This window comes from Pleuronectes platessa, chromosome 19 (assembly GCF_947347685.1).
Source record: "Pleuronectes platessa chromosome 19, fPlePla1.1, whole genome shotgun sequence".
Lineage (NCBI taxonomy): Eukaryota > Metazoa > Chordata > Actinopteri > Pleuronectiformes > Pleuronectidae > Pleuronectes > Pleuronectes platessa.
The window spans coordinates 7,858,250-8,002,428 of record NC_070644.1 but is presented as its reverse complement, the minus strand read 5'-3'; the positions used below and the strand labels follow the sequence as shown (position 1 = coordinate 8,002,428).

General features: G+C 41.3%; 4 protein-coding genes and 1 long non-coding RNA gene across 5 annotated transcripts; all 5 read right to left on the bottom strand.

Moving 5' to 3' along the window:
* Positions 1 to 41,101: 41,101 nt before the first annotated feature.
* Positions 41,102 to 80,865, bottom strand: si:dkey-34e4.1 (carboxyl-terminal PDZ ligand of neuronal nitric oxide synthase protein). Its single transcript, XM_053411735.1, has 10 exons — positions 80,309 to 80,865; positions 78,500 to 78,571; positions 53,144 to 53,236; positions 52,980 to 53,038; positions 51,894 to 52,002; positions 50,336 to 50,477; positions 48,372 to 48,541; positions 44,892 to 45,053; positions 43,478 to 43,682; positions 41,102 to 41,418 (listed from the first exon to the last, which is right to left on the bottom strand). The coding sequence occupies exons 1-10, from the start codon at positions 80,414 to 80,416 to the stop codon at positions 41,102 to 41,104; spliced, it is 1,437 nt and encodes a 478-aa protein (XP_053267710.1). The 5' UTR covers positions 80,417 to 80,865.
* Positions 80,866 to 84,514: 3,649 nt separating this feature from the next.
* cacfd1 (calcium channel flower domain containing 1) lies at positions 84,515 to 91,883 on the bottom strand. Its single transcript, XM_053411123.1, has 5 exons — positions 91,280 to 91,883; positions 89,721 to 89,793; positions 88,802 to 88,927; positions 88,073 to 88,180; positions 84,515 to 87,625 (listed from the first exon to the last, which is right to left on the bottom strand). The coding sequence occupies exons 1-5, from the start codon at positions 91,386 to 91,388 to the stop codon at positions 87,535 to 87,537; spliced, it is 507 nt and encodes a 168-aa protein (XP_053267098.1). The 5' UTR covers positions 91,389 to 91,883; the 3' UTR covers positions 84,515 to 87,534.
* A 967-nt stretch (positions 91,884 to 92,850) lies between these two features.
* On the bottom strand, positions 92,851 to 96,606 carry ptcd2 (pentatricopeptide repeat domain 2). Its single transcript, XM_053411055.1, has 10 exons — positions 96,452 to 96,606; positions 95,728 to 95,820; positions 95,519 to 95,648; positions 94,995 to 95,112; positions 94,805 to 94,883; positions 94,630 to 94,721; positions 94,410 to 94,523; positions 94,234 to 94,308; positions 94,035 to 94,148; positions 92,851 to 93,384 (listed from the first exon to the last, which is right to left on the bottom strand). Exons 1-10 carry the CDS (start codon positions 96,558 to 96,560, stop codon positions 93,163 to 93,165), a joined length of 1,146 nt encoding a protein of 381 aa, XP_053267030.1. The 5' UTR covers positions 96,561 to 96,606; the 3' UTR covers positions 92,851 to 93,162.
* An 8,010-nt stretch (positions 96,607 to 104,616) lies between these two features.
* Positions 104,617 to 112,582, bottom strand: map1b (microtubule-associated protein 1B). The gene is made up of 5 exons (XM_053411314.1): positions 112,500 to 112,582; positions 111,497 to 111,637; positions 105,731 to 110,981; positions 105,392 to 105,630; positions 104,617 to 104,976 (listed from the first exon to the last, which is right to left on the bottom strand). Exons 2-5 carry the CDS (start codon positions 111,626 to 111,628, stop codon positions 104,821 to 104,823), a joined length of 5,778 nt encoding a protein of 1,925 aa, XP_053267289.1. The 5' UTR covers positions 111,629 to 111,637; positions 112,500 to 112,582; the 3' UTR covers positions 104,617 to 104,820.
* A 10,185-nt stretch (positions 112,583 to 122,767) lies between these two features.
* Positions 122,768 to 144,167, bottom strand: LOC128424883 (uncharacterized). Its single transcript, XR_008333064.1, has 4 exons — positions 144,056 to 144,167; positions 126,760 to 126,840; positions 124,677 to 124,880; positions 122,768 to 122,982 (listed from the first exon to the last, which is right to left on the bottom strand). It is a non-coding gene; the product is annotated as an uncharacterized LOC128424883 (long non-coding RNA).
* Between the last annotated feature and the right edge of the window lie 12 nt (positions 144,168 to 144,179).

The following is a 144,179-nucleotide window of genomic DNA, read 5'->3' as shown; positions in this document are numbered from 1 at the left end:
GCGCAGTGATTCAACAGCACTGCCGCTTACCACATCGCCTTGTGGTTAGAAACGCCTTTAAATAGCCGCCCTCTCTTTAACACCACTTATCAGTGGAGTTCTCCTGTGGAAGTATATAGTGCCACCGACTGAGGTTTGATTTGGATTCAGCAAAATTCAGACTTTCAGAGCCTGCAAGTAAAAAGTACAGATGTTGTACTTACCATTAATACAGAGAAATACATGTTTTGACCATGAATTCCGGATTACTTGTTGTTAAATATCCTCTGGACTCAGGAAAGTGCGAGCACACTCAAGGTGAATTCTTATGAGTGAGGTCATTTAAAGCGTGTCCAGGACTTTTCTGTATTTACTGAGCAAGGATGGAGGACACTGTGAGGCCTTGTAAGTCTGTGACCTCCAGCAGGACTTAATGAAAAACCTTATTCCAAACATTCTTGGGCTTTTTGAATATCCTGTGTTGCTGTGGGCTGTGATGAGAAGGAATAAAGTAGTTCACTAAACTGTATCATTACTGCAGCATTGAGGTGTGCATGGACTGCTGTGTGTTATTTGGTCTCACAAAACAATGGAAGATGGAGTCAACAACATTTGATCTTTCATTACCTCCAAAAAGGATGTTTCTTTTCATTATTGTTTGTTTGTCTGTACGCAGGATTACACAAACACTACTGAACTGGGCAGGGTGTGGGCCAAAAAAGAACATTTTGAGGAGCGGATCCAGGAATCATTTTTCATTTTAACATGGCGGGACAGGCTATTTTTTTCAAGACTTTTAAGATTTTCATGAGAAACAATGCAGACATCTTTATGGAAAAGTAAAAAATGTAAATGTTAAGTTGATGCAGTGAACGTTTTAGCAAGTATCTACAGCAGACACAGTCGTGATTCTAGCCAATATGTTTTAGCTCGGTTTTCCTCTCCACCAGCTCTTGAAGAATAAGTACCTACTCACATAATTTGTGCAAATTCAGTTAATTAATCACTGTCCAAACAAAGGACCAGGACAAGTGACGAGTGACCAAATGCAACATCAGTGAGTTTTGAAGAAGTCCAGCTCATGAGTGTGGCTAGAGAGAGCAGAGTTTAGAGTTAAAGAGTCAATGTAATGTGTCGGTTGAGGAGTTCTTAGAGACACCTCAGCGAGTACTGAGCAACAGAGCACTTTGATAGCGCAGCTTTGTGGCTCTCAGTTTTACACAGGGATGGCAAAGTCCCCATCACTTTGATCGGCACAGTAATGACCAGCTGTCATTTTGAACATGCATGTGCCGTGGGGGAGCGAGGCCCGTGAGCTGCAGCCGGCCCCCTGCTCCGATCATGGCTCAGTCGTTAGAACCACATTGACCGGTGACCTCTACATATACATTCAAAAGGTCGTCTCATCCCAGCACGAGCCAAGTGTGATTCTGTGTGCAGCCTCCATTAGTCAGGAAGCGGCGGAGAGGACCGTGGCGCGAGGAGCACGAGACACGGCACACTCTCACACTTGGGAAAGAAGAAATCCATTTGCAAGGGAAACCATTTGTGAGGGAGCGAGGAATGGACTGGGGAGGGCAACGTCTTTGGGATGAGGTGATGAGTGAAGAACCAGTAAAATGAAATGTCAAGTCACGCATTTATTTGAAAACTAATTGGTTTACACTCCAGTGACCTGAAGGGCTCAAAATGAATGAGCTGTTGATGTCACACAGTCACACTGTTGGGAGCCGCTTAACATTTAAAGCGAAACTGGTGTAAACATTTTAAATAAATAACGAGGACATTGATCTACTGATACTGGTCGTGTCCCATTTGGTCTGAACCAAGGACACCATGTGTATAAAGATGGACGACATGAGGGCAGCCAAAGCGTCTCACATACCCCGCCTCCTCCATGTTAGTGAATGGGACATGGACCAAACTAAACCAGTAAAAGTACTCTTCAACAAATTTTTTGGGGGTTATGTTTTTGTTCATTTTATATTTATATTTTAATAGAAATGCTATATAAGACTAAGACAAAACTAAGATCTCCAAATCACCGCTCCATCCCCTGAATGCTACTGCACACAACTCTGGCAGCGTTCATATCCAGGATGTTTTGGCTTCATTTTTGGATCGTGGGAGGAAGTGGAGACATGTCATCCATCTTTATAAACAATCTTTGGTCTGAACAATTAGGGAAATCATGGCGGTTGTGTTGCACTGCCAGCAAAACATGAGGTAAGTCTGTGGAATCATAAGAAATAAATCTCCATGTGACAAATTTCCTCTAACCTGCAGCTAATGCATGGTGACAGAGTAGGAGAGGGGAAACCTGGTAGCCTCCTCTTCATCTCTTCACCAGCTGCCTATAATAGACAGATTCATCACTGTCTTGCTGACCTGAGCAATAAATGCAGAATAAGAAGGAGAGCAGGGCCACAGCATGTTGCCAAAACTCAGCTGAGAGGAGTCTATTAATGACATTATGAGGATTTTTTAACCTCATCCCAGCCTCCTAAATCCGACATATATTTTGTAACTTTGTACAAATCTGTAAAAATTCAGCTTGGTGACGTTCAGCAAATGATGCCAAAGGTGACAAAATCTCTCTGGGTCGTGGGGTTTCTTCTCGGGGCGTGAAGGGAGCATTGGCGGCTGGCAACGAGGGCACAAGTGTCAGCAAGCTGTCTTCCCCTGAGGAGGCTCAATGCAGCGAGCAGAAGAGCCAAATGCTACTGCAGCGACCGCACTTTCAACAGCAGGACACAGAGACGGGCTTATTTAACACAGAGTCATACTTCAAATGTGTCATCGTTCTCTGAGCCTTGCAGCCAGCTGCGGGTTTAACTAGTGCTTTCAAGTGATTTTGATCTTGTGACCCTTTGAATGGAAGCGCTAATGACCCCTCATCACTGATTATAGGATCCGTGTGGACACATTTGATGAGCAGTTGAAGCAAACATTGATTATTCCTCTTGCTCCCGACTCTTTTTAGATGCCGCTGAGATATTATGTATTTGATGAGGCAAACAAAGCATAAATAGGAGAAACGTATCTGGTAGGTTTTACAGATGCTCCATTCCGTTTTGTTTTTTTAAATTTTTTTTTCATCAAATATTTTTTTTTGTGTCACATAGGTCATAAATATGCTTTTTGGCAAGTAAGGACAAACAGAGAATGCTGTTTTTCACCAGCTTACAGAAGTTTCTGAAAATGATTACTCGAGGTTTGAAGTGATATTTTATTAAATCAATTTAGACAGGAAACGTGTCACTTGTAATTAGTGGTACTGATTAGAAATTATATACAGGTAGGCAGGACTACAAGAAGACAGCAGTTGTCTATTTTAATAACACGAGTGCTTTATTTATTAACTTACAAAGGCGATGATGTTTGACTGTTCACTTTGTGTTTTCAAAGAGCAAGAGTGAGTCATTGAATTATTTCAATATATATTTGAATATATTATGAGCTCTTTGTCAAAGTTGAAAATGTTGAAAATGAAAAGAACCACTTTGACGTGATGAAGTGGCTGAGATTATGATAATTCATCACTTTCAGACCTAATCCTTATTCAAATCAATTCATGGGAGGCTTTCAGCCACACATCAGCTGGTGTGTGTGCGTGTGTATGTGTGTGTGTGTGTGTGTGTCTGTGTGTGTCTGTGTGTGTCTGTGTCTGTGTGTGTGTCTTGATCTGTACATAACTTGTATGAACAGGTGCAAGGGGTTACATTGGGGTTGATGATGTTCATTCAAGACGAAGAAAAGGACTTCAAGGGCAGTGTTAGTGCATGTGATAGAGGACAAGACTTTTCTTTCTTCCCTTCCTTTGCACTGCAGACACACACACAACCACACACAATCACACAGACACACACACACACACACAAGCTTGCACAATCCTTTAAAGAACACACACCTCTTTAGTGCCCTACTCTTGCTTCCCACCGACAATCAGAACACCAACTTCAGACTGAAATCGTGATCACAAGGAAAATTCTTTTAGAGGGAATCTGAATACATTTACCCATAAAACCCCTCTCCACACTATGACCCTTTTTTGCCGCAGCTGATTGCACCAATAAACACATATAATAGATGTAAAACGGGAGCAATCAGCCAGGCAGACGTGATCAAACATTAAAAACTGACATTCTTCAGTAATTCTTTTTCAAATCACCAGTGAAAACAATCATGTCAGGGTTGTGGAGCCTCTCACAGGCGTGTTTGAGCACTTTAAGGCAATTATCAGATGAAAGATGAAAAGTTATAGCCGATGAAAATGTAGCTTTATCTACAGAGAGGGGAAAATATCCTGTAAATCCAGATAATTTCCACAGCTATTGTGCACTAAGATATTAACAGAACAGCAATTAGTGTCCCTGTATCAGAACATGTCGGTTAGACGTCCCCACGCGGGATTTAAAATAATCCTGTCATGTTCATGGATTACCTCATATTATAGAGATTATTTTAGGGGCTACGTGCCTTCTCGTGAATTCCAATTCCCTCATCCATCTGCTTAGTTTTCCCATGGGACGACATAACCATCTCTGTTTCTATTCAGAAATGTAATTATGGAGTATTCACCGGAGGTCAGTTATTATCTCAACATTTATATTCCTCTGCTCTTGCACCTGCATCCGCCTGTAACTGAGTTCAGCCATCTCTTTGTCCAGAGTGCAGTTTTGTTCCAATCCTGCAAGGTCTTTGAGACAACACTTTCCCTTTTATTCTGTGTTTTTTCTCCTCCTACCACCTCCTTTGTTTAATTAAATGTGCTATTTATGTTTCGACAACATATGCAGACAGAGCAGAAACATGCTTAGACTCTGTACGATGTCTTATTTGGAATAAAGAAAAAGATGAAAAGAGATTTTGTTACAATTTGGATGTACGTGTACGTTAATCAAGAATTTCAACTTCAAACCATCATTTAATTGTTAAACTATTCATTTGTGGTCATTACTTACTTGTGTCTTTTCATAATAGTTTCAACTCTATGCCAAAGGTAACTGTTGGAAGACAATGGTGATTCTTATATTCATTACAACAACCATCGGAAATATATGTAAGAAAAACAATACGGGACAAAAACCTGATGAGTCAAATACAAAGGGATTCAATTGTTGGTTATTATATATATCTGACTCTAAAGGGAAGATGGCAATAAGACGCCCCCCATTGAACATAAGAAGTTACATTTTGCAGAGTTTAAAAAACAACATAAAAGCCTCACAAGGTCAGAGCAATCATCATGAATGAGGTTGTGAAGGCGTTATTGACATTTCTTCTGTCTCCGTGTCCGTTAAAGCCTGAACCCTCATCAGCAGCAGGATGGACAATGGAGCACAGCAATTACAGCTTAGGGCTCTGTGATCACAGATGTTGACTTAATGATCATGTGTGTGTTTTGGTGTGTGTGTGTCAGAGTGTGTGTGTGTGTGTGTGTATGTGTCTTTATTGAGTTTTCCTACTTAAATCTGTGTTTTGTATGCACTGAACTGACAGAACCACAATGTAAAGTCTCCTTAGGGCATTTTTTCACTGTGGTTGTTTTTGTCGTTACAGACAAGAGTAATAAAGTCAGTCAGCACTGCATGTATCTGTGAGACGAGCACACACTTCTTTGTATCCGTGTTGGAGTTCATACTAAAGATCGAGGAGTACCAGCTGCAGATCTTGAGTACACTCTGTCTCCAGGTCTCCATGTGACTTGGCTCCTTCTCCACCAATCACAGGGTGATTCAGAGCTTATCACTGTGAACCCACTCGAGCAGACGCACTCAGACGTACACACACATTTACCTGGTCCTTGTCAGGGTGCCAGTGAAGCTCTCTGCCACTCTCAGAGTCGGGGTCACCCAGAGTGGCAGCTTTGAGAGGGCAGATGGTGCCACTCAATAACCTTCCCCCCCAGTAGATTTGATAAGAGAGAGGCTTTCAAACCCATACTTTAGATCATTTGGATTTACGACTGCTCTTTCTCCAGGGACTCATCCAAAATATATGTAGATGGTCTCAAGATGAGCTCAGGTAAAAAAAAAAAGGAAGTGCAGACTAGCAGACTTGATGACACATAGATTCACATCTGAAATAAAAAGATAAACCTGATGATATTCTACATCTTATTCACAATCCAATGAAAAGATCGAAGCAGGTCTGGTGTTAACTCATGGTTTCGTACTTTCTGTGACCTCTGGTTTTTACCAGAAAGCCATTTATCCATAATAAATGTAAGACTATTATAAACAATCTGATTATAACCCAACGAGCTGCATGACAATAGCTAGTATTGTTGGTCTGTCAGTCAGTTGCGATTGTGACGGGGAAATAAACAGACATTCATGGTACCCAGGGGATGTATCCTAATGACATTGGTGTCTAGACTTTACCAGCATGAGGTTCAAATTTGTGGTTTTAAGTCAAATATGTAACTATGATCACATCAACCTCAGCTTTGTTAAGTGATAACAAATGTTAGCTTGCTATGCTATCATTTTGAAAGTGGGAAACATTATAGCTGCAAATCAGCATTATGTTAGCGTTGCCTTAGTGAGCAAGTTAGCATACTGAGGAAGACACTTTGGTACAACCCATAGACACAATTAGGAGTCAATCTCAGCTTTCAATCATGATGTTTCACCTTGTGTTTAAAGCATCGTACATTAAAAGCAAACGTACGATAAAATGTTTTAATTAGACAAATATCTGTGTGTTAACAACGACCTAAAATGACAGGACAATGTATGGTAAAGAGGAATTATATCAATTCAATTTAAATCTGTTTTATTTGTATAGTGCCAAATCCCAATAAATTATCTCAAGGCACTTTACATAATAAGGCTGCGACCTTACAATATTACAATATTACCTATTTTGTACTTTCCATGTGATTAGTTGACATGAAGGAAAACCAGACTACAAATCACCAGACTTGTCCTTTAGATGCGTTAAGTGAGGTGCTGAGTTTCTGAAGAGGAAATCCCTCAGATGGAGACATGGGTGACTAACTGAATGAATGAATGCAGCCAGGTATCATGTGTCTTCAAGCTTTCCCCTTTTACTTGCATTAACTTGTCAATATCTTCTCGGCCCACTATCCATCTCTTCCCTGATTGCCCACGTTTAAGCTTCATGGAATCATTCAACATAATTACTCTCATGTTAGGAACATGTTGTGTAAGCCACTATGCAAATCACTTTCTGTCTTTCTCCCCAGCCTCTCTGGCCTTGTCCTCCTGGGTCTGTGGGAGGATCAGAGAAACAGATGTCAGTTATTCATCAGGTCTCCGTGTCACAGCAGCTCTCAGAGATGGGCTTACGATTGTCTGTTGCATCCATCTGTTGTATAATGGCCACATCCTTCCCCATAAATGTCACTCCGACTGTTTAAAAAAACTTCAAGTTTTTGGAATTTGGAGCACATATCAGATTTAGCAGATGGGAACATTTTACATATGCACAGCTCTAGTTAATGTTTCGGACTAAAATCTTTTCCATCCCTTTGCACAGATGTGTGGGTCTATTGTATTCCAGCATTATTCCACTTCTTAACAAGGTTTACTCAAAGTTACTCTCTCGCTTTTTGGCCTGGATGTTACTCAACATATGATATGGCAGGTCATTTAAAGACCAGAGTGAAACTACGGATGTGTCCCAATTCAGGGGCTGCATCCTTCAGAGGCCGCCTTTCAACACTGATAATGTCAGAGCTGCACAATGAGGCTGTCCCATTTGGAAGGCTCCTCCAACAGATGTGTCCAGGCAACAAAGGCTCCAACAGGTGCATTCTTCTCAGGCCAACATATCCTAGGATTCATTTCCCTTCAGTGGAAAAAAGAGAGGTTCTGGTGGCGGCAAGCAATGAGATCCAAAGCATCCAATGCTTACTTTTAAATTTAAGCATCAGGCTGAACAGCTAACGGCACATATGTTAAAAAAACTGAGGGCTATAAAAAGTTATCATCGTGTCCAAATATGGCGACGCCTGCGAGCTAGTTCTGGCAGGCAACTCGAGCTGCGCTGCGCCAATCACGTGACATACATCATGTGACATACATCATGTGATATACCTCAATCTCCACAACCATCTATAATACACACCCACCTTATCAGGTGGTCTATTTAACCAGAGAGACATTTCCCATCAACCCCTCTTGCTCGCACTGCTGCTGCAGTATGGCTACCTGGTGCTTCAGTCCCTCCACCACCCCAGCATCCACCTGTAGGCCCAGCATCCACCTGTAGGCTCCAACGGGGGGTTACAAGTATTTGCTCATCACTCCCATCATTCCTGTGTAATCATATGGGGGAGTGATTAAGTTGGAGCCTAGACGCCAAACACTAAATCTGTTGTAATAAATATATTACATGATCAAACGTGAGTTGTCTGACAGAACTACAGCTCTGATGCTGGGTACAAGCAGTGAGGGTGGGACAAGCTGTTGACCCAAATATCTAAAATCTTATTTTTGGTTCACCCCTTTTGGTCTACATGGCCCCAGAAGGAGGTGGTGGCCTTTTCCGTATTCTTTAGCAAATCATTCAAATGATCTCCACCATAGTGGTGAAGCTCTTTCTATTTCTATTTTTCTGTTACAATTATTGTTTCTCCTTCCTGGAATTTCAGTACGCTTCCTTTTGCCACTCCTTTTCTTTAACATTAATTGCAACATCTTTTAGTTTCACTTCTAGAGCAGTATTTCATCTTTATGTGGTTCTTTATTTCCTTTGTCCTCTGACAGCTTCAGAGTGTTCCTCATTTTCAGGGGAGTCCAGGAATCGAAGCCAACTAGCTGTAAGGTCACCCTGTTGACCAATGAGGTGGCTAGAAGTCTTTGTTATTTTCATCTTTAAGGAAAAAAGAGATACTCTATATTAACCTTAAAGATTAATTTAGCGTGTCACCTAAATTACTCTAACCGTATTGCTGTGCTGGTTTTAATTGGCTCCCATACCCCATGAACTGCAGATTCTTTTTTGGGTTTATTTAAATAATTATTATAATCAATCAGACGGCTGTTATGTCGACGTTACTTTGTAAACAACAGCTAGTTTTGTCCCTGTGCACTTTTTTGTTCCGTTTTATCCAGGGGATCTTAATGGCTTCCTGTACCTCAGAGTAATGATAGCCTAATGCTCATCACCATCATCTCTCATTACATATTGTTGAGGAGGCAGTCATCAGACAGCTTCTGCTTCCTGTAAGTCCTACTCGCCTCGCACACTCGCCCTCTATCTTCTCCCTCTCTTCATCCCCCACCATCAACCGTGGGTGCTGCCGAATTCTTTTGCACATTTGGCACTATCAGCTTCTTGTAGATGCACCTTTTTACTTAAGTTTCTACCCCGAAGGTGGTGGGGCCAGTGTCAATAAAGCCAAAGAACTAATGGACAAAAAAGGAGGAGAGTGCCCGCTGTGCCAGATGGCCTGTCCGGCCCTGCAGTCAGGGTGTCCAGAAGTCTGAGACCTACGACTGTATGCACAAAAGGTACTTCAGCGCGGCTGTCTCCCTGGGAACGTGAGATGAGCAGGTGCAGTCGCCTCAGGCAGGGATTCCCACTCACCAGGACTGTCAATCACCTCAGTGAGGCTGGAGCTGCAGGGCTTCCCCTTATCACCTAGTCAGCATGTGCCATACAGATTTAAAACTAATAAGCAGAAAGACATAAGCATTTCATAAACATATTGCTCTTTTTTCCATGTAATGATTTCTTGAGTCCTCCAAAACACTGGTTGTTGTCACAGTTGTCTCTTCTCACCTCTATTCTCTGCCTCTTCCCACTCGGTGCCTGTTTAGCTTCCAGTTTTTGGAGATTTTAAAAACACAGATTTAGAAAAAATGGGGCAAAAAATCTTAAGCCTACTGTATGTTAATTGGTTACTCAACACAGACACTTCATGTAAAACGCATAATTAATTGCATCCTCTTGTTCTGTCGACTCTGTTAAATACACTGACATGAAATCGGCAAACGCTTAGCCTGATTAAAGCCAATGTCCATGGTGTTGCTTACTTTCTTAGCATTTCTAGTTTGCATTCATTAGTATTCATGAGAATGCTAAGATATTCCCCTGTCGTCCCTTAACTAATTGTGCCTCAGTTGTTTGCACCTTGCACAACACCTTGCATCATATCTTGTTATTGTTATATGATATTGTGGAAAACATCAGGGTTTTTCGCTGTGCATCTTTTACATATGTCTAGAAATAGTTTGTAACAATGCACTTTGCAAGAGATTCTGTCGGTATCCTCTGAAGATGATGAAGAATCCAGATCAGGTTGTGTTGTTTCACGCAGTCTCTACAGAAGAATGAGTTATAAGTCCTGACGTGACAATCAAACCTGTCCCCCCCATCGACGTCCCTGTGTGTCAGCTGACTTTTAATATTTTGCACATCATTACCATCTCTGAAGGACACAACTTTGTCCTTCAACAAGACACACACACACACACACACACACACACACACACACACACACACACACACGCACATGCACACGCACGCTCACAAAATACCAGAAATGCGTCCTCCTACTTATAACAACTCAATCACATTATTATTATTATTATATATTAAGGAGTACGAGTATTCTACTGTACTCTGCTCATAATCCTTATTAATCCATTATTTATATTACATATCCTATAATTGAAAGCATATTGCTACATAATTTTAAACTGTACATCATCATACCTGTTTCATTGGCTCTAATTTGACCATCATCATCACTATGCTCCTTTGAGATTATAACCATCTACACCACTAACTCAAGCAAATCCCAACTGCCCTAAATATTGTGCACTCTTGTAATTTGTATGTGTCCTGTTTTTTGTGTGTGTTTTACTGTCCCCAAATAGTTATATTTTATTCTATTTCATTTGAATTCTATTCCTTTCAGATTGGGCTGCTGTAATAATCGGATTTCCCCATAGGGATCACTAAGTGATTATCAGCCGTTCTCTCTTATCTTCCATTTTCTCAGTATCTGAAGAACAGAGTAATAATCTATAAAAATAGAGTGGTGCTTGTGAGCTACAGTTCAGCGAGCTGCCCTGCTCTATGCCTCGCTCTCCACAATCCTCCATCATGCAGGCACTTCCAATTTAGCAAAGATTTCCCATGTCTCCCTCTGCTTGTCAATGCCTCGGCCGCCCCGCGTCAGGTTGGCTTCCTGTTGTCTCAGGCCCTCCATCACCCCAGCTCCCAACTGCAGGCCCCCCGACAGTGGGGTCAGAGATATTTGCTCATCACTCCCCAGACGACGGCAGCACAGACAGTCACAGCGTGAACTCGGCCCATTCTCCACCTGACTGATACAACACTGCAAGGTTTACGTTTACATCCGCATTTTTAACAGCTCAAGACCTTCTACCTCAAACCCCAAAGTGCATTAATTGATCTGCATGTGATGTCTTTTGCAGAGTACGCGATTTCTGTATATCTTTTTTTAAGGAATATTTCTAGGAATATTTAGACGTTGATAGGATTTTTTCTTTGCCTGGTCATGTGTGAATGTGCTACATGGATTTCTGAAAATTATCTTGTGCTCTCTGCTCTGTGCAATGACAATCAAGGGAGTCTATCCTTATTCATTAATAGCGTCCATGTAATCATGTCTGAGGGAGTGATGAAGACATTAATTCTGTTCTGCTGCTGTAATCAACATTTCAAATGTGAATTGTCTAACTGCAATTAACCTGAATTAGTGCCACACTGCCGAACATCGTTTCTATTTCTGTTAACAGAAGTAAAGAAAAGGGCCTAATGTTTTCATTGTGAACTTTTCTGACTGTGACTCATGCATCTTAACTTATTCTTATTGCTTGCCTTTGTTCGCATAATACCACAGACACACGTACACATACAGGAGTGCCTTTCTTTCTTTACTATGAGGGGGAGGAAAAGAGAAGAATCTCCACTGGTGCATTTTTATCAGACACTGTGATGTGTAGGTAACCCCAGAGATAAGACATTAAAAGAAATGTATAGAGACCAGCAACTCACTTTTCATCGATAGACCTTTCTTTAGAGGGAGCTCCTTCTGATGCCTTATGAAATGCTTGTCTTCTCTTTGTCCCTCTTAGTGTGTGTTCTGCTTAAAGCTCCTTAATATATTTATAAGCAGATTTATGTGTCCTATGTTCCCAAAGCCTCTGATTACATCTTATTTTGCAGCCTTTATGAAATTTCACATTTCTATTTTAGCAGCACAAAGAAAGAAACGTGTGATGCGGAGGAGGTGAGCATCTGTTATTTACTTAATATCCAAGATTTCAGCGGTATATACTTCAATAATATGAAGGTCACATGCATGTTAGTTGCAATTAAATCAATACTTTCTTCAGTTTGTGTGGAGTAATTGGTGCTTAGTTTGCATCTATTTTCCTTTTGAATAGACTAATTACAAAAGCTTGTAGTTGAGGTCAGACACCACAGATTCCTATCCTGAATAAATTAGATACTACTCAGATGTAGTTATTGCAATTCTAGATACATATCCTATATTTCCTACTGACAACTAAATGAAAACCATTAGAACAACTGTATAAGAATATATAGTGCACAATTGGTTTTGCACATTCTCTTTAACCACTGTTATAATTATTTTAGTAATTCTTATCTTATTTCTTATCATTGTATTCCTTTTTGCTTCACTTATTATTATAGGTTGTTAAATTCAGATATTAAGTGAAGGCAGCAGGTTCATAGTATTGATAAATTTGAAGCCATTAAATCCTTGAATCACTTTAGAATGTTGGACCATTCATGTTTTTTTATGACATTTCCTTTATTAAACTAAGATCTGCTGAGATGTGTGTTTGAACCTACGTGTGTTTCTGGCAGTCACACTGTTGACTGAAACGGCTCCGTGAGTTGATTCGAGTAAACAAATTAAGTCTTCATGTTCTGCCTCACAGGTCAGATCTGCCTCCTTAAATTACAGTGAAATCTAACGCAGCAATCCCAGGCGGCGACGTGCAAACAGGAGTGGTGGAGATGCAGTCAAAGCAAAGAGACAAATGGGATGATAACAGAGGAGAAGCACACTAAAACATGGAGGGGGGGCGGGGGGGGGGGGGGGGGGGGGGAGATTTCACAAAGAAGAGATGTGGAGAGATGAAAAGATGCAGAGGAGGTAGAAGAAAACGGTCAGGACGAAAAGGAATGGAAAGTGGATAATTCGAGACAGATGGACCAATTTTTTTTTTTTAAATGAGCACCAGGAAAGTGACTCTCCAAGGTCGGCGACAGGCTCCGGTCGTCTGTTTGAATGAGTGTGATGGAGTGGTGATGGTACAGGGGAAACATAGCCGCAGTAAAAAAAAGCTTTGAGGTTAATCTGTTTCAGGAAAACCACTACGAGGGCGTCATGTGCTGCCGCGGAGTTAGATGGTGAATGAATGGATGGGTGAATTGAATTGCGTGACTGCTGCCTGGCAACATGACAAAATCGCTTCAATTAGACGGCAGACACCCCCTCCAATAAAAAAAAAAGAGAGGACAAATACAAATTAAAAGACGTAAATCAATCTAAATAAAAATTGTGTAGATAAATCGATGCTCCTTGGCTCAGGTCTGTGTCAGTGTTTATAGCATGATGAATGGGTTGCTCATGTGAACGTGTGTGTGTGTGTGTGTGTTTGTGTTCGCACTTGCCTTTGTGACAAGTATGAGATTGAGCCCTGCAAATGGGACAGGATGTATTCCTGCTGTGTGTCCCCTCGGAGAGAAGTGCTCCTGCTGCTTCAGCATCCTTCCAATCAATTTGTCACCAGCGTGGATAATCTGATTTGCTTCCACCAGGGAGGCATTCATTTTAAAAACTGGGAATGGAGCGAGACATGATATGACGCAGCATCTATTCTTGTAAATATTCTTCAAAAAGTCATTCATTCCCGAGAGATCAATGTTTTTGTGGAAATGCCTCTGTTCTATTCGTGGACAGCAGAGCGACATAATCAAAAGGTTGAGGAGAAAATGCAATATACATAATTGGAAATGGTAAATCTGATATAGTAATGAGTAAATGTTAAGGCTTTGCAGCACTGTTGGCTTTATTAGTTGGCTAATGACATTTGTTGCCAAATCAAACAATTACAAAAATATGCCAAATTTGTGTATGTAAACTGTTTAACAAGCTTACTTTTGTGCATTAGCAGTGTTTGTGTAAAGGAGACATTTTGTGCTCATGTTTTCACATCTTAATGTGTCACTTGAAAAGGTTTACTTTGTCCAATGTTCAAAACACACATACATTGCCTCAAACTGTCGATTGCTGCAGCTTGTCTTTTCAGCCTCTGCCTGAAACACTTGGTTTCAGCTCATGTCCCCTTCCTGATAAAGCCCAGTCATCTCTGATTGGCCGACTGGCCCGCTCAGTTGTGATTGGTCAACCATATAAAGAGCGTGTTGGAAATGTCGACCTCTGCACCCACTTAAGGGTCCGCTCCCGCATATGTGAATGTATCAAGGGCACAACCTTTGCCTCCCATTTGAATCCAATCCAATCTGTGCAAGCGAGGAGGCCAATCAAACGTTTGTGTCCTGGGGTGAGGCAAACTGCAGCGTGGCTTTATATTGAGTTCAACTCTGGTGACCTATGACCTGCGATATTCACATTGCATTCAAGTGTGTGACCGTGCCCATACCTGGCTTCGTTAGGGGGGGGGGGGCGTGTGTTGTGCAAACTTTGGCTATGGTAATGCATTGGATTAACTGCTAATGAGCTGCTTCAGGAGCTTCAAGGATTTCTGTGGGTGAGACGAGCTACCTTTGCCATTGCTTTTTAATGGGAAAGAAAAACTGAAAGAGCAAAATGTGTCTTTTTATATATAGTTTATTATTGATAATAATGTGACATTTTTCAGCTTAATGTGCGGTCAGGGATTAAAAGAGAATTCGCAACACGGCCGGAAGCGATACAGGAATTGAACAAAAAGCGGAGACGTTGACTTGGAGTAAATGACAGACGAAGCAGCAGGAGGTATTTTTGTCGGCTTGCTGTGATTCTCGTTCAAGGAGGCTTCTCCCCTCGCGCTGCAGACAAATCTGAGCTCTTCTCGAGATGTCATGAACCAAATTGAGCGTGAAAATGTATCAGATTTGGAGAGAGCTGAAAGAGCACACCCGGCTGAGCTAATACTGACTGACTCACTGCACTGATATTATCACTGTCACACACACACACACACACGCACACACACACACACGCACACACTGAAACCAAGGCACCTGGAGTCTGATAAGCAATGACAGAGCATCTTTTTAATAAACAGGGAGCAGAGGCACAGGGTTAAAACGCTGACTCTCAATTATGTAATTAAAATGGACAAAATGCACTTAGTCTTAAATGATCATTTTGCAGTCGTATCGGTCTGTGCTGGGCAAATGTTTGTTGTTGAGTTCAAATCTATACGATTGAACATCTAAAGCTAATCTGCAACTGTGGGTTGACGCTTCATGTTACAATGGGGTGGATCACGTGTAGAAGTACTAATACAACGATCCAAAATCTATTACAAGTGAAAATTCTGTTTTCTAAATTATACTTCAATAAAATAAAAAACAAATATGTCAGGCCAAAACATTGTTTAAGCCTAAGTGAACTTGGTCTTTGAACACTTCCTTCACAGGATACAAAAGAGAATAATCTTCTTCTTTTTATATATATATATATATATATAGGACTACATGGTGAATATCCCTTGTACGTTTGAAGGCCTTCTGCATAATTTAAGTTACCAACTACCAGTAGTTGTTAGCATGTGATAGCATCCGCCAGCAGATGTCATGTCTTGATATATCTGTTTATATTTCTTGATGGAGGGAGGCAAATGAATAAGTGGAAACCTACGAGTATCTTGTAAATGTAGCACACTAAGAACAGTCTTCAACCAACGATGGACGTATCAATCTCCTGAACTGGTTCAAACACATGAGTCAGTTTTGTTTCCTATAGACTGCTCCTGCTCCTTGTAACTCATGACCACGTTATTGTATTAAAACACTGATACATATAATCATCACAATTGAGTAAAGCTACAGTGAACAAAAAACCCGAAAACCTTATTCTTTTGCCTTTAATAATCCACCCTAACATTTGATTTCATACAAACACTTACACATTATTTTATCCACACCCGTTTTTCATTAGAAGGAGCAGTGAGTAAATATTCCCATAAACCCTGCACTCAGCATTTTTATTACCCAGATGGCAGATTACAAACAAGGTCACACGTGCAGATGAACACCAAGGATATCAATGAAATGACTTTTCACTGCTGGAAAAGTAAATCAATGAGGGAACGTTCCTTTGGTATGTCTTTCACTATTCTGCTTTATTTGGGGGGCTCGGGGGGCTATAAGAGGTGATGTGAGAATATATATATTAAAATCTCTAATGTCACTTTATGATTTGAATTAAACTTTCAGTGCAGGAAGAAAGCAACATAACCGACTGATCCTCATACATTTCAATTCTCTAAATACTACTCATTCAGTTGTGCTTGTTGGTGGTTTGTTCACCTTAAATGATAAGTGATAAGTGCATAGAAGTGATCGGCTCATTCTGATTGGTCGGGACATATCTAGGCATTTTTGCTATAATGTTAAGTGCCTACAAGTGTCCGGCTCATTCTGATTGATCAGAACTTTTCTAGGCATTTTTGCTATAATGTTAAGTGCCTAGAAGTGTTCGGCTCATTCTGATTGGTCGGGACATTTCTAGGCATTTTGCCTCAAAAATAAGTGCCTAGAAGTGTTCGGGGGGGAATCAATAATCCTGGTTCCCTGTCTTGTTTTGTGCTGTGTCTTTGTGTTGGTCACCAAACTGTATAGCACTAAGTAATACATTAAAAAAAAACAAAAAGAACAACAACATGAAAACAGTCATTTAGCTGTCGAGTGCATAAATTGTCCTTTTTAGCTTTTCTGTTTTACAGTTTCTGTGCGCTGCAGCTGAAAATGAGGCTGATGAGAATAAAACCAATAAAGTTGTGGGCAGAAAACCAAACCAAAGAAGCTTTAAGATCCATATAGCTGTGGGGAACAGGAGAGGGCCCCATACAAATCATGTGATGCCCTGTTAACATGACAATTTGCTTCAGGAAAAATGAGCTGTAATTCACCTTTTAAGAGTGTATTTTTATTTTGAATTTGAGTCAAAAAATTTCAAATATATAACAAATGTGTAATATAACTTGAGTGTTTGATGTAGTTTAGAATAATTATTGTGACGTTGTTACAGCATTATCATTATGCATGAGCTCACGCACCAAGGTCTTCTTTCTCTCCTAGGTGTGAGCTGTGAGTCTTCTCTCTGATAAGAAGATATGCATGTTTAGACAGAATTATGTAATGTCAGACACTGTTAAAGGAGATTTAAAGAGCCAAGTTATCAATGCTGGAATTCAATCTGGTTCTTTTTATTTTCTCAGATGAAGCTGCATTGTAACCATGTGCTGGATGAGGCTGTGGTGCAATGTCAACGTAAAGAGGAAGTAACACTGTGCAGGGGAGTGGGGTGGAGTCATTGTGTGTCTCAGGGTGTGAATGACTGATGTGTATTTAAGAACACAAGCTAGTTACACATTGTACATGGTTCATTTTATACTGTATCAACGTAACAGGATAAAAAGTAGAATGAGCTCGTCAGGTTTCGGATTTCTCCTTATCTTGGTAATGAAATAAAAAGACAAAACTTGGGCCTCATCTTAGTCAAGTCAACTTTATTGTCTTAACTTGTCTTAAAGTGTCTTTGCAAGTTTCAGTCTGATGCAGATGCTATTTAACTTTCCATTTTGTTTAAAAAGCAAATACCTTTGCAATGATCTCAGCAGCCATGATCGTGTTGGTTTGAAATGGGGCACGTGCTCTGTTGGCACATTGCAAACCTGTTTTCCACCATAAAACCAGCAAAAAACAAACTCTAGTCTTTTTTAAGTTTTTCCTCAATCTAGTTGAGGGATAAAGACAGAGGGTGTGAATATGTTTTACTACTTTTAACAGTCAATAGGCTGTGCTTCCTTAGAAGCAGGGATTCTGTCGTGACTAATGTGAGTGTCAACAGTGAAGCACCACTCCCTCTATAAAAGGCCATTTAATGAGTTGAGAAAGGATGAGAGAGCTTATGGCTTTAAAATGGGAGGAGCATTATTTGATCTTAAGTTAAATCTGAAAAAAAAAATTAACACATAAATGGTGAAGGAAGAAAAACAGCATCAACTAAAACAAATGTGCCCTCCAACGCAATGATACCTTATGTCAATTCACATAAATCAATTCATAAGCAAGTCTGAGAATTTAGTTTAAGCTACTGCAAACATGTTGATTTAGTTAATAACATAGCTTTAAAACAAGCGAGAACAAATAAATAAATGAGAGCAGCACAATGTGAGAGAATTTGATGATAAATACTTTGTTATGCTTGGATGGTTTATAGGACCCCCCCCCACACACACAGACAGAGAGCAAAGGCAAATTTGTCATACAAATTACAGCCAGCCTCCCCCGACACTCAGAATAACAGTGATGAAGGAGAATTGCTCAGATGACACTGAGGTTCCTGTAATTGGCCTCATATAACACAGATTTCTGAAATGGGAAGAATGGCCGTCTGGTGGCTTTTGTTATCATCTGATTACTTGCAGATGGCTCCATGACAATAAGGCCTGTGGCTAATAAGAGGAGATATCACTGCCTGAACAAGTTCACAAGGTCTCACAAACATGTAAGTGCGCAGGTTACTAGCTAATGGGATTAGACATATATGTATAAGTTATCTTGCAATATAGAGGTTTAGTGGCTCCGATAAACGTAAGCCTCTTTCATCCAGACCAATATATCTAAACAAATATGAAAAGGATTGACATTAGATTTTGTGCAGACATTGATGGATCCTACAGGATGTAGTCTGACACTCGACCTCTACTTGATTCATTATCACTAAATCTTGTGCAAACATTCATGTGACTGAGATGTTAAACTCTACAAACTTTTCCTATCGCACCACCATGATAATTACATTAGTGTGTCTGCTGTTGATTACGGCTCGAGTGACAGGTGTATGAAAAACTTGTTATTATTGCTTCAGAATTAGTAGAACTGCACAATATAATACTGACCTCACCCAACAAAATAAAAAAGAAGCTTCATGGTAAAAATATGAAGGCTGGCTGCAGAATAGGTTATAAATCTGGACTCCTTCATGTTAATGAATGGAACATGGACCGAACTATAAAGTCAAAGTCAAAATTTCAATTATATTTTCTTAAAGATGGCTTCTGTCATTTCAGGTAGTTCTTATCACACTGACGTACGTTTAATTGTTCATGTTTCTAATAAGTTTCAGTTATTTGATGCAATAACAACGGGGTGAAACAGCTTGATTGACAGCTAAATCAGGACTTGTGATTGGTCAGACGCGTGTTGGGACGGGACTTGGATATCACAACTCCATCCCCCAAAGCTCCAGCCAGACACTGGCTCCAAATGCAAGAGATGACAGCATTCATATCTAGGATATTTCTGAATAGTGGAAAAACAGTGAAAAGAAATTATGTGGCAGATGATGGAAATATGCCATATACGGTTTAAAGAAAAACACAATTCTATAACGGTTGTTGACACTTATTGGCCATATTTTGGCCTCATTTATGGATAGAGGAAGGAAGTGCAGACGAGTCGTTCGTCTTTATATACAGTCTGCGCTAGCAATGTGGCACCAAAGGGGAAATGGTGAGTAAGAGAAAAGTGTGCATTTTGAATAAGAATTTAGATTAAATGAGGAAGTGCATATGTAAGTCAAGCCCCTCCTCCTGCTATAGCCTATTCTATATTCTATACAGTTGAAGCCTGTGTATTTAAAGTTTTGAAGGAGCTGGGCGACAGCAGGAAAGTATATTTACCCTGCACGCCACACGCAGTTTTTATCATAGTGAAGGATAAAGTTTCTGAAAATGATACTTTCCCACATGAGAACTGTAAAATGAGATTTATGAATGTCTGGTGGCTGTGAATTGTATTTATAGACCTTCTCTTGTTTTTAAGTGAGAGGGCTAATTAAACTCCTAAAGTTTCAATCCCTCACAATCATCCTGTGCCCAGGTGAAGGTTGAAAGGTTGTAAAAACACAGACAAAAACAATAATCAGGGTTGAACAAACTCCCTTGGACCCACAGTTCAGTTCAGAGCCCACGCTCTCTCTCTGTAATGGCCCAGGCGTTAAACTTCCCCAGGCAGCTCAAGGCTTTCAAGCACAAATAAAAAAAAACGAATATCACCATTCTGCACCACATCCATGCTCACTGAGACGTGAGGGTGCCAAAACCTCCAGCCTCCATAACTTGCAATAATCTGCCCCGCTCCTCCTTCGCACCTCTGATCTCCTGTGACACAATGCCAGGCCGCCACTGCCTGCAGCAGATGGGAGAAGCAACAGTGCTTTTTTTTTCATTTGGACCCGCCGAGATAATATTATGCTGTAATTCCATATTCTTTACTTTCTGTACCAAAAGCTACAATTACCATATTCAGGAGACTCCCTCTGGATGTTATGCTTTCAACGAAATTGATGTTTGTGTTGTTATTCTCACAATATAAAGCAAATTGCTCATTGACCATCCGTACATTGAACTGTCCTCACATCTCGCCAGGGTTTCATCCTTCATTACTACACTCGATTACTTCTTTCCAATACGTTGCTCCTCATGTTCTGTCTGTGCTAGGTTGTTCATTGCTTTTTGTTTTTGTTTTATGTTTTTATAATACCCTGTTGGTTTAATACGGATCAATAAAAGGGGTTTTAAAGGGGGGGGGGCATGTTGTGCTTTTATGATGTTTTGTGTGCCAGGATATTTCTTGGCAGAGAGATACTAATAGAGCCCAACTTCAACCTGACAGACATTTTGTTTCCTATCCTCCTAAAGATTAAGCTGCACGCAGGCAAACAAAAAGGGGATCTCTTCCGTTAAGATCACTTTTCACCAACTGTGCTTATTGTGTTGCTGCTGAATGTGTATCCTTCAAAATAATTTAAGAAAACTGGGCAAAATAAAATAAAAAAACTTGAGATGATAAATTTAATTGAAAAACCATTACAGGCACTAACAGCTGAGAAATTATCGACCCATGTAGAGTCTTATCGAAGCCGGCACCAGGAATCATGGGTAATACCCAAAGGCCAACAAGCTAAATGGAAAACACAGGGACTCTCTCCCCAAAGAGCTCAAGAGGCCTCTTCAACGTACAAGTGCAGATCAGTTGTGTTGAGTACACTTGTCGTGATGCTTTCAACCAAATGCCTGTATATGGCTTGTTTGTCTTGTGACATATAAAACAGAGGTGAGTGGTAGACACTGAAATATTTTGTCAGATGTTAAGCCCGTCGCACACTTGACGCGTTTTCTTTGTGTGCTTAACTTACTGAGCTATATTGTGGCTTTTTCTTCTCAGACCAAGGGGGATTTTTCCAAGGTGTTAAGAACAAGTACACATCTGACCAGTCAGATTGTTTGTTGACAGCATCCCATTCAAAACATCGCTTGATAGCCAACTTTAACAGAACTGTGAAAGTTCTGTTAAAGTAAACTCAGCACCACATCAGCATCGCTTGATGGCGATTCCATCTTTTTCTGAGGCGCGTTTTTTAAATCTTGATAATTTATTAGTTAAAGTGCATCATGTTTAATGTGAATGGTCTGATGCCTCAAAATTTGCTTCCGAATTATTGGGAATTTCTTTTAGTCACATTGCCATTGATGTATAAAGGCCTTTAGAGTGTTGGCACAGCTCATATAACTATCTGCAAGAAACAGAAAATTGTATCCGTACACTGAAATTAACTATGCAGACTGGATTCTATTATGCAAAGTTACATCAGCAGACTGAATCTGAACTTCTCAGGAGCCAACATCCCAGTTCAGCAAACCTCGTGTCTCTGTGACTTTGACTTCAACACATCAAAAGCCAAACTGACCGAGCAGCAGCTTGTACGAAACATCTCATGCAGAGCTCTTGTCAACCAGCCAAACGTATTGAAGTTGTGTTTCTTTCTTTGCAGAACCCCCATTGGCTAAAATCAAATCCAACATCACTTTCCAGTCTTGTTCATCACAAGCTATATTTAGCTTTGCCTGGTGCAAACAAGAGTTGCTAGGCTCTCAGACTGTGGCTGACTGGTTTTGAGCAGATTGTGAAGGTAGTGGCTGGATACCCAGGATATTACTTCTCCTCCACTTGACCTCGGAGGAAGATATTTCCGAGGAAAGGAAATGGTTTGAACCTGGGGGGGTGATATGTCTCCTCCAGGGCCTCACTCCAGACGCCCCTTACCCAAAGCCAGACGCTCCTCACAGGCCATATAAGCAACACAGCCTTAACAAAAACAAGACTTTATTCTTGTCCAACCTCACAATAGGTGTACATAGTGTAGAAGGTCATTTTTCATCTAGATTTAAAGCAAGAGGAAAGCAGCTCTACATGACAGCCATGCTCTCGCTCACTGCTACAAGTCTCCACAGTTCCTCGTCCTCCCAGCTCCTTCTGTCAGCCTTATGCCAGTGTTTACATATCTGGAATGTCTCTCCTCCTAATAAAGCCATGACAGAGAGAGAAAATTCCAGTAAGCCGTGAACTCTTTGTTGGGTTTATTATACTATAATATATCCCTCAAAAAAGAATAAATACAGATATGATTGGTTTTACTGCTGCCTGGAAAACAGAGATAGTAAGATATTTATTTATAAGAAGAAGCCGGACTTTGAGGTTTGAATCAGCCTCTGATCTCTGCTCACATCATTTTGGGCAAGTTGGTCCAGTAATCCAGATGTTGTGGCACAGCCCAGAGGGTCCACTCCATCCGGACAGATGTCATTCATCCAGTATTAGCATTTAGACGAACAACTTAACTGCTCCCATAAAGTGAAGCCAAACCTCTTGAATGCAAACTGGAGGCTGGTTGCAGTGTAGGTCAATAACCCTACATCCTCCATGTTAGTGGATGAGACAGGGGCCAAACTCTAGTGATTTATATGTCAGTGGCAAGGTGGTTTCTGTTACTTTACTGATGGTCTAATGTTTGTATTAAAGTTTGGATTTAACTAGTGTATAATTACGCTTTAAAACTGGGTGAAACGTGTTTGACAGCTGAGACTGACTAACGATTGGGCGTGACCTCACCACTGAATTGAACCCGCGTATAGCAGCGACACTACTGAACCTAACTGCTCCTCTATTAACAAAGCATCCTGGCAGGGTTGTCTACAGAACACTGCTTGCGGCCTGAAGCTGTGTTCCTTTGATTCATACTTGAAATAATGCAGAGCATCCAAGCTTTTAGATTTCTAATGTCATTTATTCACCTACATTAGCATAGATATAGTTATTTGGAGATTATAGGTTTGTCACTTTAGTAACTGCAGTCAATAGCATTGGTATACTTAAGATCTCACCAATGTTATTACAATGACATCCCAAGCAAAACTGTCTCTTCTGTTTACATCAACGACTACTGATGACGTGTCAGGTTTTCACGATGACGACTGATGATGTAACGGCTTCTTGAAGGGCTGTCCCAATTCATAGGGGAAGATTTAAACCACTACACCTTGTGACTACGTTTAAAGGGCCAAGATAAGGGGTAGGGCCAACGGGGTAAATGGTATTGGGCCTTAGTGACACTAAATCCAATCATCTAATCAAAACAGCCATCCTATCGTTCACGATGTCAACATGATAATAAAACTGTAGTACGCAGGCATTTCAAAGCTTTGTGTTTCATCTTTTCCACTGGCGGCTTTTAAAATGGAAAGACGAGCGATGGGACTCAAACCCTGTGTCAGTTTGATCAGCCGCTTCACACAAGGAGCTTTGATCATTGATGGCCTCTCTCCAAAGACTAACAACTTGCATTAACGAGCACATAACGGACAAGAGCCGTCAGACTTTAAGCAGCTATGTAAATCCACAAAGCCGAGGTTAGCAGTCTTCAAGCTGCGGCTCTGTGCAGGTGTCACAGAGATTGGATCTGGTAAGATCAGACCATCTGGTATTGAACTGGTATTGAGCAGGGGCCATCTCCAGAGAGGAGGATCACTCAGATTGAGGGGACCTCCCCCGGAGAGAAAGAAGAAAAGCGGAGGGAGCAGCTTCTTCTTTTACGGAACCACACAGACAAGCTGCATTATTAATTGTCCGGTTGGGGAATTCCAAGTCGAGAGAGGGCACATGGGGGGTGAGATCCTGTGCCACAAATAAAACACGCCACACATCTCGCCAATTCTCCTGTTTTAGCCAGTAGCCCAGGTGGCATTTGATCTCCTGGGGAGGAAATAACAGCTCTAACACCTCAGAGCTAAAGGATTTCACCTCACTGTTCTCATTAGTGCATTTCACTGAGGCCGCGAACACATTAAGCCTGTCAGTCATTTGTCCGTCCTCCAGCTGCAAACTGCAGAGGCGAGGCTCTGCTGGCTCGAGGTAAACCGAAGAAGTGGTTCACCTCCTGGGCAGCACGACATCAGAGAAAGTCACAGAAAATGTCACGTGTTTGAGAAACTTTTGCATTGTTAATGCCAAACGTGGATGTAGGGAGAAATGATTAATGCAGAGGTAAAAGGGCAGAGGCAGGAGCACACAGACTATTCTTGTTCACATTCAAACCAAAGAGATGAAAAGAAAATTAGCTTTTTTCTTCTTTTTTTTAATAAGCCTGTGGCTGTGCTTTGAATCCAGCTGTGAACTGCGTGTGAGGATTTCCTCTGCTGCCCCCATTTGACTACTAAATGAGAAAGCTTTACAGTTTGAAGCCAGAACTCGGTCGGTGGATAAAAATATGTTAGCAATGCTGCAGTGATGAGATATTACACAGACGACATGAGGCGGCAGGTGAAAGACGTGCGATGAAAGGTAACCTCAGCAGAAATACAAAGACGGATCATATGAGTGATGATGTGATCTGCATAAACAGTCTTGACACAGATTAGTGCTGGAGTATTCCTCTTTATTCATTTTTCTTCCATGTGTTATTGCTGTTTTAATTCCCTGCTACAGGTGATGTTGAGAAAAGCCTCGTCTCCCGTGCACACTAACACCGCCCCTCTTCTCACCTCAGCTGCTTTTCCTCTCGCGTTCATTAATTGTCACTTCTACCCATCTCAGGTTACAACTCTGCATTAAATTAAATTCAACATTATTAAACAGTGCCCTAGACTCTTGCCGCACAAGATGAAAACAGGAATTCCCACTATGTCTTCAGCTTTAAGACAAATACTTTTCATTGTTAGGATACCTGGTTATGTCTTGATTATTTCCCCCACCGATTTATCATATCGATAAAAGAAAAACCTACATATGTTCAGATTTATAAATATCTTCAATATTCAGCAAATATTTACATTTGAGATGAAGTGAAACTGATATTCAACAGAATTGTTTCTGTTAACTGACTGATCAGTTTATTGTTCCATTCTCCCATTTTCAGCACTTCAGTTGTGTTTGTATAAACAGGCCATTATTGATATAGGGTTACATTTAACAGTCATTTTCTTGATTAATTGACTAATCGTCTGATCTATAAATTAACCCAAAAAAGAAAAAAATGCATGTGACATTTTTCTAAAGTCACTTTTGACATCTACTGATAAAAAATCCAACATATACATAATAGAGATATAATTGGCTGAAACCTGGTAATATTAGAATTTTTTTTCTAATTTCCATTATCTAAATAGTTGCAAATTCATATTTTAGTATGATCTACTTATTGATTAATTGTTGTAGCTCTATATATTAATTAATAATAATATGGTCAAAACAATGTTCCCAACATTTAGATTAGGAAAAAAACAATTTCAATGTGCAGCAGCAATGTCATTGTAATTGTCTTGAGAGCTTTTAAAGAAACAGATTTTCTTGTCATTCAGGAGAAAGAACAGATAAAAATCCATCTGCCACGCTGTCATTCTCCAAGGCCCTATGTGGTTCCCCAATTATCTTCCCACTGAGCCCGGGGCTTCATTTTATAACTGACTCCCCACTCAGGAAGGTGCAATTCAAAGCTTTCAAGGCCGTTAGCTCTCTGAGGGGTTGCTTTCTTCCTCCGTTGTCTCACAAAACTTAAATCGTTTTCATTCAACGACAAATCCCTCTGTTTTGAAAGATTGCAATCATGCTACACACAGAATCAATAACACAATACGAATTCCCTTTGGCTAACTCCGACAAAACCAAAAATACAAGTAGCACAACACTTGCTAGAACCAACTCAACTCTGATACAATAAAACCTACTGCACAGCCACGAGTGGTCGTGCATAAACCCAAACTATGCTCAAATTCTCGCCTTTTTCACTCTTCTGACTTCCTTGTTCTTTTCTTTCCACCCATCGTCCAAACAGGTGCTATTCAGAAAACAAGGCTCCTCCCAAGATCACCATCATCATCACTGTGAAATCTGCAGAAACATCAGTTTGCACCACAGCAAAGCATCATACAAAATAATGTTTAAATTTCAACTACTAGCAAAAATAAAATGCATTCCCTTATCGTCTTACGGTAAATGATGTGTGACTAAGGCCGGAGATACGAGCGTATCTAAACTACGCGTACGCACGATGGCTGACTCACTTAATCTTCGTCTGTTTGGTGCATCGGTTGTGCGTTTCTTCAGAAATTAAAGTGACACTGAGCAAGCTGCAATACCCACATAAAGGTAGGGGCAGTAGTGAGTCCTTGACTGGGCCAGTGGGAACGACATCAGTTGCAGAAAAGTAAGCATGCTGTTTTCACGAAATGTCTGATTAAGGAGTCTGACATACCACCTTCGAATTCGCAATCGTCTGTGGTGGGCCCTCTGCTGGAGTCCCCAAGTAAAGCCTGAAACATGCTTCTGCGTTTTCACGGGCCCGTAAGCGCAAGAGCCCTTCCGGGTCCCTTACGTGTTTATGTATCCCTTCTTACGTGCTGACGGGCGTCGCCCCACTTTTCTAAAATTTACGGCAAAGCTCCGCAAGCTCACTCAGCCCGCAAGGCTGTGATTCGTCTGCTCTACATCCCTTCTGGAGCTGCATTTCCGGTTTCATGCCCCGTAATACAGGCAGAAACAACGGAAGATTTTAAAAAGAAGAATGGACAACCGGGAAGAACTCCTGTCGGAAGAGGTCCGATAAATATGAGCACCTTTACAACCCGTCGATGTCCGAGTACAAGGACACTGAGATGGCTTCCAATTCGTGGAAGGAGATCTCGGCTAACGTCGGTCTAATTATAAGAAGTTGCTCTTCAATGTCCAGCAGCTCCATCTCAATCAATTGTTGTTCGGTTGGAATCGTGAATACACTCTCTGCCATGGTTCACCGTGTGTTTGTAATGGAGAACACGACTGGTAGAAGGTAAATAAACAGTCAACAACGATTGCCACACCCACAAAGAAGGCGTCTCTCAGGTCGTCTTCGACAAAAAGCATTACTCCGCCTAGTGTTCTGGCGCGGAATTGCTTTGTAAGACGCGCAACGGTTGGGGAAGCATGAATGACAACGAGTCTTGCGCCACAGCGGCGTGAAAAGACGCAGACGCAGTCGCAGAAGCATGTTTCAGGCTTAACACGCATTGCACCTAAAGCAAGTACGTGAACAATAAGGTTTACGATGCAGCCATTTGCGTACGCGTTGTTGAACAGCCAGTATACCGCAGGGCTAACAGTGCAAGAGTTGCTACATGTTTTCTTCTCAACATTCTAGTTACTAAAAAGTAAATTAGATGATTAATTTCATTACAAAAATACTAAATCTGTCCAATGGCTAATATTATTTATACACTTAGTTATTAATGCTATGTCTGTACTGTGTCACAAGTGGACAGAATAATTCAAGTTCCTGAAATGGAGCCCAGTGCAAACACAAGAGGGTCTGACAGTAAGTACTGCATTAAAAGCTGATTGAAGAACATAGTGACGAGGTCTTCAGGGGACTGTCGGCCCGTCCTAACTCCGCTGGGGGACATTTGGGTCTTCCTGGCTGCTCTATAGTAGCTCGTCCTCAGAGAAACTGATGTGAAGGCAGGTATCATCCGCAGGGGAGGAGAAGGGCAGTGGGTGCTCATAGGTGTCCGAGTGTGAGGCGAGGGCGTGGGGCTCGGCAGGGTACGACTCGGAGGGAGAGGCAACCGCTTCGTCTCTCTCCCCCAAGGGACTGTCACAGCCGCTGGAGGCTGTCAAAAATGTCCCGCGGTCCCCGAACAGGTCGTCGTCGTCACGCAGAGGCGAAAGCAGGGACTTTGTCTCCGAGCGAACCCCCGAGTCCTCGCTGGTCGAGCAAGAGCTGCTCTCCCCGTTGCTGAGGGAGTGGAAGTCGCCGGACGATAAGGAGCTGGGGGTGGTGTCCGGGAAGGAGAGGCTGCTGCTGCGGCTCGGGGTCGCATCGCTAGCGGCGACGTCTTCGGGCGTGGGCGTAGCTGTGACTTCTGACCCAGGGGACAGAGTTCTGCTGGCCCGCTTGCGGTTCAGGGAGGGTGGTGGAGGGTCAAGTTTGGGGATTGTCTGTTTCCACCTGCAACAAAGAGAAGACACGCACTGGTTAGTGAAGGGTGACAAAAACGATTTATCAACATGCTGAGTTTTTCTGGTTTTGCACATTTTTATCTTTGCGTGGTTACCCCCAAAAGCGAAGAGTTTTAGTTTTAAAGATGTTCAGTAATCCTCCTACCCAAACCCTGCGTTCACACTCAAATATCCCCCGTTTGCACTCAAATTTTCGGTGCTACAAGTAAAACGTCTGCTCTCTGATCTCTCCTCCCCTCTGGACGCAGCAAGTGAAATCGTCTGGCCATCGTTTGGGGTGCGTTAGCTTTATGTATTTGATAGTCCTGTATGGGTGGTTAGTTTAACTGGTTCATGCCCTCCTGTTCGCAACAGCTTACACCGGCCTCCAGTCCAACAGATGTTTGGCCAACATGGAGCGGCAAAATCAAGAATCTGAAGTCCTTTACCTTATGGGACCACTATTGCTAACTATAAAAACACAATACATGCACCCCCCCTTCTTCCATTCCTCTGTATTTGATTAGAACAGCAAGCACCAACAGCAAAAGTAACAACGAGAGCGGGACAATTTCATTCGTTATGATACCTGATATTCTATTGGTCCGAGAATTTTGACTCACTTGATTTGTCACATGCGCACAGAAGCAGCATGAGCATGAGGACAGAAGAGCTAAAAGCTGAAGCACAGGATATTTTAGCACATTCAGGGTATATTTGAAAGAAAGCGCAGAGTTTTGAGTGAAAACATGAAATCAGTGAGTCCTTCTCTCAAACTGTAAGACAATGCTCTTGAATAGAGAGGAAAAAAACATTTTCAGCATCTCTTCTCTGCAACAAGAAGCACTGTATGAGAATAAGCCTGAAGCCAGTGTTCCTCTCCGTCAGTCACATTATACCCCATTAACCTGAGCGTACGCAGGCTGTTACTAGACAAGACAGTAACACTCTCTCTGCGGCTCCCTGTTGTTTCAGCTGTCTGGAGAGTTATCTACACCCCACAGCTCCTCTGCGGAAAATACAGAGGGACAGGGGCACGAAGAGGAGGGGGGGGGGGGGGGGGGGCTGGGGGTTAAAGAAGCGAGGAAAGAGCTGAAGGCTTTGCCCTCAGACTCGCACACCAGAAATAGCTACATTGCAGTCTCTCCGAGAGCACCACACTAACGCCATGACAAGCACCAGTGTGCACAACCACACGGTCACTCTCTCGGAAAATGAGTCCTGACACCAGACGCACTAACAAGCCTCACTTCCTCCCTGACTCCTCCCATCTGTGCTATAACTGGTGGCTGCTAACTTTGTTCCCATGCGAAATCCGGTCTGTGGTTGAATCCCGGTCTACATAATGAACTTAGGTGAGCAGCTGATGTATTTACTGTCTCTGCTTCTGTACGAGGACGGTGTTGACACCTGTAGTAATGACCAATTTGTCGTAATGGTGCAGGGAAACCATCTCCACATAATTATCCGCCCTTTCCTATCCTGACAAATGTCACGTGCAGCACTATAGGGTAAAAGACGTGACCTCCACAGCCTCCTGTGTCAGAAGCGGTATCATTAGTTTTTATGAGCCAGGCTGGTGGCTTGGCTCCGTGTCAGTCAGGGTAACCTATCATAAAGAATGGCATGACGTTTTATACAGACACCCACGCTGCCTGGAGCATGAATCTCCCAACTTTGTGTGTACGATTTTTGGTTCCGAGCGTAGATTGTGGATAAAGATAGATGCCAAGTCTCCACTTCCTCCCACTATCCAAGAATGAAGCCTTATCCAATATCCTGAATATGAACTCTACCCTGTAGAGTATTTGGAGCCAGAGTCTGCACAGTTGCAAACGGAGGATGGAGCCATGTTAGCAAGTTCCTGCCAATAAACACGTAACTGCGAGGCAGTCTCAGTTGTCAATCTTGACCATTTCATAGTCAAATAACTGCATAAAACAACTGAAAAAGAGAAATGAACACGAACAAATAGTTTGACGCGAACTCTCTTTAGGCCTATGGTTCATGTTCAAGCCATTAACATGGAGACAGGGCTGTCACATTTTGATATAGAAATTCAAACATTTATTTGAATGTGGTATTCAAACTATAATGACCCGTTTGAAATCAAATGAATACAGTATTTAACACATCAGACGGAAGTGATCCAGCAGAGGGCGATCACCGTCATCTTGATATATTGCGTGCCCACATGACTTGTCAGTAATCTTATGTTGTATGGCCAGGAACATTGAGAAGGCCTTCAAGCAGAGCCACCATGAGCAGACAACCAAATTTACAGCAGAGCATCTACACCATAAACGTCTAACGATTTGGGAAATGGAAGGATTTATGACCTATACTGCAGCCAGCCACCAGGTGGGGACTGAAACACTTCGGCTTCACTTTTTGGGGAGCTGTCATGTTGTTTAATTTTATACACAGTATAGTTCTGAGTAAACTTAAATATTTAATGGATCCTTTTAATTATGGACATTAGTGTGTCCTTCAGTATAAATTGTGATGTGGTTCTTCAATCTCACACAATTGTCAGCGCAAAAATTAAACTAACCCTATTCTTATAAGTAATTAACAATTACATGCAAAACTAATTCAGCTCAATTTAATGTGTGGCACCAATTAGCAAACATTAGCATGCTAGCATGCTGATGCCTTTAGCTCAAAGCACCACTGTGACTTATTTCAATTTTGCTTGATTTGATGGAATTATATAAAAAAAAGAATGATGCAGTAGCTGACTGTTCTAAATCAAACTGAAACCCTTTGATTTATAATGAAATGATATATCTGTTGTTCTCCTCCCTGGGGTAATAGTGTATTTATGGATTATAACAGTTAAACGTTTGATTCATCTGTGGTTTCATGTGCAGTTTTTTTTGGCAGGTGAGCATTTCCAGGATGTGGGGATTCATTTGCATCTGGATCAAGAAGCCCCCGTCTTTCTTTCCTTCTTTCTCAGACTCATTATCATAAGCTTGACTCAGCACTCCTCTTTCTGTCCCACCAACGCCCCTCTTCCTCCTCACTGCACCATCTCTCCCTCTCTCTTTATGTCTCTCCGTTCATCTCACTGTAGTGTGGGGTCATTCAGCCTGTACCTGCATCTCAGCCACTGTTGTCTTTTTTCCCCTCTGGCCTGACTTTTCCAGTCGGCTTAATATGGAAATTCAGTCCGGCAAATCTATAAATCAAACAGGGACGGACTAATTGACATAAAGGTCAATTCCAGCCACGTAATTTAATAATTCATATCGTATTTGCACGAGTTCCGACAATGATCAATATGTACAGCCTCTGTGGCAAAGACCAAAAACAGAAAGGGCATTTTGAGCTTTAAGTGCTACATTTGATTTTCTTCGAGTACGATCTTTAGAATCGTTTAATATTAGAGGAATTAGACCTCTTTAATTGTAACATGTTGATGTTAAGCTGCTTACAGACGACAGGACTTTAAATTCCCACTCTTCTTAAAAAGCAGAGTTAATTCCACTTCAAAACACGTCGCTGCAGAATATTCCTGGGATCACACAGTTGTCAGTGATATGGCCCAAAGTACTCAAATCCTCCAGTGCTCACTTTACCACACGTGCAGCACAACATCAGCTCTCCAACAATAAGATCATTATGAGCCTGTTCAGCTCGGACCACTTACGGCAGCTCTCATAAAATGATATTGCATATTATGGCTGAAGAATAACATCTGCATATTCCAACTGCATCCATTTCTGCTTGGACTCAAAATAACTTCCAGGGATTTTCAACACAGTGAGGTTTTTTTTCAAAGTAAGATTATCATAATGTGGATGAATCACAGGCTGTATATAAAGATGGACGACACCTCTCCACTTCTTCCCTCTATCCAGAAATGAAGTCAAATATCCTCAAAATGAGCGCTTGGAGAACTAGTGTGATGAGAACTACCGGAAAAAAAAGAATTTATTTGACATGTACTTTCATGTTTTAGTTTGATCCTACATGTCCCACCCATTAACATGAGATTTATGGCCTACAATGTTGCCATGGCATCCATCTTTATTCAGAGTCTGAGATAAACAGATTTCATATTTTCTAAAGTGGTTTGTTTTAATTGTGGCTGGAGGGCATCAGAGAATAAGAGCAACATCAAAAGACTAAATTCACATTATAATTTGATGTGATCAACATGTTACATATTTGTCTTTCCTGTTTATTTTTCTGCTGGTAAATAAAACAGAATGCGAATCCCTTTTGATTTAGATTCTATTTTTGTCAGTTATTACCAGCCACAAATACAAATGGTTTTGTTTCCCTATTGTCCTTTCCTGTTGTCATGCAGCAGTAAAATATGTCCGACCCCTGATGTCATTGGGCCTATTATCTGGATTTGGTAATACTCCAGAAAAGAAAACGTGCACATGCCAAAAAAACAAACAAATGAAAACGTTACACAAAGGCAACCATAACACAGTGAGTGTGAGACGGGAACATGAAGACGTACTTCTCCTCTGCTGCTGCTCTGACAGTTTTACTACTCAGCCTGAAACGTCGCTGACAAAATACCAAATCCTGACAAGAACATTTCTTCTCTCCTGCCGAAAGGCGTGAGAGGCAAAACAAGTGCTCACAGTCCAAAACACAGAAAGCCCTGTAACGGCTGCACACATGCGTGACTCACTGATTACCTCCATGCTAATGTGGTTATGAATTTGCAGAACCACATCCGCATGTAAATGGGAGGCTATTATGCAGCCATTAGCGGAGAAATCACTGGTGAGTGCCACACGCGAGCCAGAAATCACCCACGCTGTTCATCCGCCACATGCCCAGTCCCATGCTTGTGCCACATACTGGTTCGGCATGCTGGTTGTCATGAGTAATACTCACATAGAGGGAGGAGAAGGGGCAGAGAGGAGGAAGAGAAGAGGAGGAGGAAGAGGAGGAGAAGAGGGGGCTTAGGCAGTGGTAGAGAGCTTCCCATGCTCCGAGGGAGAGGCAGTTTGGTGCAGCAAACGATGAAGGGGACTGGGCATGAGGGGGCGATGGGAAGCACGAGTTGTGGGTTTAAGGCAGCTGCTGCTGTCTGGGTTTGTTTATTTGGGCAGACTGATGGGGGGGGGGAATGAGGGATGTTAGATGAGGAAGAGGATGAGCAGGCGTGGGTCTTCGCACCTGCACCAAAAAGAGGCAACAGTTAGACTACAGAGGAGCCACTTTACAGGATTAGAGATGTTCCCGATACCAGCATCAGAAATGCCACAGGATTTGCGGGAAAATGCCAGGTCGGGGATCAGTGAGTAAACAAATCTATTTTCAGATCGGATCAAAACGTCTTTAAAGTACATTAGTTTCACCCAAATAAAACTGCAATCTTCTTTTCCTGGTAATCGCTTCTTCTTTGCCGCTCAAAAAACAGAAGTTGTGCTGGGATGCAACTGGCAAGTACCTTTTATGGAGCAGTGAAGAAGTAGTGATTTGTCGAGTATAGTTAGTCAGAGCAAGATTGAGCACTTCTATCATCTGGTTTGATATGTCATAACCGAGAGATCAATCAAATCTATGACATTCATTATCTGTATGTATTTGTATTTCCGAAGCTTTAACCTGAGTCAGGCCATACGGAAATGATAGTTATCATCACTTCCATACAGGGTTAGTAACTAACAGCTGTTATAATATATATATTACAAGTTTACTTTTCAAAATGAACAGGTTTAGATGGGTACTTAGCATCAGATGGTAAAAAAAGGTATCTGAACATTTCTAAAAGGAATCAAGACTAAAACAACTTAAAGGGAAACACAAGGGACTTCGCTGGTTTGAGCTCAATGTAACCACAATGTGAACACTTTCAACATTTCCCACTTGGCACCTGCACGTGTAGAATCCACAAGGACAGATCCAAGCTGGGGACACTGAGATGAGTGGGCTGCAAGCAACGCACACTGTATAATTTTGTGGGTCGATTTTTTTACAAACAGACCGAAAAGAAAAATTATTTGCTTCAAGCTTTAGTGAATCTACACTGTCGAGGGCAGGCCTGACCTCATGCTCGTGACGCAATACTGGTTACTCTCCAGGTTTGCTCAAAAAGACACATTTGGTGCTACTCTGGTTTATTAAGTCGCTAAAGGCTGAAAAAACTGTAAAAGAGTAAAAAAAGAAAATACTAATAAAAAAACACTCAACCAGCTGACAATTGGTGTTACCTGTGAACTTCACAACTATTATACACAGTCAGTACTCTTCCTCATACATATGTGTATTTATTATTCAAACACATTTCTGCCTTTTCTTTTATTGTAGGTTTAATATGCAAATTCATATCAATTTGTGCCAAATCTGCTTGAAGATTCTGTTACATGTCCTTTTGTGTATTTTGTATGCAACCCTGTCAGGGTACAGCTGTGCAATGACAGTAAAGGCATTCTATTCCACGCGACATTTGGCTGACTGATGGTGGAACTTCCCGACTCAGTCAGCGGTCGGTCCAGCCTAAAAATACACAGGCTGCGTGTGTGCCAGGCTTTTCTCTGCTGACCCTCCTTTATACCTAATACATGTCAGATGAAAATCAATACAGGGACCAAAGCAGCAAAGGTGTTTCAGAAGTTAAGACACACACTCGTGGGGTCGGCAGCACAGAAAGGGCTCAGTATTATCACATACTATTATCATTATTAGCCTTTATTTAACCAAGTTAGTCCATGGAGATAAAAGGAGGGACTGGGCCGAGAAGAGCACTAACAGTTTCAACAGTAAAACTAACAGTCAAACACACAGCAGATTAATTGCATTATAAATTACATCATGTGAAACACTTGCACAGAGGTAGTTGGACTCAAGAGATTTAACCGAGCTTTCAATTTTAATAGGTTTAAAAAATAAAATTGTCTATAAATTATTCAATGTATTGGGTATCAAAATCCCCAAAAGCTCTTTTCAAATTCACTAAAACAACAAAGAGCAAAATGCCCATTCTCATAAGCACAGCATGATCATTTACTTGACTGTTAAACAGGATTAAAGAAGACACAACACTAGAAGTTTGTAAAAGCTTCTTGCTTTTGCAAAGAAATGAACACACAACCTCCATCCGAGTGTCTGTGGGACATTTAAGCATGCGAGTGGATGAACGCGAGAGGCGTAGATGTCAGATGCAATTGTCGGCAAATCGGAAACTCTCAACCGGCTCGTCTCAACCCCGTCTGACCTGATCGGAAAATATTCAGTGACTCGTAAGGTCGACGCTCCACCTCTTCAGGTATCACATTCAGCGAGACAGGAGCCTGACAGCAGCTAAAGGGCTCACTGCAATCCTCTTAAAGACCTCACGTTCCATCTCTGAACAATGTGTGTAGCCGTTTGTGAATCCAGCTTCAAAGGCACCGCAACAATCAGATTAGTGACGGACGAGACGGGCGATGCAGCTCTGACACACGGGCGACGTTAATGACTAAGAGGAGGAAACAAAAAAACAGTATAGAACAGGAGATAAGACGGGTCAGAAAATGTGATTACACAACGTACAATACTGGCAGAGAGAGCGAGTGTAACAGAGTGGAGTCTATACCATGCCAGAGGGAAACATGAGTCACTTGTGAGTAATATAGTTGTGTGTTCGTACAGTCTGGCCACCATATGTCTGTTTGCTGCTCTGTGTGGGCAGTGCTGCAGTTTTTAGCAGCAGGCTCCAGGGATCACAATGTGGGGCTGAACTGGATCCGTGGTTTCACACTGAATCAATCCATCCGATGGATTGCTGAGGAACATTCCTGCAGAGGATGAATCCTATATATCGTCTTTGTTGATCCGTAACTTTTCATCTAACAACACCATCAGGTTGACAATTGTGTTTATTTGCTCAGCTACAGGACGCATCACTATTGAATTTGGTACGGACATTCATGGTCCACATATGACTTGGATTGGCACCTAATGTACAGACGTTCATGGTTCCCAGATGTTGTTCCCCTTCATTGAACTATCGGTGATCCCGACTTTTCATCCAGCTCCACCATGAGGTTTACATTTGTGGTTTTGATTCATATATTTGTACAACTAGTACTGAAGATGTATTGCCATGAAATTTGGTTAGACACACACTCAGGATGAATGTAACAGTCAAAAACAGAAATGCCACTCAGAGCACATACCTCCGCTAAGGTGAAACAGTCTCCTTAAATTCAACCAAGCTTTCACACACTCTGATATAAATACTGACTTTCTTGGTCACTTTACTTCGGCACACCACTGGCAGGTGAATGTTCTAGCAGCTTTGGTGATTTCCTGACTCTGCAGCTATCGTGAGTTCCCATTGATCTCATCCTGCGAGAACTCGCGATAGCTGCAGCAGTAACTAGGAGGAGGATAAGAACGGACATTTGGGCTAAAACATGGTGTAAATGGCGCAGTTTCAAATCTGAACGTCGGGTATAGACACCACACGAGCAGCATGGAGGCATTTTCTGTTTTGTTTTTTCTCTCTTTCTTTACATTTGAAGAAGTGGTCCCCAGTTACTTCAATTGTATTGGATTTAGGTGCAATGCTGTTTACCCCTGAAACTCCTAGAGTGTTTTGTGGACTCAAATAACTTCACCCACCCCTCCATCGGCATTGAATTTACTTTAAATCAATTCCCTGAAGGCATTTTGATGTTATCTTGTTCACAAGCAAGGGACGGATGGATGGATTGACAACTCAAAAACATGATGTCTTCATCAGCTCCAGTTGCATTTAGTACTAAATATCAAATGTTTGTAAGCCAAACAAGCTAACAGGATGATGGTAAACATTACACCTGCTCAGGAGCAGCATGTTAGCATTGGTACAATAAGTATTTAGTTAAATGTACTGCTGTGCCCAAGTACAGCCTCAGAGATGCTGGCGTGTCCAACAGATTGTGGGCTGTTTTATTTACAAAATGTAATTTAAGTCTACTATAACATCCTACCTAGTTTTTTCTGTTTGTCGTGTAAAGTGTGACTCATGGTTTTTTATAGTGTTGAGTACAATGCCAACATACCATATGCAGTGATCATACAGTAAAGTACCCGAGGCCCCAGCTGGTGCGCACACATGGCTATGGACCATGCTGGGCGGCAATGCTTGTGGGATGTAGAGCTAAAGGGCACTGATAAAGGGAATTGAAACGATCCTATCGCCCTGCACTGGCAGCAGTGAGGAAGAGGTGGAGGAGAGACGGTGAGGGAGAAGGGCAGAGGAGTATCCGTCTGCTAAAATATGGCCACTCAGGTTGTAAACATTGATTTGCTAGGGAAGTTCAGAAAACAAAAGCAAATAGAAGCAATACAAATCTGGGGGGGGGGGGGGTGGACGGAGGATAGAGGAGATGGACTGCACCAAGGTAATGCAGAGTTTGGCAAGAGGGGGACACACAATAACATAACGGAGCTGGAGTTTCCATTTCTCCAGCTCCCGGCTTTTTAGTTTTCCTTTGCTTTATTGGTTGAATTATGCAGCTTATGAAACTCGACTGGAACTTTTAATCTCAGTTTCATAATCATAGACAGACAACGTTTTACTTTCTATGACCTTGGAATTTAATATATTATCTGATATTTATCATAATTTATGAGTTTGAGTCTTTTCCTCTTCTTTTGACAGTTGACAAATGTTGCCAGCAAAAACATTGGATATGCCTTTTTAATAATTAATTTAACGTGTCTGTTTTATATATTAGATTTATTGTCATTTGATTGATGATTCATTGGATTGATCCTGCATTATAAAATTGGATTATATTGTTTTTCATATCGTCATATTCAAGCCAATAAAGGAGGAGGATGATGTAGAAAAAGAAAAATAACAAACTGCCCAATTGGGGCATTTCTGAGGTGCTGAGACAGAAAACAGAACATGTGGAGAAGCAGAGAAGCTACGGAGGAGAAGAAAAGAAAAGATGCTGGTTGTTATTAAACTACGAATAAAGGGAAACAGAGGGAGGGGGCTCAGCCTGGCACCCCCCCCGAGAGGAAACTGATATTCAGATGGAAATGTACAGTAATAGAATGTCTTTGGAAGAGATCTGAATTTCCCTTTTGTCTTTCCTTTTATTCCCCCTCACTGCCCCTTTATATAAGAAAAATGTATTCTGACATATGTGGGCGGGTCGGGTTTCAGGTTGTGAAAGGGACGGGAGCTGGGATTGGCCGAGACGCAGGGCTGCAGGAAACCACAGCATGCGAGTCTGGCTAAGCTGCGGACACACACACACACAAAAATTCCAACATCTGTGATCATGCCAAACGCACTACACCGCTGAGACGATTCCAACACTGTATTTTTCCTCCTCGTCTGTCGAGAAATTAACTTTCACATTCTCTTCTTGGAAATATGACTGCTGATTGTTTTGAGGAAAAAAAAAATACAGAGCAAAGATGAATTAGTAGTTGAGTTAAGAATGAGCGAGGAAAAGAAACAGACTGAAGAGTTTACTCTGTGTGCGAGCTCGGCTTGATCTGTTTCTTTAACCATAGCCGTCTTTGTGGCGGTTGCAAAGAGATTAAAAGCTCATTTAGACACAATTACATGCTGAGACTTCATATATGCATTTAAGGAAGAAGTTGCTTGTGTATCAGAGAGTTGCATTCAGTGCAATAAAAAGCTCTTCATAAAATCAAATGTGGAAGACAATGAGAAATGGAACCAAACATCCCTGAAAAGCAAAACCCATAATCATGAATACCCAGCCCCCATGAAAAAATATTCCCATTTACAGTTTAAACTCTCCACACATGTTTTTAATGGCTTCTTCAAAGCCTGGAAACCAACACTGGGACGGAGGTAAAGCTGATGGAGTTTCCGTGTTTGAAATCTCATTCACTGATTCGCTCTTTCAAGCTCGAACCTGATCCCCTCTTTGTTTGTCAGACCCCGGCCCCTTTGTCCCCGTGTTCTCTAATCCCCTGATTATACTCACACTTTCATTAGCTCCAAACCGTTTCTGCTGAGATGAGCTGTTCTCCACTAATAACAGTAAAAGCCACAGGCTGCATATGTCACACTGGGTAGAGTGGTTACCTCCAACACAATCTGACTGGTGCCACATACGGATTGTTTACGTTTTTCAGCATTTCAGTAATCCCGTGATGTCATACATGGTTCTTTGAAAACAGAAATGGCCAAGAGCTTAATGGGCGAACTCGTAATGAAACCACCATGCCAGGATGTAAACAAATATGGGCTAAGAAAACAAAGTTGTACCCCGAAGCTAAATGACTCATAAGCTGTGTCTCAATGCTGGGGCTGCATCCTTCAGAGGTCGATTTGAAGACTGGTTACATCAGAGACACGTTTAGGCTGTACCATTTCAAAGGCTCCTCAGAATGCCGCCAAGAAATGCTTCCATTAATCCCAGAGGAACGAAGGCTCCAACGGGTGGGTCCTTCCCAGCCTAACCTATCCCAAGATGCACTGCGCTTCCTTGATGAGCCGTTCTTGGTGGTAATGACACCAGCAAGCGACAAGACGTCCATTAGCCATCAGGCTTCAACTCCACCGAACAGCTAATGATACATATTGTTAAAAAAAAAAAGAAGCCAAGGGGCACTTTCTAATCAATCAACTGCAGCCCTGTTGCTAGGTGACAGCATCTGGGCGTGGCAGGCTGGTGACACAGATCAGGTAAAGTCTCTGTGGACCAGCCCGTCTCATATTGGTCCTGCATTCCCTGACTATCCAGGCACTGAAGGATACGCCCCTCGAATTGAAACACAGCTGGAGACTGTACATAAAGATGGATGATGCATCTCCACGACCTGTTAGAAATGAAGCCAAAATATCTGGGTGCGGCCATTTTACACTTTTGACGTAATTTGGAGCCATACTCTGTGCAATCTTAAATCTGAAGTGGATCTGAAGTGTCGAGGTCCTGTTGATATACAAGATTTACAGTGAGTCAATCTCAGCTGTCAATCCTGATTTTTTTTTATTGCATCAAGTTACTAATTGAAACCACTAGCTTAAATAACAGAAACCATCTTTTTTGACTTTTTATGTCCACGTCTGATCCACTTATGCCCTGTCCCAATTCCTTTCCCTTGGCTCTACCCTAGATTTAATAACTTTATTAGATGTATTTATGGACACATCTGACAACTGCAGGACAGATTGAACTATTGATCAAGACACAGTCAGCGTGTTTACATTTATTATTTCAATGTAACATTAGTCCTGTACTTACTCTCCAAACCTCTGCCCCACACTGAAATGTTTTAACATGAGCTTTATATTTTGGACACAGGAGTAACTAACGCTTCTTGTAATCCCACTTAGACGGTTTACATGCTTGTTTTGATGGCACTGCCATTTTTGTTTTGCTACTGGATTTAAATAAGATATTCCAATGGATTTAAAAAATGTCGTGGTTATATCTGAGCATTTTACCTGCAATTTATGATCAGCAATAAAAGCTCATGATGTCCTGAACATTCTTGAATTCATTCTTTAACACTTGTCTCCATCCATTAATATACTTGAGTGAGAATAGTGACGCGAGTGCGGAAAGTGAAGTAACATTTTTTCGTTTAACTATTCCCTCAATGTATAACAAGCATCCTTTTCTCTGCAATCAGCAGGAGGTCAGCCGACTTACTTCTCATCCATGTTGTCAGAGTTCCTCGATGTGAACGGGACGATCTCATTGCAGGACCTCTCCTTGTCCTCCGCCGCCCCGTTGGCCCTGATGAACGGGTCCAGGCTCCCGTTGATCGACGCGGCCGACGTGCCGCAGCTCTCCAGGTTGAGCAGGTTGAGGTAGGACTCGGCGCAGTCCACCTGCGTGAGGGAGGTCTGCAGCTGCCATGCCGGCGTGGAGGTGATGAGCTGGTCCGAGGTCTGGTTGTAGTGATTCTTCAGATTTAGAGACAGGGAGTTTGCTAATGTAGAGACGGATGACTGCTGATCATCTGGAATAGATGAATGAAATGAGTTTTAATAAGAAAAATTAGACAAAGTAAAATTCAACCTCAAACCACAACATGTTCTCATACAGGAACAGAGTGTGTTAGTGGCAGCACTTGGAGCAGCCGTATCTGAGATTAGCTGAAGCAGCATTTTCTATCAGGGGGTCTGACATGATTAATACAAGCATGAAACATGATGCGTCAGGTTTAACACATACACACACAAGCTGTGTGTGACTTTATATACAGCGGGGTCCAAATGTGTGTACTTTTCATTTTTTATCTGTAAGGGGACCACTTTGAACATAGACCCTGCAGAGTGACGACATTTGGCTGGACTACACAACGGCGTCACTCTGAATGATCTGTATGAGGGGCACGGGCAATAGTAAATACAATATATATATATATAAATAAATAGTATATTTAGTTTTATTCACTCCAATTAAACCCATCCGACGATCTACATTTATGGACACCATAGGGTTAAGGGTTTGACTCAGAGTTTAGACTTGTTGGATAAGGGTTAGAATTAGGTGTGTGTGTTTGTGTGTGTGTGTAGTCATTTTCATTCTGACATGACAAACCTTTCTTTGAGCTGCTGTAAATGCATCCCTCATTAAATCTTTTAACCAAAATAAAGTGCACCAAAATTCCTCCTGAAAGCAAAGTCAGAATGTCTTGAATACACACCTGCAGGATGTGTACTTATATCAACCTCGCTAGTGACAACATTCAGGGTCCTCTGAGGATTTATCCCAATGACCGTGGTGATCCCTTTTCTCCTCTATCAACCAACATAACGTAACATTGTGTGAAAGCCCACAATTATTGGATGGAGTGCAGTGAAATTTGGTTCAGGCCTTGATATTCCCCTAAGAACGTCTTGTAATTGCTGATCTAATTACCAATTAGCGATCCACCGACTTTTCATTTAGCAACATCATCAAGTCGAAATGCTGAAAGTATTCGAGCAGTTTAGTCAAATCACTGCTTTGTCTCAGTGCCGCCTCACAGACTCATGACTGCAGACTGGTCTTAGTCAATGCAATATACAGGCAAACAAATAGAGTATCAAAATTTGCTTTACGACAACAGAAAATTCGACTTGTTCATGGAAATTGCAAATATTTAGATTTAACTCTGACAGCGACGCAGGTCAGAGGATCAACTGAGCAGAGGGTCCTTCAATGTGACCCGGGACCAAGGACAGCTGTGGCTCAGGAGGTAGAGCGGGTCATCAACTAACCAGAGGGTCGGCGATTCGATGGGATTCATCCAGTCCCCCGGCTGGAGTGTCCTCGGTCAAATCACTGAACCCTAAAGTGCCCGACAGCTGTGTGCACATTGTGAAAAGGGCTGCATGGGTGAATCTGTTAACGGGACTTGTACACTAAAGCTCCTCCAGTGGTTGATGAGAATAGTAAAAGCACAATATGCAGTGCATTTACATTCGGGGGTCACCCTGCTAAAAGGAATGTGGCCACGAGTCCCAGACCCCCTTCAAAATGTGGTCTGAGTGATCGGATCTCAAATCCAAACTCAAAGCATCCTGGGTGCGTTCACAACTGTACTTGGGTATGAGTCGTTGATCAAATCATTCAAAATGCAAGTTAGTGTCAGCTTTGGATCATCTTTCATTTCTTCCTCAATCTTTACTGTTCAAATTAACTGAGGATTTGTGTCAATTCTTAAAGAGACATTTTCAACATAAAAAATAAGCATCTGAAAAATGTTCTCATGCTCCTTCCTGGTAGACGGTATTTTTATCTCAATACAGACAAAAAGGGAAATGGCCATTTGAAACATGACCAGGTGGCGCAGAAGGAAAAGCACCTCACTTCCAGGAAACTGTGGTTCTGCCCCATCGAGCACAACTGAAATTGTTGCAGACAGGAAGTCAGTGAGGGACCATGGTCTGTATCACGCATGTCGACATCATCCCCGAGGCAACAGGGGAGAGTGAAACGAGGACAGCAGCAGATATGGGGAGGGAACCTGACCTGTCGTGAGTTGGTACGAGTGGTTTCACTGCTTCTACATCACCTCCGCAGTAACTTACTGTGTCCGTTCTCTTGAGGCTCCCGCTGGGGCGGCTCTGGTTGTGCCGTCTTTGGGGAACTGGTCTCCAGCTCTTTCAGCTGCTGCACGAGCAGCGCCAGGTGCTGCAGCAGGTCCCTGTTCTGCAGCAGCAGCTGGTGCACGCGGGCCTGAGCCTCCATACGGGCGGCGGTCTCTGCTGCCATCTGATCCTTCAACAGCTGCACCTGCGGCAGGAAAACAAAGGGCAGGTTGTTTGTGCAATGAACATTTGATTCAATAGCAATTAGATTCATTGTTTGAAAAGTTATTATCTGTACCTACTCGATGACATTCAAGTTTTTGATTTATGGTATTGATTTAAAACAGGTTCATAATCCTGTTCCTAGCTATAATCTTTAGACTGAGACTCAAAGTTATCTTGGGACAGCGTTTTAGAGTTAAGGGTTCCCTCAGAGACGTTGATTCTGATAGAGCAGCGCAATCAATAGCATCGGATATGAAAGTTAACATGAATCTGTTGCAATTCCTCCGATTTTGTTCAACGACTTGTGAGTCTCTTGAGATGTTAAACAAACACTTTTGCATTTTTAATTGCAGCACAGGCTGTGTTCTCCAATACTGCACCACCTGTCCTTGCATAGCTGTGTTGGTGCTGCCCCCTAGTGGAACACCGTTAGTACAAGACCTGCAGTGCTTGGGTAAAACTCAACCTGTTGAGATTTTATTGTGAATAAATAAATTGATGGAGGGTTTTCCAATGAGCCATTATTGTTTATTAAATTCATGATATATATATATATATATATATATATGAATAAATATATCAGGATAATCTTCTCGGGCTAAGAATTTATAGATGAACCAGTCTGAGGGGAGCTGAAGTGATTAGTCATGTGACAGAAAAATAGTCTCAAATAACTTTGGTAATCATTTAATTCTCATTTTTCAAGTAAAGAAAGATTATATGGGGGAAATGGGCATGTTTTGGGAATTACAGTGTAAATAGTTTATATCTGGGCCAGGACTGACTTCAGTTCTTTGTACACTATTTAGACTCAGAATAGCCGCAGACTAAAGTTGGACTTTAGAGACAACAAGTAGGACCTGATCTAAAGTAGTGAGTTGTGAAAGTCGACATTTCTACTTATCTAAATTAACAGCTATATGAATATGAAGGCAGATTAATTAAAAAGCCAAAAGCTGATGCATTATGGTCAAAGAGTTCACCTAACTCGCTCTCCACTCCTGCGGGCAACCAAAGGCTGTTCAAAAGTAAATTGATCTAAATAAAGAAAATATTGTCCCTCGCAGACAAATATATAAATCCTAATCTGGGCTCTGGTTAGTTTGATGTTTCATTAACAAAAATGATTGATTGAAAACACCAATTGTTAAGACGACCCGCTGTGTGATAGCTGATGTCTGCTTCTCACCTGTGCGACGGCCACCTGTGTCTGTTGCTGCTGCTGCTGCAGCTGCTGCTGAAGAAGCTGCAGGAAGTGCTGCGACGCCAGCGGAGTGAGAGACGAAGAGCAAGGGCTGCTGGGAGTGATGCCTTGAGACGTCACAGTGAAGACGGACCGTCGATCCAAGTCCTGACCAGAGACAGACAAATAAGATCAATTATTGACGGATGGGACATAGTTAAAATGACGAGGCTGAAGTCGTGCGTATTCTCAATCATCTTCCCTGACACACTCGACCTGAACCTTCTAAAGGCCCGGTGGTTTTCATGGTTGGGCGATTAGAACTCATTTTTCATCCTAGAGATAAGAAGCCATTTTTAGACATTGGACACCAGATCAATGCAATTAACAGACTGGTTGGGTAGAAGCCACCCAGTCCTCTGAGCCGCTGAGCCCAGGACTGAGAGCCACTGATCTGAAGCCCCCTGGAGCTCCCCACTGTAACTCCTCATCAGAAGTGGAATGATCTCTTTATACCACACACCGTCTTCAGTCTCCCTCCCCTGTGGATTTTAGATAAATTTCTAGATCCTCGATAACACACGCATCCAGAAGAAAGTACATCTCCATAATTACAAAGAATGTCACTTCTCTCATGCAATTGCTTCCTACATCAAACCACTAGAGGGCAAAGTAGCACAATATAAAGTGCAGCCGATTCACGTCTGTATCAGACGGGCTGCCTTAGCTTGTCTTCATCTTCTATGACTACCAAGTCCATTTTGGAAAATTTAAAGGTTTCTTCTCTAAAGAGCAGATAAAGCTCCAACTTTCAAATCTCTTAAACCTTATTTTTTAATGGATATACTGGTGAAATGACAGAATAGATATGGGAATCATGAGACCGGCAATTGATTAACATAAAACAAATTGACAATCGTAAACATTTTAGTTTGACTTCCGAATTCTGAGTATAACAATTCAATAAGCATGGCCTTGATGTACATCAACGGCAAAACATCGAGACTTGGAGAAAACAAAGAAATAATTTTTTAAATGACACTTTTCCATTATGAGTCAATAATGGAAAAGTGTAGTAGTATGCACATCAGATGGTGTTCTAGCAAACACATGGAAGATATTCCAGAAGCTATATTTAAGACATATGATTATAAACTGAATTTAATGTGTTTAAATACTAATTGGACTAAATAGCTGTGACTTAACTTCCACAGACAGTCTGAGATGTTTATTTTGTCTCCCGATGCGTCGCCCGTTTGTAACAGCATCTTGTATATTAGGCATCTTTTGGACAGTCTCCCTTTTCGTTATCCTCATCTCCTTTGCTTTCATCCCTTTCTTTGCTTCATCTCTTCTTTGCTTATCTGCAAGGAGCAGATGCTCCTGAACCCTTCGTGGGATTATGGTGCCGTTACTCGGAAATCAAAAGGGAACAGATTGGGGGGTTTTGGGATTAAGTGGCCCCTTTTTACAGCCAGCAGGAATATTCAGGTTCCCGACTCAATTCCTGCTCTCTCTTTCTTTTTTATCAGCACGGCTGTGTCTACCACACTCACTTTGGTGACAAATCCAAAAAGGAGCAGATCATGACACGCTAGAAGCCTGCAATGTTCACATCTTTTTCACCCCGTCACTAAAAATATCAGGATTCAGAGTTTGCCAAGATATCGTTGTTTAATCTAACGCATGAGTGACCGGGCCGTTTCATGTCTGCAGCATCTCCTGCCAACTGGAGCTGTGTATGAAGTCATGAGAGCTGCAGTCAATGATCTGCTCAGGTGCTGCAGAAGATGACAAAGCACTGCGCTGTACTTTGATAGTTTAATGATCCATTTGGCAGCGCTGTGCCCAGATAATAGCATCAAAACACACTCCAGCCAAAGTAATGAATCAACAGAGCACAGTCGATATCCTGTAGCTGTAAGGACAGAAGCAGTCGGGAGCACAAAAAAACCAACACTCATTTAAAAGTGGGAGCTGGTGCTGCCTCCCCCTCCAGTGTTGATAAAGAGGAACTTTCACTGCAGCTACAATTAGAAGTAAATGTCATGAGTCTGGTGTTTATAATGAGTGTTGCCGCTGCGAGGGTTAAGCTGTTCATTGGCCGTGACAAGAAATGTTGCCAGAATAAAAGAGGATCGTAAAGGTTCAACGGAAGCCCCTGGTGGACGGTTGAGCCACTTAGGAAACCCCCTGCACCTTTCTGACAGTGGAACTGGGTCAGCTGTGATTGGACAGCTGAGCGGGGGGTGACAAAGAAGACAGGATTTCAACTCCTGCCATTTTCTATTCCCGGCACTACATCTCTAAGGAGGGCAACATTATGAAGACTGAAAATGTTCCCTGTTACACCCATATTTGAACACATTGCACCTTTCACGTTCACTTTCCACCTTTTCTCTGACTGCCGGATTGTTGCTCTATATTTTAACCATGGTCTAAAAGCGCAGTGATACAGATCTACTTGTTACTGGGAATTTGAACAATTTGGCCTCACCACAGCTTGACCCATAATAGAGAGACAGGTCGCATTAGACCACGTTCTTTGTGGTAGGGCCATAATGTGGGGGGGAGCTGCAATGACTCAGCATGTGATAACTGTACTGTCCATTCAGGCAAAGGGGGGGGGATTATGACCTGTACTGCAGACCAATCAAGACAATTTGACCTCATTTTAGAGGAGCGGTCATACAGTCTATGGACCACACAGATCATTTAGAAAAGCAGACGAACTTTAGGGGTCAGGAGTATAAGTGATTGTCTACAAGCCTTCTTTCTTCATGTGTCATGCATCTGTTCAGAGAAAGGCCAAGAGAATCAAAACAGTCGGAAGACATAACACGATGTGGCAGGAACCCTGAAGGAGGGGCACAGCACCCCCCTCCTGTAGAGAGATTTAATCATGAGACATCAGGGCAAAGAGAAAGGATGCTACAACCTCTCCATCCTCAACAGCCCGTTTGTCTTTCGACCTCTCAGAGTTAACCGACCTGATGAAAAAGCTGGTCACTGCTGGGACCCAACCTGCCCTGTTCCCATTTTCTCCCCGCACATTCCCCCACAACCCTCCCATCAGAATTAACCACATTTGACACAATTGTAAGTCAAAGACAAAAATAACATGGAGTTCCCCAAGGCTCCATTCTGGGCCCTTTTTTGTCAAACATCTACATGCTCCCACTCGGTCAGAATATAGAATAACAAAATGTTTTGAAAGTTCTGCAGATGACACATATTTACATAGCCACATCACCAGGGGACTACAATCCCAAACAAGCTCTCAACAAGTGCATTTAACCAATCAATGCCTGCACAACACAGTTGGTTTATTAAAACACTAAACAGAAACCTACTCTCAACTTCCTATAAAACTTGTATGTATAGTAGCAGTAAATAGAAAAATAAAGTGTCAAACCTATGACACAAGTTAAATTCAAACTTTTTAACCTCAGCAATTCAATATTGTGTGTCCTAACAGTATCTTACCATGATGGTCTGTCCAGGTTTCACCACATTCAGTTCAGCCAGACTCTGCAGAATATCACTGACGGCCTTTTCACACAGCGAAGTGCCGGCCAAAGAATCCTCTCCTCGTCTTCCTCCGCGTTTGCCCTCCTCCTCTTCCTCCCCTTGCTCTGCTCCCGTCAGCTTACGCCCTGTAGAGGGAAATGGATAAGACAAGAAGCAAGGAACCATCAGCCTCTGGTTTGTAATTTTGGGATTAATAAGAAAAAAAAAAAGAGAAGCATTTTAGGATATATGCTTCAGTCTCTAGAGAAGACTGATAACTATCCTGTGTCTATGCTTAAAAGCTATCATCATTAGCCTGTTATCTTAGCACAAAGATGGAAAATGGGGAAACTGCGAAATAGACTGTCTCTTTCTTAAGCTCGATGAAATACGTTTGGTTATTTAGTAATTAGAGCTGGACAGAAAGAAATTGTTTTACAGGTTATATTAAAACTGTGACTTCCAGGCGAAGCAAACCTGACCATCTGATGGCAACAGATTCAAATGTAATGCTACTGATCATCCGAATATTGGAGAGTTCTTGTTAGGAGATGGTCTGAATATGTTAGCACTTACTGAGGGCTACGCATTTAGTGCAATTCAAAATACCAAATACAATACGAACACATGTGAAGATGGATTTTTTCTTGAAAAAGTTTAAATCATACAATGCTCATCAAATAAGTATTATTACTATAACAAACATACAAAACCCACCTTTAAATTATGCTGATGCCACGTGTCATGTTAATTTACTGAATAAATACAGTTTATATACTAAATGCAGTTTGTGGACCTATGCTCCCTTTTAAAAACTGATATATCCAACTTAGTGGTACAATAATGAATAAGAGTCTAGAAAGCCGTACAGACATGGAGGCCTTAATTTATATAACTAAACCTTAAATTAATGCTATGTTGAGCACACAGTATTTTACTCTCACAATCTCCTCTGCCTGTCACCAACTGCAGCCAAATGTCAGCAAACTCTTCATCCACTGTGCAAATTATAGTCATTACTGGGACCAGTGACAGCCGCTCTGCTGCTGCTGCCCACTGATGTGAAGGTTAGAATCCAGTTACTTCTCTCCACCTTGACACATAAAGGCCTTTATACGCAACTCTCAAATCAGGATTATGTCTTAGATCTGAACCATCCAGTGTGACCAGACATCTATGTTGTTAGATCTGAGCGAATCTAAAGAGCTACTGATGGTTCCAATTAGACCATAAGGAGGCTTGTAATTTACCTGAAGGGGAAGGTTGGGGATGGTCGTCATGTGAACACAATGAAGGTTCACAAACACCATGTTTTACACAACAACATTGTGCAGGTCCAGTGGTTGCATTGTTTTGTGAGAAGCCAAAAATATTTCCCTTATATATAATTTATAAATGTTAAACGTAAGTAGCTACAGTTGACAGTAAATTCTGTCAACTGTGACAGAATTTGTTTGCATTTCGGTGTTGAAGCTAAAGCAAGACACCAGATACAGCTACATGTGCACATGAATACACAGTGCTCTATTTAGATAGCCTTAATTCATAATGGAATCATTATCATCATCTACCAACATATATATATTTCAGAATGTTCATTACCTAAAAATCTGAAAGATAGCATGTCACTCAGTAGAGCACTCACTTTTGCTAAGGCCCAACAGACTCCTTATGAAACATTTAAAATCACTCGATCTGGATTATTAAACCTATTGAGGAAGTTTTGACCATCTTCACAAATTCCTGTATATGCCACTATATATATATATATTATGTATATAACGTGCATCAACGCTGCATTTACATCTTCACCATCATTTTATTACCCACTTCTTTGTAGTCATGAAAATCCGCTTTGATATTACCCAAAATGTGTATTATATGTGCAGAAATACCCTGTGCACAGTGGCTAAGTGTAAAACATTTCAGGTATGGCTCACCATCACTGCTGGGCTCCTCTGTTGATTTGTCACTCTCCCCATCGGCCTGTCCGTCTGCATCCTGCTCAGCGTGCTGCAGACTGAGCTTGTGGCACACCTCGAAGGCCTGACCCACCGTCCGCACTATACGCATGGCCTGCGTCTGACAGGGAAAAGAGGAAGAGATGTTATAGATAAAAAGGTGACTGGTGAAGGTTTAGAGTATTCAGAGAGAACACATCTTTATCACTCCAACAAACACCACAGCGCTGATCAGTGTCCTTTACAACCTGCTACCACTTTGGACAGACTTAATATGCACAGACGCCATCATCCTTGGCTTCACTTCTGCAGGACATCATTATTACAGCTGACTGATGCTCGCAGACCTCCGAGCCAAGACAGCCGTGACTTGCAACAACTGCAGGAACACGCGAACAGCTTCAGACAGGTAGAGAGAGATGTGCAGTCGTGATCCTTCACCTCGAGTGCATCCATTAATGTGCAGTGCGAAGCCACCGGATATTAACGGACATTAACCCCAAGAAATGTAAGATCAAATTAAAAAAAACTAAAATTGATTAACTGACAAATTCAGGAAATTAATCATGGAGTAAAAAGATAATGGAGAATGCAGACTTCAGATAACCTTCAGTCACAGGCAGCTAAACACAAAAAGGGAAAATAAATCACTTAACATGTCTCAGGGCTGCATTAGATTGAAGTTGCTGATGCTGCTGTAGAAAAGCAACCAATATATCTTGGATATGAAAGCTGCCATCTAGTGCATCTAGAGCCAGAGTCTGCAAAGTAGTCTCATCAATCAAATCATATTTGCCACAAACTAACACTTGGACAAACAGCGATATTGAAAATGACAGGAACCATCTTATAAAAATGTATTTGACGTGTACTCTTGACTTTTTAGTTTGGTCCATGTCCTATCCACTAACACGGGGGAGGCAATGCTTATGACCAATGCTGCAACCAGCTGCACAGTAGCCTTAAGCTGCTTTAGACAAACACACAGACTGGAGACCCCATGTGTGCGTTTGAATCCATCTCAGCCTCTGATGTCAGAATTGACTAGAAACTCATCTTTTCCCTCTACTCTCTCATTTTACTGTACATTTTATAAAACAGAGATTCATAAAACCATACGATAAAGCTGCATCAAATTGTGCTGCTCTGGGCAAATTCACATCTAATCCCATGTTTCTTTTGACTCTTGTATCCAATCAATTCGTAGCATCTGATCAAACTGACAGGAAGTCATTGCTCCCAGCCATGAAACATAAAGAGCACATGTGCCTCTGTAAAAGAAGAACTTCTGCACTTTCCCCCTGATTAAATAAGATACAGAATGTTGATCGGGTTTTATGAATGCTGGCAGGTTTAGTTTCAGTCAAAGCTAAACTAATGACCTGCTGGCTCTTGTTTGATATTTAACAAAGACATATACAGGTACCAATAATCAAATTCATATTCTATTATTGGACTCTTGCTTTGATTATAAAAGGTGTCAATCTGACAGTGCACTTCTGCAGTGAGGAAGTGTTCGGCTGCACTGCTGCTGTACCTTCTTCTTGGATTTAAACACGTTGCATCTGAAGGAGTTATTGGAGCCATCTCGTGCGATGTAGCTGAAGATCTTTAAGTCCTGGGAGTCATGAGACACGTAGAAGATCCTGCAACACACAACAGCAAATGTATGTGAGCAACAGTTACAGACACCAAAGAAGGTTTAAGCTGTGACATGATCAACTATTTTCTCAGAAGTAACATCGTACACGCACACAAAAAAACGCACACAAGGACAATCATATTTATCACACAATCACTTAGGGTGTGGCTTCAGATCCTCCCACAGATACAGTATAATAATCACTTACAACTAACACCTGTGAGAGTACACATAGATATTTAACGTTAAGACACTTTAAAGTATCTACCTACCAGGGCCGGGTCTAGACAGGCATGTATGAGGGGGCAGCCACAAATCTTGAGGGGGCATTGTGCCTAACCCTAACCCTAACCCTATTTAGTTTGAGGGGGCACAACATTTATTTGAGGGGGCCAGGCCCCCTCTTGCCCCTGCCTAGACTGCTACCTACTGCTTATGATCTCTGAAATGACAGTTTCACAGCTCTCACCACAGATCACTTTATCCTCCATTATATTTTTCCATCTAGTATTATTTTGATCAGTGACTGAGTGCCTCACAGGCAGCCAGATGATTGGTCGACAGGCTTCACCACAGTATAACTCAGTAAAATGGGATCGCTTACTGTGATATTTGTCAGGCTGAAACTTTGTTGTACTTTTGTCTCAAAACACCAAATACAATCTGAGAGGAGCACCCCCCCCCCCCCATACTTAACATACAGTATGCTCGACCAACTAAATGCACAAGCTTTACATTTTTCATGATGCTGGCTTCTGCATGTAACTGCATTTAGCTTATATAGAACATTCAACGCATCAAGTCCTGAATAGTAGAGTGCGTACAATGGCCTAAAGCCTGAGCTCATAGAGTTACAGGGCGATTTCCACTGTATTATTTACGGAGTGCATGTTTGATCCACTAAGTGCAGAATTGCAAAGATAATGACTTGAATACAGTATAAACCCCCACTCATTTATCACAGACAGAGGGGTGACTGACCTATATATGGGATCCTGCATGATCAGCAGCTTGCTCTCATCCCATGTCCACTCTTTCCTCTGTAAGAAACAAGATCATCATGTTTACAGACATAAATCACATGTATCCTTTGCAGAAGCTGGTGCTTTAAAATTGAAATATTAAAAAAGAATCAATCACTATACCTTCTGTTTCTTCCTCAGTAGGATTTTAACTCCGTCCACAGACACCACGATGCTCACTTTCTTCTTGTTGATGTTCTTCGCCTTGAATTCATACTGAAGAAGCAGACAGGAAAAACAAGAAAAAAAAGACTATGAATATTGGTATTAGAGTTAGTGATATGTTGTCTATGTTAACTGATTTGTTTATTTTAAATAAAAGAGGCATTATTTACCAATTAGGAGAGTAACAAAAATGCATAAACAAACCAGTTTCAACAGAGACTAAAGATCTAGCTATACAACCCGCCCCGACGAAATTCAAAAGAATCACACATGATGCTTTAAAGATACATTTACACATGTAGGCCAAGTGTGGTTTTGAAAAAACAAAGCAGTAGATAGATAGATGGATGGATACTTTATTAATCCCGAGGGAAATTCAGAAATAGTAGCAATCAATTTATATCCATTTTCACAAGAGGTAGCAATAACACAAGCCAAACAGAGTGGAACAACAACAAAGACAAAACTATACCATAAGAAATGTAGTAATTTGATAGTGGACAAGCCCCCACTACCCAGCTCAATGATGCACAAAAGAAAAGATGACACAGAACAGAAATCCATATCCATAAACAGATATTTTAAAATTAATTTATTTCACATACATGAACAAATTACAGTTTAGGCAAACAATAACCAAACACAGTGGAAGACCGGGAGAACAACAGAGCAGCCAGACCCGGTGAGTCTCTGGGGATCAAGCTCCTCCCATCAGGCTCATGCTCACAGAGGGTGGTCAAACAAGAAGCCCCAGGACAGTACCTAATCTGTCCACCAGAGAGCGCTGGACTGCAGAGGTTTAACACTAAATGTCCATAGGATAAACCTGGGTGACTAATCAAATATTTGTTTATATTACGAGTTCACGTTGAAAAAAAAACTCAAGATAGGCCGATCACGTCTTGGATTTTTATTTAACTCTTAAATATTGAAATTATGTTGTCGTGGATTATTTGTACTCAACCTTTATAGGCCTACACAATTTATAATCCAAATATATTCCATTAACTTGCATTGTCATATGATGAAAAGCAACTAATCTTTATATAAGAGTGGCTGGAAGGAGCAAAGTTTGGGAAACATTCCCCTGAAAGTTACAATTAAACTATTCGCCAATTTTCAAATCTTGCTTATGAATTTTCTATTGATCAACAAACCAATTGTTACACCTTAGTGCAGAAGCGCGTGCTCATACACACACGAGTGACACTGCATACGGAGTGAGACAGATCAGAGCGTATGTCCGGATCACATTTGGCACGATGATAGAACTAAGGGCAGAAGTGGGAACCATCCGTCAGCATTAAAACATGATCTGCGCTGCACTTTAATATATCAGCACCTTCTAATAAACCGGCAGCTCACATATGAGCCCTGATAAAGTCTGCTGAATATTTGCAGCCAAGCCAACTGAAGAAAGATCTTTCCTTCAACTCTGAATGCCAGAGACAGGAAGGACAAGGAAAATGGAGGACAAAGACAAACAGCAACACTTAAAACATAGCACCCAAATCCAACTGATTTCCAGTTTAAGTCTAAATCGCTAGGTGAACTACATCGGTGCTTCTCAAGGACACACAAACAAAATACACCCACTGAATTAAACATTTGAAGTAAAAAAAAAAAAGCGAGGACGCTGGTTTGCCTCTGCTCTGTTTGCTGAGTGGTTCACAACAGCCGTGTCTGCACCGAACACGTTTCTTCACAGGTCTGATCTGTCCACTCACATCAGCTTCACTTTTTAAAAGTCAAGCTGGGTTCAACTCGAGCTAACAGCTATAAAAAGGCCTGCGGTGGCACTGCAGGGCCGAAGCCAAGGGGTGAGAAATGAAAAGCTTGGTTTGGAGGATGAGCTGTTTTACACACAAATTGTACAACTGGCATTAAAAGGACACGGACATTAGCCAAGGCAGTAAGTTGCCGAGGATATTGAAAAATAGGAATTGCCATACATAAATGATGCAGCAGGAGAAAGAAGCCAAAACCTCTGAAGAACAATCAACAGAGCTGGAAGCTGAACTGAAGCAGGAGCAGACAAACTGAGGCCTAATTAAAGACAGGTGAAACACATGAGGAAGGGGAAACCAATCAGAAGAGCAGGAAACCAGAAAAACAGGAAGTGACACACAAGGAATTTCAAACTACAGCAGGAAATAATCACACGGTCCAAATCAGGACCATGAAGACCTGAAGAATATACGTGAAGAAAACCTTCAAATACGATCATAATGTTTATATTTCTTTTAAGCTCTCTAAGCTTTTTATGTAGTTATGATCATTATATTTACTTCTGTATTCATTCTTGATCATGATGTTGAAGTTCAACATGCTTGTTGTTCACTGTGACTCCTGACTGCACAGATGTGACAGAAAAGAAATCAGGAGCTCAGCAAAACGTGAGGATTCAGATCTTGGCAGGAGAATAAAACAGCTGTTCACGTGAGTCTGTCCAGGTGCACCAGAGATGCTGTGTCACTTTAAATAATGCTGCAGCAATGAATTGCTGGACGGCTTTTTTTCCTTTCCTTTTTTCGAAGGGAATGGTGTGTTTCCTGTGCTAAAGGAGATAAGATAAGAAGCATAGAAACTCCCTTCCTTACAATTTGGAGAATTCAAGCAGTCATGCCTTTTATCTTTATACAGTCTATGAACCTCAAACTAGCGATGACCCTGAAACTCAATTCAAATCTCAGTAAAGCTGACTGGAGTTGCAGATTGCAGATTTTATTGCTATGAGCTGAGCTCAGTGTTTTCACATAGCCGTTTGATATTTAAAAAGAAATCAATTTATGAGCACTTAACAATTTAATTTCATTTACAAATCTCTCCAAGCTACATTTTGTACAGCAAATCAAATGAAGCCCAGGTCATTGGTCCATGCTATTCTTTCCACTACTCCTGCAGAGAGCAGCACTTCCCACTGGAGCCAGCCGAGTTGCACCGAAAATAACAAACGTCCACTCTGATGTTTATTGCACTCTGCCAAATGTGAACTTGTAAAAGTGAATAGTCTTCTCTCCAGCCAGAGCAAGATGTTAAGGGAGCAGAGGATAACAGCAAAATGACTGCCAGCATGGAGACAAGAAAGAAGACGAGGGAAGACGGGAGGTGAGGAGATGGGAGGAGACAGGAGGAGAGGAGTTGAGGAGGTGTTGTTGTGTAAGGACCTCCTGCAAACTGTGACCTTTTAACACAGCGAGACTACCACCACCATGCAACAAGCAGCTGAGCATAATGAACAAGTCAAAAACCCACCGGACACGACTAGTTGGGCTCTTTATTTGTTCTGTGTGAATAGGATGTGTCCACAGTGTGTGTGAATGTGTGCACACTGACGAAGCAGTTGTTTGTCACAGGCGTTCCCTCCTCTGCGTCTCCATACGTTCTCTCGTGGCAGCTTGAAATGCCCGGCTCCCTGCCCTGGATGCATGGTGATTAACGCTTCGGTCTCTAATTATACAGAAGTGGATCCAGAGAGAGCTGATTAAAGAGAGAAAAGAGCGGGAGAAGAGGAAATGCACCACAGAGACACGAGAGAGAGAGAGAGAGAGAGAGAGAGAGAGAGAGAGAGAGAGAGAGAGAGAGAAATGCTACACAGCCTTTACAGAGGAGGGGATGGAGAACATTTCCTGCTGCAGAGTGAGTTTGTTCAGTGTTGAAATTCCATCAGTGTCAAAGCGTGAATCCAAAATCCAGATGGGCTTCATTTCCCTCTATTGCACTATATGCTCATGAAAACCCACTTGTATTTAGGATGCAGTGTTTGCTCCGATGGGAATAATGAGATGAGGCAATTCAAAGAAAGGCTGAGCGGCATCATCATTTCTGGGCATCGACCTGCCAGACGACCTGTCTGCTCAAACTGACGACTGAATGCATTCACTGGCAAAGGAGCAGCTACTAAAGTAAATCCTTATACTTCTCCTTTGACCTCAAATCAGTTCAGTTTCTGGTGACTTTTTAATTCAGTTATTTGATGTCATCAAAATAGGGTGAAAGGTTATGATTGACATTTTGGTTGAGTGCGTATTTCTGGTGTGTGTGTGTGTGTGTGTATCACCTGATATGTGTAGCATTATAGAGGACTGGCAAATGGGTAAATATATTGTTACTCTTACACATACTTAATTGGTTGGATATCATTAGGATTTTATCAATACAAATACTGTTAATTGATGCAGATACTTATTGATACTTATCAATAAGTAGTATCCTCCCCTGGCATCTCCACTGTGTTGTGGAAAATCTGCTGATCAATGGTCACTCATCAGTGAAGAAACGTGTTCAGGAGTCCTTCGATGTCTTATGCTGAAATATTTATTGAAGCTTGGCCAGGGAGAAGCTCAGAATCCATCAATACAACAACTGTGCGTGATGTCCTCTCATATTCTCAAGTATCATCTCCGGTGGTCACACTTACAGATCATTTAGTCCATTGGCTTGCTAGTTCCTAAACAAGTGAATGTACTTTCTAGTTCTGGAGACAGTATTGCTTACGCAGTCTCATATCTGTGGCGTCTAGGGGGAGTGAACCCTTTGACCTTGGCCAACGCTCCCTCACTTCCCCAAACATGACAGACAGCTGCACCACGGCTCAGAGAGAGGAGACAGTGTCTCTGAAAAGTCCATAACACACTGCACTGCGGATACTCCTGCATTGTACAAGGCATCGGGGTCTAATATCCGTCTGCCCGAATCCTGAAGCCGTGGCTGTAATAATTTTGCAGCAGCGGAACGCAAAGTGGAACCCCGGAACGCAACAGGAAATAATCAAAAGCAGCCCAATTTGTTCAGACTGACCAATGAGGAGGCGGTACCAATTTAGTGCTGGTTCTTGATACACATCTCTAACAGTACTGCATACTCAGGCCTCTAGCTGCTAAGCTCACAGTAGTTGTTTAACTGTGCAGCCCTGAAACACAGCCAGAGACGATATCTGGAGAAAAAACACTCACATCAACAAAACACCAGTTTAATCCCAGTCTGGGTGAGAAGAGACACACTTTATACACCGATGACCCACAAACCACAAAGTCTAACACACCTGCACAGCCAAGCGGCTACCTTTACTAACGCATCAGTGTCACAACTCTCACACTGAGCTCTTTTATAATTCACACTTCATGCCAGTGTTCTGCGGCGGCAAAATGGGATTTTGCAACTTCATCCAAAGTATGAAATTTTTATATTTTCTCTGCTTAAGTGCAAAGTGTTGTGAAATATTCAGGCTTTTAATGCACTTGCATTGTCGTGTTGTTGATTTTCCCCTGGTATCAACAGAGGAACAAACAATCAAAGAGCTCATGACTAAAGTTCCCCCAGTAAACCCGAGGCGAGGCATGGAGGGGTCCCAGAGAAGAGCTCAGTTTACTGGAGTCTGCCGCTTTAGACCCTGAACTTGCCTGAATCGTGTTTGAGAGATTTAGGAAGACAGACTTTAGGAATAATGCATGAGCTGCAATGAAAAGTGTATGACTAATATGTGGATTGAACAGGCATCCAAGGCCTTATATTTATATTTTATTTCATTATTTCGACTCTCTTCATGTTTTCTTTATTGTACCGCACTCAGTCTTGACTCGATTTGACATAAGCTCTAAAGTCTAACATGCTCCTCAAAGGTTTGTCTCAAAACTTCAAAAAACTGCACCTCAAATGCTGTTGCAGTGCTCCAGCAAAGTTCGGGCTCCACACAGACAGAGAGAGAGTCTTTATTTCAAATCCTCCTCAGTTTGGGTGTTTGCATTTCAGACTCATCAGTCTCCCCAGACAGCGTGACAAATTCCAGTCGGCGTTGCTCTCTGCGGTCTATTATGAACGTGTCAGATGGAGCGCTGATGTTTCTGTTGCCATGTGCACAAAATGAGGAAGCGGAGCGCTGGCCCTGATCCCAGTGTTATGAATTTAAAACGGCCTTAATAGATGACAAGATCAAACTGGGGGAGACGAGAGGTCATTCTCTTTTTATTATGAACATCAGAGCAGGCCGAGATAAGCCGAACAAAATCACTATTTAATATGTGACAGTGATCGGGAGCTGAGGGAGACGGCTTCATTTGCTTTAAGCTCCTTCATGTGTTCACCTCTACACTGCGTAACTATTAGATCAGTTATACAAAATGAGACCGTCTCATTGAAATTGGCTTCATGAAGCGACAATGTTAACTGGATATATGATCACAGGTCCAACATTAAGCTTCATTCACTATCAGTTTCATTATTCCACTATTGAGAGTCTAATCTCGAAGGCAAGGTGAACATATTTGTGTATGTTATCACACACAGAGGTCATTCAATGTGCTTCACAGAGATAAAAGAAGCATACAAGTGAAGATCAGGAGCATAAACTACATAGAAAAATGGTAAAACTTTTCTTTTTTAGTATTAAAACTGATTATAAAACAGGTTTCTAACTACTTTTTAAAGCAGGTTATAGTTGCTTATGAATTATGGAAGGAGTGATGCTCTGTTACCATCGGGAGGCAAACTTGAATAAATAAACAAAATTAAGTAAATAAATAAATGGAAAACTGATCCAAACTTAGAAACTATTATGAAACACAGAGTTTTCAACAGGTCTGATGAAAAGGTTGATAACGTCTTCTTTGGCGCCTCGACACCAAATCACACACGCTCATGCTAATTCAATCCAACTTCAAAGAACATGAGTGGCAGGAGGCTCGAGTCTCAGAGGAAACTGACAGGTAGTGATGACAGGCAGGTCTTCCAGTCATCACTAACGCTCCTTCACTTAATGGTATTTGGTTCTCACTTGAAAGTCTTCAGAGGGATTTCAACCGAAAAGCTGGACAACTTTCTTCCCCCCTGCTGTTTGTGTTTATTTCTAGAGAGAATAAACAAGCCGGATTTCGGTTTTGCAAACCAAATCATGGAATAAGACATTTTGGGTAAAACCCCCAGTCCACTTGAACAATCCTGAAAAGCAGTGGAATGCAGGGTGTGCGTTGCGGGTCATTGTTGAACCCTGTCCTACCATTGAATCCATACAGGAGTCCACAATAGGCCCTATAGATCGCAACCTAGCAACCCCTTCATTACAATTCCCAGGATTTGGGGAGCTCCGAGGAATTCCGCTGCTTTTTTCCTCTCAAATCAGTTCACAAAGAGATGACTGTTGGGAACAGAGCGGAGCTGAGAAACACAACAGCTGCGAAAAACAGCCCGGCATTTAGCACCGGGGAAAAAAGATTTCTTGGAAATCAAAAGAGAGCGTGAAGCCAATGTGAAAAGCAATTAGCAAATGTATTTGTTAAACTCCAACTGCGTGTGTGCTTGATTTTTTTTTGGGGGGGGGGGAGAAGGAAATCACCAATCAGGCACCTGCGTTTTTTTAGAATGTTCCGTTGATTGAACAAAGACTTGGCGCTAAAACTGCTCCCAAATCTGCCCCCTCTGCCTGCGTGTGGTATTTTTCAGACAAGCCTCTTGGCCTCGTGGTCAAAACCCGGGGATGGAGTAACTCCTGTGACAGGGGAGGTGGCCCAAAACCTCGGGAGGGAAACTGGCACGTCTCATCGTTAGTCAGCAGAGTGTGTATGAGGAGGCAAGTACCTCGACAGACACCACTAACAACGACCTTGGCCCACATCAGAAACGGTCAGGCGTTTGTTTGACTGAATACATGTGTGAAAAAGAGAGAAAGGAGGAGATGCGGCGGCTCGATAAGCAAATAAAACGGGGGGGGGGGGGGGAAGCATCTGTGTGTTTATGTACGTGTGTGCGTGCATTTAGATGCTCGCCGTAGCGCCCGTCTACGAGAGTGGCTTCCGCCTGAGTGCAGACATTACGGATTGGACTTGTGAGCCGGAGTCTTTTGGCAGCCTCCAGTGAGCAGCAGCAGTCTGGTCCTGTGGGACAGAGAGCGCTAACGGGGGAAAAGGGCCGGCTTAAAAGGCTGCTTAGAGGGGGCTTCTCCGAAACAGCAGGGTCACACGCCAGACTGCAATCTGCTGCAGTGGCGTATAACCACTGGGGCTTTTATTATGAAAGTGTTTGATGCAATTAGGATTGAAAGACTGTTGTGTTTTTTTAATAGCAATTCATTTGTGATCAGCATGTTTATTCTTCTTCTAATTATTGTTATTATTATTATGTGGTGGTGATTTTTAGTTGCATAAAGAGCAAAGTCAAAGCTGGTCTTTCTGACATGTAATTCAGCACCTGCAGATGGACTCACAACACATCACGAACGAAAGATGCTAAATTGAGCAAAGTGAGGAAGGGACATTAATGATTTATCCCCGTTGGATGCTGGGTCACACACTGAGCCGGGCACTGTCAACACTTTGAGAACAAAAACAATACTTTGGCGGGGGCAAGCACTGCAGATCCTCTTATCTCTCCTGTCCTTGGACACGGAGTCATATGCTGGCATCACACAAGAGTGTTGTGTAAAGGTTGCAAAGAATACTGTGTCAGATGAAAACACCGTGAACCCTTTAACGAGAGAAGAAATGACTTCCGTAAAGCTGAGGAACTAGAATGTTTGATACAGATATCAATGAAGCTTAGTGTAAGTTCAGTCAGGAAGATTCCTCTATGTCTTATTCATCCACAATTCTCTTTCGTGCTTCCCGCTTATCCCCGACTGTCATGATCTCCATCAGCCAATCATGTGGCTGCTGTCAAACTTTTCCTCTTCGTCCCTCATCAACTGTCATTTCAATGATTCGCTGTGACCATCCTCCTCCTCCCCAGTCACCTCCAGTCCACTCATCTCATCAGATCGTCAACATCCTCTAGATCCCTTCGATCACCACCGGTGTCCAGACCCCTGAATTTCCTGTACTATGCAGCCATGTCTTCTGTCTACCTTGATGACATCACGAGGGGTCTAGGCCCCACATGGGCTTTTGCTCACATCATTTTCAATTTTATTGTGCATAACGATACACTTTGTGCATTCTTTAAATGAAGTCCCTCCTGTTTTAAAGTTGTTATTATTCGACCTGTCCAAGGTGGGATTGACTTCAGCTGCCCCCACAACCCTAAAAGGATAATCAGTATAGACAATGTATAATTATCATTATAATTATTATTTAGTCATTGCTTAGACAGGTGAACAAGCAGCTGGCACTGACACTGCACCAGCTCCCCTGACTTCTCTACAGAAATGACTTTCCCTTCTCACACCGCAGACTGGCTTAATAGTGACTGACAGGGAGAACCGATCAACCGTTGCCCAGGTGAATACTGAGTGTCTGCACATCGCCGGAGAAAACCTGCCACGGATGAAACCGGTGAAAGCGGGATGCGGGATGAGTCAGCCCCACATGAAGCAGCTTTTTCAGAGGAAGCAGCTGAGCCCGGCCGGTGCGGGCCCAGGCAGGCACTCTGCACCTCTGCTGTGAGAATGGACCCACGCCTGAGTAACTCACTGACAGGCGCAGTGGAAAGCACAGCCGGTCCCTGAGCGCTGACGGTGGCTACTCAGGGTTAGTCACATGGGACACGGAAGAAAAACAAAGGAACAACCTGAGCAGGCTGACACTCGCTATTAGACTGAAGGGGATATTACCCATTATTTCTTAACTTACAAAAAACCCAAATCCAATGAAGGTGATGTCACAACGAGTGTTAATCTGATCTCAGTTCAGACACTATAACTCGAGACGGGCTTCGACATGTTTTTAAAAAAGAGGAACAAATCAGGCGTGCCCTGACTACCGGAGAGAAACCAGGAAAGAGCATGACTACACCTACACCTGCAGTCTTCACACAAAGAACCCATTTGCTTAATCCTCCTCCAAGTTATTCCATTATTAGAGAGCGGTGGGTTAAATGCAAATCACGTCAGTAACAGTTACTGAAATGAAAGGAAAGACTCACAATATATCAGATTATTGTTGTTGTGGTTGTGGAAAGAGGGGCTGTGAAAGAAGAATTTGGATTGGTGTCGAAATGAACTACACAGGTTTGATAGTGACCAGTGCAGTGCCCTTTCTTAGACTGCATGTTTGGAATGGGATGTCTTCTTGGCCTGTGGTGCTGCTGGTTGCAGGTTTCTTTCTGAAACGGTAAAAGTGACCTGAAGTCAATGAGCCGTGGCTGCAGGACTCGGTCCACAGATCCCAGAGGCTGCTGCACAAAGAGCTGTTCACCTGTTTATTCAAAGCTCGACTCGGAACCCCGGACTGGTGATGGAGAACCAGTTTCTGTTGGTGTTGTTGTGAACATTCCAGTTGTTTACGACAACGTCACCACCTATTTTGGTATAAACTGTGTCCAAATTCCACACTGCACTTCCCTACACCTTATCGTTTCTTTACTTTATAAACAGTCCTTTATAGGAAGAGGTTGATGATCAGCATTGAGTTTAAGATGTGTACAAACAGCCAATGAACAGACAAGGCTGAACTTATAACTTCCTTGGAGGAGGTAAAAAATATGGTTTAATTTATTCTACAGAAACTGATCTGCAAGTATTGATTTAGGATTTTTGTTGAATGAATTTAGCATTTTATAAATATTAACAGTCAGAGTCACTACTAGATTCTCAAATGTGCTGATCTTGTGTTAATGATCTCTGACCTCTGGTTTTGATGTCTTTTCTCTGTGTGTGATTATGTAAATAACTTTGTCTCATTATACACATTTTGTAACAAGTGACAGTGATTGTTCACACAAATGACGATAGATGATTATAGGTCAGTTTATCAACAGACATACAATGATTTGAAACCTGATTTGATAATCAACTAATCATAGCCACAAGCAAAAAACACTGCCAGATAGGGCGCTTTTCAACATTTCCCTTGATTTCTAAGATACTGATTCAAGGATATTGATGGAAAAATCCGACATGTTTAGGGGACTGTTAGTTATGACTCTGTGCAATTTGGTGCAGATGCAAATATAAATGCGGCTTCATGAGGGGGACTGTTTGGCCTTGGTGGGGCTTAATGGATAAAGCAATGAACTGACAAGCAAATAACTGGTAGATTAATGTCAGCCCTCCAAGTAGTAATTATTATTTCTGCTAGGATATTCATGGTTAATGTGACCTTTCAGCTGAAGTTAGCAACAGGGCCTCATGATCCATCTTTCTCCAGCTTGGAAACAGTTGCACATTATTCATGAAGTGCTTCACTGGCTCAACAAGTGAGGCTGTCTGGCTATCAATCAGGATTAATTCAGCCTAGACTGAGTTTAGATTAGAGTAAAGATGGCTTTTTTGGTCCTGGTCATGTGTTTCTAGAGTAGACAGATGCATATTTCCCACAGATCAGTCCAAACTGAAGGCAATCTGTTTATTAATGTGGACTGGCTGGTGGGCTGGTGGGCTGATGGGCTCAGTTTAGCAAAGTGACCTCAGTGATGATAATGATGATGATTGTGGTTCTGTCCGATGCAGCAGTCTGGCAAGGCAGCAGTCAGAGTAATAGGATTACTGGGACAAACGCTGTCAGTTCACTGGCCTCAAAATCTTCTTATCAGCCAGTGCAGGGGGGGGGGGGGGGGGGGGGGGTCAACCATCATTGATCTACACCCATGAAATATATGTTTATCCTGCTACTGCATGAGTCAACATGAAGATCTGTAAGTCTGTAACTCTGAGAGTTAAGAGCAGAGGCGAGTTTGAGTTTGGATCATTGTCATTAATAAAGAAAGCTTCCACACTGTTCTAGAGCTGGAACGAGTATCAGATTAACGATTAGTCAGTCAACAGAAAATGAATTGTTGAAATGTGTCAATAGTTTCAGTCATTTTTTTCTTTAAATCAAATACTCTATTAGTTAATAAAATAATCAGCAGACTAATGAATACATTTTTCCTCATGTTGTCGATCAGTTAAACAGAAACAAGACAAGATAAATCAATAGAAATACTAGATAAGGGAGCACATGCCTCCACCAAGGCCCAACGGTCCTCTTATGAAACCACATTGAAATTCAATATATCCAGGTATCCAGGGACTCAATATATTCAGTCCCCTAAACATGCCAGATTTTCTTCATCCAGATAGAAAAAAAAAAAAACTGGATCTACATCAAAATGGTAATGGTTCTTCCTTGGGCCATGCCCCACCCCTCCACACAGTTTTAAGAACACTGGTCGTGCAGTTTCTGTAATCCTGCTAAATAATAAACCAATGCAGACAAAAACAAAACCTCCTGGTTGGAGATAATTAATCATTTAATTCTACCAGTGCAATAAAGAGATTAATGATAACCTAGAACCTGTTAGGACTGGTTTCTGCATTTAATTAACCTGGCAATATTTGCAAGGTCTTTCTGTCACCAAACGGTAGCTCTACACGTCTGCCATCAGGAAGCACTAGTGTGAATGGACAGATCACTGGGGAGCCAACAACTAGTGGAACAGAGGGACACGATGGAACGAAACCCGGAAAACACAAAGGCAACAATTATTATGTAGGTGACAAATCTTTTATTGACAAAATATCAAGTTGTAGGCCAAACGCTCGGCCTCGCGTTAACCCTGCTTTGGTAAACACGGGGGTGTGAATCAGGGGCGCCATCTGTGCTTTACCATCAAAAACATGTCCCAAAAAGCCCCTCGGAACAGGCTTTAGGAGTGTGTGGGAGCTTTCATAAAGCTCAATGATGAGTAGCTTAAACCTGTGTCTTAAGGGGCTGAGACACCTCCAACCCGCCGTGACAACGCTGGGCAAATTGTGCCACCACATGACACTGATTGATGCTGACTGCTGCCTGCACGTTTATTCTAAATTTGTCAAGCATGAAACCATCAAATGAATATCTACATCTGCACTGTATCAAGTGGTTCGGATCCCATCTGCATTCATTCAATTCAACTGATCAAGTAGCTTATTATGTGTTTTCAGACCAGCGAATACACCACAGCCAATTAAATGGAATCAAGGGGCTAAAACTATAATGGCTATCATTTGTGCAGAAGCAAAGGCTGCTCTGGAGATAAGCAGTGTTCAGTTTGCAGTGTGATAACAGAGATGATCGCTGCTCTACTTTTGTGATATTGTCCATAAACAAGACCAGTCTACATGCACACTTAGCAGCTCTGTGAGGCAAAGCAGAGCTTTGAGCTGAATGCAAATCAGCATTACAAAGTAAAGCAGGGGCTTATGGGAATGCGGGTAGTTTTGCATTCACAAATTAAACTCTGACAGAATGGGGGCACAAGATGAAGACTTTTGGGATCACCTGTTATGTTACAATTCATCCCGTGGAGAATATCTGTACCAAAATTCATAGCAATCAAGATTTTGTTCAAAACTCAAAACATATTCCTCAACCACCACCAAGAGCTGGACTGGCACAAAATCATGGTCAACAGGTGATGCATCCTAAAGACTTTGCCATTCTCCTGACCTTTTCTCTAATGCCACCAAAGTGTGCAGGATACATCATCTGGGAACCATGAGTTTGAGCCCATTCATTAAACCGTAAAGATGTTCTAACTTTGTATCAGCGAGTGTTGAAGACTAGCGGCCAAATTGTGTAAAGGATATTCAGGATATTTCTTTGGATGGGTGTCCAGGTGACCTTCTTGGTGATGCGATTGGCCGGTGTAATACCATCCATAGGGGACAGGAGTTTGATGACAGCGATTTCTTTGTCCCAGAACCACAGTCCACTTTAAGGGTGGCCAACGGTTGTGAGTGAAGGTCAGTCACTTTTAGCTGAGATAATGGAGCCAGGTTCCGAACTCATTCCCTAAAACCTACTTTACTACATAGGGTCTTCTATAAAAAGGACTCGTGAGCTCATCAGCAAAAGAAAAAACGCTTTCAGACACTACTTGTGCCAATAATTTCGTCATTGTTGCAGATTTATGATGTACAAGAACAACGTCACCCGGTGGACAATCCCACAATAAATTTGAAATGTTTATCTTACATTTAGTATTAATACTTTTAGGTAAAATACACGTTGAATGACAATCTTTAAACGTAGAAATAAACTTGCTTGCCTCAGTCTGTGCTGTGATTCGCTGCTCTGCTCGTATTGACATTATTCCGACAGGTCGGGCTGTTCCTGCTGCCCTCTATCCTCTCCTCTCTCCGCAGCAAGTGCAATGCATGATGGTACATATTGCTCGGTAAGTGAACAACAGTTGTACACTACTTTTCAGGGTGCATTGAAGGAAACAATAAGTGTACTATAGAGGGTATAAAAAAATTCACTTAACATTCGGACACCGTAACAAAATGGCCACTATATAGTGGACTGTATGGTGATTAGTGAGTGATTTTGGACACAGGCCTCAACCCACTGCTGTACTTGTACTTGATGTGTAAGGTGAAGCAAAGACAGATACAAATAAGAAAGAAATCTGAGAGGCACAGGCTTCATTTTAGCCCCAAGACACGTACTGACAAAAACTGCGAAACCAAACCTGACAAAGTCAAGAAGAACACGGAAATTCAATTGGGATCACATAGTTCAAAGGAAGCTGAAGCTGAAGAAAACATGACAAAACTACAAAGTTTGAGAAATTGACTTTCTAAAAATATGCTAATGCCTCCAGTGTATATGATTAGACGGCTTATGAGCCGTCTCCCCCCTCATTATCCATTCAGCTTTTTCTGCCCTGATGGGTTGATGCAAGAGAAGATAACAATGCAAGCAGCAAAACAGTTTCTCAAACTTTCCCTGCAGAGCACAGTGTTATATAAACTACACTCACACAGCATGAAAACACAGTTCTGTGTCTGTTTGAGTGAGAAGATGGCTTTGATTTGATTTGATTCTATCCATCTATACTAAGAACCTGTTGCTGTCTGAATGACGGACACTGAACGGACATAGTTTGACAGGCAGGGACATGGTCCTCTGTTAAATCTGACTGACAGTCACATTAGCCCTGTCAGTTCAACAGCAGAGAAGATATTATGATGCTAGTTGCTGTGTGGACGGCAGCGTTGAAGCAGTGTGAAGTCCCCAGGATGAAAAGTAGTAGTTTGCTCACATCATTTATCCATTAGAGTCAAACAAAGAGCGATCCTTGTGCCCTGACATCCAAGAACCACACATCATGTTATATACAGCAGATTATAACTAATATCTTTGACTACAATTAATTTTAGTGATAAGACAAAATGGCAAAAGGTAAATATGAGCTGCGATGGAAAGCAACAGTGAATCTGCTGACTATTTTTTTACTTCAATTCCCTGTAATGAAGATGTTTTTGTTTTCTTCAGCAAAAAGTCAGCAACCAACCAAAAATTATTTACACTACAAATTAGGTTTTGATTTGAAAAATGACTGAAATAATTAATCTATTAGTACAATATTTGGAGATAATCTACCAGTTGGCTGTATAATTGAGTAACAGACGAATTATTATAGCTATGATAGCCACAAATACCCAACTTTATAGCCATTGCAATTAAATGCACTTACTTTATGTAAATATCCATAAAACTGCTCTTTTAAACAGGGTGTTTATGTGTCAGACTAATTCTTGCCACAGCGCAGTTGTTTCCTGTAGTCTCAGATAGTTGCTTAGCAACATCAAAGCAATAATAAGTTAGTGCTCCTGGCCAGGGAATAGTCATATCCCCCCCAGTAAATCACAGTGTATTGTTTGAACACACTGTGTATATTAAGCTATACTATCATGTGTTAATGAGTGAAGGGGCTATTTCCCCTCTCTGTGTGCTAAGATAATAACAGGCTGCTGGCTGCATCTGAAAATGTTTCCTCTTTCATTCAGGCAACGCATGTTATACACGGTTCTACTGAACCTACATCAGACGTGCATGCATTTGATTTGACAGTTGATACCTGGTTGACTGTGCTCTGCAATGTAGCTCAGCATTTCTCGATAGAATTACACAGAATTGTATAACATGGTGACTTTGTTTTTGGTGAGTCAGTCGGTTGAGTATTAAATGTCGTAAGTTTAATTCCAACTCCAAAAACAAGCTACAGGACGGCAACCAGCATCTATGACTCCTGTTCCTGCTAAAGTCAACACACACACCCGGCCTAATACGGAGGGGGGGAGGGGGGGTCGGCTGACAATTCAGACAGACGGCTGTCAATCTATGTCACCGTCTGGGTCTGGGGGCAGCATCAGATTGAATAGGCCATGTTCCTGCTGCCTCTATGTTTGGAACACAGGACGAGCACGAATCTAAATAGTCAACAGGAAGATGTTGCAGCAACAAACGTCTGATGCAGGTAATGGAGGTGTTGAACCGGGATGTCAATCCCACTTAAACATCAAAAGGTTTCAACGCAACTGCTTCTTGGGTGTTAAAACCAGCATAGACCCGAGACAAGAGAAGAAGAGCGCAGAGTAAATGTGGCTCTTCACTGAATGAGAGATCAAGGTAGTGAGACAAAAAGCGAATCAGAATGTTGGGAGGTTGAACGATGGGAGCGGGAGAACGAGACCTTGAGGCTTTCTATGTAGCACGCTGGAACAAGATGAGAGGATTGAGATGACTGTGCATACACACACACACACACAGACATATATACACACACGTACACACAACTCCAAATCACATTTGGAAGTAGGGCAGCCTATCTGCCAGCTCAGAAGCCTGCAGCTCTTTCCTCAATCATTATCCAACAAACGACACCGTACGACAATAGGCCCAGTTTATCTGCCTACTCATGCTAAGGAGGAACCCTCCCGGGCCGAGCGGCACAACCTACAGACCTGACATGTTTATTTTAGTTAAATGTGAGAATGAGTTTAATTTGTGTGAACTTGAAAATTAATACTTGTGTCTTTTCCTTTTCTTGAAAACCGATTTAAGAAAAAAGTGAAATGGTGCAGCTTCTCAGTTTAGCTCTGCATGTAATGACACAGTTTATTAATGAGGAAATGAACAGCCCAAGTCTCTGTCTGCACCACGCTTCATTTCCAAACATGGAGATGAGTTGAGAAAGACACATTTCTGCGGTGGAGCCGGTTTCCCGGGAGAGGAGAGGCACGACATTCTGCAAAAGGCTGATGGGTGTATGTCATCAGTTTTGCAAGTCAGGTCAAGTTGTGGGTTAATGAAAATGTTGCCAAGTTCTAAATGACCAACGTGCAGGACAAACTTGCTAAAGGAGAATGTTAGTCTTTGTACCATATGTCATGGGAATCCTTCCAAAATTGTTCAAGATTTTTCACCCACAACTAGAAAGGCCAACTTCACGGTACCAGGAGATCTATTAGGATTCAACCTCTGGAGACCATGACTGTCTGATCAAAACTTCACGGTTACCCAGTTATCCATTATATAACTGTTGACATATTTTATTGTGGACTAAAGTGGTGGACTGAAACACACCGAGATTGTCTTTTCTAGAGCCACGTCACTATCTTTATGAAAATAAGCTACTATACTCCATTAAAGAGGCAAATCCAGATGAATCATATAAACTGACCTCGGAGCCTATTGTATTACCTGGCAATTTCACAAAAATACACATTCAGAGCAGGAGGAGGCCTAGCATAATGACAATTAAGTTCCAATTATCTGGACCACCACACAATAATGTGTCCCTATTATTCTTACCATGCACAGGTCTATTTAACCAACACGGCTCACATGTAGTAATCTGTGCAGACACAAGGACAAAAGAGCAGACTGATGCAAATAAGGTTACATGACCACAGATATACAGGTGCAGGTTCATGCCCACACACACACACACACACACACAATACCCACCCAACGCGTATTAAATCCCCGGTCTGTTGACTTTAGTTGTGTTTGTACTTGAGATTAGCTGCAGAAGGCTTTGCAGTAGGCAGAATGTTATGACTGGTCCAGAGTTTCTGTGTTTGAGTTTGTGCTCGAACTGAACCATAAAGTCTGGCTTATACAGGTTGAAAATGTAAAAACCTCATCAATTTGAATTTTTAGAACCTATCTGACTTTCTTGCAGCACCTGGAATTTGAATATTGCACTTAGCCATCTTGAGATTTTGATTAAATTGTGATCAATAGTGAAGCCTGACTACAAACCACACACGGTCTATTTTCATTTTATCCATTGGATGCAGCAAATAAAAAAGACACAACCAGGCTGACTCTGCCTGCTGAGGCTGCAGACAGTGACTGTCAAGGAACGTGCAGGAAGAAAATGTGCCTTCAGGCTCTGCAACAGGATTGAGCTCGTGGCTTTAGAAAACGTCTTTGCCTTTGGATGGGGATTGTTCGGGGCGAGTGTCGGGGGCAGGGTTGGGGGGGGGGGGGGGGGTCAGAGCATACAGGACTTGACTAATTGTGGAGCAGAAGAGACCTGGCTCAGCCTCCGGGCAGATGATGAAAGCAGAAGCGTGTGTGTGTGTGTGTGTGTGTGTGTGTGTGTGTGTGTGTCCGAGCGTGCCACCCGATGCTGGTAGTGGAAGTAGGGACCACTCACCACCTGTCAGTCCACCCATGTGAGCAAAGACCTGCTGTCACTGAAGTGTATTTATCCACAACACAAGCAACAGTGGGGGGAAAAAGGCAGGAAGCGGACAAAGCAGGATATACAGCAAAATAAAACTAATAAAAAGATATACAGTAAATTAACTCATTCATTCAATGCATATTGTACACATTTCATACTGAATTTTATTTTATTTTATACATTTCTAAATCTCATAAGCTTAAATTTCTATTCTTGCATGGAGCTTTTGAAACAACACAATTTTCTCCCCGGGATCAATAAAGTATTTCTAATTCTGATTCTGATTGAGGGTGTGATCAAAATACATATTCAGATTGCATGATCTATTAAAAGTTAGAGTCTATAAGCACATGAGACCGTTGTCAGAGAACAAATACATAAAAATGGAGGAAGAAGCCAGTGATCGAAACCTGTGCTAGTCAAATTATTATTTATTTGTTATTGTTATGTTTTCATCTGCATTTGTTTGTTTGAAACAAGGATTCTGCAAAAACTACTGAAAGGATCATCAGGCAACTCAGTGGAAAGATGTGTCAATGAGGAACCCAATATATGTTGGTGCCGATCCAGATTTTATTTTACCTTCTTTAACATTGTGAGATCAGTTTTGTTTTTTACATTTCCCTGATTTACCAGGGAATAATTCATGGGTCTTGATGAACAAATATTTGGCATTTTTAGGGTCTGAAATGAGTTTCTGCAATTTGGTGCAGATCAGAGTGCAAAATCAGAATCTAGCGGCTATAATTGTGTTTCACAGGGATGCAAGCAGTTTTTCAGCTGCTGCACATAACAGAGAAAACAAGGAGGCAGGTGTAACTATCCTTAGTCACTAGCCCTATTATACTTATATTTATACTACCAGGTTTAAAAATATATATTTTGCAAATGGATTTGGATTGAATTTCATGTGCCACTTTCCTGTTTGACTGAGCCTTGTCAGAGCAGATTATGCAGACGTGTACTTTGTTGATGATAGTGGTCTGTGACTGGTATTGAGATAACTGTTAATCAGGAGAAATGGGACCCCCGTTCTCTTGGGGCCTGGGTAAACAAAGGGAACTGCACTCTTTCAAAGCCGAGATCACGTCTAATCCAGTACACATATAGGTCATACACTATGCTCTTGTGCATCTGCCATTAAGCTAGCATGAATACAAAGTGAAAACTGTGCCCCTCATTATGTATGTGTCATGTCTCCCTAAATACAGCATATCCCACATTCACACAGAACAACGCCGACCAACCGCCCCCACTTTCCTACAGATCTCTAACCCCCCCCCCCCCCCCCCCCGGAGTTAAGCTGTGTTCTCATTTCTCTCCTGGTTTTCTGGGACATGCGGGGTGTGCAATTGTTGTAGATCTGATTCCCGGATATTTAGAAACTGTTTATGTTTGTTTCTGACCCCTGATCATTGAAGCAGAGTAGTGTTGTTTAATCAGCATCTGTGTTTAATCTAAGTTTGGTTAAGGATGAGAGCCAAATGCCTAATCTGTGCATTATGCATGGTCATACTGTGTGTAATTTTGTCACTAATCTGTGTGTGTTTGTGTGAAAACCGGCTAGGGTTATATATCGGCCAATATATGTCTGTATAATTAAAGATTGTTCCTCAAAGGTTGTAATAAAACTGTTAAGACTGAGGCTTGATATTTTACAGTTTTACCATAAAGACAAGAAACTATAAATAATTAAAAAAAAATATTACCAAATCTATAGAGGGTTAATTTGGAAAACATTTTTAAAAACATATTTTGTAAACAAGAATGCACATCTTTTCTGCATTGTTTATTATTTAAAATAATAATTTTCAAATTTGGCCAGGATCAGAAAATTATCTGAACGAAGACAATTAAGTGAAAAACCAGGGAAACGAATAGAGGGAAGTGAAATACGGACATTCTCTCGTGGTTTATTTGGCTGTTGCCAAATCAGTTGAACAGTGCTTCAGTGTTTTAATAATTGTTGTTAATAATAAACCCAAATCCTTTACAACACTGGTGAGGCCTTAATCGTACTCGAGGTATTGGTAAACATCTCATGGGTTTTGTTAAGTGAATCCTCGAGCCCATAACTGGAAGATATAATGCAAAGATTTTTGTGCCAGCATTTACTTATTTTACTTACAATTACGTATCTTGATTTTCAAAACTTTATCTAGATTTACAGCCACCAGTGCAGTTTCAGTTCATCTTTGGAGTCTGAGTGACAATCGTGAAGAAATTCCCTCCAAGGAAGTTTTGAGCTATGTGTAAGTTCCCAAAACATGTTTTGTGAGGCCACTGTGATCTTTCAGCACCCAAATCGAATCACTAAATATGTGAGTCTAGGTGAACATTTGTGCCAAATTTGAAAGTATTCCCTCGAGGCGATCTTAAGAGAACACGTTCATGGTGTTAAGGGTTTTATGAGGTCAAAGTGACATTGACCTTTGACCTCCAAATTCTAATCAGGTCATACTTGAGTCAAGTGAATGTTTGTGCCAGGTGTAATGAAATTCCGAATGAGTTTTACTGATACATCTCACAAGAACATAAGGCCCCTGTGACTTTGCCCTCCAACTGATATATTGCAATAATTTCCTCCTTAAGTCTAGGTGAACGTTTGTACCAAATTTGAAGAAATTCCCTTGAGACATTGTTAAGATATCTCGTTCACAACAATGGGATGGACGGACAACACGAAGACACAATGTCTATGTCCACTGGCTGTCACCAGCTTTGGAGGCATAAAAAGATTTTCTGTCAACAGTTAGGGTAGATCCGGAAGCACAGCTACTCAAAAACACACAAACTCAGAGAGTGAAAATGTGTGTTGGCCTCTCTGACAGGTCCAGGTCCCTCTACTTCCCTCTCAGCAGCCAAACATCTGCTCCTGAGTCTTGACAGTTCGAGTGAGCTCTCAGACGCCTGACACAGGCTCAGTGGACCCACACTGAAATGGCAGTTTAAAAACAAGGTTCGCTCCTCTAAGACAAAGTTTGCCCCTCTCGCGCACGGCAAAACAAGAGATCTCACGAAATGTTCCAGACAGCCGGGGAACAAAGGCAGAGGGAGGGGAGCCATGTAATATCCAGGGAGACTCTTGTGCGGTCTGAAGGAGGAGGCTGCATCCTGACGGACATGAGAGGGAGGCTTAAAATCCCATTAGAGCCGATCAAAATTCAAAGGGAAGCATGCGTGGCCTGCCCTCAGCCTCTATTCCTGTCAGCACTGAGTAGATAGCCAGAGAGGAGCTAAATCGAGATGGTCTATTTTGGTAGGAGGAGAGTGAGGGGATGGAAAGAAAACAGCGGTGGATGGAGAAGGAGACGGAGGGGTTAGACATCAGGGAGTAAGAGAGAGGGGGTGATAGAGACATAGACGAGAGGTGAGGAGGAGAGAACGGCCTCAAAGTTGTTTTCTTCTGTAGAGAGGCAGCGGCGTCCCGTAAATGTTTTGTGTCTCAAAAAAACTCCAGCGCATAGACACTTTTCTTTCTGAGGCGGTGGGAAGAGGACGTCAACAAGGAGTCTCTCCATGTGGACGCAGCAACACCGGCCTTTGTCCTTCAGCCCCGTTAATCGAATGAGGACGTTGTTAAAATGCAAGGGGTCTCGTTATTATGGGCTGCTTCAGCTCAGGCCCACACCCATTCACCGCCATACATAAAAACACACGTGTGAATGCACTTGCACGCCCCTGGGCTGGTTTCTATGCCACTGGTCAAACTGAATGAAACAAATTCTTATAAACCAACACAGTAGGACCAGTCAGCCATAATGGGGGGGGAAAGGTTTAACAAAAAACTACTCTGAAAAGATCCACAGGATACAAAATTTGTGTCTTTTCACTTTCTCGCAGCAGGAATGTGTGTGTGTGTGTGTCTGTGTGTGTGTGTATGAGAATGTGTGTGTGTGTAAAAACGGCTGAGGACTAAACTAGCACAGCTCCTCCGCTCTGTCAAACCCAAATTTACAGTTTAGTCAGAGACGATCAGGCCCCGTCGCCTGCTCTCCCTCCGGTTCTCCTCAGATGTTTCCTCCTGTTTTCTCACATCCACTGAGACTAAAGAGATTAGTCGAGGGAGATGAAATGACTGCGGCTCTGCCAGCCACCGAGCAACCCCTTCCTGATTCAAGGACTTCCTCCCACCGCAGCCGTTCTCGCCGCTGCCATCGTCACTCTCTTTAATCACACTCAACTCCGCAGAGTCTCCTCCGCGCAATCCCTCGGTTAAAGAGCTGCGCTTTTAATTTAAAGACGAGGCCTTTGCTTGGGGAAAGTCAGGAAGGCCGGCCAATATTCATCTATAGAGAGCTAATTACATTTGACTTGACAGCCAGTCTCAAACATGCACTGCTGCCCTTTAAAACGTTCATGTGTAGACATTCGCACAGTGCAAGAGGAGTTCACACAAAACATTGGCACAATAATACCATCTTTACCTTCCCACGTGTAGGAAACCGGGGGCTGCACAAAAAGCAAGTACAGTAGTAATTCTTTATGACTGAAAAACAAGGCCATGTAACTTTTAAAAGAAGAAACACTTCTTGATGATGAAAAGCTACATTAAGACAATTACAGCTTTACTTGGTCTGGTATGGACTAAATTAGTACAAATACCAACTGCTGCTAGGTAGCACCATGGACATGATGGACGAAACGTCTCCATTTCCTCCAAGTCCCACTGCCTCTTCCCGGAAATGAAGCCAAAGTATCAAACACTGCTATCTTGAACCTTTTCGCAGTAGCATTCAGGGTAAAGGAGTCACAGTAGCTATCACCATACACTCTTGACCAATATCAGTCACTTTCAGCTGTTAACCGTGACGTTTCGTTCCGTTTTACAGCATCAAATAACTGAAATGTCCACTTGAACATACACCAGAGTGACAAGAACTACCTAAAATAATAGAAACTATTTTGTTACAAACTAACATGGAGGAGGCAGGGTTTATAACTTATACTGCAGGCAGCCACAAGGTGGCGATGAAGACACTTTGGCTTCACCTTAGGGGAGCAGATCATGTTGTGCGTCCAGACCTGAGCGTGGATCAGTCTTCTCACCTAAAATCCATCCATCCATCCATCCATCCATCCATCCATCCATCAAGGTTTGTGGGTGACCAATCAAAACATTGAGTGAAATACGGTAGACCCTGGACCAGTTGACAACTTATCACAGGGCTTCAACCCCCATCAAGAATGCATATAGGCATATTTCCTGAGCGGTTGAATGAAGTTAAGTCTTTTAAACCAGGAATTAATGCCGAGGTCATTCAAAGAAAAGCAGCCGTAACTGAATGTAGAGTCTACCTCCATTAGTATATGCCGTCAATGTAAGTCACTTAAGAAAATCGTGGAAGTATTTGCAATTTTTGCATCGCCCACAGTGCTCAGCGTTGAACAAAAGGAAGATACTCTTTAATGTAAAGCTCCAGCAGCGAATGACATGACACGACAACAAACCCGAGCCCGAGTCATCCACCGGTCAGTGTAATAACAGAGGGCTATAAATAGGAACTTCTCTCTAGTCACTGTCAGCACAGATTACATGAAAGTCCCGGCAAATTAATAAATCAGAGCTAGTTTTTTTTATAGATCCATGTTTCCATACATATGCCACTGGGGACTCTATAAAGCAGCATTAGTCTTTTGAAAATAAAGATGTTCTATACATGTCCTATATATAGGCTGAGAGCTACGACGTTAATACACTCACTCATTCATTATTAATCCAGAGCTTTCTTTGGAACCTCCAGGGAACTTTATTCACGGAGATACACAATCCCAACAACACGGCATGTCCAAGAAGCACCGATGAACCCTGTGTACATCATATACAGACAGTAGCTGCTGGTAAAAAGAAATTGTGTTTTTCCTTGTAGTAATTAAAAGCATCTTCTTTGCCTGCCTCTACCTGCTTGGGTTTTTTTACGCCCCACCTCAGCCTGCAGTGTTATCACCCGGACGCTCAAGTTTACAACCTTATTGATTTGTCAGTTTGGGAATCACTATCTGCCCATTCACCCGGATACACACACAATCCAGCTCTGCTCTATAAACTTTCTAAAGATGGGTTTAGTTTGCCTGAGAGATCTGGGGGTTCCTCTGATTTGAAATGCACACAGTGTAACAGTTAAAGCAACAAAGGCAGCCACCTACACACACACAGTGTTTCACGCTGCACCAGCCAAAACAGGAGTGGGAGTCCTTAGTGCAGGATTCCCCCCCCCCTAAAAAGGTCTGAATTTAGCACGTCGGAACTCATGCATGTTTCAGGAGGATAAATGCACATTATGGCTTTTTAGTGGCTCTGGGGAAAAAATCACACATTTCTCTCCTCAGCCGCAGATAAGAGCCTTGTCGTGTGTGTGTGAGCCGAGCTCCTCCTGTGAGTCTCTCTCCAGATTACAGAACCAACCCCGCTGTGAGGTACGGCTCCGTGTCCTCCCTTCTGCAGGAAAACACTGGTCTGCTGGGACGGTACATTGGAAAAATAATAACACCCATGGAAGTACCACTGACACAGCTTTATGTGTGTGGGGAAGGGAGGGGGGGGGGGGGGGGGTGCTAACTATGATATGACACCAGAGTGAAAGTGAGGAAACTGAAGCTGGTCAGTGCGAATATATTCTAAAAAGTATCAGGTCAACAGAGTTTTATCAAAAGGCAGCGAAAGCGAAGACACACACTGGGTCCTTCATCTCCTACTAACACATTAAGAAAGAGGCAGAGTAGTCTTTAATCAAGGAAGACCCACAATCCACCTCTCTCTGATTGTTTTTTTCCTTTCTGAAAAATTCATCTGTGCATCCCGTGCCCACGTCAACAGTGCTGATCTGTTATCCATGACAGCACTGCACTTTTTGTGTTACTGTAAATGCAGTTTTTCATCATGGAACAATCATTGTGTGTGTGTTTGTGTGTCTGTGTGGTGTGTGCGTGTTTTCATCTCACCCTGATTCTCCTCATGGCCGCCACAATTTCCATCCGACTGTTGGGCCTGGGCACGTCGAGGCTTCCCACGTACTGTGGTAAACAATCAGAAACACAGCGGCTGAGCGAGTATCCCTCCATCATCACATTTGACAATTTCAAGGATATCATGAATTAAATGACACAAACACTTAAAGTGCTTAAATTGCTAAAAGATCCACTACATAAACAGAGGCTCCCTGTCATAGAGGTAATAAGGTAACAGCAAAATTAAGGATCATTCACAAAGGTTTGTCTTGAGACAACTAAAGAGGAAATAACTGTTTACAACACGAGTTGATGCTCACTCTATATACTGTTTAAATGTCCATATAGATCATTTAAATGTCAATTATTATCCCCTGAATCCCTATTTAACATGTCAAATATGCAATTAAACAATTAATAATTATCGCTATGTAATTTTCATCAATAGTAATATAACAAAAATATATCAATATATAGCTTATGAACTATGTAAACACAGTGAAGAGGTATAACACATCATTGATTAACCTCGGATGTTTTGCTGTTCAAGGTTCCTCAAGGAATTGTTTATTATTTGTGCGTATAATCGATATTGAGTATGAATATATAAATATTGGCCTAATCGCCCTACGAACATAACAGTCAGACAAACTAAACAAAATAAATTGTTATCTTGAAATATGGTATCCAGTGCTGATCAATGTGAAACAAGCAAAGTCTTATTAATAGGCAATTTGTAAGTTGTGTCTTTATGTGAAAGTTGTTATATGTGTTTGAGTGGCTGTATACTTCTTAGTATGAAGTATATAGGAAGTAGTTTAGTCCATTGATTTATAGAACAAAGTAAGTAGTACTGAGACAAAGGATGAGGATGGAGGATGCAAGCAGCAGCTTGTTAGTGAACTTTAGACTCACTTCAGTTATAGTGTGAGCAGTGAAAATCAGCCCAGAGGATAGAGTTAGAGCCGGATGTGTGCGGATCAGAGCTGAAATAGTCTGATGATCGATCAACAGTCTGTGTACAAGCTAAACTTTCTCTGGTTCCATTTCAATGCACTACTACAAAAATGTATTATTATAGGCCAATTTCTATTTATAATAGGAAATGTAAACAGCAGCTGCAGCGTGTGGTTACTTCAAACGAAACATGGAGAGGCAGTGTTCAGTCTTTATGCTCCATGTTTATGGAACAAGCTCCCAGAGGAGTGCAAATCGGACTTCTTATGAATCAATGCTGATGACTTTCTTGTTTGCCACCGCCTTTTATTAAATCATACAATTACTTACTTTCTTAAACCGCACTGTTACGTTCACTCTTACATTTCTTTTATAATTAATTTAGTTTGTATTTAACTCCCTTTAATCGCTTCAATTCAGTTTTTTTTGCATTTTCTTGAATTGCTGTCACAATCTGTCATAAGGCCTTTTCACATGTCATGCAAAGCCCTTTGAATTGCCTTGTTGTTGATATGTGCAAATACACTCCCATCAAACTTCTTCTCACAACAGCTTTAGAAAACCTACAAAGAAACTCAGTTCAGTCCATTTCTCAGCATCATGCACATGTTGTCATGTCACCTCACATGTGTTGCACATGCATTTTTTCTTTGTTTGCCCAATAAACTACAGCCCTGTGTTGCAGTCCATGTGTTTGGCCATGCATTCAAACTTCATGATGAATCTGGAGCCCGAGGGCGACCAGTGCACCTGCTGCTGCGCTGCAACGCGACACATCACAAACCTGCACAACACACACACACACACACACACACGCACAGTTCAAACAGTGCAGGCTCGCCTCACCTTGGCTTGGAAGGAGATCCCGTGTTGATACGCCTCCTCGTTGTGCAGCGGAAGCCTCGAGTCCGCCACATCGTCCACCAGGTTGTACCTGTTCCTCCGCGCAGGCATCGCGGGCTCAGACTCTAACAGACACTTGTCTCAACAAGTAAACACGGAGAAGACGCCACGATCACACGTGTGTGTGTGTGTGTGTTTGTGTGTGTCTGTGTGTGTTTGTCTGTATATGTGTGTGTGTGTGTGATCCAGCAGTGGTCTCCCGGTGGGGACGCGGTGCATTGTTGTCGCTGAGCCTCAGAGGTCCCGTCCTCAGCGGGGACACGTTTGTCCGCTTCTCTCCTCAAACAGTCATTGAAAAGCACCAACGTGGAGGATCCGTGTGTCCGAGGCTACAAAGAGAGAAACCCAGTGTTTGTCCTCCTGCTTTGCTCTTTTGATCTTGATTTATATTTATATTTTTTGAATCCAGTCCTGTTGGTGGCAACGCTGCACCCTGCTCTCTCGCTCTCGCTCTCCCTCTCTGTCTCTTCCCCCCCCTCTCTCTCTATCTCTCTCTCTCACCCTCTCTCTCTCCTCAAAGCACAGAGCAACTACCTCATTGGAGCAAAGTTCCGAGGAATGATGCAACCCGGAGCTGGGAGGAGAGCCAACACGCACACACACACACTCACACACAAACACGCACACGTATACACACGCACACAGTGGAGCGGGAAACCTGACACACTTAATCCTGGTAACCGAAGGTGCATCGTTTGTGAGGAAGAAATTAGACTCTTTAATCCACAGGAATATATTTCCTCATTTAAAGCAACAGATGATGAAACAATCCATTTTTGACCCAAATCCTCCAAAGTTGTTTAATTTCTTTCGTTAGTTGAGTTGGTATAAGCTATCACGTTAGCTGCTTTCAGACATGCGCTAAACTCCGGACATTCTCCGGAGCAAATGTCCCAGGTTAGCTTCTCCAGCCAGAGAATGTCCGGATGAGAGATCAAAGCAGGAGATCTTCCACAGGATTAATATTTCATTTCTAACATTAACAGACGAACTACTGACAAAATAAGAATACAAATATCGCAGGATGGAAAAAGCGGTGCCATACACATAGAAGACAGAGACAAAAAAATGCAGAGACAGCTGTTGGTGATGAGGGCGTCGATTGTGTTGTAAACAAAAAACAGGTTATCTCCACAGCTGGTTTGTTTGTACTCTGTGTCCTGCTGGTCTACTGCGACCCCCCCCCCCCCCCCCCCCCACACACACACCTGAACTCGCTGCGTTGATCATGTGTGACCATGAAAATGAGTTTGATGCTTCACTGACTTGGAATAGGGAGAGCATTTCATCTGACCCATAGGCCCAGCATGTTCAAGAGTAATGTTTAAAAACCAAAGTTTAACCCCCTTATTCAGAGGAAACTTTAAAAGAGTTTGGTGTATTTATCACAGAATCTGCTCCTCTGATTCAAGAAGCTGGGGATCATGGTTAATATCCAGAGTTCAGTTGTGTTTCAGACATATATAAGGTTTCAGATCAGTGGGACGACGCAGTCAGAGCTCCAGTCAACACACTGATAGACAACTTAATCACTCGGAAAAGGAGCCCGACAAAAATAATCACCCCTTGTGGCTGTAGAGGGCGCTGTTGCTCAGTTAAAGTTACATAGTGTTGCTTTAAGCCCCTTTGTGTAAGTGCATGAGTTAGTTACATTGTCATACACACACACACACACACACACACGGTTACTTTTCAGAATAAGATTTTATATACACCACATGTGATCAATTACTGTGAAAAAAATCTCCATTATTGATGATGATAGAAGTACTGCTCTATGTTTTGATGACTATCGATATAACATGATTAGATAAGTACTACAACACCCGCATAATAAGTACTTTTTATATTTAGTTTTTTATGATATGCTATGAAATACATTTTCGAAGGCAGGATCTTTATGTGTTATTGAGTGTTTTTATTTGATGGTATTGCTGCTTTGATTAAAGTAAATTATCTGAGTCCCTCTTATAGCATTGTCTACCTTCAAAACTGTAAATGGATGAATATGCAGTCACGTCATATAACATTACCTGATTGAAACAACTTACTTTTCATCTTTCCATTTCATATCGCTTCCTGCTCTGTGGACCATGAGCCTTTGTTGTTTGCTCTTCATCATTGTATCCCAGTCAGGCTGTCAATCAAATAGATAAGATTCTTCACACATGTCGGCCGTTTGCTGATCATTACGTGGAAATTATGGAGTTTTAATTATCAGCCTTTATCAAGCCCTCACCTCCTGCCACTGCAGTTGATGATATTAACATTAAATGTGTAATAAACCTTCAGTGGAGCATCACAGGTGGATTTCCCATGAAAAGAGAGTCCCCTCTTGGTAATAATAGTGGAAGTAATAATTCACTACATAATTTGCTAAATGCAAGGTTAAATACTTAATTAAAAAAAGGGCATATGACTGAATTTATGTCAGAGTGCCCTCTGTTGGTTGCTTGCTATCCTGCAGTTAAATAAGCATTTTTCTTGATTATGTTTCTGGGTTGTGTTTTAAAATAATAGTGTGTGTGTGTGTGTGTGTGTGTGTGTGTGTGTGTGTGTGTGTGTGTGTGTGTTTGTGTTAATAGAGCGCGGTCACAACTAAATCCCACTAATCTACTGTCAAAGTGCAAGATATTAAAATCGAAATACGTTAATAGGTGAGAGAGAAATTATTCCAGTCTGCAATTGGGAGAGATAATGCTGAGATAATACAGATTTAATTAAATGTGGTCATAATTAATCTGATTCATAATTAACCATGCATAACTACCAGTAAAGACTTGTAAAATAACCTTTAACGTAACCTTAACACATCATCCACGTGAGGTCAGTCTAACAGGCATGGGATAAAAAGTGTCAAACTTTTAACTTAAAGCTCCTTTAACTTTGGTTCGTAGTTTGTTGTATTTCAATTCACTGATGTGCTTCTTCCCCCTACAGATGTGATTAATGACGCCGGACAGTCGTGGAAGACATGACTAATGATAAGAGACCGGGCGCCATTTTTTCTATGAGCAGTGACATTTCCAATCAGGCTGTATCAGTATTATGTCAAATTCACCTCTAGTGCGATGGTTCACAGCTGCTGCAAAACAAACCCACAGAAAGGCCCCTGCGACCTGTGATGAGTCGGAGTTCATTAGTGTTTAAAGAAAATAAATGGAGACAGAGTGAGAACACCTGAAGTGTCCTACAGGTGGAGTCTGGGGAGTGTGTAGGGACACATGGATAATTAGACGAGAGAGCAAGATGGTGGAGGGGCCTGATTGGTCGCATGTTACGGACATCAATCAACTTTCAAAAATGTCCTTTGCAAGTTGAGTGTCTCTTCATGCCATAGTGAATCTTAAGGGTAAATAAAAATAAAGAATTAACCACACTTAAGATCTAAAGGCTCTGCACAAACAAATAAATGAAAGGATTTCATACATTTTGAGGAATGGAAAACTTAAGATGGCCTGGATTTCTGTGATGAGATGATATTTTAAGCAGAGTTCTTCATGACCTGAAATCCTTTTTCAGCTGTTGTTCTGAAAAAAAAATGTCATTATTAATTAGATAACGATGGCCCCGCAGACTTAAATGTGACATTACTGTCTGTTGTTTAGTTTGGTCCTGATAATGTGTGATATTCTAGTATATGCATAGTTTTCCTCTATGAGACAGTGTTAATCAGTGTGTGCAATAGCTTATCCTGTAATTTAGCTTCTGATAAACTATAAATACTGCACTGCGGTTGTTTGCCTCCCCAAACCACTGCAGTTTCTCTGTACATTATGTTTTTTTCCAGACTCATAAAAGGTCAATGTGACCGTTCTCTTTAACCACTGAAATGTCATCACTATATTTTTTTTAGTACAAGTGACACATGACCAAAGGTTGAAGAAATTCACTCAAGGGGGTCTTGAGACATCACATTCCAGAGGCCAATACATGTGTTGTGAGGTCACCCTGACCTTTGGCTTCCAGAATAAAATCAGTTAATCCTTGAGTCCAATTGAACGTTCTTAAGGTATCGCGTTCACGAGAGTGGGACGGACGGACGGACAAACCAAAAACATAGTGCCTTCAGCCACTGGTTGTCCCAAGGTCAGAAAAATAGGAAAATAAAGAAGTTAAATAAAAAATAAAAAGCCAACCACACAGCAGTAGTAGGAAGTTTTTTTTAATTCACTAATTCATTACAGGATGAGGATTCACATCAGAACACACATCATACACAACCCTTACATCAGAGGACACACAATACAATTCAAAACGGAAAGGTGGGTGGACAGCTTTGGACAATGAGAGCAGTGTTTTTACGTCTTATTAAACCTGCGTATAAGAGCGAATGTGTGTAGTGTCAGACTGTAGCATATCGCTGGTGGGTACTTGGTGTTTAACCTCTTGTGAGCAAGAACATTTCAAATGCTTTTACATTAGCTCCTGTAGGGTGATAAGTCACACTAGTTATCATATATCTATGATCATGCACCACTTTTTTAACTGTATCTTTACGCTGGTCATTGTCAAAGTATGTCACCTGAGAGCTGGTGGTGATGTGCGAGCGATCCACCGAGTCACTGACCGGCCAGTAACAAGACATGAGCAGGAGACAGCTGTAAGAGGTTTGTGTCAACACTTACTCCTTGTTACCGGCAATACAACAGAGGCAAGGCCACAAAACAACACTTACTCAATCTGTATATTTGTCGGCCACTGTGTTACTCATTTGAATGACAAAAACAAGCTGTGGCTGTGAGGATTGGGTGGGATACACACCAATTAGTCCCTGAATCAACTCACTACCCTTCATTCAAATTTAATGGTCGGTTAATGCACTATTTAAGACTCATAACAAAACACAAACAATATTCAGGAACTGAATTGAAAAGGAAAGAAAAGCACAACACCTTTTTAAGAAGCCAATGAAATAAGCGCACTTTCCATTTTTCCGGTGCAAAACGTGCCACAAAATCTGCAGCCACATCCTGGCTACCGGCTGCTCCGACACAAGCAACCGCTCGTAAACAAGGACCCATGCACTGAAAGCTCTAAATGAAATTCCCTCTTTTCAATGCTACCAAAGTTTAGTGCAGCGTTGCTTTAACTGAGTTTATACCAAAGGGGGGAAATAAACGTATGAAAGCACAAAATAAAACTAAACTTTCAACTTTCTGTGTCTTTGGGTTTACCAGATATATTCCCTGATGTTGAAAACATCCCTAATGCCCGTATATGTTCATAAATAATTTGAAGCTGCAGTTCAGAGTTGTATGTGTGCAGGGGGTGTAAGACTATAACACCAAAATCACTCAGTTTGTATCTAAACTTCAGACTTGCCATTTCTAAGATGCAACTCTCAGGCACATAGTGGAGTCTGCAGAGTAATTCCAAAGATGTTTAAGGAACTGTTTTTTCAATGAAAGTGAATTCTACTCTACAATTGTTTCTAGTCTATATCCAGCTCTGAGTGTCTGTGTTTTCGTGTGATTCATATTTATAAAGCTCACAGGAAAATCGTTAAATCTATTATTTCGCTGTGATTTTGTGTCTAAAAGTAATTTGTCAATCTGCAAAATTTAAAAAAACAAGACATTGATTTCAACCAAACTGGTGAAAAAGTATTTTTCACATTATTCAGAGATTCAAGAAGTATAGACTTGAACGCTATTTCTACTGGCTGAATAATCTGTGATAAGATAGGTTTAAAAATACTACAATCCAAAATGGAAGCAGATCCTTTCCAATAGTAGTCTTCATCAAGACCTCAACTAACTTTTAATATAAAAACAGTTTCTCTTCTATCAGGTCATTTTCACCAAAGGTACATTCCCCTGGGACCATGAACCTTTTAAGGATCTCAGGGTCTAACTCTGCTTTTCAGGAGCTGGGGACGAAGGGCAATTCACACCAACCCTGTTTGCTCCCGACTTTAAGACTTTTTAGTTTAGCCTGAACCAAAATAACAGGTGTGAGACGTACCTTGGACCATGGATCAGGCCCAACAGACCATTTAGTCAGACAAAAAGAGGCGGTCCCGCTCCTCAAACTGAACCATGGCTCAGATCACGTGTTTACAATTTTCTGGGATAGTTTGGACTTTCGGACCAATTGCAGGAAGTTGAGACACCATTAAACAATCGGAGATAAGAAAGAAGCAGAGGCGGTTCACAGGTTTACGTAAAGTTTTCGCCTCAGACATTGAAATACTTGAGTGACGAGGAATGCACCTGAAGTTTGTGATGCTGGTAGTGAAACCATAATGCCTTTACAGCAATGAATTCACCAAATGAACCAGTTAATTAATTCTCAGAATTCAAACAGCGAGACTACAACCTGCTGAACGGACAACACCCTGACGCCAGGCGCACGCCCATCTACTAACGCATCAATGTGAAGTGAAGGTGATGAAAGAAAGTACTTATGCCATACAAAAGTCTTTAGCCCTAAACTGCAATGCCAAATCAGACCTAACTGGATCAACTGTAAACGATGTAACAAAGAAATTAACCAAGGTTTTGTCTTTCAGGTTTGAAAGTCCCCTAAAAGTAGTTGGTGTACAATAGTACCAGGCATAAAAAAATACGCATTTATGATAAGACATACATTAAACGCAGATGGTCCAGTTTGCTGGAAACCCCCACGGTCCCCTACTCTTTGCGATGATAACAATGTTAGATAAGCTGGTATCAACATTTGGGTTGTGCTGCCAAAAACATCTGGGGATTTTTGACTTATCTTTACCCACTTTACATCTCAGACAACTCTGAATCACAGCCTCAAAGTCATAGTGAACAACCTGAAGTCAAATATGTACATTTTACAATCACATTAATCACTATTCAGATTTCCTAAAAGGCTCTTGGGCTACAAAGAAGTTACTCACATGTTTCCTGAAAAGAGGGTTCACTACCAACAGCAGCAACAAAGGGAATAAGTAATAAATAAATAAAACCCATATGCAGGAATAAAAACATGAAAACAAAACTTTACATTTTAAGAGATTTGCACACCAGGTACCAAATAATGGACTGAATCCAACATCAACTTATTAGGTCCAGATAACAAGAAGGCAGCAATTTAAAGGGATTATATAAACTCAATACCTTTGTTATTTAGTGACAGAAGTGATAGTGGGGGAGGGAGGAAGAAGGGTAGAGGGGGAGGTTGGGAAGGTAGATGCCTCACTGTGAAGCGCCGTTTTCCGTCCCTGCCATCCTCTCTTCGTCGCCCTGTTTCTGATGCTGCAGTCTGGCATAAGACACTGCATCTCCCCTGAGACAGAGAGAACGAGAGAAAGAGAGAAAGGGAGGGCGGGATGCGAGAGAAGGATGGTAATAGGAAGTTATGAATGAGAGGTGAGCGCAAACAAAGGGAAAGCAGGGATGACAGGACAATGTTAATCGTACGGGTATAACACCGCTGACCTTGTCAAAAGTTAATTTGCATGAATAAGGAGGCTCATTAGAATTGTTACAACTTTCATGGACACAATACAAATCTTATTAGCTGATTTCAGTGAAGCATGATTCCTTTTAAGTAGGGAGTCTGTTATAATATCACAATTTAGAAGAGCGTTTTATGGATGAGACATTAAGACGTATGAGTAATTTCAAAATGCACAGTTTATATTCAAAAGGATACTGTAAATAAATTATATGAAATATCTGAGTTCCTTGATACACATCATCACAAGTTATTAGCCACTACCAGGACGCTTACTTTTTGCCTAAAGATGCGAGGCCGTACAGAACTCCTGTAGCAAAGGCGATGGCGTTCCCAAACAAGGTTGTCATGGAGAATTTCAACACTACGGGAAACAGAGCCATCCTGAAAACAGGCAACCGAGGGGACAGCACCAAGAGACAGAAACAAAAATGAGTAAATCATATCAAGTACGTGCTGTAGATAAAAACAACCGCATTCTCTGTGCGGGATTTCCCCCCCCCCTTTTTTCTAAAGAACAGATTTTTGTAAAACGCTCCAATAGCCCATGATTGTACTTATATTTGATCTGCTTGTGCTCAGACTGTGTGCTTGCACTCAATGTATTTTGTTGCGGGGACAGGTTTCCTGCGCTTCAACTTCAGCTCTCATGCTCATGTTAGATCTGTGTGCACACACGAAATGTCGGCTCTTCGATTACTTTACTCTGTTCTTGGTTTTGTGTGCAACAAGTTGACCAAAGCAAATCTAAGCACAAGCGGCGAATATTTGAGTGCAAGCACAGGGTTTAGCGTGACAGCATTAATAAATCGGTCCTGCTCCAAAACAGAGCGATAACAGTCTTTAATAAAGATAAGTAAAAAAAAAACATAATTCCCAAAATGTCAAACAGCTTTTGCAATATTAGGCACTGAAGGAAACTTGAATTCTAAATATTGTACAGTTCATATTGTACAGTAGAGTCTCCAGTGATATAAACCAAGTGCAATGGATATTTGTTCTCACCCGCAGTAGAAGAGGGCTTTCTGCCACGGTTTGAGTTTGTCTGCACGGGCTGCTATTGCATTAGCAAACTCTATGAACTGGCAGCAGAATGGCACTTCACACAGGAACAGCACAAAAGCGTTCAACCTAGAGAGAGGAGGAGCGGACAAGAGGAGTCATCCTGTGCACTTTCATCTCACACACGGCACAGCTCAGGCTCAAACCATGGCGGTCAGGAGTTCAAACACAGTAGAGGAGCAGAGACGGACCATTATACTGTTAGTGTCATAATTCAAGGTAACCTCTTGGATTGTAGAATGCACATTCATGTTTGCTGTCAAAGAGAACCAGATAGAAAGTTCCTACTGGGGGTTGTTTTGTGAAATTGGCGCTGAAACTAACGATCATTTCTGAGAAATTGAAGGAATCTGAGGCACTCAACAAGGTGGTGGGTTAACAAAGTAGGTTTTTGATCAACATATTGTTAAAGCTCTAAAAAAAAATTAAGTTTGACTCTAGTTTGATCTGGTGTGAAGAATTAACCTGGAAAAATGTCTGGATTGTCATTTTCATTTATCAAACGTTTAAAAGTTTCGCAAATACACAACTCACTGCGACCTGTATCAAAATATGTTCACACCGAGAAGTTGTCTACGACTGTCACTTGAGCGGTGACGTAGTTGTGGCTGCATGACAACATGAGACTACTGTTTACTATTAATGTAAGATTATACTCTAGATACTAATAAATAAATGACCTAATTTAAATAAATGATCTTTAAATAGTGTGTAGTACAAAACTGGAAATCACTTTTCTGTAACTATATTCAGAAAGAAACAGGGTCCTTATTGTAAATGAATAAACAATAACATAATTGACTATATATATGTATATATATATATATATATATATACATATATATATTATATGTTGACTTACACCATCCACACTCCAGCAGCTATGTTCAACGGGTTCACGGTGACGCAGTTCCACACTCCTGCGACGGCACAGGCTGCATGATTTGGACAAAACAAAAGACAAAGCAAAAGATATGAGACACCCTAGAACCGTACAGACTGAAATTTCCCTCTAGGTTTAATAAAGTACTATCTCTCCCTCCCTTTCCTTATATTCGTATGTCTGTCTACATGACATTGATGAAAAATCTAACAGGACAGAATAGATATTATGGATGTGGCTGCTACATGATCACGTCTATTGTGAAAACTGATAACTACAATACTAACGTTTCATGTAGATTATATGCTGTGAGTGATTGGTGTGTTAATGCCTGTAAACTATAACCAAAAATGTGGAACATGTGGATTTTTTTTTACATTTGAATGTAAAGTAGGCATCTATATATTAACATGGAAATAGAGGCACACACGCATCACTGTCTTCACACTTTGGTTTTACATTGCCTTACAGAAAATCACTTTGAAACCACCTGAAAAAAATTGACAAAATAAGCTAATAAATCACTGATATCTTGATTTATAAGCTGTAATGAAAGGTGCTCTGACAGGAAATGAATCGCCCTTATCAAATCTGACACAAATTACCATCAAGATAATTAGTTTCATATAAGATTCTGCTGATGATAACTCTGGGTGTTTTCAACATAGGCAACACAGGAGTTCTGGAGTGTTACTATGATTAACAGTCCATAACCAACAAAAAGTAAGTGTCCATATAAACGTTAGTATTTAAGAGTCAAACCATAATGTACTACTGAAACCCCACAGGGAGAATGAAAGGTAAATGAGCCCGATGTGTGTATGAACTGTCACATTGTCACAAACAGTGGAACAACCACATTGCACATCCGGCTCCTTTAGACCATCCAGCCTCCTCAATAATACAGAGCCCATTGAATATGCAGTCCCCCGGGTGGTTAACATGATACAGGCTCTGGTGTCACTGTGAAGGGGAGACGGATGGGAGGGGGGGAGGCAGGAGGGTGGCAACGCTGCTGGATCACTGCACAGCAGCAGTCAAAGTACCTGCTGGGGACACGGTGTGTGCATATCACCCTGTTAATCCAGGAATGACGAGCTGTGTGAGACACACACACACACACACACACACACACACACACACAGCCACAGGCAGGGCTGGGTGGTGGCTGCTGCACTGATGGGGACAATGGGCTGGAACAAAGCTTTTGTGGAGCATCACTGAGCAGAGGAAATGCAGCATGTACACAATAAATAACATGATTTTCCAAAACAGCAATCTGATCCTGATCTGTCCCGTTTATGATCTGACTCTTATTCTGACATCAGGGCTGAACAGTCAACACAGTGCACAGTGAGAGGTGTGCAGACAGGAGAGGAAAGACACTGGCAGGTCCCAGAAAACAACACAAAATAAGCCTGTATCATTGGAATCTGGTGCAAATCACATTCAATACTTGCCCTCACTGCACATATATGGCACACACACCGTTTACACTCCTCATATGACTGAATGAGTGGACTTTTCGAGGTACTTACAGATTCCTCCCAGAACCCCAGCTATTTTACACAGCCACCGGTACCACCACGTCATGCCGTCATCGTCCGGGGCGGCTTGAGTGGCCGCTGCGGCCGTTTCGGAGCTCATTGTGCTTGTTTGGCTAAAGCTACACACAGAGCCAGTGTTTACAGATGTCAGCTAACAATGGCTAAGCTGAAGTTAGCTAGCCCGAAACTAACTACTAACTCGCTAGAAACAAAGTGTCGACACTCGCTTTCGGTGATATCTTTTCACTTTTAAGAAGTTGTTTTTATCAGATATAAAGTCTTTCCTTTCGTCTGCTGCAGTTGGGTCCGGCTACCCGATGCTTCGCCCCCGTCAGTCAGCCTCAGCTAACCAGCTAGCCTATGCTAACAGCACCGCCACCGGCTGCCGCTAGGAGCAGATGTCAGCCAGGATCCGTCCTTCAATCGTAAATAAATTAAACACATGGACTAAAACTCTTTTATTTCAGGGTTAAAACTATAAAACTTCCGATCGCTTGTTTGGGTTCAAGCTTTTTTTAATTAAGACACTATGGTCTATGATTTTAAACAATCACAGAGTCGCTCTCCTCCCCGGCTGCTCATCTGATGTGGGCGGTGCATTGTGGGAGAGAGTTTCTGCGCGTCAGTGTTTGTTTACATCTGCAGCTGTGTGTGTGTGTGTGTGTGTCGTCCCACTTAAATCACAGAGCAAAAGGATCATCCCTCAGAAAAATGCACAACCTGCTACAGCTGTTTAAGAACATTTAAACTGACATGAAAGTTTCAAGTAAAATATCGTACAAGTCAAAATGTATCTGATGCTTAATGATAGCTATTTATTTGTAAAAAATGCAGCAGACAAAAGTTAAACTTTTGAGTGTTTTCCCCTTTACCAACAAATTATATTGAAGCCGGAAAAAAACTTCTGATTACAATAACCTCCTATATCATACATATTACTGCTATTTATACTATCTCCTTTTATACTGCACAATTTATCTCTTGTCCCAATGCAACATTGAGTATTTTTCTCTGATCCTTCCCCTCTTCCCTCCCTACAGAGCTGAAAAAAAAATTCCTTGTTTTCCCAGCTGCAACTGAAACATGTCCTAACAAGTATCTTACAATTATATTCTCAATTTCTCATTGATTTGATTTGCAAGATCTACACATGTGTTTCATATAAAATACAAAACACTGTACTGTGACAATAAGAAAGATAAATATAACTGAAAATAAAACTTAAAATATGCTCAATGTCATATAAAATGTAACTTCTGGCTACATTTTGTATGGCACCATTTAATAAAACTGTATAAACTTTTGCATCACTGTGAAGCAGATGTGATTCGTTCCCTAGAGTTACTAAGAAGAGTCTTTGATTGTTCAGGAAATACCTTCAGGGCTGTGTACGGTCATATTTAAGAACATTCTTTGTTTATTACCGGCTAACAGGTATTTATTTTATGGAGAAAAGATGACTTGCTCTGTGACTCGACTGTAATTATTAATATATGAAAAACGCTCAAACTGGTGGCTGCTACCATGCAGGTTAGATAAAGCATTTATATCAAAAGCGGAACAAATTATGCATTTTTTTATTAAATATCCATCTTTAACACTCATTCACACTTTTATATACAACATATTCTTACTAAATCACTCACTTTATCCGTATCAGATCCTGAAAGGAAAAGTCATTAAGATGTTGTTTTTCTTAAATGCCTGCTGCACAAACCTGGACTGTGACCTTTTTAGTTAAATGTAGGATAGGGACAAAAGTAGGGACTAAGTCCAATCTGCAGATTGACGACTGTATCTGTGTTTGGGAGGTAGATCATCTCGACTGAGTCATCTCTGTCGTCTGATGATTGATAATAGTGAAAGCAGGCGTCTCATTCTGACAGCAGGGTGGACTGAAGTGGCCTCAGAGTCCTTCTGCTGAACCTCCTCTCCTCCATTATTGGTGCTGGTTTCTTCTTCCCTGTGGGCGTGTGGCACAGCATGTCGTCGACGGTCAGCTGAGTCACCTGACCGCCTTGTTCAAGCCTAGTCACTATCTTTTCCACTTCCCTCATGTGTGATCCGCCTTTACTCCGCAAGCGCAGCAAATCCACCTGAGAAAGGCATAATGAGAGAATCCTTATGAGATGGTGTTTTTGCTTTTTAAATCTAGCTCTGTAGCTTGCACAAGATATTTTGAGTATCATTTCCTGATCATTCTGATCAAAAATCAAGTGAAGGAGCCTTAGGTTTTATACTATTCTGTTCAAATGACAAATTGTATAGGTTGTCAAAACTCCTCCACCAGCAGACAAACACCAATTACCTCACAATTATGTTTTGTCGGTATTTGTCCATTTGTTCAGAAGGATTACGCCAAAGCTATGTGGACGGATTACCACGAAACATGGTGAAACAATGTGGTATGGGTCCAGGGAGAACATCAACAAATTTAGGTTTCCCCCCTTTCGTTAACATTGTGTATTGCCACATATTCATTGCTTTCTCAGATAATTCATGGATCTTGATGAAAGAAAATATCACACATGTGACTGAGTGTGTGCAATTTGGAGCAGATCCAAATAAAAATCAGAATCTAGTGGATTAAATGTGGTTTCATTAGGGGACTGTGGAGTCCATGCAGAGGTATGTGCCCTCTGAGTGGCCTTCGAGCTATTCATTATTTATGTCACTGTATCTTTTGCTATGGCGCCATTGTTGTAGCATCTGTGTCATTGAGCAAACATTAAGGAGTTGAACTCACCACCTCCTGTGAAAATTCAGGCTTCTTGACAAAAGAAGGGCTTTTGGGTAACACGGCTGCACACAGGGTGGAAATGGCACTTTTCACTGCTCCGGACATGGCTGATATCACAACCTAAAGCACAATAAGAAAACTTTAACAAATGAAACAAATTATTATAATTATAAATGTACAACACAACCATAGGATGCACTCTTACTTTCAAATTTTGACATAGTCTGCTATCTGTGCTCATGATTTGTGAATACAGTGACTGTGCCTTCTCAACGTCACTCTGGAAGAAGAAAGAAAGAGAGAACAGATGAGTGAAGATACTTAAATATTCTCCACGTGGTTATGAATGATAAAAGGTAAAAAGAAAGAGATGGAACTCACCTGCCTGACTGCTAATGCTACAGCAAAGCAGTAAGCATGTCTGGGGATGAAGTGTCCTTTGGTCTGTCCCTCCTCTATCAGCGACGTGCAGATTCTGTAGGACTCTGTAGTGTTCTGAGTAACATAAAGATTAACATCAGTCTACAGCAAACACATGATCCATACTAAAAATAAAATATCCCATTTATTGAAATTGTCGATAAAATAATTAGAATGTTACCAGTTTATAGCAGGTGCCCGCTGCCAGTGTATGTGTGTCTTTGTTGAATGGTACGCCTTGGTTCCTCATGGTTCTTAATACCTCCAGAGCATCTGTGACAGCATTATGAACATGAAATTATGAACATGTAGAAACAATTGTAGAAAAAACAATAGAAGGTGAAATTGTCACCTACTGTCATAAGAGCCTTTCGTGAACAACATGTCTATGGCGATGTTAAAGGACGTCGCATCGTTGAAAAACCCTTTCATGCTCTGTTTAGACCAAGTTGGAGAAAATGTATATGTTTATTTATCAAATTCACACTCAACTTACAAATAAATACTTTGTGAATATCTAGTGTAGTGGCTGATAGAATATTTTACCTCATCTGTAAGTGCAGCAGCAGCCAAGTCCTGCAGACCCAGTTCATAACACTGTCTAACGAAGAGAGGACCAAACTTAAACTCCCCATACGCCATGTTTCGGTTCTCTGTGTGATACCTTGAGAGAGAACAACAAAGGCAAGGCAGGTTAATTCATGAGGCACATTTCACACACGGAGGTGGATTCAAGGAGCTGAGCAGGGAAGTTAAAATTCAAAAATTCAAAGAGCACATGTCAGTTAATTAAAGGAGCTAAATAAAATAGATAAATGAGAGCAGAGGAAGACATAGAGATTAAAAAAAGATAGACAAAACAAAAAAAGATATATCTGTATAAATATTTAGTTTAAAGAGCAATATGTTAAAAGTCAAATAGAGAGAAAAACAATAAATAAAGGATCATCTGCATTGAATTAAAATACTTGACATGCTGACAGTCAAAGCCACATTGGAGACATATTTTCAAAATGTCTTGCACAGCTTGTTTGTGTGTTACAAATCTTTTGATAAAGGGTTGTATTTACCTATAGATTGCATCTCTGGCTATCACCAAGTCGTCCCCAGACTGGCACAGGTGAAGGAGAAGCTTCAGCTCATCTTTCAGTATCAACTCGTTCCTTTTTAGCTTCTCACTGAACAGCTCAACATAATTTCCTTGAAACAAAAACTTGGTGTTATGATATGAGACAATTGACAGCAGCTTAGAGCTGATGTCGAGAACTACTACTACTACCTTTGGATCCAGTGGCAAGGTGAGCCACGGCCAGCTTCTTTTCCTGAAAGTCCTGAAGCTTGATGACATCTTCTGACAACAGATGCCTCTTGGCTGCAGGGACAACAGTTTGTAAGATGTCAGTAGAAAAGTAAAACAAAGCAGCTGTGTTGTGCAGTACTATGAATGAGGGTGGTATCATTTTGAGTCAGGGTCATCACTGGCTAAACAACCATCATAAATAAACAAAAATCAAATCAATGTTAGAGAAGCTTCTCTCGTGACAGACCGTGATATCATAACTTGCTGGACAAGTCTGCAGAGCAGGTTAATGCCCAGGAGCCACAGAGCCCAAGTCTTATTTGACTTTACTACTGTAAATAAAATATATTATATGTTGCATCTGCAGAATAACATTATTTCATTTCTTGCTCTTGATTATTCTTCTTAGCCCTACAGGAGGTTTATGACCTTATATTTAGCCAAGTAGCTTAAACGTCCACAGCTTTTACAAACATTACTGTAAAGCAACAGAGCACATCCCATATAAACTGTAACAGCAGCCAGAGCCTGGTGCTCATCATCAATGTGACATTATTACACAGTTAGTGTCAGGTCAGTTTACACTTGTGTAGGTTAATAACAACATGCTAACGTAGCTCGTCTCTGAGAGGGAACCAGTCACTTCTAATGGAAACCTGAGTGTCACACAGGACGAGCGATAGGAGCTTGAGTTGGTCTTTACCTCCTGAACATGTCTCCAACCATCCGGACGGTGAAACACGGAATAATCCTCCTTTACCGGACTCGTGTGCTAACGACCGACAACATCTACCGAGTCCCCTCAGCGCCATACTGCCCCCGACTGCACCATTACGATGCAAAAAGGGGGGTGTTTTTAGATATATTATAGAAGTTTAAAAGTCGAATTGGTGCCTAGAATAACTAATCAAAGTTTTAAATTAACTTAAATCATACGAATCTTTGTTTTTACAAGGACAGTCTGTTTAGATTGTGTTATTAAAGTCGTAATACCCGGTTTGTAGTTGATATCGTCCAACATGGCGGCCCCCGGTGAATCCTGCGCAGGATAAATCTTCTCAAATCTTAAAACTAAACACATTTCAGATTTATGACTTTTATCTTTCCACAGAATGACTAAGATCACGTTTCAACATTAATGACTGTTTAATTTGTGCAAATGACATTGAATCGACTGTACATATATTCTTGTATATATTTGTAGTGTGATACATTCAATCTGGTTTGACATCATTCTAAAGATAATATTACTTTACGAAATTATTAACTGTTGTAAAAGCTTTTCATATAAAAGAATAAGATTGATAACTCTAAAATGTGTTTCCTTGGTTTTGGTTGGTATAGGGAATGATGAATACATTGTTTTTATCTCATGAATTGAATGTTTATCAAATTTGTGTATGACGGTATTTTTGTTTTCAGTTTTTCATTGGAAATACATTTTTAATAAGACAATCCTTATCAAATATTCATTACATTTTTTGTCCATGATTAAGATTCTTTGAATTGAGAGTGGGGCTATTTGTACTTCTATGGGATAGTTTGCAAATATATTTTTTGTCAGCAACACATATTCATGGAGAAGTGCTTTATGTAATTGAATTAAGTCTAATCAACAAAGGTTGAAATTATGTATGGTGCAGAATAGCTCATAATCTAACAAATTATCATTATCATCTTGGAAATCAATGATAAATTAAGGATTTATTCCTGTGTAAATCATTTATTCTGCATTTCTACAGCTAACCAACCTTTTATATCTTATCCAGCAGGGGGAGCTGGTGAATCAGTTAATCAACAATTTGTTTGGTTAAGCTCTTTCCACCGAATAACACCAGACTGGTGTTTCCATTATTTTGTCAACTCATTTGACACATAACTATAAAACAATAATTCGTAATATTTAATAAAATAAAAAACACCTGTAATTATAACTCAGTGCAGTTCAACAGCACCAAAAATCGCATCCTCCAAAATAGACATGAACATTTCTCATAACCTTTTTAAAACCAATAGTGTGGGATATAATAACCTTCATGATTATATCATTAATTGCAGGAATGTTGTTTTACAATGCATACATTTTAGTGTACTATATCTAGTAGTCTGACGACCTATTCAAATGAATGTGAAAGTAGTTATTATACTCATTTTGTTGTTATTGATGGAGCTTTTAAAATAAAAATGTTATGTTGAAACTTAGTTAAGTTAGCATTTTAGTTTAAGTAAGTTGTATTGACTCTTCTACTTCATTATGGTAGGCCTCAGTGACAGCTGAACCCTGCCACTAGTTAGTGTACCCTCTGATCTCCACGACATTATGTAGCCAAGCTCTTACGTCTTTAGAAAGGACTGCTGCTGCATTTTCTCCTTAAAGGACATGCATTTGAAATTTTACATTAAATATTAAAGTATTCATGAAAAAAGGAAGCAACTAGATAAAAAAATAGAAATACAAGTAAAATAAGTATAAAATACAGTTTTTTAAGGTGCAAACACAAGTCAAGAGAGTTCAGTGACTGAAATAGTATGATAAACAATATAAATAGTATGAATATTTTACAGTGGTATGATAAATCAATATGGAAAATAATACCTGATATTATGGATCCATCTTGAACCCTTGAAAATGTTTCTCATGTTTAGATTTATTGGGTCAGAATCGTCCATTAAGAAAAAAAAATTCTTGATTTTAAAAAAGTGTCTGAAAGACAAATGTGTCATAATTGTTTCCTCACACAGGATTTAATAGTAAGATGTGAGTTATCACCAGCTACAGATGTACTGACTTAATTGTGAAATATAACTGCTGGACCTGCAGACATCTAGAGAAACAAGGTGATAAAGATCTTTCAAAGGATTAAGGTGCTTCTTAAATGGACCAAGTCAGATCATCGTGCAGGAAGAAAATAGGGCTGGGACAGGGAGTTGCCCCACTGTTGCCTTAGCAACAAGACCTCGGCCCATCCAGCTGAGATTGCTTGCTCAGCCAATCAAAGGCAGGGCCCTGGATAATTTATGGTATCTTGCAAGGTGTATGCATCTCTGAGGGTTTCTCTCCTCCTCTCTGCATATGTATCTTTGCGTGCATCTAAAAAACGTTTTTCCTACATTCAGCACCTGTATATCGACAGGTTGAACATTAAGTGTGGTGACAGCTCGTGGTAACTTGCTTACATAATGCAGTGCTGGTCTTTTTTTAGCATTTGGACTCAGCCAGGTTCTGCCCACAGATAGTAGCTCTTACATCTTCTTTGATTTATCCCTGCATGCCCTTCCTTTTAGTATTGGAAAGAGCCTGGGGTGTCCCATCATCATTAATAAATGTCCCTGCTGAAAGAGGTTTGGCAGAGGAATAAAAAACAAAACAGCTGGTAGTGATCACTGCGTGAGCCAGCGTGCCAGTTATAAAGGCACTGTCCTTGAGAGACAATTAAATAGGTTTTGCTTCCATCTTTTCCAAGACATATGACATTCATTTATATTCATGCCTCTTCGATTCAGGGAGTTATTTCCCACTAAATCATATACGTCTGTGGCTGCGTGTTCGGTTCGGAAAAGTAATAGGGATGTTGTCTCATTTGCATAACATGTGTATAATACTGTAATTCTACATGGGGGGAAATGCAAACGCTTTCCAGTTACCGCTGAAAACCTCAGAGAGTCTGGTTCAGCCGCTGATTGTTCCCTCGCTGAGAGACATGAAAGATGTGGACTTGTGGTCGTCCCACTGTACAACAAAAGGATGCTGTGGAGACATGTCCTCTTATCCTGCTCGGCTCCCATCCTCCTCTGCCTTCTCACTCAGGATCCCCGGGGCCTCCGATCCAAGCCACATTTCAATTGACTGCGGACTGGAGGAGATTATATGCTTTCAATTATTTTTTCGCTCATATGCATTTTGCATCATCCATATTCTAGATATCCGTATTGCTATCAGAGCAACACATAATCTATTAATTAGTTATTTTCACCTCCACCAAAGAGGTTGTGTTTCCGTCTGTTTTTTGTTTTTGTTGTCTGTCTCATTTAGCAGCATTGTGCAAAAAATTACTGGACAGTTCTTCAAGAAACTTGGTGGACGGATATAGTCTGGGTCAGAAATGCCTTTAAAAGGTTGGCCTATCCAGGATTTTTACCCCCACTTTCTGTTCAATTGTTGGATAAGGCCTTTTTCAACATTATCCTTGATTTCCTTGACTTGAAAATCTCAGGGATCTTGATGCAAATCACACGTTTAAGGGACAGATATTTAAGATTGTGTGTAATATGGTGCAGCTCCGTATACAAATCCAGATGCAGTGAATTCAAATGTGGTTTCATAAGAGGTTGTTTTTTTTCCTGTTGCAGTAGAAGGGGAGGCTCAGCACTGCTGCTTCACATCATGCTCCTGCTGACTGCAGCTATTACATGTTCTTTCACTGCAGGTGCTGTATCTGCACTACAAAGGATATGCACGTTAGGCACTATGATAATACTTTTTATTATTGAGTCGTTCCACAGATGCCAAGCTGTGACCACACCATACTGTATTATTGATGGGATGAGTAGGGACAAATTACCTCCAGGATTTAATCAGGAAATTAGGTTTGAGTGCAATCTTTGATTATTCTGCTCATTTCATTGCCTCTGTCCACACGACAGACATCTCTCCATGCAAACATACATCCCCCCCCCCCCCCCATCTGTCCTGTCTGGCTCTCAGGGACACTTGTAACCAAGGAAACCAAAAAGAATGACTTCCCCCCTGGGCCACAATGACACTAACAGCGAATCATCTGTGAGCATATCACATTAGAGCTACAGTTATGTTCTCTTTCATTATCATTATCATAGAGGAGTTTGTTTGTTGCCAGTTTGGGATGTCTATCTAATTAGCACCCATTGGTCATACAATATTTGGACTGTGTCCACCAGTTCAGTCAAATATTGTAAAGGAATTGAGTTTTTACAGTTTTTCTCAGTTGTTAACACACAAAAAGCTAAAATTCGGCACAATTTGCACAACCTTCACTTAATTTACCAATCGCTCGGCCCAATTTGGCACTACTTCACACTCCCTTATCTGCATTAGACTCTGACTTTCCTTGTTTACACTCTGATGTCAATTACACATCACCTTGTTGTCAAAACACTACACACAATGTTCAGTTGTTGCACACACTTCTCAAGTAAAATCTCAAAGCATCAACCTACAACACACAAATACTCAAATCTCTAAACATTCAGGTCTGTTGAGCAATTTCACCTCATTTACACAGCCGAACAGGACACTGAAATTGTAGATATGGTTCGTGAGAACAACTCTATCACACTCAGACAAATAAAAACTAGGATCCTGGCTGACCATGCTACATTTACAAAACGTCCAGACCGTCATTGGACTGTATTCTTCATAGGAATGCCATGCTGATGAAACAAGTGTTCAGGGTCCCATTTGAACGGAACACAGCCATCAAGGAGTTATGGTGAGAGTTTGTGCTTGTAAGTACAAACATTCAGCACTGACACATGCATGTATTGTACCTGTAATCCAATATTGTTCCTTTTCTACAGTGTCTCACTGTAGCCCACTGTGTTGACCTCTCTGTGTCCATACTGTAACTTGCATTCTCATGCTGTCTGTGTCAGTGGATCCAGGAGCATGACACAGCTCATGTGTTGTACCAGTACATCTCTATTGATGAGGTGGGATTCAACCTGGTGAAGAGGAGGCGACGGGGCAGAAACCAGCGGGCCATTGTTGAGGCCCCCGGCCAGCGTGGTGGGAAAATCACAATGTGTGCTGCAATGAATCACCATGGGATCTTGCACCGTCATGCCCACCTAGGGTTCTATAACGCTGCTCGTCTCCTCGTCTTCCTGGATGGCCTGCATGACCTGCTGGTACCACCTGACCAGATAGATGACCCACAGTGGATCAATCACGTTGTCATTTGGGACAATGTGAGCTTCCACCGGGCTGCTCAAGTGCGTGAGTGGTTCCAGGACCACCCACTTTTCTCTGTTCTATACCTTCCACCTTATTCTCCTTTCCTGAATCCCATTGAGGAGTTATTTTCAGCTTGGAGGTGGAAGGTATATGAACAGAACCCCCAGGACCAGGTCCCACTGCTCCAGGCCATGGAGGAGGCCTGTGGCGACGTGAGTGTCGAGGCCTGTCAGCATTTTGTGTGTGAGGTATTCAGTTTACTGTGTGCAGTTTTGAGAAAGCCGTTATTGTTCTGAAAAACGTGTGTTAACAATTGTGAAAAACTGTAATTTTTGTGAAGGGGGGGGGGGGGGGGGGGGGTGTTGAGTAGGCCGGTTTACAGTACTGTACTATTCTCTGTGTGTACCGAAATAAACCTTTTTATGCTGCATTTTTGTGTGCTGTTTTATGTTTGACTATGAAAAAAGTAGGCCTACACTGAGACATTTTACAAAAGGAGAAATGGCTCATTCATTCATATGGTGTGTTCCATTTTGATGATTGTGTTTTCCATTTTGCACTTCAGTGTGCTGTAAATGCTTGGTAGTGGGAAAGCAAATGCTTAGTTGTGTGTTCCCAATGAATGGTATGTGTGTCTCATTTGAAAATATGGCTGTGTGTACCAAATGAAAACACGAGTTCTATTTTGTGAACGGGTAAGAGATTTGATGGCAAAGAGTCATCTTGCAAAGGAAGTGTCAGGTTTAGCATTTTGTGTGTGAGGTTTTCAGTTGTCTGTGTGCAGTTTTGAGAAAGCCGTTATTGTTTTGAAAAACGTGTGTTAACAATTGTGAAAAACTTAATGAGGATACAAAATAAATACAGGCTGTAGTCGATAGCGTCAGTGACCAATTTACACCTTTAGTATTATACTAGATTTAATATACCAACAAACAGATGAGGTAAAAAGTAAAATATTGAGCCTATAAAGTATTTGTAGACAAGCTCAGTTATACCTCTCTGTATCTCCATTACGTTTACAAGCAATAAAAAGCAATTGTGTGGAAGCACTTTCACCTTTAATGAGAACACACTACCCTACTGTTATTCTAACTTAATATAGTAAACAATAACACAACTGGGCTGTATGAAAAGGTTAAGAGAAGACAGACACATCCTTCTTGTTCACGTTAGATTTTATTGTGGTTGTTTTTGAGTGTTTGTTCTTCAGCAGTAGCTCCTCTTACATAAGATTCGCCATCGAGGGAATATTGCACACAAATATTAGAAAGCACTAAGGAATACTCACTTGAAACTAATTGCTATTGGGGGGTTATATGAGTTTTTGGGGAGAAAAGGGTCGGAGAGGATGCATGACCACAAGACAAATATACCACACTGCTGCAGACAGACATTAGTAAAGTTCTCCCGAGAGAAAGATGAGGAGAAAAAGGCAGAGTTAAATAGACAGAGAGAGGGAGTGTAGAGAGAGGAGACGGAGAAAAGGAGAAATGTCAGTTCAAGAGAAATGTCAGTTCAGAGTTTTGCAGGTTTGACAGCTATAACTGTAGTGTTGTTCTGAGGTTCCCCTGCAGGGGAAGTCGTCCGAAGTGGTTTAATGAACACCTGACATCATTTCAGAAATATATCTGCTGAGTTTGGTGATTGGTTGATTTAATAACCCGAAGTACCATAGCCTGTATGTGCGTCGATTTGTTGGATATTTTTCCAGAAGGTGGCCCGTCATGGTTGATCTCTGGCCTCTGTTACAGTTAGTTTGTGTCACGTTTGTGTTTAAAGTGTCTAGTTTTTTTGTGTTGTACATACTTTCATCTGAAACACACAAGTCACTCACTCTCATCTCTGTGTGCCGCCACTCTCAAAAACTTTGCCCCATTGCAGCCACAGAGGAGAAACTCCATAAATGCTCACGTTAACCTGGAAATCCACACTGTGCTGCACCCAGAATGAAGTTCGATTGTGATACAATGCCACAGCCAACCGCTTTACTTCCTGTACTATACAATGTCATGGCACAACTTGCAAAATAAATAACTAAATCATGTAGCCCTGTTGTTCTTAATGCAAGAATTCCCAATTACAAGAAGAAGAGAAAAATCCTAACAGATCATAACTCATGCACGTCTTTCAACCATCCTGTCGGCTTCAAAGCTATTTATAATTATAGTACAATGCTTTAGAAAAACAAGACATTTTAAGGTTTAGGAAAATATCCTGCTTCACCAACTATACATTGGGGAAAGGCTTGCTCCCCCAAAGCTAAATGATTACATACAAAAACAAGTAATGGAAATCAAATATTCAAATATGCAAATAAAACAGGCGATCTAAAATGAACGACAGTCCTCCAAATTGCATGAAAATGATTTTACAGATGTGTCAAAGGCAAGGGGAGAGATTTCTGCGGCAACCTTCTGCTGCACAAAGTCAAAATCTAGACAATCACAATAAATTAAATTTTAAATAATAAATAAATATTCATTAGCAGGAACAGATAGCAGACCAAAAAGACATATTCATGCTATTCACCCCTAATTCCTATTTGCCATTGCAGTGCTTTTAATGAGAGTTAACTCCAGTGTGTAGAGTTTCTCTACTCTTCAGCTACTTGCACCAGTTCTTGTACATTCATTGGAACTTCCTAAGGCAATAACAGGAAACATACTGTTTCGTCCTTTGGTGTGGATAACAGCCATTACTTAAGAATGCACCATATGCAGGGATGTTGTGATCTCATTTGTTCTCCTATATTTTGATCTGGGGATTTAGAAGAAACTCGGGACATAAACAACAACATTATACTTGAGCTCTTAGCATAATTGGAAAATCCTGGCTATAGGCTATTTTTTCTTGTTCCCTTTCAAGTAAAATTCAGTCATACCTAAAACTCAGATAACACCTTAAGGATGTCAAGGGTCTATTACTTTATAGTGAAATCATTCTACTTTGTATGGAGTCCCTCAACGCTAATTTCTGTTAGGTAATCCTCAGTTCAGATATTTAAGGTTCGATGATATAGGGCACAAGAAGTATCATTCTAGCATATGCTGTTTGTTAAGTGTCTGCTTGGGTTTTTATGCTACATAGATTTCTCATTATCACTTGGTCTCCTGCTCCACAGATCTCGTGCAGAACAGGTCTTACATCTCTATCTTACAAGCCGGGAAGGACTCATCCTGCATGACGACTGTGCTGCTGCTGGCCAGGACCATGATGTTCAGCTCCTGCTGCTTGTCGTGGGTCTCCTGGTACCACTCCCTCATCACATCGGTGTCGTGGGTTGGAATCAGGGTGACCTGACATTAGAGAGGAGGGAGGTTTCTGAGCTCAAGCATTCAACAAAAATTATCTCTGCACGTGCTTCGTCCTCTACATCCGTTGTATCAGGTCATCCCACATAATGTGAACAGTCTATTGCAGAGTGTCTGACCCACTATCCCTTTATACAATTATTTAAGCAATTTTAGGTCATAACTTCTTTAGCAGGGTAAAGTAAAATGCAATGGAGGGTTAAATCACATCACATGGCGATAGCATTGTGAATTTAATAAATTGCATGACTTTTCATTAGCTGATTGATTGATTTGACTGATAAACATCAATACTTTTTTTTATGTTTGTCTGCAAAAAACTAATAACCTAGATGGTAAAATATGCATTTGGGTCTCTGTGTACACTATCTAATTGACATATCAATAGTTGAAAGCCTACCTGCATACTGTTTCCCCACTGGGCCTTTCCTTCCAGCAGAGCATCAAGGACAGCCCTACTGGGCTCCTGAGCAGTCTGATCATTGCCACTGACCACATAGTAAGAGGAGCGCACCCGCTTAAAGAACTCAGCATCCACATTCTTGGCATTGCAGTGATTGGGTATGTAAACCAAATCCATGAACATTGGAGGACAGTTCGGCTGAGATGCCGCACCTGATGCCTTCCCAATGCCAGCACCTGAAAGGGGCGAAAACCCATTTATCAGATAGGTAAGTTCTTAGAAAATATTGAGAAGTAGTAAAGGGATATATGATGACGATGAGTAAATTGTATTTACCTGACGTGGCACTTTTCACACCTCTGGACGCAGAGGTGTTTGTTGCGTTTTTGGCATCTTTTCCCTCTCCGACACACTTCTTTGGAGAGGCAGTCTTGGTGTCCTTGATTTTTGTCAGAGTACTCTTCCTGGCTGGTGATGAAGACTTTTTTGTGAGTTTTTTCTTCTTGGGTTTTTCGCCTCCCTCTGTGTTCGCATTGTGGAGATTTTCTTCAGCCTTGAGGGCTTCTGGGTCCACCATACAGACATCATGGGGGCCCGAGGATGGAGCGGAGTCCCTGAAAGCCACTGGAGGAGGATCGGCATGCCTGTAGGTCAGGGTTCTGTCAGTAGGCAATGTCTCAGAATCGTCTTCAGAGTCAATGTTAGCATCTGCTGTAATAGAGGGGCACTCCTCTGTCCCTGGTGGAACATCTGAATCTGTCTGGGAGGGGGCAGATTCACTGATGGATGTTGGTGGGGTCTCCTCACATTGCTTGGTGGGAAGCTTACCCTCTGGAGGTGGGGGCCCTCCTCCTGACTTGGCCAAAGGCTTCTCCTCATCTGAGACGTTCTCTTCATTAATGAAGTACTCCACAGGGTTAGGGTTCATAAAAGATGGGGATAGTTCTGTCTTGGGGTGACGGTATTCACATGAAGGGACTAGGCAGAGGTCAACATCCGTCTTAGATGCAGCGGAGGGGCTTCTCTTCGTGGTGTCGGGGTCCCTTGACCCACAGGCTGAGTTATAATTATACAGATCAGAGGATAGTGGTAGGTAGGATGGGGTAGGAGGTTTGGGGCCCACAGGGGATATTGCTCCGTGTGTAGAATCATCACATTTAAATGGATTTGTCTCCTTTGCTGGGGAAGGTGTCTCCTCTTTTGAGAGGGAAAATGATGAAGATGGAGAACTAGCTTTGGGAGGTGAGGGTGACTTGTCGTATTTCTGCTGTGTGTCACATCTATTAGAAATGCTCTCCACAGATGGTGAAATTGGGCTGGTGCTGTCCTTTGCCCGTGGACCTCCTATAACTGGGGATAGCTCAGTGGAATGGGGAGACTCTGTGAGAGAGGATGCCTTGGGGGTGAGTGGAGACTTGTCTCTCTGCTCAGCCATGTTATGTAGTATCTCAGCCATTTGACATGGGGTTGTAACAGAGGGTGTGGACTGAGATGCATCTGATGGGGTTGCAGAAGTGGCACGGACATCAACGGCTTCAAAAACTAAAGGCTGCTCCACTGGGGAGCTAGATTCTCCAGGTGGTCTCACATCTGTACCCTCTGAGGGGCTGTATTCCACCTCAGTTGGACCATTCTCTGTAGGATGTGAGCTGCTGACCACAGATGCCGTGCAAGCAATCCCCTGTTCTGGGGATTGCTTGCTAAAGTCCAGGGCTAAGGAGTGGTCAGGGGAATCCTGGCCAAATTCAATGGACATGGTTGAGTGCTCTGGGGATTTCATATCCTGATTTTGTGTTCTGCTTTTTGACTTCGGTGAGTTGTCTGGGGAGATTGACATGGGCCTGGGGCTATCTTCCTTGGATGGAGATCCCTCAGCCTCATGGAAGGGGGTTGGTGTCTGAACCACAGAGACAGACAGTGAGTCATCCACTTCTGTAGAATGAGGAGAGCCTACCTCAGCATGAAGGGAAGGAGAGTCGGTGGTCGGCTCTGGAAAGGAGCTGGTGGCCAGCGAGGCAGTGGATGCTGAAGCTAAATGTGAGAACAAGTCTTCTGCTACCACTTCCTCCATAGGGGATCCTGATTTGTCTGATGTGGTTCCCTCTGAAATAGACATTTTGCTCTCTTCTTTGGCCGCGGTAAAGGGATTGGTGTCTAAATCATGTTTGGTCGGTGGTGCCGAGGACAACATTGAATAGCTGTTTTCTCCAATCTTCTTAGGATCTAAATCAAATGGTGATGTATCCTTCTTGGTTGGGGAATCGGGTTCAGTTGGAGATTGGCTTTTTGGAGATGATGCCACCCTCTCTACAGGTGAGCACATTTCTTGTTCTGGCTCATAAGGCTCTGGGGTATCTCTGTTGGAGGAATCTTCTTTATCACTTGTGAGCTCCACAATTATTGGACCCTGTGCTTTGTCTTCTGAGACAGGTGGTACACCTGCTGCTTTTTCATCTACTGGTGACTGATAATAAGGAGTGTGACCAGAGGACTGAGGCGAGTTAGCTCCTTCCAGTGTCTTGTCATCTGGGCTGACAGATTCTGCTGTTGCTTGGGTGCACCCTGTCAGTGTGGTGGACAATTCGATTGGAGCAGCAAAAAGTGACAGGGAATCAAATGTATCCTTCCGGTCGACTGAGGGAGAACGAACAAGAGGTGTTGTTGTGGAGGTTGAACTGAGTCCTGTTAGATCTGCATCATGCTTCTCAAATGACTCTTGAACTGTGTCATACTGCTCAGCTTTTCCTGCTGAGGCAAAGCCCTTGTAGAATTTATCCTCTTCTAGCGGTGAAGGTGGAGATATCGTGGAAGCAGAGTGGTTGTAGTCTTGGCCTTCTGTGGCATCACTATGAGAGCGATCTGATCCTGGCATATCCTGGAGTGGAGAAATCTTCTTCCTATCATACTCTCCAGTGACGGAAGTCACAAACCTGTCGCTATCCTGTGGAGGAGATTCTGCCTCTTTATTGGTGGTTTCATTGCTGATAACGTCCCTAGGAGTCAACATCTCATCTATGGTAGTAGGCACACTGGAGATCTTGATGGTGGACTGAGTGACGGTGTACACCTCAGGGGCTTCATCTTGGTACTCATCGTCTGAGGCCGTTGAGCTCTCGAAGCCAACTGGAGGCATTTCATCATGGATTGATGCGGCTGGAGAAACAGGCGAGGACACTTTGGGTAAGGCTGGTTCAAACAGATTCTGTTTCTCTCTTTGTCTTTCATTCATGAGTGAATCCTCTACATTTTTATTCATCACATCATCATTGTCTTGAACACCGTCCACTGGTTTGACTTCATCGGGTCTGTCTCTGTGTTCCTCTTCACTGGGAGTAAGTTTGTCATTATCTAATTCCATTCTCTGGGGTTCATGAACTTCCTCTGTCTCTCCCTTCTCTTCATAATCTCCTCCTTCAGACGTCTCCTCCATCACAGTGCCCTCATCTTCAAACTTCTCACTTGGATATTCGTTGAGTTTTACCTTGAGAACTTGCTCCTCTGGGGTCACTCCACTGTCTCCCTCGGCCTCTGTTGTGGTTATACCCTCGTCCAAAGACTCCAAGGCCTCAGGTGACTCTTTGGTCTGTATTATCTCTTCATGGTGGATCATCACAGTCTCTTCTTTCTGATTTTGTTGCACCGTCGCATCGTCTGTTGTGAACTCTTCAGTTTGGAGCTCATCAAAGTCCTTGGTAAGGTCCTCTGGTGAGGACATCAGAGATCTTTCTGCTTCAGGATCATTCGCAACAGCAGCAGCAGCAACTGCAGCAACTGCAGCAACAGCAGCAACAGCAGGAACAGCAGCAGCACTGGCTGCAAGTTTGCCACTACCAACCTTTGTCTCTTTCTTTGAAACCTTAGGTTTCCCTTTCTCTTTTGACTTTGACGGTGTCCCTGCAAATTTGTTTGAGGCATCGTCTTTTTTCAGGGGCTTTGGTTTAGGTGCTGCCATCCTTTCTTCAGGCTTTTTTATGTCTTTTGAGGGCCTTTTGACATCTTTCTTTAGCTCTTTCTTTTCTTCCTTCTTCTCCTTCATAGGTGACTCTTTTCTGAAGTCTTTCTTTGGAACTTTCTTTGTGTCCTCTTTCTTCACTTTTTCTTCTTTTTTACTTTCTTGTTTGAGAATATCATCCTTCTTTGCCACTTCTTTTTTAACCTCCTTTTTCTTTTCCACTGAAATTTTGGCCTCCTTCTTAATTGTCCTTTCCTTTTCAGCCTTGGGCTTTATTTCAGGCTTCTTCTTTTCAGGAGTTTCATTCTGTACTGATTGCTCAATCTTTGCTTTTGATTCTTTCTCAGGTGCCTTTGCTTTTTCCTTTTTCAGTGGGACCTTTTCTTTTTTCTCTGTCTTTTGTGTTTTTTCATGAGTGGATTCTGCCTCTGTCTTTGCTTTCTCTGGTGTTTCCTCCTTTGAATCCTTTCTGATGCTCCTGCTTGGTGATGGCTTTGGGGTAGACTTCAGGCTCTCTTTGCTGTCTGTTCTGTATTTCATCTTTGCTTGCTTTAGCGTCGGCGTTGACGGCATATTAGAAGACATTGCTTTTTGAGTGACAACTGGCTGCTTCAAGAACTCCAAGTGCTTTAGCTTCTCTAAACCTTCAAAGACGTGGCGCTGGGTGGTATTTCCAGGAAAGAGAACACGCACTACCTTATCTGCGGGATTAGCAGGGTGCCAGACAATGAGCGAAGAGATAGACGTCAAATGATTGACAGGGAACTGAGACTCTTTTCCGTTTGGCAGTAAAATAGAAGCTGTGTCTTTTTCACTACCTGTCCACTGCTTCATAAAGTGCTGCATCTCCTTGCTGTTCTTTGAAGGATTAAGCACATACATCTCAAGCTTCCCTACACCCATTTTCTGAAACAGTATGATCGGTTCTATTGTGTTTCCAACAGGACTTTGCAAAGGCTCTATTCTCAAATTTAGCTTGGTGAGGAACTGTTGGGTCGACGCCGCCTCCTCGACGTTCCTCCGCACTCTATAATTAGGTGCAGGGTTATCCAGGCTCTCAGGGAGATTCACAAACACAACGCCGATATCTGGGGAAATCATGTTCTTCACCCAGTCACTGTTAGCTGTGGAACCCTGCGACTGTTCCTCCTCGGCCTCTACAATTTTCCTCTGCAGCATACTGTTGATGCCGGGCAGGTTGTCGTCACCGATGTGGGTGAGGAGGATGGAGTCCACCCGGTCCAGATGTCTCACCAGTTTCCAGAAGCACGACTTCCTGTCGGAGCCGCCATTAATGAGCATGTTGAAGCCATTTACAGCAAAGAGAGCCGAGTCACCGCGACCGCCAGGGAAAATGTAACAGCACGGTTTGGAGAGTTTGAGGAATCCACCAGAGGTCGGCGGTTCTAACATGTCGAATGGAGACGGGATCTCTACTGACTCGGACAAATACTCTGTGAATTCTGAGAGCCCCTCCATTACAGGGAGTATGAGAGTGGAGTTTAGTTTCATGTTAATGAAATCCTGCAGGTTGTGTTTGTCCAAGTTGGAGTTTTTCCAGTCGCCGTGTTCGGGGCAGAAGAGTGTAAGGATAGCTTTGTTCTCCGGGTGAATGGTGCTGAGCAATTCACCAATCTAGACATGAGAAAAATGAATTGACTTTTAAATACTGACATACTGGAATCAGACAAATTAAAAGAATACTGCTCTACAATGCAGTCTGTGGCAGTACAATACAGTAAGTCTTTTACATAATGATGATGATGAAGAACTTGAATAAACACTGAAACATCTTCAATGCTTATTTCCATATCACAGAATATTTATACTTTTGTGTCATATGCTGTATATATGTAGTCTATTTTATTAGGTGGTCTTTTTAGTTAATTCATGTATTCGTTTTTAAATGCATGTTGAATGTAGTGCTTACAAGGACAATATAGGCTTTCTGATTCTGTTTCGGTTCTTTTTTGGTGTTACAACCATCCTCCTCTTCTTATTCTTAGTTTTTGGCAGGGGGCAACCATTGTAAACAGCCACCTTAACACCTAAACAGCCACAATTTAAGGTGATAACATAGTGTGCACAAAAATATTTAAATAAAATGATATCAGATTATTATAATTCATATTCTGCTTATATTTGCTCACCTCTTGGTCGGTGAATATGTCTATGAAGTTGGAGAAAGAGAAAGATCCAGACTGAAGAATCAGCTCTCCTGTCTTTTCAAGGCATTGGCCTGAGAGAACCAGCAGCTTGTGTCTGGCAGTGTCTGAGATCATCAGACGAACCTGGGAGGTAGAAGAGGAAAGTAGGTTACATAGTTTTCTATGATTGCGCTGAAAGCAGAAGTAAAGTAACTGAAAGGAGTGATGAGGAAAGCATTTATGACCCTTTAATAAGTAAAGGTTATTACTTATTTATTGCCAAAGCTTTATAAAGAGAAGAACACTGCTTACTGCTGCAGCAATCAGCTCCGCGAATCTAATGTATTTGAAATATCTCCAGTGTCACATTATCCAAATCCATTAGCTAATTGACTGATCTGTTTTCTTGCTGCCCACTCTGCTAAGTTCCCTTTCATCCCTCCATCTCTCTCTGCCTCTCTATTCTGTTGGTCCTTCTTTTTTCACCATCAGCTGTTCTGGGCAGCAGGCCAGGTCCATCCTGCTGTGCCCTGAGATATTATCAAAGCACAGTTTGACTGCAAACGTGGCTGGAGGTCGAGGCAGCGCTGAAAAGGAGCAGTGACACAGGAGAAAATCTTGCGCCATCTGTACTCCCCACCGCTCGGTTTCGTCTTTCCCATTAAAAATGTTAGCATAAGAAAAAAGGTAAAGTGCTGCGCTTGTTATTCTAGATGTAAATGAGATATTAGTGTCGTCCCCCGAGCTTCTAATTGCTCCTTTTTTCCAATTAACAGCAACAAACAGCAGTTGATATTATCAGAGTGGATAATTGGCCCAACATGGCTGAATAATAATCACCCTTGTTGAGCTGTATTTGTTTTATAAATGGAATGTTTTTGTATTGATTTTTTGCATCATCCCTCTTTGACAGGAGGATAGAAGATCAAACATGATGTTTGAGATAAATAAGGAGGAAGATATAGCAATATGATAGATTGTCAATAAAAGTTATAGCTCATTTTACCTCAGTACTGACTGCTTCGTCTGACGGGTTGATGAGTACCACTGTTTCCAGGACATTACTTTTATGGTGAAGAATTCTCTGTCCTGCAACACAATAGAAAACATTTGCAAATGTTAATACAAAAGAAATTGGAATTTTAACGTTATCATGTAGATTGTGTCTTGTACCAATTTCAAGTTCCCTCTTACAAGCTAAAAACAGTAGAGTAAATGTGCTTGTAAAAGCTAAGAGGATTAGCTGATTTATCAGAAAACAAATCAGCAAAATGTTTCATAATTCAACAAAGTTTATTAGCTTCTCAGTAATGAAGATTTGCTCTTTTAATTTGTTTTATGGGATATTTAATTTGATAAATCTTTTTGACAAAATTTAAATTTAAAATATCATCTTTGTACAAGAGAAGCATTAAAAAGAGTGTTCTCTGTTTTCTAAGATTTTTTTCTGGAAATAGGAAGGAAATAACCAGAAAGAATCAGCATTTATATCAGAAACATTTTAAAAATCTGCTTGAAACAATACCACAAGTTTCTCTTCAAAATCATGATGCAGTGGATCAAATTTACTCTGAGTCTCATCAGGAAGGACGACCTGATGTCCTTTATTAGAAATATTGTCTCCTGGGGTTCGTATAAGGGCCAGATCTAAACTAATTCATCATCTAATTCATCAAACACAGACGGTATGACAGATCCAATATGGCTGTGTAAATGTTAAGAGTCTCTGCAGAACAGAGCTCTTCATCAATAAGATGGATGAAAACTCTGGAGATGGAAGTACGACATATATCCTAAATCCCAGAGCTCAGCATCGGAAGGATATAATTCCTCCTCCATCATTCGTTGTCTGCAAACGTAATAGTGCTTTAATTTGAGTGACAATAATATGGTTTATTGGACTGTGGTCAAACAAAAGCTTTATTTTTCATCATATTAATTATTCTTCTGTAACCCCTTATTCATTTTTCATCGTATGAATTATTCTTTGGTAGAACTTTTTCATCAACACATCAAATATATTTCCAGGAAAGATTTGAAAGAACTTAACTTGAAGCAGCGGTAATTTACTTTTTGGCCACATGGGGGCAACTCTGTACACAACGTTGACATTCATTCTTGTCACTTGTTGTGAATTTGTATTCAATATGTATCATATTTACACATCCAGCAGACATGAGGCGATATTATATTTAGCTGAGTCATGTATCCGACCACCACAAAAATCTAAGGCCAATATTCACTTTCATTTTGGTTCTGCTTTGGTCTCCACCAACTCCTGCGCAAAACATCAGGCTCTTCAGCGACTAAATGCTCCACTAGTTTAATCAGTTATCATGATTAATCGTCAAACTATTATGATTGCATATGTCAATTAATTTCATTATTTTAATATTGGTCTATATAATGTTACAAATAGTAAAAATGTCCAACCAACAATCCAAAGCCTAAAAGAAAAACATTAAGAATTCACATTTCAAATTGTCGAAGGAGGGAAATTCTTGAATGTATCAAAAAGATTTCATTATTGCAATTCATTGTCTTCCAAATAACTAATCAGTTAATAAACAAGTCATTACACCTCAACTTGACTCCTCTGGAACTGTGATGACAAACAATATATAGAAATAACAAAGAACATATCATCGTTTGGTCTTAATACAATGAGGATTCTCTATATTTCACCCTCATAAGACAGAGCAATCAGTCATCCTGGGTTTTGGATTGGTCTTGATCGATCAATTGAGTGATCGTGATAATGACTTTGATCCCACAGTGTCTCTCTGTGTGATCCTCTGGTCCACCTGACTATACATTCACATCTTTAGCGACATCATTCATTCTACACATCAGGCTTTGCTCATTGAGTGACACATTCTGTGCTTTTTACCTCTTCTTGTCATTTCATTTCTTTTCAAATAAAAAAATGAATTCCCTCGAGGCAACTGACAAAAGACATGCTTTATTTTTTATTATTTTGCAAGTTCCCCTGGTAACAGCAAAAATAAATTCTGCAAACCCGAAGATTTAGACAAACAAGAATATGTTCCCTGTGAGGCTCACTGAGGTGTTGCTGTATCAGCTTTAAATTCAGAGGAATATACGAGTGAAGGCCGAGCGCGCCTCGTCCCTGGAGACGTGATACTGCAGCAGTGATCGGACTGCAGAGCCGACTCCTCCATACATATTTCATATAGCAGATTCTCATCATAGAGCACAGAGCCATTAACCCTCTGCCTCCTCCCAAGGGGCTGTCACTCCATATGGAAAAACTCCTGCATTCACTGTTGATAGTCTGGTTTTGTCTGTGTAGTGCGACGGTGAAAGTAGAAATAATGACTCTGGGTTCAGTTATTTCTCAGGTGCTGGTCAACCCTGTAGCAGCTTGTGTCGCACTCCATTGGTTTTATAGTCAGTTGTCTGGAGGGAAAAATTATACTTAATGACTTGAATTTTTAGCTTTCACATGAATTCAATATCAGGAAAGATACTATAATGGCAACAGTGGCATCGCTTTCTTTGAATGTTTTGATGTTTTTGTTTTTGTTTTACTCTTTTCTATGCACATGTAGCAGAATCTCACATGATCCTATTTTCTCTTTTCACATGAATATCATTATTTAATCAGTTTAATTAAAACCAGCAATGTGAAAATTCACAAACATACCACTGATTCTTACTTGATTAGAAAGTGAAGGTATCACATGCTGATGTAGCAGATATCTGAGGCTATTTGAATTTCTTTTTTTTCCTTTTAAATAAACACATTTGAGCCACAAGTAATAATGATGTTTTCTTGTATTCAAGATGTTTACTTTGGCTATGGATGATGATGTCTCTCCCTTGAATGGATGGCCATGAAATTTCACATTCTTGATTCCCAGAAGATGAATCCTAATGACGTTTCCTGCCACATTCAAGATGACATTTTAGTTTTTTGTCAAGACATCCTGATCTGCACTGAATGCACTGATTCAGACATTTTTGTTCCACTCAGGATGAATTGAAATCGCTCTTGAATTTTTCTTCCAGACTGAAAGGACATTGCTGTTCTGATTACCAGAAAAAATTATAATAACGGTGAACTGCACTTTTGCATTGATTGATTTAGATTTTTTTTTGGTACATTTCAGGAAGGGAACAAGTGATTTAATTATCAATGTACTAGAGAAGCTGTAAGAACACAATGTCGTTACATGATCTGATTTTTTATATATCTTTAATGGGTCCTCAGGCTTATTCACTTTGCGTGAGCCTTTTATTAGCTTTACGATGTAGAGAGCTATGTTGGTCGTATACCAGAATGATTAAAACTACAGTTGATTCCGGTAGAAACCAGTTATACTGAGCTTTAAACCCAAAAGCAGAAGTTTGACACATAACCAGAGCTCTGAGAAGTGAGTCTGTGAAATGAGTCAATCATGAACATATCCTGCTCGCTGATGATGTAGCATACAATGTAAATTTCCATCCCTTGTCCACATATTTATACAATATATTATATCTTTTCCTTGCATTGTTTACGTGCAACATATGGAACCAGTTGACTTGTATATATACTGTCATGGTGTATGCTGTTTTGTGTTGATCATCAGTGTTTCCAATACACTGCATACTCTCCTAGTTGTGCAGTACGCTGAGAGCAATGTCAAACTGGAGCCAAATACCTTGTTTGTGTACATGTACTTGGCCCACGAAGCTGAATCTGATTCTGAACGTCTGTTGTTCATCCTGCTTGTACACGAGTCACATGTGAAACTGCTAATGTAATAGGAAAGCATCTTGTTCTTTGTTTCTCCCTGTGGGTAACGCCCCTGCTCACACTGGCCTTTTGTGTGATGAAACTGTCGTCCTAATGGCAGGCCCTATACTTTGCCAACTGGTGGAGCACGAGGAAACCATCATCACCACCACCGTCAACCTGCAATCACTGCATGTTCAATCTCCAAAATTAGAAAAATGACGGATGCACTGGAGCTTGCTTGACGCTGACAATTCACTCGATTGATATAAAAATCCTTAGTGCAGCTCTGTCTCAGCGGGGGGGCGTCGGTAATGCGACATGCATCACCGAGCATTCTCCTTCTGGCTGAATAGAGTGCAAGACTGGGATAGCCTGCCTCCCTGCCACAGACTGAACCAGACGGGGGGAACATCAATGTGGATGGCACCGCACCAGAAATAGATCAGTGGAACAACTACATTCAGTGCGGCCTTCCTTTTTGCACCGCTGAAACCAAAAGAAAAGAACAACCTTGCATGTATAGATTATAATTGAATCAGCTCAGATGATTTCCGCCTGTAAGTGTCAGCAGCGTTCACTTTCTTTTGCCACCACAACACAATAATTGACCCTGGTGACTTTCAGCAGCAAAGATGAGGGCCGCCCTGAGCACAGTTCTCAATGTCACTTGTCCCCACACCACTGAAATAAAAAAGGGAATTAGAACACACAACATCTTAGGTGGATGCACTGAATGACACTGCGACTGCATTACGCCTATTCACCCGCAGACCAGTCACGTGTGTGGCAGTATTGATGCGTATCAATAACACTGGGCTCTAAAGTCGTTACACTGTCAAATCGAACGAGAACATGATCCGACAAAGACAATAATCTCTAAACAACATTGTCTTCCTATAGTCTGTTTCATGACCAGCTATGAATACGAGGGGGAAAGGCAACTTGAGTAAATTATGACTAATAAATCCAATCTGCTGATTTACAGTCAGGATAGACATCTTGATCCATCTATCCAGTTTTTATTCAGGTTATCCTTTCATGCCTCAGGGTCTTTATCTCTGTTTGGAAATATATACGTGTAAAAGAATCTTTGAAGGTTATGGCTGTTGAGGTCGTCCTTAGTCCACAGAGATGGGAGATCAAACAACTCGAATAACGAGAAACCTTTTAGATTTTCTAATTTACGGCCAAGGTGTATTCTCGGGTTTAACAGAGAAAAGGATTATTCTCCATCCCGATATCTGGATTTGTTAGGATTTGTATATGTCCGTACATATTTTACTGGATCTTTCTAAGTATTTTTTCTCTGCAGTCCAATTGGGATAGCTTCTCTCTCATTTGAGGGACCTGCTCCGACTATTGTGATAAAAAGCTATGATGTCAATTCCTGACGTCCCCCAGGCCTATGGATAATTTGTTCATTGTTCACTTGCGGTGAGAAGGTCAATGTGCCTCAATGCATATAGGTGCTTTCCCTTCTATCTTTGCCATGCATTAGTCACTCTAATAAAAGCTTTTCATTTTCCACAGCAAAAGTGCCCTAGTTTACTTTCCTTTCTTCCTTTTCGAGTGAACATAGTGAATTGATCACAAACTGCAGTGTGGTCTTCAGCGATCTCATAAGTGAGGGTCTAGATTTGCGGTCTGGCAGCCTTTTAACTCTCCAGTCGACTTTAAAGCTTCAGCGTGGTGGAGGGCTGGGAAATCCATACATAATCAGATTCATCAAACGTCTATCAGGGACTCGTGGGGGTCTCCTGTCCTGGCCCTTTTTCCCCCTCCCTCCCTCCTCCTCCCTCCCTCCTCCTTCTCCTCCTCCTCCTCCTCCTCCTCCTCCTCCTCCTCCTCCTCCTCCTCCCCGTTGGGTCCAGACTTCCTGTGCGCTAACATAATGTGATGGATGGCGAGTCATCCACCAGCAGACAGATAATTGCATTCGTCCTCCTCCAGTACCACCTGCTGGTTTGTTTGTTACAGCGTGACTGATGTTTGGTGCAAAAATCCACAGATTTAAAAGAATAGTTTCACATTTTAGGAGATAGGCTTTTTTGTTGTTGTTGCAAGAGTTAGAGGGTAAATGGAAGGATACATTAAGCAGCTGATTGGATTAGCTTAGCATAAATCTTTTTTTCCCCTGAATTAACGAGACAGCCTTCCTTAACATCCCAAGAGACGCTCTCGTTTAGCCAAGAGCGTTAAAGCAGAACATGCCCCGCCTCGGTTGTTTGATCCAGTTTTATTTGACACATTACGAGATACTTCTGTCCTGAGGTAATATATCTGGTATTGTTGTTAGTTTGTCGGCTTTGCACAGGCACCTCAGGACTTAAGTGTTATTTTGAGTTCTCGTTAACTTAGAAAACGAGGGCAGATTCTTTTTTCTCAAGTGGACAGCAAAGTATCTTTTGTACATTTTCAACATCTGTGTTTCTGCATTGCTGTTTCTCCGTTACACAAAATGATCGACACTGTGACATCAGGGTAATTTTGCATTTTGGGATTTTCAGTGCCAAGGAAATATCCTGACTCAGCACAGGATGAATGTCCTTTGAGAACATTACAGCTCTGCCACTGTCAAAGCAAACACTGTAGTATTCTAGGGAGCCCTTCATATCGAGTTCATTTATTAAAACTTCAACAGACATCAAAATCCTCCCCTCGAGACAGAGGCTTGGAAAAACCCAGGGGCAAAAGATTCTGAGAAAATGTAAGAGTTTCATTGTTATTAACCATTAACTCCTAAAGTCTCTGCTGTATAAACTGTATTTATATCTCTATGCGTATCTACGCCTCCTCAACATCCTCCCTTGCACACTCCCTTGTTTGCCTTTCCCATCATCCTCCTTCTTTTTTCCAGTCATTCCCCTGATCAGGCTCTCTGCTCCCCTCCCTCTCTCTATTTCCCTCCCTTCTTTATTTTCACTAACACACACTTGCCACGGGGGAGCCGACACTGCTAATTACTCCCAAATCAACTGTGAATCACGATGTGTTGCAAGGCAACAGCAAACAGGAGGAAGGACGAGAGAGGGAGAGAGAGAGAGAGAGAGAGAACATGAGAATGGGAAAATGGCACAAACAAGAAAGGCAGAGGGGATTTGAAGTCTCTTTGAATGCCATTGTCAATAAAAGGCAGTGTTCAAGAGGGAGTCCACTGAGGAGTATTCCACTTGCACGTCTGAGGGGGGGATGCAGGTATTTTAAATAAACCTTCTGATTCAGTCGACAGTGGCAGTTGTTCAAGATGGATTCTTGCCTCAGTGTGACTGGCCCTGCAGCTCCCGTCCAATATGGAGCCGAGCCAAGCTGAGGCTTTGACTGCTGCTGACGGTCAAGGCCACACTGCCCACTGACACACCCCATGTCCTGCATGTCCTGACACACTGGACCTGCTCCATCTTTACAGGGCCACTCCCCTCCCTTGCGTACGATACAGCGATAAAAGCAACAAAATGCTGAGAGGATGAATCCAGGGATATAGGCAGTAAAGCCCCTCTGCTTACTGCAGGGGAGTTGTAGCTGACGAGATATGACAGTGTTAGGTTACCTGAAAGTGCTGCTCCACTGCACTTCAGAGATAAATACTGCGCTTTATACTCAACTACACTTTCCTGACAGCAGTTCAATTTATATTTTACAGGTTATGTTTCATATCAAATATATACTTGTTTTTTAACCAGACAAACATGACTCCCTTTAAATCTTTATAAGTTGGAATTTAAAATGTGCTTTGGTATCAACAGTGAAAAAGACAGAAGGAATAGTTCAACTCTATTTATGATATTCAAATATATTATTTGTCTCATTTGTCTTGTTTATATAAAACACTAACTTTCCAAATGTTTATAAAAATGGTGAAAATCTTCAGACTGCACTACAAAATAATTCAGTTATAGACAGAAATGTCTTTATGGCTTTCAATTATTTCGGGATATTTGGCTATTAATGCTTAGTCTTAAAATTTGGAATATTTGACACGTCTTGGTGTTATTTGATGGAACCAGAGCAATAAGAACCATCAAGGCATTAATCATTATCCTCAGTGAAAATGTCTCTTATTTCCAGTCTACCTCTGACGTCTGCGGAGAAACGGGCCGAGTGTCTGGAGACAAACAGCTTGAGCTCCTGGTCCAGGTTGCAGTCGACGAGGTTGGTGTCCCATGAGCGGATCCCTGCAAGATAAGTTAATTACATAAGAAAGAGCAAGAAAAAGGAAAGACACCAGTAAATAAAAGCATGTTAGTTCCACTGAAAATGAAAAAATAAATACAGTTAAGACATGGCAGAGAACTGGGGATTTGATTTTTACCAAAGGTGATAAGGTCTCGCCCACACATCACATTTATTGATTTGTTACTTGTTTGTTATCAGACATCTGTAATAGGAAATCGATGGCCCTTTTTGGGTTTTGCCGTGGGCCACTCAACTGAGCTGAGTCATGGTGGCATCATCCTCTCACCCACGATAGTGCAGCATGGAGGTCTAATGAAGGCCTCCATGCTTGGAGGCCAGAGTTGCTGATGAAAGGTACTTAAAACTAAGAATTAAGGGTTTGAAACCACACATTTCATTTCACTGTAATGCAATAATGATCGATTAAAAGTGGTGAGGATGATAACATTTAGCTTTTCTGTCTCCAATCAATTATAAACTGAACGAACAACAGTAATATTACATGAATAATTCAAATTCAAAACAGGACAAAAAGATTTGATGATGGAAATTGAAAAACAAAATGCAACTTTTTAACTTCATTTTAAAGGATAAACATTAACCTCAACTACGAAGTCAATGTGGATGAGAAGCTAAATAATGAACAAAATAGTATCTAATAACAGAAAAGTTCTAACCTATATCTGTTGTGCAGATACAATTATAAGAACAAGACCAGCTACTAAAGGGAGCTGTGGCTCCAACAGGATAAAGACTCATTGGTTGGTTATTCTTTAATCAAGTGATACACAAAAGTAAACAATGTAAACAGAATGTATCTTTTTAACATCTCTGTATAGAAACCCCAAAAAACGTTTTTTTTTTCATTAGGGCAGAAAGCTGAAAGAAAAGATACACAAGGTTTCCTTCTTCCTGTTTTATAAACAATGTAACTGCGCCATTCTCTCCTATCTCTCTCTCTCTCCTTCTCTCTCTCTCTCTCTCTCTCTCTCTCTCTCTCTCTCTCTCTCTCTCTCTCTCTCTCTCTCTCTCTCTCTCACACACACACAAACACACACACAAACACACGCACACACAAACACCCACACACACAGTGCACCATGCAAGGCTGGGGGGAAGGCCTCTATTCAGCAGCTGCACTGTACTTTGAAGATCGGTCCTTGTGGCTTTCCGTAGGGACCGCACTGCGGACAGAGCCACGCCCACCAGCCGGTGTGGGGATGAGAGCTGGATGCAGGATGATAATGATGGTGATGATGATGATGATGATGGAGAGATGTTCCCACAGGATTGACGGGGACTTTATCTATGACTATTCATTATGTTTACAGTCTCAAAACACAGAGCGTATTGAACCCGCTTTAGTCGGGAGAAACAAAATGTCTTCCACGACATCACGGACCCTATAACCTCATTGTCTGTCGCTGACAATGGATCGACGTGCGGGATTCCTCGCTGAAACAAAAGCCGGACCCACCCGGTTAAAGGCTGCGTGGCAGAGATGCTGCGGGAGAAAAACGCCTCCAGAGAAATAAGAGACGATGCGTAAATGACGCATAGTCCGTGGATAAATGCTGAATCACTGCTGTCAGGTTATTCATAGGAGCTGGACCACGTGTGTTGATGACAACAATTGGACCCAAAGTGGTATTTATATATAAATAAAAAAACAACGACAATGAGATAAACCGCTCATAAACAAAGTGAGTGGGTGGAGGGGATGGGAAGGTACCTGTGGGCGGAAAGATGTGGCGAGTGGGACTGTAGGGCAACAGCTGATGGGGATGATACTGGGAGGGGCAGTCCTGTTATGGTATACATCTCGAATAGTTATATTTATCCATTACATACCAGCGCTTCTGATATATTAATATGCTTGATCTGCTTAAAAATATCGTGCGTAAAGTTCAGCTCGAGGTGCATCCACAGCCTACATGGGTTCTAAAGCTTCACCAGGAACTACCGAGATAAACATCTTTGTTCAAACTTGCTATGAAGATGTGAAGTTCGGCTCTCGGCGGCCTACACCCACCTCCCGCAGTCCCATCTCACCTTTCTCGATGTCCGCAATGGCACACTTGAGGTGATCCTCCCCCACGATCTCCCCGATCACCACCAGCAGGTAGAATTTGCCGTCGTTGAAGTGGGGCGAGGAGCCGGCGGATGTCGGGGACGTCCCGGTGGTGCTCTGACCGCCTAAGGTCTCCATCTCTGCGGGTTGAACCAGCGTGGCCATCCTCACCTCTCTTCTCCTCTCCTTCTCTTTATGTGTCTGTCTCCAGATGCGCACAGGCAGGTTCCCAGCAGCAGCAGCAGCCTCCTCCCTTTATTCTAAGCAGAGCGCCGGGGAGCTCTCTTCAGACATACAAGTGGAGCCCTGATAGGAGTGGCACTAGCTTTTTATACCAGCAGACATTGTGTCATCTTCGGTAACCGGGGAGAGAAGAGGGCGCCGGCTTTTCTTTTTTTTTTTCGCAAACTCACTCCGCAGCTGATGTCATCCGCAACGAACCAGACGCCTCCGGAAGTCACTGAGATTAGATGCTCGGTGCTGAACATATTCATCAGGTTGCTACAAATGCAAATAGAATAACAATGTAGGTTTAATGGCTTTAATTTGAAGGTTTACTTCTAGATAATTTTCTGTTGAGGGTGTCAATGGGTCCATTGTTAAATCAAACAGGCTATACTGAAAAGCTCCGAATTGGATTTGAACCCTAGAACTCACATTTCTCTCTCTCTGTCAGGGTTTAAGAGGATTAAAGCTGTTGAGGAGCAGACTTCCATAGATTAACTTTGCATGCAACATTTGGACTTCTAAATTAATACCTCTGTTATTTAAGGGAGAATCTGCTTTGACATTTACATTAACAGAATTATAATTGTGTTCTTATCAGTAGCTGTTCAAATGTATTACAGCAAATAGAGCCCTTTAATGAATGAGCCTACTAAAGACTGTAAATAAAGATGGAGGACACGACTGTTCCACAAAAGTGAAGCCAATGCTTCTCGATCGAAAGTCAAAGGACACATCAAATATCTAAAAGATGGTTTCAGTCATTTTAGTTTTAGTTCTTAGCGAGACTGACTCACGATTGGTCGAGCATGTCTACTGACAGGACCCCGCCACTGGCTCCATCCCTTGATTTCTACTGCACAGACTCTTGTGCCCAAACCCCGTAGATTGCAGCATTTGTATCAGGGATACTTTGATGTTTTCATTTCTGGATAGTGGGAGGAAGTGGAGACACTTCGTCCATCTTTATGTAGAGTCTATGAAGACCACAGGTCGAGGTTTATAACAATCTAAATAGTTAAATAGTCAGATGACCTCTCGCGGCTGTAAGTATGTCCAATTTTAAACCGTTCATGTTTTTTACCTCCACGATATTCCACAACCATATCTCCATCTTTATTTTTGTAATCACGACAAAGTTAAGCAACTTATTTGAATTAAAACAATCAAACATTCACTCTTTTTCCTAAATGTAAGTTTTTTTGGGGCCTAAACTTAATTAACTCCTGTGCAGTCAGCCATTCAGTTTTATTGGCAATTATCACAAGCTCACGCAGTTGATATATACAAGCATGGTCCACAAACAATGTTTTTGCTTTATCAATTTACCCATTTACACATAAAGTTTTTGATATTAACCTAACCCCTACTCTTCAGATGTAAACTTAAACATGAAGGTCTGATCACAGCCTCCATCTTTGATCAGACTGGTTCCTCACAGTGGAACTGGGAGTTTTGAGAGATTTACTAGAAAACAAAAATCTCTTTGATTGTGCAAAGCCTCCATATGAAAGCAAAAAATCAGATCAGAGTGGGGGGTTAAAGATGGGCAACCGCAAATGAATAGCAAATGAAAGAAATGGAGATCACAGCATCACAGGCTGTCATATTTTACCAGAGAGGAAAACAGTACGTATAGAGAATGTAGATGTTAAGTATAGCTGGCAGTGAATTGTGAGTCATCCTGTGTTATGATATGAACATTAAAGATGCCCAGTTTTCCCAGGAGAATTATTTAGCAGCTGAGATTTTGGGCTCTGTGAGAGCAGACAGACTTCAGAGCTGCAGCCAAGAACAAACATCACAGATCTGAGAGGATGCACAGATACAAAATGTGCGCACACACAAACACACACACACACACACACACACACACACACACACACACACACACACACACACACACACACACACACACACACACACACACACACACACACACACACACACACACACACACACACTCAAACCTTGATCATCGTGCTGGTGTTCCCCGATGTGATGCAGTCACTGCAGGTGCGTTGCTGACTTTAAAAACCAGGCCATCAGGAACAGGAGTCCACTCAGCAGCTCCTCAATGTGAATATTTCAGGGCCTTTGAGGCCTGGTGAGCTGGGATTGGTCATATTCTCCTACGGCCATGGGAGGTCATATCAAACATTCATCATACACTGCTGGGAAAGACACAAGACATTAAAAATACAACAGGCTGCAACCAAATGTCTCCGAGACACAGACATGGGTGAGATGGACACGTGTGTGTGTAGTTTTTTGGGAAGAGGATTGATTGAAAGGACTGCCAGGACTTTCTTGCACATATCTCAGTATGTGACAGTTTGTAGACAGGCCGTTCAAAAAGGAACATGGACGGATTTTAATAATTCAAAACTCTTAAACCCTTATGGGATCAAATCCTGTGATGCCTCAGGTCACAAACAACAAAGAAGCGGTGCACTGACTGTGACTGTAAACCAAAGCGATCTATTCAGTGCAGGAACAAAACCTTTTTCGTTGTCCAAATATACATTTTCAACCCATCTATATAGTACATATATCTTTCACATGATTGTTTAAGTGTCTGTTTGTCCTTTAAATATGTTATAACCGTGCCGCTTTTCTCCTGCTGTGTCAGAATTCTATATTCTCTTATATTGTCTATTTCTAATATTGTCAGATCTCCCCAAATCTTGGTTGTACATTGCTATCTGATTTATCATTTGACAACTAAATTTAAAGGGTATGACAGTCACTCTTCCTTCACCTGAGGACAGTTGCTAAAATCATTTCTAACAGTTAGAGATTTTGAGAAAGTAATCCATGCTTTTATTTCCTCTCTCTTTTACTCCAGCCGGTAGTCAATATCTTGGCTTCACAACAGATTTTTACATTATAACATTTAGGTCTTTGTCAAAGTCAAGGACATGGCGACATTGTTCAATTATTCATTTCTCTATGAGCAGCAGTGCAGCCTGACATCCTGGGGGCAGGGGTCTCCTGGTTGTTCCCACCCTTTGCTTTGTCACTAATTGTGCTCTTCAGTCCAGCCCCCTCGCTTTAAATTTCTCCCTTCATATTACATTTTATTACAGTTTCATTATTTATGTTCTCCCTTTAAAATGAAAGGGTTTATTTCGGTGATTTGTTGGCATGGAGACAGTCATCTGCCCTGAATTGGTATAAGGCTATAATTAAGACCTTATTGCCATGGTGTTGCTCAGGAGAGAGCGGGTTGGTAAAAAAAAGATTGCAATAATTGCATTATATCCATTTTTTGCTGTGAATCAATGCACATATTTAACATAGCAAGTGTACTACATTTAATTGAGACTTTATTGATGACTGCCAGGATGCACAATACCAAGGCCAAGCAGGGACACAGCCAACAGGCACCATGTGTAGTTCACCTTGAGGAAAGTCAGTTTTTTGTGAGAGACATCTGTTTGACTTATAATTGTTAATTAAAATTGGTAAAAATTATTATTATTTGTTCATCAGTAAAGGAAATGAAGGCAGTAGACCACTATTTGTGACCTACTACATCTCAGAGGGACACTTTCTTCTCCACTGCTACAGTGGAGATTAGGATTTCAGATGTAAAATATACAAGTTATAGATTATACTACCCAACCGTGTTTTGAGTAGTTATTGTGTGTGAATGTATGAATGGCATTGGGATCGAACTGGTTCACCAGCCAGGCCTTTGTGCATACATACATCTGCTGCTCTATTAGGACAAAGCTACTCAGCCTGGGTTAATTTGGAACCCCCGATTGCCTGTTGGTGTGAATGTGAGCATGAATGGTTGCTTGTGATTCGCTGGCAACCTGTCCAGTGTGCACCCTGCCTGGGATTGGCTGCAGCACTCAATGACCCTCAGAGGATAAGCGCTACAGATAATGGATGGATTCTCACATGTCAGTGCATCACTTGTAATAAAACATAACACATCATGATATAATCCTGACAGAGGCGTTTCGCATCATGTGTACTTTTACATTTGACAAAGTGTATTTTGCTGAAGAAATAAACCTCACTTTAGTAACGGGATCTTACCATTGACATGGACTCCTCCATCACGTCTGTGTCTTTGTAACAGCTAGTCTTTTCCCTTTTGTGGTACCCATGGTTTATAATCTGAAAACACACAGATGCCATTACTGCAAAATTCAGTGGAAAACGCTCAAATCTAAAATAGGATAAGAAACTGAAATAAAAAACTGGTCTTCTTCACTTATGAATGACTAAGAAACAAGCAGATCATTTTTTATTATCTCCATCACTGAAGGGTCTATCACCCTTGACCCTGTCTGGTATCTCTGTATTTCTCCTGGCTAGTCAGACCCCTGCTGAACTGACAACACCAATGTGTCACCCCAGTGTGAGAGTGTGTGGGTGTGTGTATGTCTGAACACACAATTGACTGACAGAAACAGGGAAGCAGAGGGGAAGTGATTCAGAGAGTTTCATCAATCAAAGGTCATATGAGCGCACTGGGAGTTTTATACGCTCCTTCCTCATGAGTAGAATGCTGTTTACGTGTATAGCATACACATATACAGCTATCAGTATATCACAACTATAATATACCTTTCTCTGCGTATTAGAGAGTATTCCGTCCAGTATTGAATCGACAGCGTTGAATTATTTATTATATTATATATTTCGGTCCCCAGCTGATGTCTCCCAGTTAGTTTGGTGTTTTCTGTTAAGGCCACTATGAGGTTGACATTTGTGATTTTGAGTGAAATGTATCAACATTTAAGTGACATTAGCTTTTACCTTAAACCACCACTGGACTTTTCATAGACTGTATATAAAGATGGACTACATGACTGCTGCTCAAAAGTGAGGCCAGAGTGTCTAAATTTCCCGCTGGTGGCCGGCTGCAACACAAGTCATAAACCCTGCCTCCTCTATGTTTATGGATGGGACATGGACCTAGCATAAAAGTCAAAGTATACTTAGAGGTTCAGTGTGTAAGATTTAGTGACATCTAGTGGTGAAGCTGCATGTCATGGCTGTCCCCGTAGACAGGACCCACTCTCGGTATAAATATAAAGTATTCCAATAAAGAGCCAATTGTAGGGTAAAGAAAACAGCAATTAGTATATTGAGATGATTACAAATTAGTGAAAGCATTACTTGGATTATTTTATATTCAATTTCTGCCAATAGATCCCTTTTACCTGAATCTAACAAACTGAACCGTATTATTCTAAATGATGTCATTCGTATCACAGATTTATGTTTGATCCTCAATTTTCCAGCAAGTTAGGTTTTAATTGGTTTTTAAATTGGGTAAGAAACAGCTGTATCTGACTCACGATTGGTCTAGGTCATGTGTCAGCAGGACCTCACTACCGTAGCTCATCCCTCGCTTTTACAGACTCCTAATGTCCAAGATGGCAGCGTTTGTATCTACAAACTTTTGGCTTCATTTTTTAATAGTGGGAGGAAATATACAGTCCTCCCATCCTCCCGTCCTCACAGAGCCTCACAGAGCCTTTACTCATTCTGTCGAGTCATAGTTTTTAATAGATAATAGCATTTGCGGTAAAATGTACAGGTCGAGGAAGCTGACTTTGAACTTTAGAACAGCTTGTCAGCATATTAACATCTATTCTTCTGTCTATCAAATCTGCTTTTATATTCAGTAGCACATATCTGATACTCAATCTTTTCTCTAACCCTTTCATATAAGCCAACCATATTTTTTTAATGCTGCACTCACAGATGGGGAGAGTGAGGAGTAAACACAGTCCCTCCATGACCCACTAATCTGAACCGTACTAAGTGATCTCCTGCTGAGACACAAAGCAAAGGTGTTATTGGCTGCTGCCAGGTTGGATTGCTTTCTGGTAACAATCCCAGGAGCCATTAGCTGTGGTCTTGACCAACACCCAGATGTCACAGAGGTTTCACAACTAAGATTAACAACCCAAGATTCAAAAAAAGCTGTGCAACATTCTCTGAGGACTCAACAAAAAAAAACTAAGAGTAATGTTTTATAACGTCACCTGTTTTTAATATATAGAGTTTAGTTTAGTCCATGAGGCGGCCGTTCAACCTAGAGAGTACAGGAGTGGCTTTGCAGTGCTTGGACTGATAGCGCCCTCTTGTGGTGATCCTAGCTACAAAGAATATCACCCTTCTAGTAGGCCTACAGTCACTCCAAATGACTTCAAGTACAGTTTTTTTTCCACATTAGGGGAATATTCAGTTTTCCAGAATATACATAATACATTCTGGATTATACTATAAATGTCCTCTTTACTTTAGCACAAGACAGGGACAATAAACAACATATTGAATATTTCTGGGCCCTTTCTTGTATTAGTTACAAAATTAAAAAGATAATTTCAAGCAGTTGTGAGCATGTATATTCATTTTTTAATTTGTGATAAAGGTTGTATGGGTAAACTAGTATCTATGGAGCTCTCAAATAAAGGAAGTTGGGTAAAAAGCAGCCAATAGTGCTGTCAAGGTATATGTGGCTTAAAATATAAATATTAAGGTGTAGTACAAGTACAGTGTACTTCCAGTAGGGTTATATTGGTTATTGAAGAAATGTTTTTATGCTGGGGCATAGTTTATGAGAGAGATGAGGGGTTGAAGCCTTCCCAATAATCAAAACTGGCCTATTTTTATTGTATTGTATTCTGCTTTGTCAGAATTATCTGGTAAGATGATAACGATTATTGGGGGGGTGGGGGATGGGGGGGGGGGGGGGGGGTGATAACTGACACAGACCATGATGACTAAACTTTGGGTGAGTGAGCTGTTCCATTGTTATTCACTCTTCTTCCTGCTGCCTCCTTCACAGATACAAAAGTATCCTGTTATACATAGAAAACATTTCACAAGATCAACAAATTTACCCTGATAAAATCACAACATCTACATCCACTCTGATTCTCTGTGATCTGAACGTGTATTCACACGCAGAGCAGAGATTTGGGCAATGACCTCTCCATAAATTACAGAAAGCACAGAGTACAGAGTACAGAGTACAAACTGTGAGGTCTTGTTTTTCCTCTGTTGCTTTCATAATCTGCCAACTCCAAGTCAGCTATTTACTCTCAGTAGCAATTTAAGGGAGGCCTACCTGCACAGTCAGCTTTGTAATTAAAATAGAGCCAGAGAGTGGAGCTGTGGTACCACGAGGTGGTGACACTGCACCTGCAGGAGGAAAGGAAACGACTATATCCTGCTCTCGTGTGTGGGTATCCACAATACCCACACACTGTGGTATTTAAAGAGACTGTTTGTGTGCCAAATTCCTGGTAATTGCCACAGGGCCACGTGCCTGTTAAGGCCACAAGTGTGTGTCAGACACAGTCAGAAGCTGAGAGGAGCAAGTAAATAAAGTGACGTAGGTCCACATAATATCATTTTGAATGATTTTTGAATGGTTTCTTACCTGATGAATGTTGATTTTTGATTAAAAAAGTGATACAATATTATTATCATGTTCAGTGTCAGATACTGAATAACAGAATTAATTTTAATAGTGATTAATTAATAAGATAATCACCTGTGGAGGTTCTACTAGAACTTTAGCTTGTTGGGACATCAATATTGTGAATAAAACATGTCAAACATAAACTTTCTCCCTGTCTGCTGATTATTGTTGTTCCTAAAACCACTGGAAGTGCCACCATCCATTACCGCACAGGGATGGGGCATTAAACTGTGGTGCATTGTGGGATAGATAACTCAGTTGTACATTTTATAAGTGGTTTTACAAAAAGTGCACATTGAATGCAGACACATGTGCTGTGTGTTGGATTTTTTCAGACGTAAGAGACACTTTTAATGCCTGGCTGTCGTGGATGTAGCTAAGTGATCTAGATCACAAGTATGGGAGGACAATGGAGATAAAGGACCCCTGGGCACACACATACACAAGTTTGTGCAGCTATCCTTATAAAGACATTGCATTGACTTCCATTCCACCTTAAAGCTTGACCATGACCAATTCATGCATAGCCTTAACTTCACCTCAATGCACATCTTAGCTCCAACCTTAATCAGCGCTTAGAAATGACGGCCCCATGAAGTCTACTAGTGACATGACATAGTCCGTGTTTCTGGCTTACATATGTAACATACATATATTAGAGTAGCTTTGATCTTATTATCCAAAAAAAAGCATATTTCTTCAAATGTGGAACTATTTTATCCTCAAAGGAAAAGGTTGAGATAACATTTGGGTCCGAGTCAGTTCATGGATTTAGCGCTGATGATTAAGTTTTGGCTGAAGGACGTGGGGGAATTAACATACTTGTGTGTGTGGACTTGAAAATACACATTCGCTCTGCCTTCCAGTGCCAAGCGTTTCCATTTCAACGAGGGCATTAAGACAACACTGGGTTGCATTAAGTTCACTGTCACCATTTAGTGGAAATACTTGGCACCTGCAGCACAATAACACGCATGGCGAGCGCCCTTCCCGACATCCTGCAGTGTGCTGGAGCGGTGGACAGAGCCAACTCTGCTTAGTGATCTAAGTAAACCGAACGAAAACACTGTGACAACAATCTCACAGATGTTTCTCAACCAGCACTGCACCAAAGCACTGGCTGGTGCTCGAAGCCGGGCACCGCCATAAAACACTTTAATGCAGGAAGACGTCTAGTTTACCATCAATCAGTGTAAGAGGTACAACTGATGAAAACCTATCTGAAGTTTTGAGGGATGGCATGCAATGAACCTTAAAATATTTTTTTATGAGCCAAACAAAGAGGCATCAAAGGTAGAAGATAGACTCAGTGTCCTCCAATAAGGAAGTGGGGATAAACAGTCCACCATGTTGCACCATAACTACTAATATCCAGTGAAATCCAAAGGCTGCTTATTTATCAGCCAGTCCTTCTTGTGGTCGGCTCTGTACATTCTCAGCCTCAGTTTTTTTTTTTCATGGTGAAACATGTTGTTCTGTGTCAATCAGGGCGGAGGAAACTCTCTCCTGTCCACACCGGGCTGTTCTCAGCTCTCTGGCTCTTTGTTCTGGTTTCTCTCATGTTACTGGTCTGATCACTGCTTATGTAATAATAATAAAAAACATTATTTAAATAGCACTTTTCTAAATCAGAGTTTACAAAGTGCTTTGAAAACGAAGCAAGACAAGTAAATTGTAGCTTGAACACATAAAAGCAGTAAAATGACAATAAAAGGAAGTGAACAAGTCAAATAAAAGGGGAAAGGAAATTGATAAAATCACCTTATCACACGAAAGCAAGTCTATAACAACGGGTTTTAAGAAGTGATTTAAAAGTGATTTATCTGGACTCTTAGCAGGAACCTTATCTACTGACGGGCAGGCTGATTCATCCAGTGCTCTTACACACACCCACACACGTCTACAAGACTTCAGATGTCATGTCTTCACGTTAAGAATTATTGGCATCTATAATAAGCTTGTTCACAGTTATTAAATGTGTAAAACCATAAAGTGTGTAACAGCTAAATAGTCCTATTGAACACAGTATGACATGTAGCTGTGATCATGTTTGATTAATAAACACCACTTAAGAACCACTTACTGGCTCTCAGACATATGAAGGCCTTCATCATTCTCAGCTGTCAGTTAAGCAGCACTGAACACTTCAGATTTGATCAACATGTAAATATATATATTTATATTTGACTACACATGTAATAAGTTGCCAGTCGTTCATTCAGGCAATAGATTGGGAGGCTTCACATGAGGAGTTAATGTAAATTAATAGAGCCTTCACACAGCAATTAGGTCACAATTATACAGAAAATATAAACAAAACTGGTCGACTTAAATTAGATTTTTTAGCAGGAAAAAAACTGGGTAAGGGTTGAAACTGCTCAATTAGTGAGTGTTCTTATGAGAGCAGCTAAGACACCTCAAGCTTCTGCTTTAAAATGAATTGTGCTGTATTTCCATTTTGGGAAATTGTGGGATTTGGTGTTTGATGTGTGCACTCTGCGCAGACAGGGACATGTTTTTTATCACATGTTTCAAACACCCCCCCACACACACAGACCGTATCGCACAGGCGGTGCTACGGCGGTAAATTCATTCGGCACAAAAAAAATTTGCGCCATGTGCGACGCATATGTCACATCGTGAGATACTACTGCACTTTGACTTGATATTCATGTGGCTGTAATGGGACCTCATGGGCTAGTATTTAGCAAGTGGTCTTAACACCATGTATTTCTTAACATTCATATTTAGTTTCTGGCTGGTCTTTTTTTCCCGACAACATAACTTTGTGTCTGTAGTGGTAGCTCTGATCCTCACGGTGTATGGTGCATGTATGGCTTTATTTGATGTTTGCACTGTATATGGTTGTTATTAATATACCATAGTTTCAAGAGAAGTGCTTTAATGTGTCACATGGCTTTCCAGTCTCTCTAAATCTACATCTTTTAATGGTCTGAAGTCACTGTGTGTGTGTGTGTGTGTGTGTGTGTGTGTGTGTGTGTGTGTGTGTGTGTGTGTGTGTGTGTGTGTGTGTGCTCTCCAGCGTCTCAGCACAATCGTAACCAGACCTGCTGTGTCTGCTGAGTGTAATCTGCTCTGTGGTCAGACCTGGCCAGTGTTACTGTCTCTTGCCGACGGGGGTGCCAGCCTGTTACTGTACCGATCCTCCCTCCAAGCCTCAGGGTTTCTTTTTTTTTTCTTTTTTGGGGCCCGAGTGTTTACAAAACCAAGTAAGGCCAGCTTTAAAAAGGCCAAGGGACAGGCATCCTTGGGAACGTTTCTAGGAGATGCTTTCTGAAATCGCCGGGGCAAAAATCGAACGGGCACAACCCGCTCATGGGAACAAGTGACCTGCTGTGTGCCGTTTGCCAAGTAGGTCCCCACAAGGAGCCACCACATCGCTTAATCTCACTTCTCATCGAGGCTCTTGGATATGTTTGCGTGCAGCCACAAAGGAAATGAATTGTAATCACTTGTGATGAACAGCGGTTTCGCTATGCAACTTGACCAGAATGTTTCATTTATTTATTCCTCAGGTGAGAAATGACTAGATTTATAAATTCAGACCAACGATGAAAACATTTCAGAAACAATTCTCTGAGTTGGTGCTTTTAAAAAAAGAAGTCAAATACTTTTTTCATTTATCCTAGTCACTGCTGCTTAGTATCTAAACATGAACATTAACTCTTGGTGCATTAATGCTGCACAGATCTCTGGATCTTTTCTTTAAAGGAGGTTTTAAAAGAACATTGCCTGAAAGACGCTCCATGTGTTCGTGTTCATGCACTCCTCTCTTGTATTAAACAAAGCTGTTTGAGACTTAGAATTTAACATTATGGTATGAAAGTTACACAGGAAACACACTAACTATGATGGGTTTAGTGTTTCCAGTGGACAGAGAAAACAAACTACATGGTGGACAGTGGGGTTCTGTGAGATAATGCAGCTGACTCCTGATCCATCATTCCAGTGCCATTACTCAACAGCTCTCGCCAACTGCAGGGATGGAATGAAATGCTCATCCGGCGATCCCAACCAGGGTTCCCCCACAGATTTCCACTACTCCCAGTCAATCCATCATCACCCGTGCCCACAAACATGCTCAAACCCCGTGGAATTAGAGAGGCATTAAATGTACTTGCTTTCTCTGGGAAAGCATTTGTCGCCAACAAATCACGCATTAATTATTTTCCCGGTCCCTGTTCAGAGTGGGACACGAGAGCCCGCATCCCGAGAACAGACGTGGTCCCACCAAGGGTCATTCAGAGTGCCACTTGGCTCCGGTTCCTTTCCCACGGAGACAAGTAACAGTCGATCGAGAAACAGCACGACTTTTACATACTCTACTGGTGACACATTCACATTTTACCATCAAGTCTGTCAAATATAATATAAATATAAAGTACGGTTTGTATATTTATGTATTATGTAAAACTGAAAGGTTTGACATTTAGTTAGTAAGTTAGCTTTATTTTAAAGGTTCAGTGTGAAAGATTTAGGTAAAAGGGATCTATTGGCAGAAATTTTATATAAAATAATCCTAGTGATGTTTTTCACTAGTGCGATTTTCTTTACCCTAGAATGAAGCCTTTACATTTAAATAATGTATATCTACCTCTGGAATGTGTCCTCTCTACAGTAGCCCAGACTGGACAAACTAAATAACCCTTTGAGTTTTTATGACAACTGAAGGCTACCAAAGGTCCTCTTTCATATTTGAAAGGGGGAGGTTGAGGTGAGGGGTATTAAGCTGCAACATGCAACTTCACCACTAGATGTCACTAAATTCTACACACTGAACCTTTAAGACTCATAGGTCCATATCAGTATGATAATAATTTCATTATTTGCCACCTCATGTCTGAACAAGGTACGGCCAACATCTGGTTAGTTCAGCCCAGCATACTGTAGAGATACAGAGGGAAACAGGTTGTTGCTCTCTAAAGGTCCCAGCTCCACTAAAGCTGACTGATTAAAATGCTATATGTCCTTTGTTTATTTCTTAATGACCACAACTATAAAGGCCTATGCACATTAGTTTTTTCTTGCAGTAAATCAGAATTTCACTTTGGCTTAAATTTTTTCGGAACAAGGTAGATTTTTCCAAGGTTTTGGTCCCGCCATGTACAAATCTAACACTGTCAGAGTGTTGTTGGCAAGTGAAGAGGTACAAGAACACTTTGTCCTGTGTCCAGTCTGATATGAATCTTATTTGTTGATTTTATTTGTGGTATTTATTTTTCCTCACATAGTTATGCTTTCAAACAATGTGATGTAGCCGACTTAAAGCTGTCGGATCAAGCCACGGGCGACACACATCCTGTCGAAGAAATGGAATGAACCGAATGCACACAGCTGTGACTGACAGGACGTCCATCAAATTAGATCCTCAAGAAGAAACTAAAAACTTGGTGCCAGCTGTTACAGCAGTTCTCCAAACTGTCTGACGGACATCCTGAACTACATACTGGAGCGGCTGTGGCAGAGTTTAAGCTCTTGGACCGAGCAGTGGAACTCGCCATGTTCTCCTCTCTCTATACATTTCATCAGCTTTCATTTTACTAAGTAAAAGGAGCTCATCAGTATGATTTTGTTTTCGTTCGAAATTTAGTCACTAAAACGTGCTGAGCTTTTTGAAAATCATGTAAATATTAAAGGTTGCCTCCAAATTTTCCCAATTTTGTTCCGTTTATTCTTGTTTTTCATTTAAATTCGCAACTGTTTTAACTTTGAGAACTTATGACTCCTTTATGTTTATAACACTTGCCTGTAAATGTGTGCTTTTGTCTCTTTTTTGTCTCAGTGTAGAATCATAGGTATTATTCTATTTTCCAAAAGCAGTTGGTTGATATTGTAACTGAGCAACATAAGGTGTCATATTCCCAAGGGCTGTAAATCTTGAATGTATGATGTTAAAAGTGGGAAGTTCCTTTTCATTCCTTATCTTTATATGAATTTTGAGAACAGAAGCAGTAGTGTGGCTTAATTAAAAAACGATAGATCAATTGCTCAGACAGTATAGGGGTGTAATAAGAAGCTTTAAAAATAAGACCCCAGACATGGTGTCCTCAGATTCCTTGCCTCAAGACAAACCCCACTTGATGTTTCTGCTAAAATAATATTTTCCCACTGTTATATATTCCATGAACATGATAACCACCTTGTATTTCTGGGACAAAGGCGATTACATCTCACAGCCTAATTTATAGCTGTTGCGCAAACTTTCAAAATGGATCCTGAATCTAGATCTAATCTGAAAGCTATAAAGGGAAATCTGAGAAGTTTGTTCTTTTGTCTCCCATCACGCAGAAGAGTCCCTAGTGGACATTCGGTGTCTTTTCATTCCTTAATGAAACAACATTTGCTTATGAAGTCAAAAAACAAAGAAAAGGATTTTACTGTGATCAACTGACTTGGTACTAAAAAAGGAGAAAGCATTCAATCTTGTATGTTGGCAACTTTTAATTTAAATGATGCTATTGAAGTTAACGAATCTTAAAGCAGCACAATGTAACAATTAATGAGTAACAGCGCCCTCTGCAGGCAACCAATAATTAATTCAGTTGGTCTTTGTGTTTGAATTATTCAAATGTTTTCAAGTAAAGAAAAAACTGTCTATCAATGTGTTGACTGTGAAGTCCCACTCACTGAACTAAATTATATTACCCACGATCCCCGGCTTCCTGAACCACAAGACATGCAGCTGTAACAAATACACCAAACCCTGTTCAGAATTCTTCATATTAAAAAAACGTCCTTGCTTAATAATTGAGATAAACTCTGTTCTCAATGAATTCTACGTCTTTTCAACTGATCCACAGTTCAGTGTTACTCTTGAACTAGCTGGGCCTGATGTTGACACCTCAAGCTGCAACAATTATTCAGTTTCTCATATAAGTAATGTTCACTGAAGGTACACAGAGCAAGAACAAGCGTTCGGAATGAGGAGCGGGAATGAAAGCGGCACCATTCTCCCCATTCCAAGTCAGTGAACCATCAGAATAATTGTGAAGCTGCTAAATTTAAAGGTAAAAATGTGGCATGGTGATACTTTAACTTGCGTCATTTAACGCCTGAGGAGCAAGCCGCAACATATAGCAATGTTGCACATAGCATTATCGTTTAACTTCAGTGATGTGGTTCATATAAACACGACTGCAAAAACAGGTTTTAACAAATACGTCTGGGCATTTTCCTTTATTGCACAAGAAGGACTTTTTTACAAATCTGTCTCTACATTACATTCATAGATCATCTCCAGGACAGTTCTGCTTACATATTAACACTTTGTCACATAAATCTGAGGGTTACATTCCACTTTCAGGTTTCAACAGGTCATGATGTTGTAAGACTGGGGCATATAGAAATACTCCTTGAAAACAGTATGTTATTTTTTTTTTTTTGCTCAACAGAGATCCTGCCAGATGATCAAAACTATTTTATCGCCCCTCCAGCAATCAGCCAAATTGCACAAATGGGTTCAACAGAAGTTTACGATGAAGAAATGCTGCCGACTATTATCACGCTACTCTGGAAAGTGAACAAGAATGTTTGCTGATAAATCTGGAAACGTGGGTAATTTCCTCGAGTGAAAGTGTTTCTTTCCGCTAAATAGACTGACCCTGTGGCCGTCTGTCGATCTTGTCCAATATGGTGTCAGTTTCCATTCGTTCATTTCTGGCTCCCTGCTTGTGTAATATTTCATTTTTCTCTTCATCTCTATCTCTTTTCTGAGGTCAAATTCTTCTCCGATGTAGTTTCTTGCTGCTTGTTAATACAAGTTACTGCTGTGAAGGTATAGAACAAGCGCCAGACGTTGACACGGAGACACTTTACTGCTCTAGCAACTCCGAGTTAAGTTATTGGGCTGATGTAAGGAAAAGGCTCTCAGTGATACGATCTGTCCCGATTACTTGTCTGAAACTTAAAGTCAGCAGAAGTGGCCCCCGTGAATTTAGATTGGTGAGCTACACACTGACAAGATTCTCTGTGTTTCAGTCTGTTTGAGAGCAAATCAATTTGTGGACTGATCTAACCCGCCAACGGGCCGCAGGCAGTGTGAAGTTCTCAAAGAAAAAAAGGGACCCCGGGAGCATGGCTGAGGAGGCAAGATGTAAAAGCAAGGAAACAAAAATCCAAGCAGTCAAACAAAGTACAAAGACTTGTACTGTGGCCAAATCCCCCAAAAACGCAGTCAAGGTCTAACAACACGATCAAAATCAAAACAGACAAGCATAAAACAGAGCGCTGGAAAGTTGAGTCACATGGCACAGACGAAGCTGGTAGAGCGCACGTGGAACAGTATATATAGTGAGGAGCAGATGAGGGAGTGAGGAGCAGGTGAGCAGGTGAGCGGGGAGGAGGAGGAGGAGGAGGAGCACGTCAGGTGATCCCACTCTCAGGTGGGAGTGGCACAACAGGCCTTTTTTTCACTGTAGACATTTTGGCATGTCACATAGTAGGAAAAACACAGGTGCAAATGATAAAATGAATGATGGCTGGATTCCATTTCGCTGCTCCAGTTTTGAGTCCTGGTATTTTGTAGACACAGTCACGTCTTACTGGGACACTTGAAGTGAACAGAGCCATTGTTAATGTTAAGGATAACACCTCTCCCTACCTACTCCGACCTGTCAAAACGTCTGCTGTGAAAAGGGCCGATGATGTATGAACGAATGAAAGGACGAATGAGCAGACGGATAAATCCAGGATGAGAGCTCAGAGGGGCCTGTGCCTCCATATGATGTGAATGTATTTCACAACTGTTCCAAGTAAAAAAAACAAAAAAACAAACACGACTGAACTGGTAGACCACACTATAAGGATGTTAGGGGTGCTTCAAGTGAATTTGGGGGCCCCGGGCAAAAGAGACCCACGCGGCCCCACACCGTACCAAACAGAACCATCACAAACCAAATTAAGAAAGCTTTTGGCAGAAAGCCTTTGGCAGGAAAAGCTAGTGGCATATGGCATCGTCACAAACATTCTTAATGCTGTGGGCTAATGTAATCATCTGTTCTTGGGGGCCCACCTCTCAGCTCGGGGCCCCAGATAATTGCCTGCATGTAGGCTAGATACAAATGCACAATTTCTGAATCTTTGGCAGTTGGTTAGCGTAGCTTAGCCGAAATACTCCGGATGTAAAAAACTCTTTTAAATGCCGATTTTCAAAATTCGACATTGTGTATCCATGTGTAGATGTGTAGAGTGTTTGGGAAACTATGGGTTCACAGCTCATCACTCATACCCACTGTTCTTTTTGTAATGAGCATGGGCCAGAAACAGTAACAAGAATGGTGACTAAATATCGGTTTCTCTGTTTGACTAGCACTGCTGGGTGTAATTACAAGTTTTCAGCTAAACTCAGAAGCTCATGACCGGCATTCACAGGCCTCACCCAATATGACTTGGACCACAGCTATCTTCTTTGGTATTTGACAGATCGGTGATGTGGATTGTATCGCCCCCTACTGGCCCACCTTGCTTGTTCACGCATTTCTTTATGTTTTCTCATAAGGACGGAGATATTTTGTAAAACGAAGTTCGTGAGGATGGCGATTAATGTTTTAAATTATAAAAAAAATATCTACAGTAGCATAAACAAAGGCCTGAAAGAAACAAAAGAGTGGAATTCATGTTCAAAGAAAGCATGTTAGCGTCTCTCTTAAAATTCTATCAAACCCTCTCAGAAGAAATTTTTTAAACTTTGGCGAGAGTGGCTCTCATCTAGTAGATTGAGAGAGTATAGATATATTGGCAGTAGTTTAAATGAAAGCCACAGGGCATGGAAATGACTGGGGACCATTTCAAATTAAACAAATAATAGTCATACGTCACTGAATCCACCACAGTGTCAAAAAGTGACTTTGTTTATCTTTCCTGATGACCCCCACGAGCACTCCTCATCTAAAATGTTGTGAATCCCATAGTTATCTGTAGACAAACCATTATTATATTATCATGTTTGCAGCAGTTATGTTTGTAGGCTTATCAATTAATCTTTTCAAAGCCCTGTTGGGGAGCTGTTGTTTTTTTTGTTTCCGTTCCTCTCTCGCTAATAAACATTCACATTCTTTAAAAGGAATCACTCCGAGGGTTAGCAGTGGGTGGCCACATGTCTCTGTGTTTTAAAAGCACATAAATAAAAAGCACAGGAGATGCAATGTGTCAAGAGGAAGCTGGCTTTCATTCACTCGCTTTCACACACATCTGTGATTCATCATGGATTGTGCTCACTTTGTGCCACTGGGAAACCATATGGCGGCGAGCATTTCGGGGGTTACGTGTCCTGATCGCGAGTGACCTTAACGTTTGATGCTCACGTTTTGTAAGATACACATGTTTTTTCAGATTTTTCCAGGAGTCAGATGAGACGATTCTCAGAGGTCTTGTGTTTGTGTGGTGAATATTTAAGCGGAGCCAACGGGCACTTAGCTGAGCTTAGCATAAAGTTTGGAAGCAGGAGTAAAACAGCCAGAATCTCTAACAACAACTTCACTGATTAACCCAGTATATCTTGTTTATTTATTTCGTACGGCAAACTGTAATGTAAAACCATCCAGTTGTGGTTTTATACTCAGCATTATGTGCTGGATCTACTTTTATATCCATTGACTTCTTGCCTTTCAAACTTTTATGTAGTTACTCGTTTTTTTCTTAATGGTCTGAAGAGCTAATTGTATTTCCTTTGTGTGTTTTTGTTGAGATTTCGATGATATGATGAGCCACAAGATTAAGAAACCACGTTTTCATGCCCAGGTTTGGATTTTGGACTATGGAGCCGTGTTGAGTCTCAGGCGTGATGACGTTGAGACTCAAGTGCAGACGTCAATAATCGTAAGAATTTAAAAAATTTAAATCGCTGTCACTTACTACTCAGTGAAAGAAATATGGTCAATGCCTTTTCCCAAGCCACACAAATATTTCTCAGTGGCCTGGAATGTATTACATCTCCAAACTGCCAAGAAATGAATATGGTGGCACCGTCCACAGTCTCTCACTGGATTCTTTAGCGATAAAGATAGTACGACATGGGAAAGTTTGCAAGATGCCATTTATCCATAAACATTTTACCAAAATACAAATAAAAGGGCCTGGACAAATAAATAGAAGAATATTGTATATGTTTCTTTATTAATGTATTCATATATTTTATGAATTGATTTAATCTTCACATTATTTGTTTTATTTATTGATTTTATTTGTCCATATTCAGTTATTCATTCAATTTATTTATTTCCGCATTTCCACATTGTCTGAATGATAATGATGGATGGTAAATATTTGTAAATAAATACAATTAATACATAAATGTATATAAATAAAGGTGGACACAAAGTACTTTGTGAATAAATAAACAAATAAATACTTTGCAATTTTGTTAAATAATATGAACAAGTGAGATACATGAAATTAATTAATTCATGAGGAAATAAATAAATTGAATTGATCAAAACATTTAATCGTAAATACGTTTGGATAAAATATGTGAAAATACATGAATAGATACATTCAGAAAAATATCACTTATTTATCATTGATTATTGCCTATTAATCTGGTAATGCACTATTATATTTGAGCAACACTTAAAATCATATATCATGCTCATTTTCACGCTGATTCTTGATAGTTTTAACACTATGATCACTAAATCTAAAGAAGCTCCACTGTGTTGCTCACGTCTGTGTGGTTGGATTTCAAATGTGTGAGAACCAAAAAGGTTTAAATCTGCTTTTTAAATTAAAAGTTACTTTGAAATTGCACAAAAAAAATTCCGCACTTAATAAGGTTTTGCTTTTACTTAGCATATTCTAACTCAAGGTTATCCGGGTCAAATGACATATTGACTCATTTAGATTCCCTTACTCTGTTGATTTAACCAGAGGCTAACGACACAAAAGTTTGCATGAGCAGCGATGTGGAAAGAAGAAGGCCGCGCCAAAAGCAAATTGGTTGACACGGTGCTCCGACGGAGGGTCTACACACAAAGACAAATAGCTGTCTCATCACTATCAACCTCTGGTGCTTGTTCTACAAACTTGTTTTGAATGAGATGTTGAGTTTGGCACATTGGGAACACGAGCTTGTAAAGCTTTCTTTATTAACTTTGGACTTTTCAGGTCCACCTTTTCTCTTTCTATTATCCATCTTGTCTTTCAATCTCTTCTTTCTCACTCACATCCCCTAATAACACATTGGTGGTGTACTCTAATTTATGCTTGATGCCCATCACCATCAGAGTTTAGGGCCCACGCACTGTATCCAGAGTCAGTCAGGGTTATATAACCTACTTCTGCAATCTGTGGTATGATTATAAATCTATAAAGTCAATGTGTTTACCGACCTAGTCACCAATCCACATGGCCCAACAACCAGCCCAACCCACCGGGAATCAGGAAGCTCCCGATAAGCCACTGCAGGCCTGGGTAGTGGTCATAACGTTCATGTAATCTTCACAACATGACAAGCACAGGGGAAACTTTCTCAAATTAATGAAATGTTTCATTTATGTCAACTTAACAAATGTGATTTTGTTTCGTATGAAATGTTTAGTTCAGCGTCCTTCATTACCCAAAGCATGAATCTCTTAGTTATCTGTAGACAAACAATGCAAACATTATATTTATAAAGAGAGGCGTACATCTTATCGTATATGAATTTTCTTTCTGATTTTGCACTGAAAATCTCAAAATGATTTGATACGAGTTGGATCCACAGGCAGCAGCTGCTATGATGTCAGGACAAACAGGATCAAAAAAACATCTTTCAAACCACTACTCACCTCTGTTTATGTTCTCTCACTTGTGCTATTCACCAAGCTGCTGTGAACGTTACCATCATCCATCATTGTTTGGTTTGGAGTCACCACAGTGAACAAGGTAAATGAGCAGCGGCGACAGAAAAGAACAAAGAGCTGGAATTGTTGCCAGTGGCTTTAATCACCTGTTAATAGGAGTCTACTGGTGCTGATAGAGAAGCTGTTGAGTAAAGAGATGAAGCCATGTTTTAAAGACTTCCAACTTCTGAGTTTGACCTTAATGCACGTGGGTCAGATTTTTGTGTTGCAAACAAAATATTTCGGCATTAAAAGGTAACATGTAAGTATTAGAGATAGTAAAAAAAATCTGCTGAGATTATGAATCCAGTTTGAAGAGATAACCCTTTCATTACGACATGTCAAAGACGGGCATGTGTTGTGCTATACACGGCCTATGGTTTTGTTGCATCCACTTTAGCTGGCATGCTAAACAGTTAGCCCTGTCTGGTAATACCACTTTGAACCTCAAGAGGCACTGTAGCTTCCACTCCGCCCTCTGTGCAACATGAGCAGAAGAAAAAAAAAGTAAACCTGTTTTTAAGCCATGTGTGAAATTGCACCGTGGACTTCCTCAAACTGCATGACAGTCCGACCCAATTTTCCGACATGCCGGAAATCCAACAGATCGTCACTGATCCGTAATCGTTCAGGTGACTAATCGGCCTCCATGACTCAAACTGCGCATCAAACAACAACCGCTCTGGAAGCAATTCAGTTTAATTCCTAAATTAGTCTGAGTCGACCCTCTGGAGCTCAAGTTTGACTTAATCTGTACATTCTCTGCCCGGCATTTATAATTAGCTGTTGGAGTTGCCAGGATCTTCACTGCTGGCGATAAATTAAACCTTTGAGGGACAGTTACAGATGTCACAGTACTTTTGTGTTGTAACGTTAATGTTGCAAAGATGCACAGCAGAGTAAGTGACACGTTACGACTGTGATTACTCAACGTTTACTTCAGGCTCAAACAGCAAATATCAATAATTTTGTCTCAGACTTATCTCAAACCTACAAACAGCCAAGTAAATGTGTTCACCATGTGTTCGATTTGGATTTAATTCCCACTCACCAAAAGCACAAGAGCTCTGTAGACTTTCACTTCATCATGGGAGGTCAGCCAAGTGCCATAATTCTTCGCTAGTTAAGTCAGACGTTATTAGTGACATAAAGTGCACATAGGGATGTGGCACAGT

What these genes read in the sequence shown, in the direction of transcription:
- cacfd1 (XM_053411123.1), bottom strand. Translation starts at nt 91,388, where the DNA reads ATGAGCTCCGAAACGGCCGCAGCGGCCACTCAAGCCGCCCCGGACGAT. An exon ending in GCTGCTGGAGTGTGGATGGT is followed by an intron (nt 88,928 to 89,720) that starts GTAAGTCAACAT and finishes TCCTCTCTCTAG; the next exon opens with GTTGAACGCTTTTGTGCTGT. An exon ending in AAAGCCCTCTTCTACTGCGG is followed by an intron (nt 88,181 to 88,801) that starts GTGAGAACAAAT and finishes GCCTGTTTTCAG; the next exon opens with GATGGCTCTGTTTCCCGTAG.
- map1b (XM_053411314.1), bottom strand. Translation starts at nt 111,628, where the DNA reads ATGATCTCAGACACTGCCAGACACAAGCTGCTGGTTCTCTCAGGCCAA. An exon ending in TGTGAAAAGTGCCACGTCAG is followed by an intron (nt 105,631 to 105,730) that starts GTAAATACAATT and finishes CGCCCCTTTCAG; the next exon opens with GTGCTGGCATTGGGAAGGCA. An exon ending in AGTGGGGAAACAGTATGCAG is followed by an intron (nt 104,977 to 105,391) that starts GTAGGCTTTCAA and finishes CTCTAATGTCAG; the next exon opens with GTCACCCTGATTCCAACCCA.
- si:dkey-34e4.1 (XM_053411735.1), bottom strand. Translation starts at nt 80,416, where the DNA reads ATGCCTGCGCGGAGGAACAGGTACAACCTGGTGGACGATGTGGCGGAC. An exon ending in TACTGAGGAAGAAACAGAAG is followed by an intron (nt 53,039 to 53,143) that starts GTATAGTGATTG and finishes TGTTTCTTACAG; the next exon opens with AGGAAAGAGTGGACATGGGA. An exon ending in ATGCAGGATCCCATATATAG is followed by an intron (nt 52,003 to 52,979) that starts GTCAGTCACCCC and finishes TGTGTGTTGCAG; the next exon opens with GATCTTCTACGTGTCTCATG.
- ptcd2 (XM_053411055.1), bottom strand. Translation starts at nt 96,560, where the DNA reads ATGGCGCTGAGGGGACTCGGTAGATGTTGTCGGTCGTTAGCACACGAG. An exon ending in GCCAGAGATGCAATCTATAG is followed by an intron (nt 95,113 to 95,518) that starts GTAAATACAACC and finishes TTCTCTCTCAAG; the next exon opens with GTATCACACAGAGAACCGAA. An exon ending in CGGGCACCTGCTATAAACTG is followed by an intron (nt 94,524 to 94,629) that starts GTAACATTCTAA and finishes TATGTTACTCAG; the next exon opens with AACACTACAGAGTCCTACAG.